The 138245-nt window shown below is 47.6% G+C and overlaps 1 long non-coding RNA gene across 8 annotated transcripts; it reads right to left on the bottom strand.

The window, feature by feature from the left end:
- Positions 1-37749: 37749 nt before the first annotated feature.
- On the bottom strand, positions 37750-124094 carry LOC130601459 (uncharacterized). 8 transcript variants are annotated; one of them, XR_008972681.1, is made up of 9 exons: positions 123829-124090; positions 118480-118655; positions 114264-114437; positions 93178-93226; positions 58981-59069; positions 57839-58032; positions 57395-57617; positions 56662-57055; positions 37750-38664 (listed from the first exon to the last, which is right to left on the bottom strand). It is a non-coding gene; the product is annotated as an uncharacterized LOC130601459 (long non-coding RNA). The 8 variants fall into 8 exon arrangements; XR_008972685.1 differs by lacking the exon at positions 37750-38664 and adding an exon at positions 40146-40355; XR_008972682.1 differs by lacking the exon at positions 37750-38664 and adding an exon at positions 52728-53269.
- Positions 124095-138245: the final 14151 nt, after the last annotated feature.

Here is a 138245-nt window from a genome sequence, read left to right as displayed (position 1 = left end):
TCAATGACAACAATGATAAGGGAAAATAACAAGGGAAGAGAATACGATACCCCTGGCCAAGAAAACGAGTTCCACCCGAAGCCCATGTCCTTCCGGGTGACTCCCAGTCACCCCCCACCCCGGGCATGACGTGCTGTGGTATGGAATACCTCCCCGGCTAGCCCGGGTCAGGCGCCCCATCTCTGCTTCCTCACAGCTTCCCCTCCTCCCTGGCAGAGCATGAGCCTCACAGAGTCCTTGGTCAGGGTAAACATCACTTAGCAACAACCGAAAACATTGACTTCACCAACACTGTTCTCAGGCTGGAAGTCAAAACACAGCACTGCACCAGCTAACACAAACGAAAAACATGACTGCTACTGCTGAACCCAGGACAATGACCCACATCCTGCCCTTGGAGGAGGCCTCAGAACCATTCATTCCCTGCAGACATGTCTAGAACTTGTTCTCACAGCACCATGGAGGAGGAGGAGAAGGGGTTTGGGATTCAATCCCCGCAGTCTCTCATGCCCCAGTGATTCCCAAAGCAGGCTACAAAGCTGACCATGTTATTACAGTACCATAATAGAGACAGGGGTCACTGACACACTGAAACTCAGCACCCAGGGGAATCTTCAGAGGGTTTTTCCAGCATAAAGGAGGGATATGTTTCCATGCAAAAAAACAAAGGCATGACTGATGTCCTACATGAATGCAGTTGCTCACTTAAGGTTCTTACAGGCTTGCTTGCCAGGCTTACTTAAGCAAAGGGGACGAGGGTGACTTTTCATTTAGTCATAGAATAGTTTAGGTTGTAAGGTGCCTTAAAAATCACCTAGTTCCAGTGCCCTTGCTATAGGCAGGGACACCTTCCCTGAGGAACGTCGCTTCGCACTGGTCTCCACTTGAACATCAAGCCATGGACCACAGTATTGTAAGTCTGACCATCCAGTCAATTCCTTATCCACCGAGTGGTCCATCCATCAAATTCATGCCTCTCCAGTTCAGAAGCAAGGATGCCATGTGGGACAGTGTCAAACACTGCACAAGTCCAGGTAGATGGTGTCACTTGCTCATCCCTTATCCACCTCTAACCCCATCACAGAAGGCCACCAGGTTGGTCAGGCATGATTTGTCCTTAGTGAAGCCATGCTGGGTGCCACCAATCACCTCGTTATTTTCCATGTACTTTAGCATCCTTTCCAGGAGGATCTGCTCCATGATCTTGAGGCAACTTTTCTCTCCTGTTTTCTGACCTAGTCATGCACGGGGGACGTGCTGACTGGGGGCATGTTGAGACATCAGCATGGGCGCTTACAATGAGAAAGTGAAAAGCAGAAGCCAAGAAGGTCACGGGACCATTTCATACCACTGAGTAGGAAAGAACAGCAAATTCTCCTTTTAAACAGATGCCGTGGTGCAGTCAGGGCATGGGAGCAGCAAGATCGATGCCTTGGTTAAAGCTGTTCTGATCCACCCAGTGCTGGCACTGGGCAAGCACCGTGCCCAGCCATCTCCTACAAAGCAGAGCCCTGCCTGGTGTGGGTTAAGGGCACAAGGGTACTTTGCCAGGCTGTTAATGCCTCTTGGGAGGAACCTCAATGCAATTCTGCCCCTTTGAGGGTCAACCATCACAGGGAGAGAGAAGCAGGGCTCGGTTTTATCAGGTCATGGGGTGGATGAAGCCCTGTGGGGAAACTGGGGGAGCAGATGAAAGCCTTACATCCTGGAGATGGAAGATGAACTGGCATGCATCAGCCCTGCAGCACACTCGTCATGCTGAGCATTGTTTCCCATCATTCCCTTGTAGAAGCTTTCTCAAGCAGCAGTGCCAGTGATGGGCAAACCCATGCAACACCTACAGCACCTCACCGTCTAGTCCACTGACAAAGAGATATCTCCCTTCCTATACTGGGGTGGACCAAGAGGACTCTTACTCTGGTGTAGAAAGAAAGGCTGTTCTCTGACTGACATCTGTGTCCCTGAACCTCTCTGGTAGCAGCCAGAACAGCAAGAGCCTTTCCAACATCAGTCCTGCTTGCTGCCCCATGGGTTACTCAGCATGGGCACCAAGAGACATGAAGGGTTTGGTTTGGGTCTGTTAGCCAGGATGAAGAAGCCCTCTATGCTCATCAGTGCAGCACCACAGAACCAGTTTTCAACCTGCTGATTCTCAAAGAGCAGAAGGGTTCCGAAGCCTCTTTCTGTACAAAACCCAGCAGCTGCACTTGTTTTTGCTGCAGGAAGCTGTCACCAGTGGAGAGAAAAGCTCCTTTTGAAAACAAGACCTTTGTTAGCACTTCTTGTGCTCTGCAGTCACCACTGGAGCTATTGCAGCATCACATCCTTCTCTGTGCCCATTGCCTGGCCTGCTGCTGCTCCAACGTCCAGAGTCACAGGGATCCCCACTTCTCAGAAGCAAAGCACAACACGGGTTTTCCATAGAATCCCAGACTGGTTTGGGTTGGAAGGGACCTTAAAGCTCATCCAGTTCCAACCCCTGCCATGGGCAGGGACACCTTCCACTGGAGCAGCTTGCCCCAAGCCCCTGTGTCCAATCTGTCCTTGAACACTGCCAGGGATGGGGCAGCCAGAGCCTCTCCTTGTAGTGATTTCTTTCTTGCCTCTTCTCTGTCCTCCTGAGCAAGTCATCTTGCCTCCATGTCCCTCCCTCCTCACCCAAATTCCTCTGCTGGCAGCAGCTCTTGACTGTTGAGCTAAAGACCTAACAACAGCTAACATTTTATCTCCTGTTTCCAAAACAGCATTCAGCAGCAGATAAGCCAATCTCCTCATTGTAATGATGTTTAATGAGCCATGAACCTGCTATCACACCCCCTTTGCTGGCAATATTCTTTCCCCTCCATGCTTTGCTGCTCTCCCAATGTGGAAATGCCACCAGGAAGGACCAGTCTGGGTGTCCCTGAGGCTAAATCATCCCATTGGGTAAAAGGGCCTGGGCTGCCTCCCACCTCTCCTCACCGGTGTCATCATCACCTTTATCTCAGTGGATAACCAGGAAGCCCCTGGCCTCAGTGATGCTCCTCTTGGTTCTATGCACCAAGTAACAGGCTGAGGAAGCACAAGCAGTGTCCCCAGCACTCACCACCTCAAGGAAGATCTGGAGGTCTAAAACCTCAACCCGCAACTGTTTATTTCACAGCATGGCAGATTTCTGTTGAGTGTTTAACCTGAAATCATGGGAATAATCTTGCACGGGATGCATCTTGCCCTTGAGCTGCATCCACGGCTGCACCCACCATGGTGGCACCGGAGGAAATGTGCTCCTTTCGTGACCTGAGAAACACCATTTCTGATCATCCAAGCTGATATTGTCATCTTGTGTCTTCTGCTGACACCCTGCCTTCCCCCAGAAACCCCGAGGCACCACGTGCATCCTTCTGCCCCATCTCCTGCAAAGGAATCACTGCAATCCCCGAGCTCCTCTGGCACGATTTAGCTGACAAAATGCCCTGAGATTTCCCTGCAGGAGAGACGGAATGGACAGGTGTCCTGGGTTCAGCAGTAGCAGTCATGTTTTTTCCTTTGTGTTAGCTGGTGCAGTGCTGTGTTTTGACTTCCAGCCTGAGAACAGTGTTGGTGAAGTCAATGTTTTCGGTTGTTGCTAAGTGATGTTTACCCTGACCAAGGACTCTGTGAGGCTCATGCTCTGCCAGGGAGGAGGGGAAGCTGTGAGGAAGCAGAGATGGGGCGCCTGACCCGGGCTGGCCGGGGAGGTATTCCATACCACAGCACGTCATGCCCGGGGTGGGGGGTAACTGGGAGTTGCCCGGAAGGACACGGGCTTCCGGGTGGAACTCGTTTTCTTGGCCGGTGGTATCGTATTCTCTTCCCTTGTTATTTTCTCTTATCATTGTTGTAGTTGATAGTAGCGGTGGTGATTTGTGTTGTACATTGGTTGCTGGACTGTTCTTGTCTCAACCCGTAGGAGTTGCACTCTTTCGATCCTCCTCCCTGTTCCTCCGGGAGCGGGGAAGGGGAGAGCCTCGGTGTGGGGGGGGGGCAGCCCTCGATTGTTGTCAGCTCGGCACCACTCACTGGGAGTGAGTGAACAAGTTACCTGACTGGGTTTAAACCACGACAGTTATGTGGAGAGGAGCTTCCTTTCCTCACAGTGATGTGCACGAGCAGCTTCTCTCTTCTGGAAAGAAGAAGAAAAGAGAAGAACCGTCCCCTTCGTGCTTTCCAGGAATCAGAACAACGAGTCTCTTTCTTCTGCTCCCAAGGAAGTGGGATCAGCAGCTCCAATCCTCCCAGCTGTAGATGAGCCCCAGTCAACATGAGTTACCCCATGCCACCCTCTGCAAAGATGATTTACACCCTCTACCCAGAAAGTGATTTACAGCCCTAAGTTTCCCCCGGTTCTGAGTGAGAAACCACCTAGCAGAGATGCAGTAGTTCCCCTTTCACACACCCCAGCCCCTGCAGAGCTTTGTGGGTTCCCTCCCTTCTGTTCCTCTGCCAGGCCTTGATCTTCAAATCCCAGCATCTTCTGAGCCTCACCTCCATCGTTCATGTTCTCACCCTGCCCCAGGGAGCTTTAATCACCATGGGGTGAGGACACCCAGGACTGGAGGTGTCTGCTGTCCAGGAAATGCTGCTTTGTGCAACCTTTATGGGTTTGAATGGCAAATATTAGCAGGCATGCATGAGTCTGGTTACACTGAAATGTTGCAGTGTGTCCTACAACATTGCATTGCCTGTTACCCATTATCATTGGAATATCACAGAATCCCAGCCTGGTTTGGGTTGGAAGGGACCTTAAAGCTCCTCCAGCTCCAACCCCTGCCACGGGCAGGGACACCTTCCATTAGAGCAGCTTGCTCCAAGCCCCTGTGTCCAACCTGGCCTTGAACACTGCCAGGGATGGGGCAGCCACAGCTTCTCTGGGCACCCTGTGCCGGTGTCCCACCATCCAAAGACCAAGTCTACAGTGGCAGTTACAAAGGCATTAAACTGAAAGAAACTAGCAGGGATTAATCGTGCTCTCTTTAACATTTAGCAAGGATGTTGGTCAGAAGCTTACCAGCTGGTGTTTAACTGGGCAGTTGTGCAGTCTTTTGCACCTTCAGGGCACATTTCCCCTGGTTAATAATTTTCAGGGTAACTGAGCAAAGTTTCAGTTTTATGACTTAGTGGTGTGAGGAAAACATCTCCAAAGCATTGGGTCATTTGATCTCAGGCACACAGTAAATCAACAGCAAACTCGGTCATAAGATTAGAGATAGAGACATGTGCCTGACTTCAAAGGTTATCCCATGCATTTCCCAGCCAAACTAAAGAGAAATTATGCTTAGGTCTACCTAAAGGATGTCCTATAATGGAGACACCACTCCCTGCCCAGACAGACTGTTCCAATACCCTGGAAAGACAGAGAAACCTTCCTAATGCGTAACCCAAACTGCGCTGAGTCTTGCTTAGTTCAGTCCATGGTTGTTTCATCCAGCATGGGCAGGGAGAGCAGAATCCTTGCGTGTACCTGAAGGCTCTGCCCAGCTCTCCAGTCTTTTTTTAAGAAGTAATGCATTTATCCAGTTGTTCATCGTGAGTTTTCTTCTTCAGAGCAGAGATCTCTCACTCCTGGATTCTTCCTGGCTGACTCATTTTATTACATGAGATGCCAAAACCTGGTCTTGCCAATCAAGCTGGGGGCCTACTGATGTTGCTGTTGGGAATGGCATTTGAGTCTTTGAGGAAGCTCATGCCAAAATGCCATTTCATGATGCCATTGAGTACTGCACCATGGTGGACTCTAGGATTCACCACTGTCATAGTCAGCATCATATCACCACCAGACATCAGCAGGTTTAGGCACCGTAACTTTCAGATCAGTGCTGATATCTGCAATATGGGTCTTGTGCTCTGCCCTCCAATGGCTGCCCAGGCTGGTCTGATTCCATGGTGCCTCTGTCTCTATCTGATCCATTCCACTGCTCAGATCTTTGTTAACTCTGATGAGTTAACAAGATGAAGGGGAATAAGTACTTGATATTTCTTCAGGGCTCTCCTGCTATGAATATGAATTTCAAGATGTTTCCTTTCTCCAAAAATATTTATCTAATTTGTCTTGAGCACTTTGAATAATTGCCTCATTCCCCCAAGTCCTTGGATTCCTTTCCTGCTTGGAACAGCCTGTGAATTTGATAAGGATATGATAAGGATATGGTCTCCTTTATCAGATGATCTACCAATGAAGATGCAACAGGACCTCACAAAGTGGAAACCTGTAGGTATGTTCTTTCACTCTGACGTGGACCATTAAAGGCAGCTCTCTTGGAATGCTCTCCAGCCCTTCCCACATGTATCCCAATGCACTCCAGTCTCTCGAGTAATGCCATGGGAGACATGATACAAAGACTTTGTAAAGAGAAGTGATATGAAATCTGCTTCTCCTTTACCCACAAGGTCTCAACAGGTCACAAGAGGCAGTCAGACTGGTTTGAGAAAACCTGGTCTTGACAAACCCCTCTTTCCTGTTACTTCCCAGGTGCTTGCAGGAAGTTGATCTCAGCAGTCATTCCATAAGGAAATGAAGTTCATTTTCCTGGCCTATAGGTTCCAGGTTTGATCATTTAATCCCAATCCAGTTTTTAAAGATAAGGATGCCTCCTCCCCTCAATCTGAAAGCATCTCAAATTCTCCAAGACATCACCTAGTGGCTATTTTTAAGTATCTCAGAAAAGTCCATGAGATCCAGACAGGCTGGCAGAGAGCTGGAGCCTTGTGCCGGCCAAAGCAGCAAGCCCTAGCATTTCCCAGCTGCTGTGGGACCTGCTATGGGAGCACTGCGGTGACTGAGGCTTGTACTGACATGGGCAGAGCTCTGGCAGCAGGATCTGCCACTGAACTAAACTCCTGCCAGCCACCGGGGAGGGTGACTTTGTGTCAAACCTCTCTCAGGAGCAGCAGACAAGGCGAGAAGTTCACGGGATGCTTCCACTTCCAAACATGATGGGAAGTGATCCTGGGAGGCTTTCGATGAGCTTAAAGGTGGGCGATGGCCAAGCCAGCCCCATGGGACGGCTGAGGGTGTAAGTGTGACCAGTCCAGGTCACAAGGAGAGCAGGGGAATCCTCTGCATCTCCCGAGCTGAAGGAGGAAAAGACCCTTTTGGTTGTTTGTCTTCATAGAGAAGAAAACCTTCAGGTCCCAAAGAACTGCTTTGGAGACCAACCTCCTCCAGTTAACCCATCCCGGGGTGGGGGGGACGACTCTCCAAGGAGGGTGCTGTCAGAGTGATGCTCCCCCTGATGAGCACGCTGCCCCCAGGAGCACTGCACACCTCCTCTGCACAACCAGTGGGGCTCAAAGTCCCCGGCCAAGCCTGTTGGCCATGATCCTGCCCTATGGGGTGTCCTTTAGCCACCAATGCTACCAATGAGAGGCACTGCCAAGAGGGGACACGAGATCCTGACATTCCTCTGAATCACAGAATCATTTGGGTTGGAAAAGCCCTTCAAGCCCATCCAGTCCAACCGTTCCCAGCACTGCCAAGGCCACCACTGCCCCATGGCACTGGGGCCTCGTCTCCACGCTGTGTGAACGCTTGCAGGGGCAGTCATAACCGCTCGATGGGGCCCAGCATCGCTCCCCGGCCGTGCCTGCCCAGCTCCGTGCACACGGTTCTGCTTCCCCCTAGTGACAACGTGGTCTCACAGCAGCAGCAGGGAAGGCGCTGGTACAGCTGCTCTTCCCTTTGGCCTATGGAGACGTGGCCCTGGGGCTTGGAGCCCTCACTGCATGAGCCAGGGGTGGGTCGTGGGAGCATCTCCATCCCACGGAGGGAAACAAGAGCTTGACATGCACTGGAATGGGTTGCCCAGGGAGGCTGTGGATGCTCCATCCCTGGCAGTGTTTGAGGCCAGGTTGGACAGAGCCTTGGGTGCCATGGTTTAGTGTGGGGTGTCCCTGCCCATGGCAGGGGGGTTGGAACTGGATGATCTGAAGGTCCTTTCCAACCCAAACCATTCCATGATTCTATGATTCTGTATCCGTGTGAATAACCTTCATTTCTCTGCCACACCTGGACAAGGGCAGTGTCTGTCCCAGCGCAGTGGCGGGATGCTTGTGTCCCTTGGGAAGAGTGAACCAGGAAACACTGGTTTTGAGAGGAGCTGCACAAGGGACAGCTGTAGCACCCTCTCACACACCTATGAGCCCACCTCCAAAGGCCTTCAGTCATTTATGCCCATAGTCCTTTTCTTAAAGCAGCATCCTGGAGCAGCCATGAGGAGATGGGTTGGGATGAAGCATGCACAGAGCTGGACTCCAGTCTAGTGGCTGGAGAGCTCAGCTGGGAAGCAGCATTCCCAAAATCCTTCTTTTCTGATAAACCCCCCCAAGCTCACTTCCAGACCATGGCACACTGCTCTTTTGGCTTCTTTATGTAGGATCTCTCCTACAGTGGCCAAAAGCAGCCCTGTCCTAACAACAAATCTGTGCTTTCTGCAAGACAATCTCTGCAATCTCTCTCCTTTGGAGAGGGGCTTTGGCCAAGGGCCTGTAGGGACAGGCCAAGGGGAATGGCTTTAACCTGCCCGAGGGGAGACTGAGATGAGCTCTTAGGCAGAAGCTCTTCCCTGTGAGGGTGCTGAGGCGCTGGCACAGGGTGCCCAGAGAAGCTGTGGCTGCCCCATCCCTGGCAGTGTTCAAGGCCAGGTTGGACACAGGGGCTTGGAGCAAGCTGCTCTAGTGGAAGGTGTCCCTGCCCGTGGCAGGGGTTGGAGCTGGAGGAGCTTTAAGGTCCCTTCCAACCCAAACCAGTCTGTGACTCTAAGCATGCCTCATCCCATCCACCAAAGATGTTTTATGGAGCTTAAGGGGCTTTGTATCCTGATCCCTATGACCCACCACCCATCACACGGCAGTGCCCAACATCACCTCCTGTGCCCAGGGTACCTCAGCATTTCAGAGCCCACTTCTCCTTGCCTCAAGCTCCTTGTCCTCCCATCACTTGGGCCAGGCACCAGATGTGGAGGGAGCATCTCGAGATGCTCCCACATCCCCATGGCAGCCCTGCAGCACCTCTGCTTGGTGGAGACACCCATTACTCATTACTCCTGGTGCCCCCCCCCCCAGTTTGCTCCCCAGTGATCCATCTGCCTGCTCAGCCTGACCCCCTGCCTTTTGTTCACCACTTCTGCCCATTTGTTCATCAGGAGACAACTTCCCTTCGCCACACAATCAATTGTTTCTGCCTCCCCTGCATTTTCTGCTTCATCCCTGCCATGTTTCGGGAAGAGGGGCTTTCCAAGGAGGTGACTCATTGCCCTGTGGGCCTTCCTGCATGCTCAGTCCATCGGCTGCCCTGTCCCCCTGCCCTTAGTGGCTGCATCCCCACATGTAGCCATTCCTCAGAGAGAACTGATTCACCATTGAGGTTTCATTCTGGCTTCCAGCTGTTGCAGCTGCCTCAAGCTCGTGTGTTCCCCTTTGCCCCCCCTGTGCTTCCCTCCTCCTCATTTCCTCCTGCTGCTACTCCTGACCATATTCCTTCATCCTTTTCCCTTCTTTCTCCATGCAATGCTCAGCTGTTTTTAATGTGCCTCACCAGTGGTGAGCCCAAGACAAAGAGCAGCAGCAACAGGGGGAGGTTTTGCACAGCAAAGGACGTATGAGGTGAGCAGGGTTTCAGGGCCATGTGCCCCGAGGTTGAAGGGTTGCCGTTGAAGGGTGAGCACACAGGGCAGTGGGTTATAGCCCATCTTTAAGTGCCCACCCGTGGGTTACCACTCCATAGCCTCCCTTCCCATTTGGATTCTCTCCCCTTTGTCTCCTCTGTATTTGGAAGGCAGAGAAGTCGGTAGCTGTGACTGAACCAACCTGTCACTTCATCCACAAGGCCTCCTCAGTGCTGGTATAACTTTGACCACGGAGTTCAGGTCCCCACTGTACCCAAAGGAGCTGCTGCCCGTGAGCTGATGAACCCAGTGCAGCCACAGCTTGATGCCAACTGCATCGCCTGAAGCTAAACCGTGGCTCTGTAAATCCCCAGCTCAGCTGCTGTTTAATCCCAGAAGCATCTCAGTGCTGCAGATGCCCTCTGGTGATGCTGCCCAGGCAGGAGGACATGTCCCAGGCAGTGCTGGGGAGATCCTCTCATCCCCATTTTGATGTCCAGACCTTCCTGGTTTGGACCATCCTTCCATTTGGACCAAACCTTCCATCATTTTGATCCCCAAACCTTCCTGGATGTCCAAACTCATGCAGGGTCTCAGTAGAGGGCTTAGTCATTGGGTACTCTCCAGGCCACATAAACCAAGGCCAGGACTGGGTTCCCTTGGCCATGGTACATGGTGTGGGGCAGAGGCTGAGCCTCCTCACACTGAGCTCAGATTTACCCCTCTGGGAGACGTTTCTCCAGCTTTCTGCTCATTCCTGGGTCTCTCTTTTGAAATCCTTCCCGTTTTCCAGCCTCCTTTTTGCAGTGTGGACCCCATGCTCAGCACAGCACCCCTGGGCCTCTCCCAACACTCTCTCCCTGCCCTGCTTTGACACTCACCCACACAAGCCCTCAGCCTGGGTCATGCTCCTGTCTCCCATTCAGATGATTACTGACCTAAACCCGGTGTGTTTCGGGGAGTTCCCATTCCCCAGGTCCGGGTGCCTGCCCCACACCATGCCACCCCATTAGTTATTCAGCTCTGCAAAGCTCAGCTTCTCCCATCAGGCAATTCACCTCTGCCACCCCAGTAACTTTCTCCTCCCATTTCACCCAGCAGACAGGATTCCAGTTCCCTCTGGGGCAGCAGGAAATAGCTGAGATCACGGACCTGATCCCAGGGGCAGCCCCCTTTGCAGTCACATCAGTGCTGTGCTGGGTTTAATGTGCCCCATGAGGATGTTTTCAGCCCTTTCATGAACATATCAGTGAGGGCTAAGCCAAACACCTTCTAAACCCTGAACATATCACACCCCATGCCCCCATACGTGGAACCCTGTATGCATCAGCCTCACCCCCACGGTTTGCTGCGGTCCAGCATCCCGTGCTACAAGACACGAATGCATCACCTCCTGCTCTCCCAGGCCTGAATCAGCGCTGCTGGGTTCCCTCCACTAGGTTGCAGCATTAACTTTCCTATTCCTATCCTATCAAAGCGAGAAAGTGGGGCCTCTTTGAACAGGCAGCTCAGCCTGTGCGTCCTTACCCAGCCCTGTGGGGTTCCTGGGGGTGACTCGGTGTGAGGTGGTTGGGCCTTCCCTTAGACTTGGTTCCTATTTGCATCCAGAAGCTCATATTCATTATGAAAATAGTTTAATGTAAGTCCAGTCAGCTGAATGGGACAGAAAAGGGAAATACTGTAATCATCATCATCATCCTTAGCAGCAGCAGCAGCGATTACATTGTAAGCATGCAGCATGGAGGAAGGGGTCAGTGAGCTCCCTGCTACCTCTCCTTCCAGACACCTTCACTTGACGATCTTAAAGGTCTTTTCCAACCTAGCTAGTTCTGATTCTTCCATCTATAAGCTCTTTCCTTCCAGTGTCAATGGTGAAATTGCTGCTGCTTTACAGCTTCGTCCTCATTTCCCATCCTGACGCTTCACAGATCTTACTGAGGCTGCACCAAAGCGGGTTCAAACCAGACAGGCCCCGACAACAGTGGGGATTTTGTGCTGCGTGTGGTGTGTTGGGGTTTAAGCCAGCAGGCAGGGAAATGCCTCAGGGGCACTTGCTCCCCCCCTGCAGAGGAATGGGGGAGAGAAGTGGGGAAAGAGGGAAAACCTGCGGGAGGAGTGAAACAGACAGTTTAATAGGAGAGAAAACAACAATAATATTAGTAATAATAATGTACAAGAGATGCCCAATGTAATTGCTCACCACCCACCAAACAATGCCCAGCCAGTCCCTAGCCAGCGGCCCTCAGCAGCTTTCCCCCAGCTCTATAGGCTGAGTGTGACCCCATATGGTGTGGGATCCCCCTTGGGACATTTGGGATCAGCTGTCCTGGCTATGTCCCCCCCCAACCTCCTTGTGCATCCCCGGCCTGCTCGCTGGTGGGGTGAGGAGCAGAACAGGCCTTGACGCTGTGCAAGCTGCTCAGCAGTGACTAAAACATCCCTGTGCTATCACCAGTGTTCACATGGGGCACTGGCACAGGGTGCCCAGAGAAGCTGTGGCTGCCCCATCCCTGGCAGTGTTCAAGGCCAGGTTGGACACAGGGGCTTGGAGCAGGGGGTTGGAAACTGGATGAGCTTTAAGGCCCCTTCCAACCCAAACGAGGCTGGGATCCCAAATCCGAACCACAGCACCGCATCATCCGCTGGGAAGAACATTGATTCTATCCCAGGTATAACCAGGACAGGTATCACCAGTGGAACATCAGAGGGGAGTCACTTGTGGTCCATCGCTGCTTGGCTACCACCACCCCAGTGCATTGAACTGGAGACTGCCTGGATCTGATGTACCCCAGCAAACCTGTGTGTGAAGGACCTGCGACGTAGGATGGTTGCTATAGAAGAGGAACAACACAAGCGGTGTCTCCAGCTCCTTCCCATGCCACAGCCCTACTGCCATCACCCCAAGCCCAACCCTCAGGGCAGGATATGATGCCCTGGATGCTCTCTCCTCGGTCTACCAGGGTACCTGGGCTACAGTTGCTCCCTCCAGAGCTTCATCTCCCCATAGTTCACCATTCTGGGGGTGTCTGCCCTGCAGAGTAGAGAAAGATGCCATCTGGCCTCCATGTGCACATAAAGCCACCAGCATGGGAGATGAGGTTGAGTCCCATGGGAGATGCCTGTGGTGGAGCGACTCATCTCCTGCAGCTGCGTGCAAGGATGCTCATGGTTTTGGGAGGGCAGAGCAGGGTCTGAAAGGCAGTTCCTGTGCTTTTGCTATGAGCGAGTGGTGTAAGAGAGGGGAGAAAGCCCTGCAAGGAGGCCGAGCTTAGAACTTTAAGGTCTCTTTCAAGCCCGATCTCCACATACACAAAAGGTGGTTGCAGAGACACAGCCAAACTCTTCCCCACCGTGCCAGACTAACAAAAGGCATCAGCTGCAAACTGGGAAGCTGAGGTTGGATGCAGGAAAGGCTCTCACTGCCCGGTGCCCTGGGACAGACACCCCCGAGCTGATGCAGCCTCCATCCTTAGCGGGTTTAGGACTTGGCCAGACCAAGGCACAGGTGACAGCCTGGGACAGTGCTGCTCTGGGTGGGAGGCTGGATGCGAGATGTCCAACATTTCCATGAGAGTTTGATGTAAAATGACCGTTTTCCTGGTTCCAAGTGTCCTCAAGCTGCTTTTGCATCATCTCCGCAGCCCCAAGCGCTCCTGCGTGCCTGCTTATGAAATAATGATGTTTCCAACAGCAACAGTGATGCAGAGCTCCAGAGGTGAAGGAGGCAGCAAGTAGGAGTGCAGGAGCCCTCTGCAGCAGCAGGAAAAGCTGGGGCACGTGTGCAAGGCTCCATTCAGAGCCATGCAGGCATCGCTCTATCATCCCACAAGCTCTTCTCAGCTCCCCCCCATCCAACCCTACATCCCAGGGGGATTCTGAGGTCCCAGCTCACCCATCTCCTGTCCTACACTTGGGATGTATCCCTTGTGTGTTCACAAGGCAGACAAACCAACCCTCCCTGGTGCCAGGCTGGGACATCCCCATCCCACTGCATTCTTCAGCCCAAGCCGAATGCCAGCTCCTGAGGCTAGAGAGTGCTTTCAGATGTGGGATGCAGGATGTAGTCACCCAAAGGCTGCCTGGGAAGAGGACTCTGCGGGCAGAAATAAAAGGTGGATGTGCTGACACTGGCAGCTCCTGCTTGGAGGGAGCCCAGGACATGTTGTGTCCTCGTGTGAATGGATACGGATGTGCCTGGGGCAGCCGAGAGCACACAGCGTTCATCACTGCTGGTCCCCAAAGGCTCCAGGGGCTTGGTAACATCTCTCAAGTCACACTGGGGCCTTGCCCTCCGGGTTTTCCTGGAACCCACCCAAATCCCACAAGTACCAGCTATTCCCAAGGCACCAAATACACACGGTACAGCCGGTTTGCCTTCGCATTCCCATCCCTCCCGCAGCTCTGCTTCCACCTCCTCTGCACACAGTTGAGCACTGAGCACCACGTGGAGGCAAAAAGCAGGTTTGTTCGTAGAGATGCAGACTCTTTGTGCTGTCCTCGCTGCCTGATGGGGTCCACGGAAGCCACAGGGGGTAGGCGAGGTGAAGAGATCTCCACCTCGCTCACGTCTGTTCCGGCTTTAATGATGTCCTGTTCTTTCCTCCCAGCCCTAGGGCTGTTTCCCTGCAGCGACCTTCCCTGACTCCTTGTTTACCTTGCAGCGAGAGGGAACAGAGTGCAGCTCAGCTGCAGCTTTTCAGCCAGCCAGCAAAACACTTGAAACCCCAAGAGAGCATCTGAATATACAAACCCTAACGAGAGCGCCCAAGGGGCGGGCTGGGAGAGGGCACTAAATGGAGCAGGGGGGGTGGAAGGAAACAAAGGCAGGCATGAGAGGAATCTGTGCTTGCGACACTTGAGTGCCGAGTACCTTGTGCTCCCTACTTCAACCTGGGCACCCGACGTTAATGGATACTTCGACCTCCACCTCCCGGTGCTCCGGTTCCTTGTTTGTGAAGCAGGAGTGGAAACAAGAGCAATGTCATGGCAGCAATTGCTTCAGCCAAAGCTCTCAGATGCTGCAGAGATGAGCATGAAGAAGGGAAGTAAAACCCGCTCCAAGTGAGTACCAGCATCATGTGCCCGGAGCGGGGCAGCATCCCACGGGAGTAACTAACTTCCCATCATGTAATAAGGCTGGCACCACAGCACAGGCACCCACAGAGCTGCCAAAGATGGGGGTCTCCTAAGTGCTTCTTCAATATGCAATTTATGCAGTGCTGCTCTGCTGTATTAACAGGGCGTCTATACTGCAAACCACCCTCTCCCAGCAGAGGAAAGCCTGGCATGTACTCACCAACAAAGCAGTGAGGCTGTGAGCTCTGGTCTGCTGGGGATCATCACCGACCACATCATCATGGTACATGGACCTCACTGACAGTGTATGATTGAATTCATTACAGAACCATGGAAGTAACTGGGTTGGAAAAGCCTTTGAAGTTCACAGAGTGAAAACCTTACCCCACCACTGCCCCACAGCACTGAGGCCTCGTCTCCACGCTGTGTGAACACTTGCAGGGACGGTGACTGCAGCCCTGCCCTGGGCAGCCTGTTCCAATGCCTGAGCACCCTCTGGGGAAGGAATTGTTCCTCAGCTCCATCTAAACCTGCCCTGGTGCAGCTTGAGGCCGTTTCCTCTTGTCCCATCCCTTGTTCCTTGGGAACAGAGCCCAGCCCCTCCTGGCTCCATCCTCCTCTCAGGCACTTGGAGGGAGCCATCAGGTCCCCCCTGAGCCTTCTCTTCTCCACACTGAACCCCCCAGGTCCCTCAGCCCTTCCCCATCACACTTGTGCTCCAGGCCCTGCACCAGCCCTGCTCCAGCACCTCAACGTCTCTCCTGTATTGAGGGGCCCAGAGCTGAACACAGGATTCAGGTGCAGCCTTGCTGCTGTGCTCGAAGGTGAAGGAACATTAAAATTCCCATGAGAGCATCATGCCCAGTTTGTGGAACTTCGCTCCTTTAAACACACATGGGAGGGAGGGAGGGAGGGAGGGCTGGCGAATCCTTGGACATCTTCCCTCTTGCCTCGGCTGGGCTGGGGCTCAGTCTGTTGTCTGGTCCCTTGTCATAGCTGCTGTTATAATGATTCATCCATCTGGTTTTCTGGGAAAAGAAGTGGAGCTGGGAAATGTTTCTTCTCCTTTTTTCCCCTCGGTTTTTGGCTGTTCCTCTCCTCAGTCACAACTCCGCACCCGCGGAGGGGATGGAGCTTTGCACATTGTGGCTGGAGCAGAGGAGTGACGAGATGCCCATTCCTCAAACCCAGACCTCACAGTGATGTCCTTACCCACATTTCCAGGAGCAAAAAAAGATCTAACAAAGGGATGCAGGCCACCTTCAGTGGGTGCACTGGACAAATCCCCATGCTGGTGCACTCCAGGGTCCCCTGCATCCAAAGGGATCCCCTCCATCCAAAAGGGGGCCCCTGGGTTTCCTCCTTCATCTAGTTCTCTGCCTGCCTGAGCTCTCCAGCAATGCTGTGGGATGAACTGCAGCTTGAGAAGAAATCCAGGTGGAAAACATTGACACCAGAGGGTTTCTCATTGGGTTCAAACAGCTGCTCTCATAACTGGTGTATTTATCATGTATTAGGTAATAATAGGGGGTGGGAAATACCCTCAGAGTTCACACTGGATGACATTTAATCCCACAGTGCACGAAGCAGCCACACTGTTTTTTCCTCGCTGGTTTGTACTGGGCAAGGACCAGTATTGCTTCGTTGGAGACAATGCACCCATCCAGCTGGCAGCAGCGAGGTAACCCACCTCTGGGGTAAGGGAAGTGCCAATGCAGCCTCTCTTTGCCTGCAGCCCTTAGAAACACTGATTTAAACAAGCCAGAGGAGATCTCTTGTCTTTCTCCCTCCTTGTTCCGGGAACACATCTTCCTTGGTCCAAGTTTGGTCAGAGGTTAGACTGGGAGAGCAGCAGCTTGCCTGGGAGCAATCCTTCCTGCATGCAGACACAGATTGACAGATTTCCAGCCAACAGGTCATGTATCAAAGTTCTACTTCTCCATGCTGCTAAAGCAAACCTTCCTGTGACAAATGCCTCCCTTTACACTGCTGTGATGTCTGTTACAGTGAAACCCAGATCCGCCTTGAACCCACCAGCACAGGAACTGCCCTCTCCCTGGTCCAGCATCCTTCCTCTCTCATCCCCCTTTTCACTGCCAACACCTTGTGCTCCTCACCAGCCTCTACTCGCGTTTGCCCCTTCCATGATTTCATCCCAAGTGGGTGGTGAGTTTGCTCCCCCCCCCTGCGAGCAGCCTCTTCCCAACAGCTCCTGGGATCCCTGCCAGCTCCACTCCACCCACTGCTTCTCCTGCTGAAGCAAAACCATGCAGCTCCTGATGCTTCCCGGGACAAAGGCAGCATCGCATGTCTGCTGGGGTGGCTTGGGAAGGGGAGCTGCTGAGCACCCGTTTAGGTATGAGCTAGGCACGAGCCCCCCTCTATCCTTCACCCCAGCACTTCCCACCTCCATTGCCCCATGCATCCCTGCAGCCGAAGGGATGCCCTGGCTTTCCTCCTGTTGTTGAAGTGACTTCTGAAGAACACTGCAAACCCAAACTACATTTGCAAACAGCGGTGTGGATCCAATACTAAATGAAAACTGGCATCTACCTAGCTATCCATCTATTCATCATCTATCTATCCATCATCTATGTATCTATCTATCTAGTTACTCCTATTTAAGAGTAGGCAATTCAAAAGTAACCTAGCACAGGTTGCCAAGAGAAGCTGTGGCTGCCCCATCCCTGGCATGCATCCATCTATCTCTATCCACTTACCTATGGGTTACTCCTATTCAAGCATAGGTGATTTGTGGTTAGGTGCTGGCACAGGGTGCCCAGAGAAGCTGTAGCTGCCCCATCCCTGGCAGTGTTCAAGGGCAGGTTGGACTCAGGGGCTTGGAGCAAGCTGCTCTAGTGGAAGGTGTCCCTGCCTGTGGCAGGGGTTGGGACTGGATGAGCTTTAAGGTCCCTTCCAACACAAACCAGGCTGGCATTCTATGATGAGCCAACTGGTCCCACGGCTTCAGAGACTGTGCAGCTCAACAGCACCCTGCAAAGCAGATGTGATTCGGATTTCCAAACTGTGTTAAACCAGAGCATCAAAGCAGAGCACAGGAGAGGTTCTCAAACGTCTTGGGCTCCTCCCCCCCCTGACCCCGGCTTAGCCACAGTTATAAAAATGCATCTTTTGATGCCATTTCTGGGCTGGCAGCCAGGTTCTGCTGCCACCCTGCACTAACGCAGCGCACGCAAGGACTCGAGTACTTGCTTTTACACTTGCCCTTACCAAACCTTTCCAGCAGTCTGGTCCCTCAGGCCTGTTTACACTGGGGGTGGGGGGGAAGTCAGAGCTCAGCAACAGCACCAGAAAAACTCCAGCATCGCCAATGAACATTTTGGGGTGGTGACAAAGCAAGCCCTGCTCTGGTAGTGCCCGTGGGAAGGCTGGATTGTGCGTTAGTCATGGGTGTCTTAGCATTACCAGGCTCATCTCAGCTACAACGTGGGGGGTTTCTACCATTGTTCCACTTAGAAGCTCCCCAATGGGAATGTTGAAACATCGAAATCTGCACGTTCACATGTACTGAAAGCAAATGGTTGGACTTGATCTTAAAAGGTCTTTTCCAACCTAGTTTGTGCTTCTGTGATTCTCTTCCTATTATGAACACTTGCGCTGTGATTTCGGCTCTCACACTGCGAAGTCTTCACATGACAGCTTATTTGAAAGCCTGGGAATCCATGATAATTTCCATTAATTTCCTGAGAAATACACCTTTCCCTGATGCATTTCTTGAGCAGGTTCTGATCTCTGAGGATTTGGCACCTTTCAGCCCCAAAAGAAATGCCTTGGGCTGATTTCCCGTCAGCCCCAGGCAGTTCTAGCAAGGCAGAAGTATTTGGGACACTATCCAGGCTGCTCCACAGGAACGACAGGCAAAACTAGTAATTAAATAATGGCAAAATCCAAGGGAGAAAATCACTTTGTGGCCATCCAGAAGCTGTTAAAGCACTGGCCACCTCACCTGTGCTTACAGCTTTACAACTGCCAGGCTGGTTTAGAATCACAGAATAGAAACATAGAATGGTTTGGGTTGGAAGGGACCTTAAGATCATCCAGTTCCAACCCCCCTGCCATGGGCAGGGACACCTCACACTAAACCATGGCACCCAAGGCCTCATCCAACCTGGTCTTGAACACCGCCAGGGTGTTCACAACCTCCCTGGGCAACCCATTCCAGTGCCTCATCACAACTTGCAAAGTGGCATTTGAGCACCTTCCAAGTAAACCCATTAATTATATATTAATCCATTTTGCATTAACCCCCCCCATGCAGTGATGTGATGATAGCTGAAAAAGTGAGGATGTCAGAAGGAAATGCTGCACATCCCCATGCGATGTCCATGCTCTGCAGTGCCAGGGACTGCTTGGAAACCCGTACCACAGCCAGCTGCTCCAGGCTGTGTCAGGCTTTACAGGCTGGCATCCAGGCAGAGAGATGCAGGGCTTGACATGTTCATAGAATCACAGAATAGTTTGGGTTGGAAAGGGACTTAATATCATCCAGTTCCAGGGATGCCTCACACTACACCATGCAACCCAAGACTGTGCAATCTGGCCTTGAACACTGCCCCTGCTTTGAAAGGTAGAGCCCAAAGCAATCTCTGCAGCAATCCTATTAAGAGTGCTAGCACTGGGATACTGACCTCAAATCCTCAGGATTCCAAAGTTCACCTCTCCTTTTTGTGGCAAGTGCCCATTAAAATCCCCTCTTTTGACACAAAGAGGAACTGGTTTCATGGACCTTCCAACACTGAAGCCAAGTCACCTCCTGCCACAGCTGCTTCTCCAGAAACCTTGGGAAGAGACAGACCATGATGCTGAGAAGGCAGCACTGATACAAGCTGCGCTTAAGACAACTCCATGGGGTAATATGGGCAGGAGAGCAGGCAGCTCCACATCTCACCTTCATCTGTTGTAGCAAAGCAAGACAAGAGCAAGAAAGTCATAGGGAAAGGTTATGTTGCCTCTGATTTCAAGGAGCTGAATGGGAATAGCTTCTGGGCAAAGGTCTGTGATCATTACACTGACAGAACATGCAGGAGGACCCTCTTTCCTGCTCAAAAACAGAGGCAGGAGCATGGAACTGGTCCAGCTTCAGGCCTGGAATCTAAAGTTCTGCTTGTTACAAGGGGAGATGCATTTCCAGCATGATGGAGAACAGGAGCCACCAGTCTGATGAACCTCATGTTAGCAAACAGGACAGGCTGCCTTGAATGACACACGGGAACAGAAAACCTCTTGTGTATGCAGGTAGCATAACTAAACTTGCTTTGCTGTTTGCTTCATTGCCCTCACTGTAACTGATTTACCAGAGGAGATACCTAGAAATCATAGCACTGTTTCTGTCAGGATTACCCCAACAAGCAAGAATTTGCTCTCTCCAGGCATCTTTAAATCGCTGTGAGCTTTAACAGCAATTTAAAGGCTGTTTCACAGCACAGCAAAGCTCTGCCAACACAAGCCTCTGCTGCTTCATCCTTAGCAAAGGCCCCAGCTGGACACAGCCACACCACCCGGATCCACTGTCCTTGCTGCCCATTACAGCACTAGAAATGCATGTGAGGACACTTCAGCTCCTTCCCCAGCAGGTTATTCTGGGCTGCCAAGCCCCAAACAGGCTTCAACAAACCAGGAAGCATCTTGTAGAATATCACAGTCTTATTTCCTCCTCGTCTCTCTTTTGTAATCACGTTACACTGCATGCGTCATCAATGCAAGGATGAGGATGCTGTGCATCGGTTCTGACCCTCCATGTATTGACCAAGAACACAAAGCAGCTCACCATCAGCGTCATCCCACGCTCCTACTCAACATCAGCAGGGCATTTGCCTCTCCAGATTCCCAGTATATGATGGATTTCACAGAACATCCTCCCACAGAAGCAAGACCTGATATTATGATGCAAGCTCACAGAAGTTTCAGACAAATTAATGGGACAATTGAAATTTAGGATCTCCATGGCAAAATAAATTGGTTTAATGCCTCATTAATAGCAAAGGGGTACACTGGAAGACATTCCCAAAGTATTCTGTGTCAGATTTCCCAGTATATACCATCCTTCTCTCCCTCTTATCCCACCATCAAACACCTCTTATGTTAGTCCGGAACAGATTCTGGGGGGAGAAGCAGCTGACTTCCATCAATTTCTGCCTTAGTCCAAGTATTTATTTCAATTCCACATCATTCCAGAAGACTGGCAACTCAACAAACTCTGCTGACCATGAAGCAATCCCCTTGCACATTACATTCGGTGTTGCTGCAGGGCATCAAACAGCAGCATGGAGGGGACCTGCAAACAAACAGGGTGAGTGTAATACTGTGGTACATGAGCATCACTGTGAGACTGGTGCCATTCCCACAATCAATGCCATGCATCCAAACCTGCTCTGTGAATGTCTTCTGGTAGCTTTGAAAAGACCAAGAGCTGGGAACAAACAGGATCAAACCAAGGAACCCATTACCTCTGCTTTTCTCCTCCTCATAAATACATATCACAGAACCCCAGACTGGTTTGGGTTGGAAGGGACCTTAAAGCTCCTCCAGCTCCAATCCCTGCCATGGGCAGGGACCCCTTCCACTAGAGCAGCTTGCTCCAAGCCCCTGTGTCCAACCTGGCCTTGAACACTGCCAGGGATGGGGCAGCCACAGCTTCTCTGGGCACCCTGGGCCAGCGCCTCAGCACCCTCACAGGGAAGAGCTTCTCCCTAAGAGCTCATCTCAGTCTCCCCTCGGGCAGGTTAAAGCCATTCCCCTTGGCCTGGCCCTACAGGCCCTTGGCCAAAGCCCCTCTCCAGCTTTCCTGCAGCCCCTTTAGGCACTGGAGCTGCTCTAAGGTCTCCCCTTCAGGAGCCTTCTCTTCTCCAGGCTGACCCAGCCCAGCTCTCTCAGCCTGGCTCCAGAGCAGAGCTGCTCCAGCCCTCACAGCATCTCCGTGGCCTCCTCTGCACTCACTCCAACAGCTCCACGTCCCTCTTTTACACCGAAACATTTCTGTTCATGAAGCACTTTTCTTCCTTCTTTCCCACATTCTCTCCCTTCTTTCCCCCGTTGCTGCATGAGCGATTTGACATGGAAGAGGACAAAACCCTCTAAGCACAGGGATGCACAAGCAACAGTACTCACGTCTGAAAAGCCTTTCACAACATCCAAGCACTTGGCAGCTCCATTGCTCCTTGCTATATGGCACAAAGAGAGAACATTACTACAGCTTAAACCCTTCTTACCTGTCAGCAATTGCAGTTTCAATAAGCTGGTGCTGTGGGATCACTTTGCAACTGGTTCTTCACACAAGAAACCATTTAAGCAATGGTCTGTATGGGAGCTACTTAAGCAGTGCATGTACTTCTAATACTATGTATAGCTCGTAACCTCAACAAGACCAGCCCCCCTAAAATATGTATGTGGGCAGGTGTCAGCTCTCTGCATCACTCTGCAAAAACACATCCTGCCAGTCATGCTGTATTCGCAGGATTTTCATCATGTCTAGATTAAGGGCTAACCTACAGCCTTTTGTACCAAACACAGTGCTACCCACTTCCCAGAGCTACACCTATAAAAGGCAGGCAGATCCTGAGGGTGGATTTCGGAAATGGATGGAAGTGAGAGACTTAGAAAGAGGCCATGAGCTTTCCATATGAAGACCCTTTTGGTTGGTGATTATCTGATCCCTTCTTAGTTAAAAAGATACACGACTAATGGGAGCATCCCTGGCAGTGCTCAAGGCCAGGCTGGACAGAGCCTTGGGTGACACGGTCTAGTGTGAGGTGTCCCTGCTCATGGCAGGGGGTTGGAACTAGGTGATCTTAAGGTCCTTTCCAACCCACACCATTCTATGATTCTATAAACCAGTGAAGAGACAGAGCAGAGGGGAAGAGAAAGACAGATTTGCTGCCAGTAACCAACCACAACCTTAGAAATGCCCCAAAATGCTCAAAAGCTGCTCCGGTTGTTTCCAGCCTGTAGCTGTTTCTGAGTTACCCCACATGGAATAGTGGGGGAAGTCTCATCACCAGTCTGTTTTCACCAGCACATCTAGGAAAATAGCCCCTGCTAGAGGGATGCTTTGCTGCAGGTTGGTCTCTGTTCTTAGCTCCCAGAAAGCTGGATGAAGTACAACAAGCTGGTCAAAGGATGAGTTTCAGGAATGATCTTCATGAGTAAGGAGATCCTGCTGCAACTGGGGACAAGAGCCACACTTTGACACCCCGCCTATGGCCAGTTGTGTTTGGAGAGCTGAAATTCCAGAGGAAACTTCTTAGGAAGGCCTTGGGAAGATGACTCTGGTGTTCTGCGGCTCACACTGTGAAGGGTGGAAGAGAGGAGAATGCAAAAAGCTCTCGGGCTGGCAATGAAACCTTTGACAAGATCTCACTTTCAGCATGTCCAGAGAACAGTAACAGGAGATAGGAAGGTTTCCTGATGCCATCTTTGTATTTCCTCATACCTCATGGGTGGATCATTAAACCAACAGGGTGAGTTTCTTTGCTTTTCAGTTCACACTGACAATTCTCATCGGGAAAACCATCTCCCTTTACCTCCACTCAGTCCTGTGTGGCTTTCCAAACCGTTCCACCTTTAGACAGACAACCTAAATCAAGACCTTGTGTTACATGTTTTACATACTCTATCTACCAAAGATTGTCTTGTCTCCTAGGAAAAACCTCCAGCTATACAAAAGCACCTAAACCCGTAGTATTTCTGCATTGAGCAACTCAGTTCACTAAAGAAACACATTGTTTTCAGTCCTATTAAAGATCGCCTCTGGAGCCTGATGTATAAAAGTCACAAGGAGCAATTCCCCCATCACTATAACCGATTTCAAATGGTGCTAGAAAATATTATTGACTCTGAACACCAAAAGAAATCAGTCATCCTCTAAAGGGGTTACTGAGATCTGCAAGGAGGAAGAGTTAAAATGCTGGAGAGTGTTTTACACTGGAGGCTCCCCAAATACTTTGAAGTGTTAATGAATTAGTTCTGTGGCATCATTCACTGAAGAGTATTATAAATACTGTTAAAATAAAGGTTTAGAAAGTGAAAACTTTCAACATCAATCATCAGCTACAAACAGCTTTTAATAGGGAAAAGCCAATCTGAAACACGGACACCATGAGAAACCATTCACAGTCCAGTTCTCACACATGCTGGTGCTGGCCATGTCCATCCACTGCAATGAGCATATCCAGCCTCAATACTGGTAAGTTGAGTCACACAACATAAATAAGCATATTCAGATCTGCCAAACACGCCACAATGAAAAAGCAAACACAGCACGGATGTCGAGAGCACCCAAAACTCTAGTGCTTAAATTTAACATCATCTGCTTTAAATTCTATTGTGTGTCTTGTATGATACAAGGTATTTACAAGGGAGGTAAAGAACTAACAGAAAATGATCTGTGTAAGGCTGAAACAGGTTTTGAGTTGAAAAGCAAGTGGAGCAGATGAAGTTCTCTTCCTTATCCCTCCCCACAGTGTTTGTACTAGATTTACATTAACATTTGCATTAACATCTTCAGTTCTGTGTTGCAATTCTGTATTACACTTCCTCGCACTGTTCACACCTCGTAAGCCCTTCTCCATTCCCAAAGCTATGGCTCACCACCTATAAACACTATAAACATGCTGATGGCCAGCAGTATTTTACAGCAGAGATTCAAAGCATGCATTGCATTGCTCTCCTTAGGGTCACCATGGCCACAGACCCTGCAGTCCCAGCCTGCTGAGGAACGTAGTTTGGTGGTGGAGCCAACTGTCACAGCAGAAGCACCCAAGGAAGATCTTCACCTCCTCTTCTTTCCCATCAAGGCCTCTGAGGATCCCTTTGGCTGATGAAGGCAGGCATTCTTCCTCCAAGAACACTGATTTCAAATGGTGCTAGACAATGAATAGTTAAATCTAAACCACCATATGAAACCAGCTTCCTGAGGGAGCTTATTTCCAGCTGGGATGATATTCCTGAAACAATAAATAGGAAATGCCACAGAAGAATACCTATCCATGTTGGGGTTTTTATTCTTCCTATTAAATAGCTGATGCTTTTTTCCTTATTTTTACCCTTGATTTGAGTCATTATTTCTGTTTTCTATTACAGTGCTACCAATAGGAACAGAATTGCTTGCAGCAGAGTGGCTCTGAAGCCTTTAGTCAGACAAGCTTGGAGAACATGTACAAGCACTTCACGAGAAAAGCAGGACCTTCATCCCACTTTTATTACTGTCTCCTATTAAAACACTGCGAATCCATTCGGGAAGCACGGCTCCAAACTCCCTCTAGTGACAGCGAAAGGACGCGTGAAAGGCCTCCTGTAACACAGCTTATTTTTAAAAGCAGCAGCGTGCGACAGAAGCTCCGTATTAATGCTGAGATGTTGAATATTCCTCCTAAAGGGCAGCCCACCTGCCTCCCCTCACCGAGGTGGCTCTTTGCACCGTGAGAGAAAAGCATGTGCCCAAAAGCCTCACGTTAGGGACCGCATTAATTGCAGACTCCCCAGATCTGGCACTTACCACCTGGTCCCAGCACCACTTCCAAGAAGTCTGACACAGGCTTTTTTCCTGGAAGTCTGCTACTGAAACCATTGGCTCCCTTCAAACAGATGTTTTTTTTTCTTGTGGATAACCTCCCTGTGACTCCTCCTCTGAGCTGGCAGCACAAATGCACCCCGATCGCATCTGCAGAACTGCAGGCTGTGGGGGGGCTCAGGCTGATGTGTTCCCTGCATCCCAGCCTCCCAGCGAGGAACACAGCGCCAGGAGCAGCGCTGCACCGCAGGCACAGCATGTGTCGCCACGGCAGAGGGGGGCACAAGGAAACCACGTGCCCCAGGAGGGTGTCCAACACCACGGCTTGAAGGAAAACAACCAAAGCAAGCAGGCTGAGCCTCGGAACACAGGCAAGTCGCTTCGGTTACTGGAAGAGCTCTGACCATGCCAGGCCACATCAGCGCTGGATTTAGGCTGCAGCTATCCTGTCCAGAACGTGTCTGTGTGGAGCCGAGCAGGCAGGAAGCAGCTTGGCTGGGAGCAGCAGGGCTGAGCTGTGCTTGTGCCCATCTCCCAGGCTCTGTCCCCAGCAGACAGCTCGCTGGGAATATGCCATAAGGAACACGAATGCTTTAGCGTGGCTAAAAGAAAGCAGCTTCAAAGGGCGGGCAGGACTGAACTGTTTCCTCCAGCCATTCAACAGCCTCACACTTTACCTTGCTGGAGTGTGCTGAAGAAGAGTGAAGCACCTTACTTTTCCCCTCTTACACTCAGTGCGCACTGTACCTGCCCCGGAAGTCCTGTGAAGGCTGGTTTCAGTTGATTACAACCATCACCCAAGGTGAACCACTCTGTGGTCTCCTAAAGACAGCCAAACATCCTCCAACTCCTTCTCTTCAGGGGGCAGAAACCATGTGAAAAACCTAACTCTGGAGGTTTCATTAGCTACAGAGCTGCATCTCCCTTTCCATTTACCACAATGATAGTAAAAACAACCAGCTTAGACTAGAAACCCAACTGCTAGATGGCTGAAGATAGAGAAGAGAGATCTCAAACTAGTGTGGACAGTTCCCATGAGGGTATCTGTCAACAGCACAGCTACCACATGCCTCTCCAAGAAAATCTTCATGAGAACATCCAAGAAACCTGAGATCCATCTGGCAAACCAGGAAAGCAACGACGCTTCCCCCCCAGCATCTTCCCTGGACAAGACAAGGCTAAATCCTGCTGCTCCATCTGCTCCTGTGCAGCTGCATTCGTGGGGCACATTGGATCCGAAGCCAGGGTCCAGCTGTACGGATCTGTCTTTTCCACAAGCCCTAGAAGGGGTGCAGACAACAGCATCTCTGACTATGCAGGGAGCAGATCCTTCCCTTTAATATCATTTGCACTTTTGAAGAAAGCTTCTTTCAAAACTTGTAATAACTCTGCATGTTTCTAGAACACAGATAATGAGAAACACTCTCATATTAGGGCTGTAAACTGTCATTTCTAAATTGGAAAAGCAAATGAACTGCAGATAGAGAGCTATTGTACTTCTCTGAGATGCCTCCTCCTAATTAGGTCCTGCAAGTCTTAGAAGATGAATTCAGATCTTGAACTGCTCTGTCCTTCCTTCATTTAATGATGAGGAAAGCTGAGAGCAATCTTCTCGTTTAACTGTAAGGGAAGAAGAGGAACAGCAGAGATAATGTCTTTATATCTATGTGAGAGCTTGGGAAACAGCAAGAATTCATAGACTTGGATGCAAGTTTTTGCTCCCAATTACATTTGTGTGCCTGTAGTTACATCTAACACTGCTCCGCAATCTTCCAGAGATGACACGGCAGTGACTTAAGCCCTGATCTTAAATCCTTCGTAATTCACATGTTTTTATTTGACATTGATGGGATTACTTACACGAGGCAAGTTTTATCTGTGATTAAAGCACTGTGAGATCAGAGTTTACGATGGCTTAGTTTTGCTGCTGAATAATTCTCATGATTCACAGGTGGTTTCGCTGCATGCAAATGCCTACCAGGTAACCAGCCCTCTCTCTTCCAGGGATGAATCCCTGCTGTTAAGCACTCGGAATAATATGTAACTGTGATCCCATCTTTAACTGCAAATGACAACCGTGGGCACTTTATCATGTTAATCAGATATAATCAGAGAGAACATCTATTGGTCGCAACGCAGAAAGACTCCCAACGGGACTAATGATCCTGTAGGAAACCCAGACAAAGTCCTACTGCTTCCTTTCCATGCTCTGCCATAACAGGAGCTGCCTAAATGGGTTTTGTTAGAGCTTTACTTATGACAGCTTTACAATCCATCTCTGACAGGCTGAAAGACCCAGTCAGCCTGTAATTTGCTGACAATAGCCCGCGAGTAGGTTATGTCTGACAAACCATTCCACTTATTGTAACTTCTGAAATTCCTTTCCCTTCTCCTTTAATAACACGTGGAGCCAAGGGGAGATGACAGACTGACATCTCTGCAGAGAGCCTCTGCTTCAGGGCCATGGCTCTAGCATGGGAAGTGCCCGTGTGAACATCCTGCTGAACCGTGTATCTCATTTATGAGCTGCTGCAGACACCCAACAGCACGACGAAGATGGAGGAGCCACTGAGATATTATCTGTCAGCTGAAAAAGCAATTAATACGGACTGCAGTGAGGAAGAACTGCCTAGCAAGGGAGAAACGGAGGCTGTGAAGTCAGCTACAGATGTCTTTAAGGGATTTCTTCGCTTGGTCATTTTCAACTTGAACTTAAAACCGCAGCTATTGGGGAAAAGCTGCTTCATCCTTTAGTTTTCTGCACCATCAATTCCCCCGGCGTTTTCACCACCAGCTTAATAAATACCAACTACCAAGAGAGCTCATCCGCTCTGTCATTTGTCTGTTTTTTTTTCTGTTGTTCCCTTCACTAAACAAGCAGGAAAAGTGTTTTTAATTTGCAAGGCTCAATAAATACCTCCTGCGTTTGCCAGGACTTTATTGACATTCATGGCTGTCCACAAAGCTGACTGACTGCTCACAGACATGGCTTATCTCCTGAAGGAGAAAAAAACCCCTCAAACCTGCCCAAGCAAGATGTTAATCCTTCTTAATAAAACGAAATGAAATGAAAAGCAGTAGCTCAATAAGTAAGACTGTGGATAGTGAAAGCCCTTCAGCCAGGGTATGGTCCCAGAGCAGATCTCTGTTGACAGCAACACTGGGACAGCCTCCAGCATTCGCTGCTGCCTCTGATGCTGCAGTCAGCATCACCTTCAGTTCTACTGACACAACTGCCCATGGGCTGTGCTGTGCGCAAGGTCATCCAAATCATTCCAATTCAAAAGAAAAACCTCACAAGTGCTCCTTTCCTTGACTGAGGCTATTTGCAGTCATCTGGTTTTCCACACAGTCAGGGAAGAGACAGCACCGCACTGCTGCTGAGCTGAAAATGAACGGCTGGGAGTAGGCAGAAACTTATTAAGCTGGCACTAGCAAAAGACATGAACTGTGGAATTACACCTTGGATAGCATCAAATCCCATCTCTCTTGCTCAGCTGGTCATAAGGAGTTGAGATGAGTTTCAGCCTGCCATGAAACACAGCTCTTGAACTTTGATGAGGAAATCAATACACTGAACTTGGGAGATTCTTCCTCGAGTTTTACTTGGGTTTTATGAAAGACCCAACTTTCCCAACCTCTTGCATTAAAGGTTTTCTCACCAAACAATTCTGTCATCTTCAAACTGACAACATGCAAGAAACGGTCAAAGCCTCCCCAGATGGAATTCAGTATGATGAGAAGGTCTGCGGTGGCTTCACATAAGCAGGCAAGAAAAGACACTTGGGTCATCTGGGATGAAACGAATGACATGACAAACCACCACTGCCAGGACTTGCTATGCTGATGATGGTACTTCACACATCCCTTCCCTTCTGTGCTTTCTTTAGCTGGACTGAAAAGAGCTACTGAGTTAGAGATGAGGGCAATGTTCCTCTGGCACAAGCAAATAGCCCTCAAATGAAGCCAGGCTGAGAGAGTTGGGGTTGTTCAACCCAGAGAAGAGAAGGCTCCTTAAGGGGAGACCTTGTTGTGTGGTCTTTCAGTTCTTAAAAGGGGTCTATGAGAAAGATGGGAAGAGACTTTTTAGCAGGGCCTGTTGTGGCAGGATGAGGGGTCACGGTTTTACACTGAAAGAGAGGAGATTCAGGCTGGATGTGAGGAAAAATTCTTTACAATGAGGGTGGTGAAACGCTGGCAGAGGTTGCCCAGAGAGGAGGTGGATGCCCCATCCCTGGGGACATTCAATGGATGTGGTTCTGGGCAACCAGGTCTAGTTGAAGATGTCCCTGCTCACTGCAGGAGGTTGGAACTAAATGAGCTTTGAAGGTCCCTTCCAACCCAAACTCTTCTGTGATTCCCTGATTCCCCACTGGTGAAACATCCCATTATGTATGCACAATAAACTGATCTTTTTAATTGCAGAAGCTTCTGAAAGCTTCCAGCAGGAAAGCTCTCATGGTTACAAGGTATTAGAACACCAGCTGATGCCAGGGAGGGACACAGATGTGCTGTACCTCAGACAAAACAGCCTCCACAAGGTACAATTTTCTCCGTGTGCTTCTGGAACAATTCATTATCAACAGGTTTTGTCCTCAGAATCTGGAAGACAAAAATACCAGAAGCTGTTTGAATCAGTCCCCTCTTTGAGTTGTTCTACAAAGAGATAAATTAAAACACAACTTTGGAATAGTTCTTTTCCTCCACTCTCTTAAAACAGGTTTTTAGCCAGTTACAGCTCCTCACAATCTGCACCAATGTCAGTGCATCTATAGTCAAAACAGGCCATCAAGTTTTACCGTGAACCCCGCTACTACAATAAAGGTATCATGCCCTTGTGGAAGGAGTAATTTTCAATCAGAGCTTCAAAATCCATGGCAAGAAATTGCTGTTTCTGTTTCATACAGAGGTGTATGTGCAGATAACTCCTTGTAATACATCCAAACGGCCTACAAACCTCTTGGTAGACCTCGAGGTGCGGTACACTTACGCACTAATGCCCTGGCAGTGGTGAGTCCCCATGCCACGAGGAGATAATTCTTTGTGGAGGAAGCAGCTGTAAAGAGCAGGTGGCAGACAGAGGATCATGGAGCGCGTAGAGCAACATCCTTGCCGTACAAGTTGTGTCAGATTTACTCCGAGCTCTGTTTTGAAACCGCTTCAGGCTGATTTGGGGGATTATTAGGGAACAGAACTAAAAATAGAAAAGCAGGCTTAACTCCTGGGAAAAAAACACTATCCTGTTTTTGTGACAAAGGCTTCGCTGTATGAATTATGCATCACTGAAAACTGACTTCAGCTCGTGTGGAAGGAGGGAGAGCTCAGCGCATCCAAATTCAAGCACAACGGCGCAAGCTGCACTGCAGGGAACTACAGGCAGTCCTGTACGAACAGCATCCACTGGAGTATCTCACCCTGCTGTTTAAAAGCCCGAGTATTCTTTTGTGTTCTTTGGGAGAATCTGAGGCAGAAACCAGCAAAATAACCTGCTCGCTTCTTGAAATCAGCCTCCATCGAACGCCGAACAGGCTACTGAAGCCATAAGGAAGCAGGAGTAGTCTGGCTCCAGCCTCGCCGCTATTTCTGTCCATGTTCCTCGCTGTGCCCATCACCATAGCAGCTGACTGCTCTTCTGTCAAACACCAATCTTTGGGACGACACGGGCAGGAACACAGAGGGGTTTTTCCCCCCCCAGGGGGAGCATGATTTGCTGCATAAGCCAGCAGATGTTACCCTGCAAAAGTCAGACAGGACACCCGTAATGAACAACAGCAGTTCCTTGATGTTCCCTAAGACGTTAGCGCAGTAGCCACCCACAACAAAACTCACTGTTGCTTGTCTATGTCTTAACACTCTAAAACCATTTATGTTTTCATTCCCACTGCTGTCTTACATATGCAAGAGTATCTCACAGGGATCTGGGAGGAAAACTGATCATCATTTAGGAAAGAAAGGAAAGATTTCTTCAGCTTGAAATACTTCTTCTGACTGAAAGCTTTTGCAATCTGAAGGATGAGCATCCTTTTTAGAAACCACCCTGGCAATGCAGTGTTATATGAATTTCAACAGAAGCACTAATCCCAGCGCTCAACAGAAACGCCCCTGTCATGGAGCACTCACAAACCAGACCTGCTGTTCGTGTCCTTGCGCCATGCATCGTATCACATCCACTCCTGGCTCTACAAAGTGAGCTCTTAAACCCAGGCGCCTGTAACTGTTTTGCCTCTCTGCTTATCTGGATTCATTTCTATCACTACATAAATGATGGTGTTAGTTTGTCAAAGGGTGATAGGTGACATGGAAAGAATTGGTCTTACATATAGCTTAAAAATAACAATAAACACATATGAAAATGTTTATTCCGTTGTATTTCTCCTCTGGTATAATATAAACTCAAATTCTGACTGCTTTGAATGATTGAAAAGGTAGGGAAATTAAACTGATTGCATAGACAATACGGACAAGCAATTAAGAGAGGTAGGCTGAGGGACTTGGGGGGTTCAGTGTGAAGCTGATGGCTCCCTCCAACTGCCTGAGAGGAGGATGGAGCCAGGAGGGGCTGGGCTCTGCTCCCAAGGAACAAGGGATGGGACAAGAGGAAACGGCCTCAAGCTGCACCAGGGCAGGTTTAGATGGAGCTGAGGAACAATTCCTGCCCCAGAGGGTGCTCAGGCATTGGAACAGGCTGCCCAGGGCAGGGCTGCAGTCACCGTCCCTGCAAGTGTTCACACAGCGTGGAGACGAGGCCTCAGTGCCGTGGGTTAGTGGTAGCCTTGGCAGTGCTGGGAAGGGTTGGACTGGATGAGCTTGAAGGGCTTTTCCAACCTGTCTGATTCTATGATTCTAACTGTGGTTGTTTTTAAGGCCATATCAATTCCCACGCCTCACAAACAGACTGCAGAGGAGCTTCTAGCTGAAGACAAATACTCTTTACCACTCCCATCGTCTATGACACTGCAAAAACACCCCAAACCCAAGCCAGAAATATTTACAGAGCAAAACAAAGCCCCCTTGAACTCTCTGCTGTGCTGAGGCAGCAAAGAATCAAAAATGAAATCTTACAAGATAACCACTTCCTACACTCCGGTGCTGCAGGGCGACAAACATAAGATACGCCAGCTCTATTGACACAACATGCTGCACAGCGGGGAACATAATCAATGCAGAGAGAGAATATTCCATCAATTTACTGGAAACAGCAATTATTTACCTTTCAGTTTGCATATATTTATAAACAGGTTTTCCTCTCAAACAATATGTTCCTTTGGCATATGCAAGGTTCTCCCATGAGATCAGCACCTGGAATTTATAAAGTGGTTTATTTAAATGCCTCATTTGCCTAATATGCGTGTAATACCATTTTTGTAATGCTTCCCATAGAATCCCAGCCTGGTTTGGGTTGGAAGGGACCTTAAAGCTCCTTCAGTTCCAACCCCTGCCACGGGCAGGCACACCTTCCACTAGAGCAGCTTGCTCCAAGCCCCTGTGTCCAACCTGGCCTTGAACACTGCCAGGGATGGGGCAGCCACAGCTTCTCTGGGCAAAGATCTTTGTAAATCTTCACCTATAGATTTCAGGGACTGACCAATGCCCCTTAAGTTGTGCTAGAGACTGGAAAGGCCAGGAGATGAGAAGGATCTTCACTGCACATTGGGCAAGGCACACCTGGATCAACTGGCAGCGCTGGAATTGATTCCATCCACCCGACCATGCACAGCTTCGAGTATTTATTGATCCTTACTCCTGAACCCCTTTTACTACTCAGTTCATGTATTTGATTACTGTCACAGGACAAACACATCATCAGGATAAAAACAGGGTGCTGAGGCGCTGGCACAGGGTGCCCAGAGAAGCTGTGGCTGCCCCATCCCTGGCAGTGTTCAAGGCCAGGTTGGACACAGGGGCTTGGAGCAAGCTGCTCTAGTGGAAGGTGTCCCTGCCCATGGCAGGGGTTGGAGCTGGAGGAGCCTTAAGGTCCCTTCCAACACAAACCATTCTATGAGTCTGATTTGCTTTCCCAGGTACTTCTAAGGGAGGCACTGTAAAACCACTGTAGCAGTGCAGAGTCCTTGCCATGGACCAAGACACCGATCTAGGAGCTTCACATAAAACAGGATGAAAGGCATTTGGTTTCTAGTTTACTGCCTGAGGCAAGGAAGAATGAAGAGACATAAAAAAAGAGCAAGCATAAGGAATAATGAGACAATAAAATCTGATATAAAGGCAGATGAACAGCCTGATGGCCTATCTCAGCATCACTGCAAGGTCTAGCTCTGAAATAGAGGCTTAAAGAAAGGTATTTTTGTGGCATTTACAAAGGGCTGGCACAGGAGAAAGCTCTTTTCTGCTGAAACCGTTCTGAGCTGCAGCTGATTGCCATCAATTCACGTGTGTGCAGGTTAGGCACACATCTCAGACGAGAAATAAAGTGGTGCACAGAGGTGCAAATACGACACTTGACTGCGCAGGGGTCAGACCTGTGTTTGCAGAGGCAATCTGGCAGAGGGAAGATGCAGAATGTGCGCAGAGAGAATGTCATTGTGTACAAACCACTCACAAAGATCACAGACTCCTGGAATTACAGACACCCAGTCAGGATGGAATCTCGAGCTGGACAATATGATTGATGGTGTGGAATGTTTGCCCAGTGTAAAAGAGATAAGGATTAAGAGCTAGTGCTGACAGCTGGCTAAGAAAAAGCAACTGGAAACGTCAAAGCTTCCAAGGAATTCAGCCTGGAAGTGCTGCAGGATGGAATCACAAAGAACCCCAAGTTGCAAATGAAGGGTGTAACTTCCTAAATGTGGCCATTACCAGCCTAAGGGAAACTAAACCCATAGAAACCCCTAAAGATACAGTGAAGAAGAGGGTTGGCTCTTTATTCTGCCAGCACTCAAGGTTTCCTATTCGCAACAGTCATGATTAAATTAATTCATCAATTACTAAATGAGCTCAGCTAGTCCACGGCGTGTAATTAATCTATTCCACTCTGTTAACAGGCACATCCTGGTGTCGCTCTGTAGTATCTTGTGAGTTCCATTTGATTTATTGGACGTGATGAGAAAAGGGGCACTTGAAGGCAGGAGAAGAAACTGTAACCAAGACATGCAAAACTGAGATAATGCACATCGAATGGTTTGGGTTGGAGAGGACCTTAAGATCATCCAGTTCCAACCCCCTGCCACGGGCAGGGACACCTCACACTAATCCATGTCACCTAAGGCTCTGTCCAACCTGGCCTTGAACACTGCCAGGGATGGAGCATTCACTTCTCTGGGCAACCCATTCCAGTGCCTCACCACCCTCACAGTAAAGAACTTCTTCCTTATCTCCACCCTGAACTTCCCCTGTTTCAGTTTGAACCCATCACATCTTGTCCTATCGCTGCAGTCACTTATGAAGAGAAATCGTAATGCTCTTCCAGTATTTAAAGGGTGGCTACAAAGAAGATTAGAGACTTGCTTTTGACAAGGAGTCACATGGGAAAAATAATGGGCACAAGTTACTCCTGGGGAGATTCCAACTGGACCCAAGAGGAAAACTGTTCACACTGAGGACAATCAGCCACTGGAATAATCTCCCCAGGGAAGTTGTGGATTCCCCAGCGTTGGACACTGTTCAGACTCATCCAGACAGGGTGCTGGGACATCTAGTCTAGGTCATGCTTTGCCTGGAAAGGCTGGACCAGATGATCCCTGAGGTCCCTTCCAACCTGGGGTTTTAGGACTCTATGATAAACAGCAGTAAGTATGCGTCAGGCAGGTCTGCTCCCTGCTCAGCAGGGCTGGCCATTCTGCACTAAGAGCCCTGTGGTTAAAACAGGTCTGAGACGACGGATGCAGGAAAAGTGACATGTGCCAGCCCATGATGGTGTCCCCACAGCCACCTCCCTGCAGCTGGGTTTTCATTCTGTACTCTCCCCTTTCAGTCCACTGCAAATAGTTTCACGGAGAGATTCATTTTTCACGGAACTACTTTGGATTTCTTTGTGGTTTCAGCACCAGCCAAGGAAATTCACTCCAGCTTATCCCCACAACTGTCTAGTGCAGCAACTGGGGAGGTTAAAAGGACAAAATGGTCAAAGTGATGACTGGGGTAATAAAGTATGTGCTGTGTAATGCCAGCTGCAAAGGTCCTCACAAAGTAAGGCTGAATAAAAAGAGGAGTCTTTAAATGTAAAACCTGACAGTTGTTTGAATGCAGTAGGTACATACGTCTGCACGGGATCCACCTTGAGCAGCTTCGCTTGGGCACAAGCGGTGAAGGACACACACCTAGCCAAGAGAGAAATCAGCTGAACCATAACGTTAAGACTACTTAAAGCCCTCATTAGCAGGAAAATGAAGGTCGATGTCCATCAATAGCAAGCCGTAACATTCTTCTTGTATCAGCACAGAACACAGGACTGGAGCTCTGGGGAAGACCCATCCTTCACTCCAAGGGTGATGCAGCGCTGAGCAGTCTGCAGACATCTGCCTCTCCAGTGCCCTTTGCCACCAGAGTGGGAGGCTGCAGGCACCAGACACGTGGCCTGCCTTTGTTTTGCCTAAATTTGGCAGAATTTAGGTGCCTGGAGTCTGAAATGATAAAACTCTCTACTCCGTTACTGCCTGAGCAGCAGCATGTTGTTAGAGCCTGGCATTACCTGCTGCTCATGGTCCTGCATGGAGTGAGGGAACCTGTTTTCTCACCTAGATTCTGCTGCAATCCATTTAGGGAAAAAGCAGACTCAACACCATATAAACCCCCTGAAAGAACCCAAACCCCACCAACATCCATGCCAGCAGCAGAGCTCTTTCCAGAACAAGGGTGCACAGCAGCACTGGTGCTCACTGCCACTGGAGTCAATGAAGCACTAACCCAGGAAGCAGAAGAGCTCCTTTTTATGTCTTCTCAGCCTTTAGCTTCACACAACCCTGGAAAACCAAAGCTGCACAGATCCAACACATGAGGTTGAGCATCCCCTTCAATGGTCACACTGCTTCAGGTAGAACAACCTAAGTTTCCCTGTGCTCACTGCCCTGTATATGCATATCCTCAGAATACTGATGCCCAAACTGTGGTCCAATGCACCACAAATGAGGTCCCTCTGAAGTGCCTCCATTTGTGCTGGTTATTTTGATGCCAAAATAATGATAATTCATCACATCCACACTCCTGCACCTTTTCTAATACCAGAAGTGCCCCCTCAGCCTTGACAGCCTCAATGTGTCCCACACTGCTGGAAACTCGAGCTCTGCTCTGTGATCCAGCACTTCCACAGCATTTCCCAGTTCTGGCTCAGGCAGTGAGTTCCACACCCAAGGGCAAGAATCCAGCACAGAATCATAAACTGGGCATCGATGTGCTTGAAGAAAGAACTCAAAACCAGCTCAGAACTGGGTATTTCAAAAGAGAACGAACGCTGCATGCATAAGGGGACACAGGCAAGCATCTCTCTGATGTGAAGGTTAAAATACACTCTTTTTCCTGTGTTACTGCTGTATTTTCATGGAAAAATGGTAATATTCTGGATTGAAGTCTGTATATGGGGGAAAAAACAAGAATTAAAAGAATTTTGGAAGTGCTTGCACGGATAGGAACAGGGAGAGGAGACAAAACTGATTCAGACTATAGTACAGCACTGAAATAAGACAAGGCATGACTGATGCCGTCTGAGGTACTGTGATTTAAGCAGAACTGTTATGGAGGCTCGTGAATGCTATTACTAATCATTATATCACACTTCACAGATTCCTTACGGATTTCCCTCCTAACAGCCCCTCCTTTAGCTGCCTGATTTGCAAAAGGAATGACAGGAACTTATGCTACAAGGGAGTAATTGTGTCAGGGGGCTGGTGAGGAATATATTCCCTTGCATTCCCAATCTGGAGCAGTCTTGTGTTTGCAGTATTCTCTTACATCAAACTGGAACAGCACTCATCCTGCTTTCAAAGGCTATGAAAGTTACATTAGGCTTCAAGTTGAGATGAGGATAATGTGTGCCCTGTCTGGATGGGACAAGATAGGCTAAAATAGCTGAAATAAGTAAATATGCAAAGTGCACTGTACAGACCTATCCAAGAATGCAGACACAAAGCAGGAAGTCAGAAGTCTGCCAGACAGATTATGAAACTGTGAAAGTTCATTTCAAGCTGTACAATTAAGTCCACAACAAATAGCTCTTTTTCTTCTCCCTAAGTCTACTTCCCTCATTTTCAGTGCCAGTATTACCCATGTATTGCCTTGGACCATTGCCCATAGGGACTGCAGTAACAGGACAAGGGGTAACGGGTTAAAACTTTAAACAGGGGAAGTTTAGGTTGGATATAAGGAGGAAATTCTTTCCTGTGAGGGTGCTGAGGCACTGGAATGGGTTGCCCAGGGAGGTTGTGAATGCTCCATCCCTGGCAGTGTTCCAGGAGAGGCTGGACAGAGCCTTGGGTGAGATGGCTTAGTGTGAGGTGTCCCTGCCCATGGCAGGGGGGTTGGAACTGGATGATCTTAAGGTCCTTTCCAACCCTAACTGTTCTATGATTCTATGAAAACCTTACTTTAAATCTCATCTGTTTAGTACCCCAGATAAGGCAAACGGAGGGGAAGGATTTCCTCCTATCAAACCAATCAGTTTTCTCCCCAAATCACTGCACACTAAAAGGGAGGTGCAGAGCATATCTGCTGCATGACTCCTCCATGGCCAGCAGCACTCTGCTCTTTGCAACGCCCTGTGGGGAAGGCTTCCAACACACTGTGAGTCCTGCACAGCTCCGCCTCTGACCCTTCCTGTCAGGGGCTCCTGAGCAATGGGCTTTATCTCATTAATTCAGTGGTTTTTAGGAAACTACTTTCTCTTGCCAGTTTTGAAACCCAGAGGAATTTTCTAGATGTGCAGTGACAGTGCATGAGTAATAGCTCCCTCATTAAACTACCAGGGAGTCATAAAACAAAACAAATTGTTCAGCTTCCCAGTGTTTTTCCGATCTGCTTTCCCTTTCCAAGCCCTGTAGTGCTCACAAACATCCCAGCTATCTAAGTGACATCATTTAGAGTCAGGATCCTTAAAGGAAACAACATGTCCTTAGCATGTTGCTCAATCCTCTGGTATTATTGCACTCATTTAGTTTTGCTCCGGGGCAGTTTCAAGTTGTTTTGATTTTGGAAATCGAGAGCTAGTTGTGCCCACATGGAATGTGTGCCCCCGAAGTCCATCATCATCATCAAAAGCTCTTCTGGTGCCAGAGAGGGAGCTGTGCTAGGTTTGCTGCTGCCTGGCAGCGCTGGGTATGTCTCTTGTCTTCATGCCAGGTGCTCTTAGTGCCCAGACGCAGGGTGGTGCAGTGCAGGAAGCTGTGATGATGTGGAAGATGAGAACAAACCCTGCTCTCCCACCACGGCAGGGCTTTGCATCTGTTGCCACAGCAGCCATGTGTACTGTTCCTCCTGAGCTTGAAATAGGGCCCTCTGTAAAGAAATGAGATCTTCAGCCCCAGCCTGTGAATACAGCTTTGCTTTATGCTCGCTGCAGGGCAGGCTCAAGTTAAGCCATCATTCTGCACCTATTCAAAACAGAGGGGTGTAGCTGTGCTCCTAGTAACAAATGACAGGACAAGAGGAAACAGCCTCAAGCTGTGCCAGGGGAGGCTTACACTGGAAATTAGGAACAATTTCTTCCTTGAAAGGGTGGTCAGGCACTGGAACAGGATGCCCAGGGAAGAGGTGGACTCACTGTCCCTGGAAGTGTTAAAACCCCATGTAGATGAGGCCCTTAGTGACATAGGTTAGGGGCTTTAAGCAACCTGGTCTAGTGGAAGGTGTCCCTGCCCATAGCAGGGGACTGGAACTGGATGATCTTAAGGTCCTTTCCAACCCAAGCCATTCCAGGATTCCAGGTCTCCTGCATTTCTGTTCAGGATGAACCAGCCTGTATCTGTATGCAGATGTAAATCCCTGCCCAACATAGTACCTACCACTTGAGAAGCTAAGTCCTACAGATGTCGTTTTGTACCCACCTCCATCACTCAGAGTACAGATGGAGTACAGTAACATCAACAGCACAGATAAGAACAGTCCCACATTGTTAACAACAGAAGGAAAAACACCCAACAAAGCAGAACAAGATGCCAAACTCTGATTGATGAACAGGTTTGGGAGTACTTGTATTTAACACTTTGGTAAGACTGCAGAAATGCTACAAACTACCATAGCTGTTAGAAAAATCCTTTCAAAGTGCACTTGTAACCCCCACATTACAGATAGCAAAGGAAGGACTGAATAAAGTCAGTGCAAAGTGACCTGATTTCAGCATTCCGTGTTTCTACTGAAAAATGTGCCTAATTCAGGAAGAATTTAGCTCCTTTTGCCTAAACAAAACCCCAGAGCCGCAGAATGAGAACCATGTCAGACAGCCCTGACATCTCACACCACGGAGATTCAAGTCTGTCTTCTAATGAGCAGCAGAAAGCAAAGGAATGAGATAAAGTGGGAGCTCCAGACCACAGCTCCCAACACTTCTGGCAGAGCGGTGAGGAGAACCATTCAATGGACCAAGCTCACTGACTCTGCAGGTTTCCCCAGGCCAGGGCTAGAAGATGAAACAGCTGAATGCTTCTTCCTTTGTCGAGAGAACTGCTGGCACCTGCTCTCTTGTCTACCTCCAAGTCAATGGACTTGATACGGAGGAAGAATCAGCAGCTTTAAATCCACATCTGAGACAAAGTAGACTGTGGCTGCCCCATCCCTGGCAGCTGTACAGGGCTTGGAGCAAGCTGCTCTAGTGGAAGGTGTCCCTGCCCATGGCAGGGGCTTGGAACTGGATGAGCTTTAAGGTCCCTTCCAACCCAAACCATCCTATGGGTCTATGATTAAAGTAAGCAAGAGACTGCTTGAGCAAAAGAGATCCCAGCCCAGAGCCTCAGGCATGTTCAAGAGCCTCACTACACTGTGAGTTAGGTATTCAAACACCTCTCAGGACACAGGTTGTCAGAACTGGTGTCTTTACATTGACCTATAATTAGCAACAAAGGTGGGAACAACTTGCAGCTTTGCTTGTCACAGCATCCTGAGGAAAGAGTGCAGAGGGACCCATGAGAAACGGGGGTTTTCGTCAGGACTGAAATACGCAGCAGACACCGTGGCAGATGGCATGGGATGAACTGCAAGGGAATTGTAAAGTTCAGTATATTTTAGGGAAGGTTCATTTGAGATCAAGCAATGCAACAGCTTAAGAAATACAGACTAGTGAAGAGAGATGAAAGAGTACTCCAGTTCGTCCTTCTCCTGACACAGAGAGAAGGATGTATGTTCAGTCAGCTAAAGCCTTCATAAATATTTAGACACTTACATTATGGTCACAACTAAAGGCTGGTTGGTACTAACACCCTGGCACCTGCACAAACACACCTAAAGCCAACACTGCCCTGCACAGCTTGCAGTGCAAAGGGCAAGGGAATACTTTGCATTTGTTTAAATGCAAAGAATCCCAGCCTGGTTTGTGTTGGAAGGGACCTTAAAGCTCCTCCAGCTCCAACCCCTGCCACGGGCAGGGACCCCTTCCACTAGAGCAGCTTGCTCCAAGCCCCTGTGTCCAACCTGCCCTTGAACACTGCCAGGGATGGGGCAGCCACAGCTTCTCTGGGCACCCTGTGCCAGCGCCTCAGCACCCTCCCAGGGAAGAGCTTCTGTCTAAGAGCTCAGCTCAGTCTCCCCTCTGGCAGGTTAAAGCCATTCCCCTTGGTCTGTCCCTACGGGCCCTTGGCCAAAGCCCCTCTCCAGCTTTCCTGAAGGCCCCACTGGAAGCTGCTTCAAGGTCTCCCTGAAGCCTTCTCTTCTCCAGGCTGTGCCAAAGCCAAGAACCACAATGAGTTAAGAAATGAAGTCTCTGGATAGTAATGAAAACATCCATGATTATTAATTAGCCAGTATGAAAGAGTAGAAGTAAACCCTCAGATCTTTGGCAATCATCCTCTGTAAGGACTCCATCACCTCTCCCTAAAGTCTTTAGTACTGACTGCTGCTAGGGATGCTACCGGAACCGAGAGACCACAGGTCTGAGACTGCTGGGCCCCCGCTCCTGAACTGTAACCGAGCTCTGCAGCTGAACAGCTCAGAGACAAGCACAGCACTCAAACAGAGTCTGGGCAGTGTTTCCAAAGCTGCTGGGCCCACCAGTGCTCCTCATTAAAACCAGCAACAACCAAACCACAACCTTTTCTTCAGGCAGGGAATGACACCAGCGTGAGCCTGACAGCTTCCAGGGTGAGGTCACCTCCGCTTCCCTTCAGCAATGAAGCTACCAAGTACAATTAACAGTCATTAAAAACTCCTTTCACAAAGGGACACTGTACTTTGACGCTCTCTGGTGAGGCCTAATCCAAAGCATCACAGTGGGCTTGTTGATTGTTGGCTCCTTTTTAAACCAAGATACAATAAAAGACAGAGAGAAACCAGGAAATAGGAACAACCCCCCTGTTTTCTTAGGTGCCATAGTATTTTGGCTCAATATATATAGTTCTCGACTTCCCTGAGCGAGTAACTCACTGAATACTAGTTAGCCATGGTAAAACACAACCGAAATCCTAATTCACAAGGAAAGTGCTTAATGGGTGAATAAACATGCTCAGGACGCTGAAATTTATATGGGAGGTGTAAGCAATCAGCAGTGATTGCACTCGTGATGGAAAGTTCTTGGCTTTGGCTCTATTGGTTTCCTTCTGCACAGGGCTCCAGCTGCAGAAAAACATTAAGGTTTTCACATTTGAATGTATTATTATGAGTTCTGAGATGCTCACTGCACAAATACGAACCGGTTTGGATTTCAAACTGTTTATTACTCCTGTTTGTTTCACCTGATGTGGCAGAGGAATAAAACCAGCGGGCTACACATCACAGACCCAGGAGCTGCTGGACAGCACTTCAGCAACCACATGTTAATATCTGGTGAGCGGAATCACCCTCTAGACTTCAGTGATAAATTGCATCGCCAGCAAATACAACAGGAGCCTGGACACTCAGGCAAAGATTTATCTGCTTCAGCACAGCACGAACACCTCCTGTCAGTTCAGGTGATGTTCAGCGTTCTGCCTGGCCCAAACTAACATAAAACTCAGGTTGTACCTGTCAGCCCTATGGGTATGTCCCAGACAACCTGAAGTGTCTCAAAGGCACCAGACACCAATACGCAGGCAACTGGATTTCCCCCTTGTACACCTGCAGACATGTATGAGCATATATAAATGATGCTGCCTGGTCTTTACATCACAGCCAAATCCCTCCCATGTATTCTGCTACACATTTAAAGTGTAATAGCAATTAGAGAACCCTTTAAAGTGTATTTATTTTTGCTGTGGACATTAAAGGTCCTGCAGCCCTTTATCAGGGAAACCATTCTGATACCCGTGCCTCTACCCATACGCAGGCAGGAACTCCAGACCAGCAGACCTATAGGGTGCGGAATAAATCTCAGCAACTGGCTTTCAGCCAAAAACCCGAGTGCTTAAATCACTTCTGAAGTGTGATTACTTTTAAAAGATTTGCTGTTGTAACCCCAAAGTGACCCTGCTGCTATGCACTACACGCCAAGCACTGCCTATGGTGATCTGGGAAGCAGTACATGGGCACGCAGTCCTCCTCTTGCAGCAGCAGAGGTGAACAATTCTCTTGAGACTGAGATTTTCATAGCATCACTGGGTTGTAGCCTGGTTCAGCTCTAACAGTGATTTTTCTCCTTCTCAGTAGCTGGTGTAGTGCTGTGTTTTGGCTTTAGTCTGAGACCAGCACTGGTAACACCGATGATTTTAGTTGTTGCTAAGTACTCTGACCAAGGACTTTTCAGTCTCATGCTCTGTCAGTGAGAAGGGGCACAGGAAGCTGGGAGGAAGCAGAGACAGGACACCTGATCCAAACTAACCAAAGGGATATTCCATACCACAGCACGTCATGCCCAGGATAGAAACCTGGGGGAGTCACCCAGAAGGGACTGATCACTGCTCAGGTCAGGCTGGGTATAGGTCGGTGGGTGGTAAACTGCTGTTTATTGTTTTTTTCCCTTTTCCCTTTTTAGTTTCATACAATCTACCCTTGTTATTTCCCTTGTTAACAGTAGCAGTAGTTTCGTATTCTGTTCTTATCTCGACCTGTGGGGTTTACACTCTATTCTCCTCCCCATCCTGCTGGGAGATGGTGGGGAGAAGAGGAGGGAGGGAGTGAGCTGCTGCATGGTGCCGAGTAACTGGCTGGGCTTAATCCATGACAGGTTGGAAGGGAGCTTCAAGCTCATCCAGCTCCAACCCCTGCCACGGGCAGGGACACCTTCCACTAGAGCACCTTGCTCCAAGCCCCTGTGTCCAACCTGCCCTTGAACACTGCCAGGGATGGGGCAGCCACAGCTTCTCTGGGCACCCTGTGCCAGCGCCTCAGCACCCTCACAGGGAAGAGCTTCTGCCTAAGAGCTCATCTCAGTCTCCCCTCGGGCAGGTTAAAGCCATTCCCCTTGGCCTGTCCCTACAGGCCCTTGGCCAAAGCCCCTCTCCAGCTTTCCTGCAGCCCCTTTAGGCACTGGAGCTGCTCTAAGGTCTCCCCTTCAGGAGCCTTCCCTTCTCCAGGCTGACCCAGCCCAGCTCTCTCAGCCTGGCTCCAGAGCAGAGCTGCTCCAGCCCTCGCAGCACCTCTGTGGCCTCTTCTGGACTTGCTCCAACAGCTCCACTTTAGGACAGAATGTAGGTCCAAATTTCAGGTCACAAAGGTAACTCCGGGCACTGGATATGAGAGTGTTCAGTGGCAAGCATGGGATGGCAGCAGGAAGCCCACCTGCCCTGTGCCCCAGCATCGCATGAGGATGGATGAGCAGTACCAGCCAGCAGCTGAGAATAGCAGCAGGGCAGGCGGAAGGGAAGGAAACAAGGCATTATTAAGCAAGAGATCAACCCAGTCTGAACACATCAGCATTTAAAGTATGGTCTCCCAAGGAAATGAACTCTTCAAATCCCAGCTGGAACCAAGGGCAGCTCTAAGGGCTGAGGACCATGGACCAAGGATGTTGTGGTGCAAGCGAATCATTCCAGCACTGCTATTTCATATGCATTTACAGCTGGGCTGAGTGTGAACAGGGAAGTCACACAGCACTCAGACTGTCATACTGTGACTTCCTTAGTGTCACACAGGCTTAGAACATCGCCTTTGGCATCTATTACCCCATATCTTGAAGCGGCTCCTATTAACAACGCCCATCTCTGCCATCCTCCATGACTCAGGAATATGTTTCTGGATGCTAGCGTGTATTTTCCACATCCTTTCCCTGCAGTGTATATAACAGAAACGACTCTGAATGCTGACACAGCCAGTAGACTGATTGCAGTATTTTGTTTTTTGGACTGAGTCCCAATGTGAGTCTGATCCAGTTCTCAGATAGGAGGTTGTACATTGTCACGTAGTTTGTAAAAGCAGCTCGACACTGATTTGACTAGATACGCCAGGCTCTGCATCTGCATATCTGAGAAGCAGATCGTGCACACTGCAGATGCACCACGTTTTCTCAGACTGAAAAACTAGAGATACAGTGAAAACAATATGGGAATAATATCATGGGTTTCTTCCAAACACACAGACAGAAATGCAGGTGAAACCTGCAGTGTTCGAATTCCAATCATCGCGATTTGAAAGCAGTCTGAAAACAAAATATACTGGAACAACTCAGAGAACGAGCCTGGGAAACAGCAGATCTGGGCTGATTTCACCTCCTACTACACCACTGACCATGGATCAGGAAAAAATCGCTTTCAGTCCATTACCCAAGTGACACATGAAGTTTCATGTGCTCAGCATCCAGAAGGTGTCACCACCCACTAGAATTAAACACATTGGTGCTGTCTGCTCCATGGCACGTTGAAAATGTGGCATTTGAAAGGGTGGTTATGCTCTTCAAATGGGGATTTATTAATCAGAGCGTATCAGGAAATATTCCAGCAAATACACCAGGCTTCCAACATCTAAGGGGGCTCCAGGAAAGCTGGAGAGGGGCTTTGGACAGGGGCCTGTAGGGTCAAGCCGAGGGGAATGGCTTTAACCTGCCAGAGGGGAGACTGAGATGAGCTCTTAGGCAGAAGCTCTTCCCTGGGAGGGTGCTGAGGCGCTGGCACAGGGTGCCCAGAGAAGCTGTGGCTGCCCCATCCCTGGCAGTGTTGAAGGCCAGGTTGGACACAGGGGCTTGGAGCAAGCTGCTCTAGTGGAAGGGGTCCCTGCCTGTGGCAGGGGTTGGAACTGGAGGAGCTTTAAGGTTCCTTCCAACTCAAACCAGGCTGGGATTCTACGAAACACACACAGTACAAACAGATATACCTGAAGCACACCAGCAACAGCAGTTATCCCATTCTTTGACACCATTTTATTAAGTTACTCAAACAAGACTGTGGCCTTGCCAAGCCAAACAGCAGCACCACAATTACATGCTTGCTTTTAACAGATTCCCTCTTTCCAGAGAGTTTTTGACAGCATTCCCATCCTATATAATGGATATAACTTGGCCTGCACATACAACTTTAGACCAAACCCTTAGAGCTTCCAGGCACCTCCTGAACAACTGGAAGGTGTCAGACCTCCTACTCTGTGTTAGTTGGTTCACATTTCTTCTAGTAAATGAACCGTAACAGTTTTAAGCAGGCAAATTACTCTCTCACAAATGAACTGGCTCCACAGGAGCAAGCAAGACATACAAATAGTGAAAACTTACTTCTGGCAATAAATAATAAGCTGCTTTCAACTGTTTTTCAGAGCAGAACTGCTCACTAACAAGTCCATGCATAGTAGTCTCCATCTGGAACGTACAGTGATGTATAAGAAGGGTGCTGGGAATCTTAGGACAAAGGTGTGTGAGCAAGCTGCTCTAGTGGAAGGTGTCCCTGGCCCTGGCAGGGGGCTGGAACTGGAGGGGCTTTAAGATCCCTTCTAACACAAACCACCCTAGGATCCTACGGGGAACATTGCAAAAATGCTATCACACACATATATTGCTAAGATTAGGCAAATGAGACATCCTGCACACAGCTATGGTCCTAGGGCAGCGATCACAACTCAAACATATGTCTGACTGTAGGGAATGAAAAGAAAGCAGCGAAGAATTCAGACAAAACCACAGAATCCCAAGGGATGGGTGATGTATTTGTTACCACCCTCCTTGCCCTATCCCCATTTCAGCGTTTTTAATGGTTTCAGCACGTTAATGAAAAAGAAACCCAAATAACAGCTGTCTGGTTGTTCCACAGGCACTATCTCAGCTAACGGCGTTAATATCCTTGAACTGAGAACAAGCGAGTGGTTCCCTTCACTTTCTCTTGAGCAACAACCAACCAGAAGGACTCCAGGTTAAGAAAGCATTAGCAGACAGCACTTCCAGAAAGAAACCCTGTTGTACAACAGCAGCAAACAAATAGTGTTTGTTGACTTCAGACAGCCTGCTTCAATCCGGTGCTTACAAACCAGCTCCGAACCCTATGGGGCAGAGTGAACCCCGGCAAGCAAACACACCTTCTGACCACGTTCTGTACTTCATCCATGGCATCTAAAACCCACTGGTCCCCTGTGTAACCCCAAGCCTTGAGAAAGTTAGGAGTTAGCAAACCTCCTCTCCTGCAGTGGCTTCCTGCACCTGCCCTTACAGGTAATGAAGAATTGGGATGAGAACTGCTTGGGTCCTTTCCGTGCCCAGCAAGCAGCTCGCTTCTTATGCTTCAAATGGCAGGAGTGGCTGTGTTAAAAAAGGGGAGGTAGAAGAAAAACAACACAATGAAAAGGAAGCACACACCCATATGGAGAAAAAAAGGGCCAAAGATGAAGCGTGCTTGTTGCAAATGCTTTGTAACCTTGTCACTGACAAAACCAAGCCATTCATCCAACAGAAGGGAAACTGGGAGGCTGCTGTTCCTGTGTATTGGCAGGATCTGTGCTTCCATCGAGGCTGCAGGCTGCTCTGAGGATGGCTGCGGGTTATTAAGCTGGTATGAAGTTGATAGCAAGGTTTAATATCAAGGGGAACAACAAACTTCTTGTTAGGGTGTGAGCGGGAAGTATTTTCCCCGTGTCCCTGCAACCCCACGGATGGATTTTGGACACAGCAGCTCCCAGGGCACACAGAAATCACGTGCAAACACTACCAGGATTTCTGCTTACGTAAGAAATACCAGGTCAGGGCTTTGACAGACCTACAACCCAAAAGGCTTGTATTAAACTATACCCACACGCTCCTCCCTCCTCTGCTTCGCACAGTTAGCACAGCGCTTGAACATCAGTAAGAGACTTGCTGTGATTTAATGGTAAGAACCATGTGCCTAAGAACAGCAACTGATTTCTGGTTGTGTCTCACATGGCAAATGAGCAGATGCTGACTACTGCACGAGCTGGCTTGGTGACAGTCCCAAGCTTTATAAGAAATGTAGTTTGCCACAGGTAACCATGCTCAAGATGAGGAAGATTTCAGGCACTCCTTAGGGATACTTCCAGCAGTCACCTGACAGGTTTTCCTGTGTAACCCGGTGTTACAGACTTCTGCCTGCCAGTAAAAACACAGCAAGCACCAGAGAGCTGCTGTCACTAACCCTGCTGAAATGGTGGGAGGTCACCTCCTTCCCAAAACAGCTTCCAAAGCAACCACCCTGACTGACAGAACCTGCGCTAAGCCCACTGATGTAAAACACAACAGGGTTGAAATGCTCCTCCCAGGAGGCTGCTCTACAAACAAGGTCTGCATAGAATCAACCAGGCTGGAAAAGCCCTTTAAGCTCATCCAGTCCAACCTTACCCCAGCACTGCCAAGGCCACCACTGCCCCATGGTACTGAGGCCTCGTCTCCACGCTGTGTGAACACTTGCAGGGACGGTGACTGCAGCCCTGCCCTGGGCAGCCTGTTCCAATGCCTGAGCACCCTCTGGGGAAGGAATTGTTCCTCAGCTCCATCTAAACCTGCCCTGGGGCAGCTTGAGGCCGTTTCCTCTTGTCCCATCCCTTGTTCCTTGGGAGCAGAGCCCAGCCCCTCCTGGCTCCATCCTCCTCTCAGGCACTTGGAGGGAGCCATCAGGTCCCCCCTGAGCCTTCTCTTCTCCACACTGAACCCCCCAGGTCCCTCAGCCCTTCCCCATCACACTTGTGCTCCAGGCCCTGCACCAGCCCCGTGCCCTTCTCTGGCCCCGCTCCAGCTCCTCAATGTCTCTTTTGCAGTGAGGAACTCAGAGCTGCCATCCTGCTGTCAAATCCATGTGCACACAAAGCAATGTAGTTTTCATCAAACAGCAGAAACAGCAGGCCCAGCAAGGGAAAACTCTAAGCTGTGGGATGAAAACCCTGCAGGGACTCGTCTCTAGTAGGGTTTTTCAGTACAACACCACATATTAATTTATGCCTTAGTAAATACACACCTTTTTGGCAGCTAAGATAAAGCCTGTAATTTCCTGCAGCAGTCATTCGCCTCTACTGGGCTTCAAAAGGACTTGCTCTAGTGCAATAAACACTGAATATGTACCGTGCACAACTTAATATGGCTTAACAGGATAGCAGAGCCATTAACTTAAACAATAGCCTGACTGTATCTGAGCACAGAGAGGTCACAGCTCGGGCTGTAACTCTGCCATGGTAAATGAAAACCAGTTAGGCATTAGTCACGGTGAACTATGTCCAGCCTTACAGCAGTTCTAGTAAAGGATCCTAATAAAAGCACCATCAGTCAAGGTCTGATAATGATTTAAGGTTATTTTACCTTCCCATCTCATTCATTAAAACGAAAGGATCTTCAGTTTGGTAGCTTCCTTTATTAAGCTGATGTGGTGAGCATTTGTAATTTCAGTGTATCCCTCATCTTTGTACCTTTTACTTACCAAGTAATCCCTTCACCCGCAGCTCTCAGCTCACTTCTGCTCTTGGGAACACCGGCTATGAACTGCAGTGCTCCAGATGGACTAAAAGTGCTTCACCTGTGACTTTATTAGAGCCAAAAAACCTGGGAAATGGTTATTATGGTCTTACATTTTCTGCAGAACACTAGCCAAATGCTACCGTCTGACCAAGGTGAGGATTACTGTTCACTGCATGAGCAATGTGGTGAAGTTTAGGCACAGTAAATGATGTGACATCCGTTCAGCTGGATGCATGAGTGCAAAGTGCTGGAGGTCCTGAGGGTCTGCCTGCTCAGCTGCGCACCCATCACGGCTCTGGCCCTTGGTTCTCTCTTCACGTCTCAAGTGGGGTGGTGGTTACCAGTCTTACAGGTCCCATCAGAGCCAGCCCACAACGCTGTTCCAACTTTACTCCTGCATACCTACCCAACTACTCACCCACTCCTACCTCCTCTCTCACTTGCCAGTCTCATTACCTGCCCACTCACATTTTCTCTTACTCACTCCATAACCCACCCATTTACATGCTCTTCATTCATCTCCCTGTTCAGCTACACAACCTATTCCTCAAACACCTCCAATCCACTCTCTAGTAGTAACTTTACCTCCCATGATATGCCCATCTTCTCCTCTCCCACCAACATCACAGAACCATAGAACAGTTAGGGTTGGAAAGGACCTTAAGATCATCCAGTTCCAACCCCCCTGCCACGAGCAGGGACACCTCACACTAAACCATGTCACCCAAGGCTCTGTCCAACCTGGTCTTGAACACTGCCAGGGATGGAGCATTCACAACTTCCCTGGGCAACCCATTCCAGTGCCTCACCACCCTCACAGTAAAGAACTTCTTCCTTATATCCAATCTAAACTTCCCCTGTTTAAGTTTTAACCCATTACCCCTTGTCCTGTCACTACAGTCCCTAATGAAGAGTCCCTCCCCAGCATCCCTATAGGCCCCCTTCAGATACTGGAAGGCTGCTGTGAGGTCTCCACGCATCCCTACATCCCTACGCTGCATCCCACCAAAATGAGCTAAACTGTAAGAAACAATAAACAGTAGTTATGAAGTGAAGATACTCTGGTAAAATACAAGATAAAGGCAGGCTGGGTGTGGTGAAGGCTCAAATAACATTATAACTTCCACTATCTCTGTTAGTAATGGAAAACTGTGATACTTTCATTTCCCCTGCAATGCCCTCTGCAGACTTGCCTGCACACATTGCTTCCCTGCAGTTTAAATACCACAATAGAGTTAAAAATCACTGAAGTTACACTGGTGTAACCCTCCTATATAAAAATATTTTTCCTTCTGAGTAAAAATGGCCTTTCCAGGTAATTCAATAATTTCTCAAGTGACACCAAAACTTATATGGGAATAGAACACGCATCTGAAATTACACTATTAGCAGTTCCATTTAAAACTTAGCTTCAATCAGTGTAATTTCCCCCAATCCTGCAGAACTGAGCATGCAGCACTTAAGGTAAGTGATACATCTTAATATTCTAGAGCGCACAGTGCTATTTCACTCCTATTTACAGGCAGTTAACACTGCAGAGAGAATGACTCAAAGATGAGCACGTAGACTTGAAATAACCTGGTAAAACAAAGAAATGGAAAATTTTAGGCCAAATATCAGGCAAAGAAAATTCCTGCCATGAAACTTGGTGGAAAAGACTCCAGAAGCTCAAAGTGGGAGGCCAAGTTCTTAGAGTATCTCTAGCTGTGAAGTGCAGGGAAATAAAACCTGTAGCAGAAAACATGTACTGGCAAGACGACGGTCTGGATGAGCTAATGCACTTTCCATCTCTAACATCTATGATTCTGTAATTCCATAGGAGCGCTGGAGCAGAGGGCTGGCAAACTTCTGCAGCAGCTCGATAGTCTGATCACAGTGTGATAATCAAAAGGAGGTGCTCGTAGCTGGATGGTGTAGCTGTGCTGCTCCCCTTCAGAGTCATGCATTAGGATAACCTGCTCTGAATGGCATGCGTGTGGAATTACAGAGCTGTGGGTGACCCTCCTAAACAGGCAAAACAGAATGCAAGGCATTAAAGAGACAATCATCACCCTTCTTGCAAAATGCCCAGGGTCAGCTTTTGACAGTGGATTTGATAACACCGAGTTCAACTGCGTCAGCGTTTACACATGCAAATAACTTTACTCATAGAGGCACGTAAGTGTTAGTGAGGTTGCATCTATATTATACAGCTTTTTGAAGTATTTACTCTTGATTTGTGTGCTGTGAAAATCCTCCCTTAGGGTAAAACACCCGCTTGCTTCTCAGCTCATGTGCTTTTGTTTGCCATTTTAAAGTTATGAGGTAAGCAGAGATGCAAAGGGAGAAAGTGCAAAAGGACATATGGCACGAGCACACCTTTGATGTTGAAAGCACAGGTATGACAGAAACTGATTACAGCAATAAGGAGTTGAAGAAGCAGGAAGATGAAGAGAAAAACGGCAAAGAAGTGAAAAAAACTCCAAAGCAGAACAGGAAAAAAGAGGAGTACAGAAAGAGAATCCTTTACAACATGATGCTGGAATTCCGCTGCCTTGAAACCGTCTTTGGGGAGTTGGGTTTGGGGGCGTTTTGCCAGGTTTTTCATTCATGGTGCATGGAAATTCTACCCCAGCTTTGATTAGGATGGGGTAGGATTTGTGAGTTTATGGACAAAGGCAAATTTTGTGAACGCATCAATACAAGAACAACTCATGATGCTGCTCAAACAAATACCAATTCAATCGATGGCATGAGCCTGTCAGGCTCTGGAAATGCTCATAGTCACAGCCTGGTTTCTGTTGGAAGGGACCTCAAAGCTCCTCCAGCTCCAACCCCTGCCATGGGCAGGGACACCTTCCACTAGAGCAGCTTGCTCCAAGCCCCTGTGTCCAACCTGGCCTTGAACACTGCCAGGGATGGGGCAGCCACAGCTTCTCTGGGCACCCTGTGCCAGCGCCTCAGCACCCTCACAGGGAAGAGCTTCTGCCTAAGAGCTCATCTCAGTCTCCCCTCAGGCAGGTTCAAGCCATTCCCCCCTTGTCCTGTTACTAATTGCTGTCATAAATAGTAAAGGATAACCTCCTCTTTACCTCTGTACAATGTTATTAACCCTACTCTCAAGTACTTAGGCTCTGAACAGAAAACGGACATACAAAAGCAGTACACTGATTACTTGCTGTACTCAGAAGTTAAATTAGACACCTAAAATCCAGATGCCACAGGAAACTAGGGAAGATGACAACTCAATGCTTGTTTTGGAGAGCAGGGTTAAATCAGCTCTTGTTGAGCTCCACAGTGCTTCAGAAACAGGGGAGGTGCTGTTTCCTGAACAGGTTGAACTGAACTTCACGCAGGTGGCACTGAAAGTGACATTCCCACCTCCTCCTCTGCTTCTGGCCATGAGTTCCTGCTCTGCCCCCATCAGAACTACAGCTATGTGCTAAGTTGGATCAGCTCTAACTTTCCCAAAAGAGAATACTGGGAGAAGAAAAATGGGCATTTCAACCAGATCAGCACCTTGAGGTGGCTCACCCCAAGGCCACATGGTCACCAGTGATGATCATGGAAGAAGCTACCCTCGAAACCACACATGAAACAACTGCAGGACATCTAACCATCATGGTAATGCAAAAACATGTCCACAGAAGACAGTACTGCCACCTTTAAATAGGAACCCAATGCTAAGAGCTCACCTGGGAAGCTGGGCACTCTTCACCCTGTAGATCCCACCTCCTACAAAACCCTGGCAGCAGCAGAGCTTGGGCTGAGGTTGGTTTCTGCCCTTTCCACTGGAGCTGGGCCAGCTTAGACTGGACTTCAGGATTCACCAAGCCACAGAACACAGGCACTGGAGGGTAGGTATGACTCCATAGGAAGGAGACTCCCAGGAGAAAGGGCAGAGCCTTGTATTCTGGTCCCTTCTCCAGGAATTCCTCGTGCCTCCTTCAGTGAAGATTAGATAAAACATATACACAGCTCCTCTTATACTTGAGCTTCAGAAATACATCCTATGAGCTATGGCAATACACTCGGGAGCCAGTGAGAGCTCTGCCCTAACAGGAGAACAGCGTATGCCTACCTGTATTCTTGGAAATCCTTTTATTTTTGGTGGATGAAAGTAAATCAAAGAGCAATGCTGAGCTCTTCACAGTTATGACTCACTTCTGCCAACCTTGTGTTTTGGCAATAAACCTGCATATAGACACTGGAGCCTGTAGTAACAGGTCACAGAGGGAATTTCAGTAGCCAGTTAGGTCCTTAAAGGTACATTAGGTACCTTAAAGGTACAATTCAGGTGCCGAAGCTTTGATGAGGGGTTTGGAACACCTTCTAGCTTCCATTTACTGCACTAGGGAAGCCCTGAAGTCACAGCATGGCCTGGCAGCACTGCCTTGGTTTGGCAACATATGGGAAAGAAGCGAGGGAATTAGATGCCAGAGATCATCACCCACGACTCTGCCTTGAAAATGCAGGGATTAAAGTGGCTCCTATTCATACCCATGTTGCTGGAAAACATGCATTTTTATTTGGCTTAATGGTTATATACTTTTAGACACAGGCATTACCATTCCAGCAACAGAAGAGGAAGCACTCCTCGTTCCCAGGTCCAATTCTGGGCTCACTGTTTTGTCTGTAAACTTCAGGGGCAAATCCCATGGCTGGATAGCTACAGGCCATGAAGAACTTCACTCCAAGAACGTACAAAACAAACAAGGAGGAAAAGCCAACAAATTCTCTGCACCTCACCTGCGAACTTCTGCATGGGAATCCCTCAGGAATCTGTACAAATGAACGCTACCGAGACACTGCACGGACCTGAAATGTCAAGCATTGGGTTGGTTTCACAGAGTCCCAGACTGGTTTGGGTTGGAAGGGACCTTAAAGCTCATCCAGCCCCAACCCCTGCCACAGGCAGGGACACCTTCCACTAGAGCAGCTTGCTCCAAGCACCATCCAACCTGGCCTTGAACACTGCCAGGGATGGGGCAGACACAGTCCCTACAGGCCCTTGTCCCAAGCCCCTCTCCAGCTTTCCTGCAGCCCCTTCAGGCACTGGAGCTGCTCTCAGGTCTCCCCTTCAGGAGCCTTCTCTTCTCCAGGCTGACCCAGCCCAGCTCTCTCAGCCTGGCTCCAGAGCAGAGCTGCTCCAGCCCTCGCAGCATCTCCATGGCCTCCCTCTGCACTCACTCCAACAGCTCCACGTCCTTATGCTGGGGACCCCAAAATCTTACTTATCTATGATTAAGGTGGTTTGGATTTTTGCTTGTTTTTTTAGAAGCTCAAGACTTCCACTAACATAACAAGCAATATTCTGATCAGAGGAAACCTCTGTTATCCCTGCCTCCATGCGCTGCCTTTTTTTCTCAGTCAAGTTAACCAAAAAAGGCATGGAAAAGTGTAATCTCCACACCATGTATTTCAGATTCTCTCAATCAGATTAAGTGACATTTTAAAGACTGCAACGCAATAGAGAGACTGCAAACACTCATGTACATAAAATCAGGATTCAAAACGAGATTTTCCCCCTTGTTACGGGTGCCAACCATCCCTCTGCACTGCATCAGTGGTACCAGCCTGGTCCCCAAAAGAGACGCAGCAATTCCCTGTCCCATAGGTGGCTGCACGACAGGGAACTGAAAATCTCAGACTCCTTCTCCTCAAACAGGGCCTGCTTGCAACTCCTTAGCAAACCAACCTGCTCCACGGTAAGCCTGAGGATTGATCGCTTCGATGCAGGTTTAACAGTTAACAATTCAGAGGCTATAAAAACGTGCAACTTCCTTTCTTTTAATCTAAAATGGTAACGGAACAATGACTTTTTTCATGGCTTCTTGTTGCTTAAAAGCATACAAAGTGTCTCCCGAGACCATTTTGAGGAGCTTCTGGTTAAACCCATGATTTTCAGAAGGTACGGGGCTCATTCACAGGAATACTCAGCTAAAACAGATCTCTAACTCCGAATATCTAATTCCTTCTCCTGTATTTGTTTAATTCAAGTACAGTATTTTCCTCCACCCTTTCCTTTTCATAGGCTTTTCACACCCACATAACAACCAAGTGACTCTTCCCTGACCCGCCCTCCCACACCATTTGGTACAACCACAAAGTCACCCTGCGCCTGAGCTCTTCTCCCAGCATCCAGACGAAGCCCTTATGGAAAGGAAACCCAGTGCAATGCAAAACCTTCCCTTTTCCCCTTCCTTTGCTGTTACCCCTCTGGGTTTATTCCCAGTTCCACAGGGATTTGCGGTGTACGGATTGCTGCTGTTTTGGAAGAGAGGGAAAAACAACCTTGAGTGCCTCACTATAGCTGCTGATTCAATGGGTTTGGGAATATGAGGAGTCTGGGTGTCACCCAGCCAGGGCGGAACAGCAACAGTGAATTCCTTAGGACACAGCACCAGCAATTCCTGCAGCTGGTGTCTGGAAGAGACCCGCCACAGGGAATGATAAATCATCACTATTCCACTTTCCCCATCTTTTAATAGCTTGTGCATTCAACGAGATGGTCTGGAAATCCAGGAGCTACAGCATCATGTATCAGCATCTTAATACAGAAAACATAGTACTGCTGGTAAGTTAAATCATGGAATGGTTTGGGTTAGAAGGGACCTTAAAGCTCATCCAGCTCCAACCCCTGCCATGGGCAGGGACCCCTTCCACTAGAGCAGCTTGCTCCAAGCCTCTGTGTCCAACCCGCCCTTGAACACTGCCAGGGATGGGGCAGCCACAGCTTCTCTGGGCACCCTGTGCCAGCGCCTCAGCACCCTCACAGGGAAGAGCTTCTGCCTAAGAGCTCATCTCAGTCTCCCCTCTGGCAGGTTAAAGCCATTCCCCTTGGCTTGTCCCTACAGGCCCCTGTCCAAAGTCCCTCTCCAGCTCTCCTGTAGCCCTTTCAGGCACTGGAAGGTTGCTATCACCATCCTCATTTTACCAACAACTGAGAAGAAGTGACTTGCTCAAGAAGCTCCCCCCACTCCCAAAACTCCCTCCCCAAACACGTATCACAGTCGAGAGCAGATTCAGGGAGCACAACTCCCAGACCTATCTCCGTCAGCCAATGTGATTCCTGCCAGCCCATGTTAATGAGCTGGGGTTTTGAGAAACCACTAAATGATAGCTTTTTCCTTGGGATTTACAGAGCCACTTACAAATACCAGTGTTCCTATTTTAGGCATAGTTTAGGAAAAGCACCATTCCATTTAATTCCAGGAATGGATGTACGATTTTTTTTTCATGTGAAATTCAACAAAACTGAAGCCTTCTTCATTCAATGAAGTTTAACAGGACAATAACAGCTCAGCAGTGACTGGTGGATGATCTATCCCCAAGCTGGAGGGCTGCCTCAACCCCTTTCCTTAACACCAACATTCCAGGTTAAAAATGGGTAGGAACAGCAATTTCAAGCTGTTTTCCTTGACCTGCTGCAGTAAGTTTCCCCCCTTAATTACAGCCTCCTAAACTGTGGCAGGCCAGCTCCAGTGACAAAACAAACCCAGCTTGCTACGTTCACAAAGCTTTCCTTCGGTTCCATTTAGCGAGATACCATCTTAGCACTGAATAGGAGAAGTACATCAACTTACCAATGCATTACCAGCAGAAGCATCTCACATACAAGGTTAAGCGTTACTCAGCCATCAGCTCGCTCCTGGCTCTACATAAATCCCACAGGCAGCAGGTATCAGAACTCTCTCCTGTTGCTCCTCATCCCTGTATGCTCACAGAAGTCTTCTGAAGCTGCCACCAACAAAAGAAACCACAGGAAGACTGCTTCCCTAATGCTTCCGAACTGAGTCAGTAGGTCAACAATTCCTTCGGTTTAGGAGCCAGACCAATTCCCTTAAGCACCCCTTTCGGATGGAGAAGCCAACTGTCTCCTGCTAGTGGCAGCCCATCTGCTTCCAGAACAGAACCAAACAGCTCCAAAGCACCACCTCGCTTGGTGCAGGCACCCGTCCTGATGCAGCTCCATTTTGGCTGGGGGGAAACCAGGAGAGGAATACTTACAAGGGGGGAAGACAGGCAGCAAAAACTGCTGCGGGTGCACCTTGCACGCTGCTGCCGGCTCCCAGCCCACGTTCCCGCTTCCCATCCCCGAGACGGAGTGGCATGGAGAAGAGCTCTTCATGAGATATCAGATCCATCCCCAGCCTGCCTTGTTCCATTGCAGGCACTGAGTATCCTGTGTGTGCATCTCAGGCGCACTGCTCGAACAAAGAGAAGGCTCTGAAGCTGCTATCCCTCTTCCCGATCCATGTCTCGAAACGGCTGGTTGGAAATTGGTTTCGTAATAACCCTTTAGTACCACCTACTCACATCACAGAGTGATTCTTGCAGCAAATGCACAGGAAATCACCAGCGAGTGCCAATGGAGCTACTATTCCAAGAACTAGCTCTTTCGGTTATTCCTCCATCCTTTGGAACCCGAGCTGCTTTTACTTTCCCTATCGCACAAGGGGAGATTTGTTTTAAGAAGAGCTTTTAACTCTGATCCTGTAAAATACTTTTGTTGATAAATCACCAGCTGAAAACTTGCCCACTGTAAGGAAAAAAAAAAAAAAAAAACAAAAAGGGGAAAAAGAATTTCACAATACTCATTCCAGAAAATACAGTAATTCCTGTCTGGAAATAACTCACTGGACAAAACCCAAAAGGGCAGAATTGATCTGCAGAGGCAGTTTGCATCCTGCAGAGCACACAAAGAGGGGGCAGTGGGAGCCACGTGCCTTTCTGACCACCGCCAGCAGACCCCTGACTCACCCAACCACAGGATGAGTCGCTAGGAATGATTTCCTCTTCTTCCAGGCTCTCCCCCCCGGCCTCGGCGTGCTCGGTGGCACCAGCATATCCTGAGCGCTTAATCCCGACTTTGATGGGAATTCCAAACCTCATCCCGTAAGGCTGTGGGCACCAGCTAACGATGCAGCCATCTGCTAGCTCCTGCTTTGAGTCACCTGTCAGCGATACAAAAGGAAATTACTCAGCAGCGAGCACGTGGAAGCCCCATTGCTCCACTCTCTCCCTTTAGAGGAACACAGAATTCCGGAGCGCTCCAATCACCCTGAAGGAAAAGTGCTCTATTCTGTAAGCGGTCCCGTTCAAAAGGAGTGGAACTTGGTTGAAAAGATAACGTAAGAAATGAGAGCAGAGCAGACAAGAGAGCGTTTTGGGTGGGTTTTTTGATGCCAGCATCACCGAGGCTGCCATGGGAAGGGGGGGGGGGGGGGGGGGGGGGGGGGGCGGTGGGATGGACGGACGGGGACAGACACAAAATAAAAGAAGACATTTCACAAACACAAGCCCTTCACTGTGCGTGACAAGAAAAATAATGAAAACAACTGAGAGAAGTGATGTGTGGCTGCTTCGGAAGTTAACTCTTCCAAGGAAGTGATTAAGGGAACAAAAGCAACGCGTTCTGTTTGTCAAACAAGTAAACTTTGCACACCGGAGCGTGTAAAGCTGGAGTACGGGCACAGCCCTCCCCGCAGGCAGAGAGGGTCACGCAGGGCTGAGATCTTATTGATTATTGAGCAGTGATTAAGTCGAAGATGCAAGGCTTTTGAACTAATGCACAGCACTGCTTTGCCACAATGCCACATCCTATCAGGCAGAAAGGCAGCCACGACGCCCTGTGCCTCTTCATGGCATCCCCTTCATCTACTTCCTATCCAGGACAAAATCCACAAGGATTTTCCCAAGAAGACCCTCTTAACAGCTCCAGCATTTACAGACCCAGTCCAGCAACAGTCAGTTTTTTGTTTCATCACCAGTGACGCAGCTCACGGATCCAGCTCTCTGGAAACAAGGCTCCCAACTTCTCCCCCAAAACCAGCAGGCAGTTACTACACCCAACACTTGGAATCTCCAGGAATTAATTAATACTAAAGATCTAATTGTCTAACCTGCTTCTGCATGCAGAAAGGAGCCAGACCTGGTGCCTGTACAATGGGGGAGGGAGGCACTTCTTGTTCCTGTTTCGTACTTGACTTTTCTTCCTGCGCAGGAGATGATCTAATTATTCAACGTGTCAGTGTGTTGCTTCAGCCTCTCTCGTGTGTCTCCTCACATTAACATATCTTTCACAATTCAGCTCGTTCGGAAGGAGGCGAGGAACAAAACCAGCAAATTATGCCCCAAACCAAATCCATCACAAAGGCAGGAGCCTTGCCATGGTTTGTCCTGTACCCATCCCAAACTCCTCCGGAGCACGCAGCCAACGATGCTGCGTGTACATCAGCAACAAAGCTCCCTAAGCCCAACCCTCGCCTTGCTCACATGCAAGTGTACCTGTTCTGAGACACAAGCCTGATCCGTGAGCTCTGTGAAGGAGGAATTTGGGGTCCTGCCTGATTAACAAGGCAAAGAAACTCCCAAATGACAGCCCTTTATTGTTCCCAAATGTGCTGATGCTCAGCTGCAGGCACTGTTGGGAGAGGGGGCTGATGGAGCGCCTGTGTAATGATTGGGTATGGGTGATGAAAGCCAGTGATCCAACCACATAATGCTGCTCCTGATCGACTTGAAATGCAGCTGAAAAACCCTAAAATCCAAATATAACATGTACAGCACCTGCATTTGCATATGTAGGATGCCAGCCGAAGTTTCTGAGCCTGTTTTTACAGCAAACAGCCTTTCAACACCCAGCCCTTGCAGCAGCTACGCATTTGAGAGATTTCTTGTGTTTTAAACCTTGCCCTGAGTTACTACAACAGGTTTGCTCACGAATTAGCTCAAGCACAGTCCCTGTGGCCTGCATTAAATCCACTAGTTCTGGGGAAGCATTTCTTCAGCAAGCTTTGTGTGTAATAGCAGTGCCTATATATAAACCTGTTTACGACTATTGCTAAAGAAGAGCCTGCTCTGAAGCAGCTCCTTTCTTCCCATCGAACATGCTGGATGCGTTCCCAGTTAAGGCTTATATAAGGCCATCAAGGAAGTAGAAACTTATTTTGCACAAAATCAAGCCTGTATAGTAGTAGGTGCAACGGAATTATCCTGTTACACATTAAGTTTTACTAATAAAAGACCTGCACTGCAGTCATAAAGGCAAACACTGCATCCCAGTAGTACAAAGAGTTAAGCATTTACTGCTATAAAATCAAAACCTACTTGGCCAAAGGAGAGATAACAGGTAAAAAGCATCTGCTTTTTCTGGTATAAACCCTATCATGTTCCTTATAATAAAAGGCACACAGTAGCTGGAATGGTTGATCTTCATTGCTCACCCCAGTCTGATTTAACTTAGGTTAAAACAATAATGAATTAAGCACATTCAAAATATAACCAATTTGAAATGCATGATGTGAAGTTTCCCAGTGCTGTTCTATCTACAAGGATGTGGTTGGTGTTTCTGTTCTCCTGAACACATCACTCCACTGGCAGGTCCATCCACTCTAATAAATGACCTGCTTTCTGACCTGTGGCCCGCAGTACATCCGTGTTAGACTGTTCCCATGGCTGCTGTTTGGAGGGAGCACACCCAGGTGTGCTGGCAGGGATGGTTGCTCCACAAACGCTCAAGAGGACACAGCACTGGCAAGCTCATACCCACGCTGGGCTCCCACAACCTTACAGAGACAAACACCACTGCTCCAGACAGGTCTATGCTTCCCAGGACCACCACAACCGAACTCAAGCCCATCTTTTAAGACCAAAAGCTGGGAATGTGACCAGGTCTTGAAACTCAAGCTCTTGTACTCAGAATAAACCCACCAAATTGGCAGATTGTAGCATCAACTGCTTTACAATGAAAAGACAAAAAGAAACAAAATTATCCCCAACAACCAGCAACAAAAATATCCCCACTAAACCAAGTGAAATATTGTGATCAGGGGCTAATCACAGACTCACAGACTGGTTTGGGTTGGGAGGGACCTTAAAGCTTTGCCAGCTCCAACCCCTGCCACGGCCAGGGACCCCTTCCACTAGAGCAGCTTGCTCCAAGCCCCTGTGTCCAACCTGCCCTTGAACACTGCCAGGGATGGGGCAGCCACAGCTTCTCTGGGCACCCTGTGCCAGTGCCTCAGCACCCTCCCAGGGAAGAGCTTCTGCCTAAGAGCTCATCTCAGTCTCCCCTCTGGCAGGTTAAAGCCATTCCCCTTGGCCTGGCCCTGCAGGCCCTTGTCCAAAGCCCCTCTCCAGCTTTCCTGGAGCCCCTTTAGGCACTGGAAGTGGTGATCTTCATGCTGCACAGAGTCCAGGTCTAAGCCCCACATACCATCGGTGCAGGGAACTGCTTGTGCTAAGCACACCCATTTCTCAACAGGGGCTGGGAGCAGAGCACATCTCCCTGAGCTGGTGCAGTCAGCACAAACACAGAGCAAGACAAAAACACACCACTTCTGTGTCATACATGTGTCTACATCCAAATAAATACATCGGTCTCTATCTCATCAGTACAGCCGCTCCACTGACAGCACCAGGGATATTTCCCCTTGGCCATGTCCCATTTTGCATTACCACGCAGGGGTGGTTCAAGGACTACATCAGACACTAATTAAACGTCTTGTTTAAGATTAAATCATTACAGAGATAACATTGTAGGTACCTCACTCTAACCTTTCAGAGGCCCACAACAGAGCACTGAGGTCCAGCACACAGCACCACACTAATGCTTTCTTAGGAAAAACATGGTCAGAGATGCTACTCACCTTTCTGCACCTTCCTATTGGTAAATCGCTCACCTTGGAAGAGGGAGACACATCCTGCTCCCTGCTCCTACCCCCTCAGCCTTGCAGTGTGCTGTAGTTTTGATGCCACACATTCAGGAGCTGAGCGGTGACCTCTCAAGCCTCCTTCTGCATCACGCCGCCGCTCACAAAGCACATGCAGTGAGTGAACATGCAAGAACAGCTTGACCCTGACCCTGCAGAGAGGAGGACTTCTCTGGGCATTTGGCAGTGGAGGTTTCGATTGCTTTTCTTAATCCCCTCTCTGCATTGTATCCAGGCTGTGTAAGAACACCTCAAGTTAGGACAGCTACACTTCCAGCAGTTCATACTGGCACGCTTCTCGCTGGCGATTCTGAAGTGTTTAACTCTTCTTATTCCTTCTTCTGTATGAAGTTTGCAATTCCTGAATTCCAGGTTATTTTTAGATTTCATCTCATAGCACATAAACCACATGCACAAAGGAAGAGGGGAGCTGTAGAACGGCTGAATTCTGCCCCTGGCACGAAAAGGATGACTCCAGAGGCATGTGAAGCAGCAGAGAATCACTCTCCTGACTTACTCTGGTAGCTACAACAGATGGAGCACATCATCCAAGCGAGCTTCTTGGTAGTAAGAGGAAAGGACACGATGACCTCTAGGTAAAAATCCTAGGAACAGCAAGCACACATAAACATCAACCTGAGCAACTCGAGTTCTGCGCCAGAGCTCGAACTGTGAAGAGAAACACCCGACACAGACCTAATTCAGGCTGTAACTCAGGGCGCGCGCACGCCCAGCCGCGGTACGAACTAACACTCCTCGTTGTAAGGCCTATTCTTATCGTGGTGATGAATGTAGCTTTGGAGAAAGGCTTTTTTTAAGCCTTTTGCAACTTGGTGCAGCCCTTCTTGGCAGAGAGGAAGCTGGAAGGACGTCAGGTTACTCGCCGGGGTGGAACATGTCCTGCTCCTCATGTACAAACACAGGGCATCTCATGACAGGGCTCTGCTGGTGAAGCGCTGCGTGGCTACAGGCAAGCACACTATTGTTGCCTCCTTCTCCCTACGGCAAGGGTGTTTTAAGCTTTCACGTATTGTGTTGGTAAAGCTGATTTGGTTCCTCAAAGGGGAGCCAAGACCAGCATGAGATCTGTCTTCTCGGTATGAAGGTACAGACCTCTTAAGTTTAGTATATGAGTGATAGAACAGACTGAAGAATTCCCCGTTCCTCCTTCTGATTAACACATCCTTGAGGAGCTCATCACTCAGAAAACCTGGCAGGGTAGCAGGAGCCATAAATACTCATTTTCAGCCCCAAACAAGGGAGCATTTCACAAATAACTCATATTGGGAGGAGGGATGAATTGGGGGGGGGGGGGGATTTCCTTTCTTCTGAGTGCTCTTAGTTTATGCCACTAGATGGCACGTTTGAAACTCTTGGCATCTCGGTGAAATCACAGCTAAGTCTTTGCTCTGCATCACGCCGTGTTTATCCTGCTCGCCTCACCTGGGATGGAAAAGTACAGGTAACATGCTATCTCAAGAGCCAACGAGCTGAGATAGGCGGATGATAGCATGTAGAAATGTGCCTGCGTGGGTGACCTAAGCTCCAGCCCTCCTAACTCCAGTCCTGGTGTGACCTTAAAGCCTTGGGAGAGCCTGTGAATGCATGTGAGTTGAGACAAGAGGAAAATAGGAAAGGAGGGGGAGAGCTGAGCCTCTGGATGCACACCACTGCTGTCCACCATGAACTGAGCAATGTGCTCAGATCCCTGAGAGCCCAACAGCCTGAAAACCCATTCCCAACAACTCCAGCACATCACTGACATGACCTGGTGTAAGGGAGAGGATTCAGGGCACAACCAAGCAACAAGGGAAGATTTAGCCAACCTCCAACACTGTGTATTGTCATCACAAGACCCAACGTCTCCAAAAGGGTCAAGCACTCTGTGTCCCATGGCAGATAAGCAAACACAGAGCAGCCCATGACCCACTGAGTCAGCTTCATGGGCAAGTCACCTCTTGTGCTGGACACGTCTCGGAGCGTACCCAGCTGTGCCTTGCTGTACTGGCCTTGGCAGGGATGCCAGTGCTTGGCAGCACCGCTTCCTTTAGGCTTCCTGCTTGTTCTTGCTGCCAGTTCCTTAATTTAACTCAACCTCCTTTAGGAGTGCATTAGCACAAGCAGGTATCTGCCCCAGCTGACAATCCCTCAAAGAGGAACAAGTCGGTTCAGCACCAACGTAAGGAGCGCGGGCGCTTGGAGACAGTACTTGTCACGGCATCGCACCCCATATTCCCTCTGTGGGCAGTTTCAATAGATGAGGATTAACAGTTTACTATATGAGTGCTTCAACACCTGACTCAGTCCTTGGAACGGGCACTCATGGCAATGCTGGAGAAGGGAAGACATTTTGATGATAGACCCCCCCCCGCCCAAGGGCAATGGCAAAGAGCGCTTCTTGTGTGGATGAAGGAGAAAATCCATCTTTCCCTTTCAAGAAAGAACAGCTCAGCCCCAGCACTGTGGCTAAAAAAAACCTTTGTTTTCCTTCCCTTAGGTAGGATTTAGCTCTGTAAAGACGCCCCAAACTAACCGGCAAAGACAGAAAGTGCCCTCAGCATCATCAGCTTCACTGAAGGACCAACATGGGCTCCAGAGGCAGCAGGGGAAAGCTCAGTCCCACCATCCATCCTCTTTGGGAATTCTGCTCTTTCCTGATCCATCGCTCCGGCACTATCTGTGCACTCACATACTTAACGCTTGCATCCAATCACCCTGCTGGACAAATACTCCTCCAAATGCACCACAGTGTATTTCTGTGTTGATGTCTGCAGATGCTGCCAACAAGGAGTCTATAGACATCAACACAAGGCAGCAGTACCCTGCAGAAATATCCCAGCCAAGACCTCTATTTTCAGTGGACAAACAACTCCAGAGAAACTCATTTCAAACATAAGGAGGCAATAACCTCACCTGAATCTTTCCATCCCCCTTGGGCCTGCACTTGGGATGCAGCTCCCTGCTCCTATGAGATGGCAGCAGTCTAGGGGGACTGCAGCAATTACTCCAGTTGGAGCTCAGGTTTCAGAGCTGTAGGATGTCCCAGAATGCAGGTTTCCACTGGATGATGCTAAACCTCTTCCAAACACACACCTACCATGATTTCTGACTGTTCTGAAATGAAAACCACATGTAAAGTTGGTAAACTCTTCCAGGAGTGCAGCACAGGCTGGGATCTGCCCTAGGAGCAGCTCTGGGAATGGGACTTTTGGGTCCTGGTGGACACAAACTCCACAGGAATGAACAGTGTGCTGCTGTGGCAAAGAAATCCAGCAGGATGTTGGGGACCATCAACAAGGGCATCACCAGCAGGGATGAAGATGTCATTGTCCCACTCAGTGCTTGTCAGGCCACATCTGTAATACTGGGTTCAGTTTTGGTCTCTGCTATACAAAAAGCTGTGGACAGGCTGGAGAGGGTCCAGAGAAGAGTCACAAAGATGATCCAAGGACTGGGAAGCCATGTGAGGAAAAGCTGAGAGAGCTGGGACTGCTGAGCCTGGAGAAAAGAAGGCTCAGGGGAGACCTTATCCCCATGTTCCAGTATTTAAAGGGTGGCTACAGAGAAGATGGAGAGTCCCTTTTGACAAGGAGTCATGTGGAAAAGATGAGGGGTGATGGGCACAAGTTACTGCTGGGGACATTCCAACTGGACACAAGAGGAAAGTTTTCACACTGAGAACACTGGAATAACCTCCCCAGGGAAGTGATGGATTCCCCAGTGTTGGACACTTAAAATTCACCTGGACAGGGCGCTGGGACATCCAGTCTAGGTCATGCTTTGCCTATAAAGGTTGGACAAGATGATCCTTGAAGTCCCTTCCAGGATTCCATGATTGTCAGCGTGATTACAAAATTGGTGAGGGGAAAAAAAAAATCATCAGATTTCTATACATTAACATCCTTGGAATTCTGTCCCAGATTCTTTTCCTAAGCTAACAAAACCCCCAATACGCTGTGTTCCAGCAGGAAGCAAGGAGGAGACTTAACAAGTGGGATTAATCTTGCTTCTATTCAAGTACCTGCAGCATAGATGCTGATATCAGCGTTAGTCACAGGGAACCCCTCTGCAGTGAGTGCATAGGAACTGTCACTTCCATGACGTGATTCATCTGACTTAGTCCAGACAGTTCCCTGGGATGTTTTCCCTCGCACAAGGGAAGCTGGGAACTTCGCAGCCCTGTCAGATGAACAACAGTGATATCAACCTTCAGATGCTGCTTTAAGCTACTGTAAAAAGCTAAAGTGTGGACTTTATCTGCTTATTTAAGTGGAAAACCACAAGTGATGTTGCCTATTACAGTTTTCGTTCGAGAACAGCCTTGCTCAAGTTAGCAAACTCAACTTTGCAGCACTGGCCTAGTATGTAAGAGGTGGACAAAGAATTTGTGCCCATGTGCAAAGTGAAAGTAATTGATCCATTTTTACCCTAAAGTATATAATTTTAAAGCAAATACAGTAACTTGAAGAGCAGAAAGTGGATTTAATCACACAATATGCTTCTACTTTAATAAAAGGGTAGTTCTGAGGAAGGAGTAATGTCATGGTTAAGGGCAAGATCTTCAAAGTGCACTACTGGCTCTGGACTGCCAAGTTAAAGCCACTGCCCTTGGCCTGGCCCTACAGGCCCTTGTCCAAAGCCCCTCTCCAGCTTTCCTGCAGCCCCTTTAGGCACTGGAGCTGCTCTAAGGTCCCCTTCAGGAGCCTTCTCTTCTCCAGGCTGAACCAGCCCAGCTCTCTCAGCCTGGCTCCAGAGCAGAGCTGCTCCAGCCCTTGCAGCATCTCCACGGCCTCCAACAGCTCCACATCCCTCTCTTTTAATTATTTATCTCCATGTGCCTAAAGAGACCCACTCCACCCTCACCAGTGCTTGTAACTATATTACTGTATTATAGTAACTTAGCAGCTTCTTCTACAGTACCAGTGGTACAGGATTTGCTGCCAGGAAAAGTCAACATCCTTGGTCAAAGAGCATCTAACAATTGATGTACTTCATTTAGCTGCCACCAGTGATGTCACCCAGAGCAAAGTACAACAACAGAACTGACAGCCAGGCGGGACAGAGCTCCTCTCAAGTATTGTTGGAGCGACAGTCAAACAAACCCCCATTGTTCCGCTGCCTGGGGAAGCAGATGGCACACGAACAGCTACCTACGTGTTTCTCAACACATACAGGGAGATGCTGGGGCAAATGGCAGAGAAGAACATATCCAACAGGCTGCAAGCTGAATCATGTAAATTTGGGTAAAGAGAATCCCATTAGAGCAGCAAAATTAAGTGTATCAGATGAAAGATGCTGCTTCCAAAGCCAGCGCCTGAGCGAAAATTCAAGCTCCTTCGAAGATACTCAGGTCATTCAGACAATTACTTTAAATGGCAGAGCGAGGCAGGCTGATGATCCATGCATGGCAACAGGAGCCAGCAGCTCTGAATCATTCATAACAACACTTAGCAGCTATATCATCTGCAGATCTCGGAGCTGCTCTGCACACCGGGTATGAATTGCTGGCACCCGGCTGTGGCTCCGCTGCGGTCGGTTGGCATCGCGCTGGAGGGCTGAGGAGCACGAGGGTGCTTTCCAACCCCTATTTACAGCTTCTGTCCCTGTTTATCCACCTACCTACCTGCAGTTGTAATTGAGCATTCCCCACTGCTGACAGCTATGGCTGTATCCAGCCTCCCTCCACACAGTGAAAGCGAAGTCTTGATTCAGTTCTGTGGTATCTCTGGCAAATCTCCTTTAGTTTAGAGTCACAGCTGCTTGAAGGAGCTGTGGTTTATTCCACACAGGCTTGGTGGACTCCTCAGCTCTATAGGAGAGAGATCTTTCATGCCATTCTTGCATCTGAGATAAACACAGGGCTCGGCCAAAACCACCTTTCCCATCCCTACATCCCCTGGGCTGCTTTTCCTCAGTCACATTTACAGACTGAACCCTCAGATTTACTATGCAGTAAAAGGAGGCTTAATGCACGGAGAATGCAAGTGCTGTGCTGAAATAACAGGGTGAATCTCAAAGGTAACGGCAGGCTCCACATCATGGCTCTCCACCCTATCCACCCAGGGCCCTTACACCCAGTTTGAACACCTATTTTGAAGCCACACATGATTCCTATACACTGCCCGTGCCCCAGTACCCCTCTGTGCAATGGCAACAGCAGTTTCACAGGGCAGAAGCGGAGGTCTGAAGGGGCATTTTGCCTTTTAATCACAGACCACCCTGTTAACAGCCCTGCATTGCTGCTGCCTGTCACTACCTGGTACAGCTGCATAGTACAGAACCAGAAGCAGCTCTGTGAGGCAGGTACTTGCTTCAACAACACTTCACAGCCCCATTCTTGTTGTACCTATGTGCCAAACAACAAGGGTACTGGCTGCTGGCATCAAGCGTCCATGGGAGCTCCAAGCACAGCACACTGAAACCTTATGCAAAGGTAAACCCCACTGTCTGGCAGATGAAACTCCATCTTAGGACACATTTCCCTGAAGTGGAGAACTGGAAAGAGATGAAAATAAAAGGGAAAAGAAGGAAAAACTCAAGGATAAAAGCTGCTATCAGAATGCTGCCCGTGATTTTGTGCTGCGTATGGAAGTCTCAAGCATGGAAGTTTAAGTCTCTTCTGCACTGTCTATACAAAGGGGGGGGGGGGGGGGGGGGGGGGAACTGGATGAAGTCCCTTTCAACCCAAACCAGTCTGTGATTCCATGAGGGAATCAGAAGCAAAATTCCTCTGCAGGTGAAGCCTGAATTAAGAGGGACAAAGACTGCATTAAAATGACTGAGACTGCACAGCAAAACACAGACTAAACCCCTTGGGACAAACGAAATTCCATCTTTCACATCTTTTGGGAGCAGGGCCCTGGTTTTACCTATCAAACTTTGCATCTCACCTCCTGAGTTTCCTCTTAACACAGAAGCTGCCTTGTAAACATGTGTCTGAGATGCTTCTCCCACACAGCAAACACTATATAATGAAGCTACAATAGCTTCAAAGGAAGAGGCAGAGCTGCACACACATTCCCTGTCACCCAGGCCCATTGTTAGGAGCTTGCTGAAGCAGCAGCAGTGCTGAGACCACCTTCTCCAGGCGTGCCTTCGGAGGGATGTGAAGCTGCTTCCCCTCCACGCTGCTGCAGAGTAAACCATTTCCTGCTCAAGGCCAGCTTGTGCCAAGATGCTGCTGGGGTGAGCCCCAGTGCCAAGCGGTGCCGAGAACTGCAGCTCGGAGCGAGGACCCAGTTTAACTACCACAACTTCCTGCTTTTCAAGGGGTTTATCTGAGCTCCTCTTCTTCCACACCGGCGGGGTATTGCTAAGATGGGCCATGTATTTCTTTCCTTCAGTAAGTACAGCCCCGTCCCTCCACTGCCCTCAGCTTATGCCCAGGAATTACTCTCTCCTGTCCCCCTTAGCTCCATTAGTTGCACAATAAAGTCAGTCTCCCACTGATTACTCAAGTCCATGACCTGTATGATATTATGACAAGAAACCTGGAGAGGGGCTTTGGCCAAGGGCTTGTAGGAACAGGCCAAGGGGAATGGCTTTAACCTGCCTGAGGGGAGACTGAGATGAGCTCTTAGGCAGAAGCTCTTCCCTGTGAGGGTGCTGAGGCGCTGGCACAGGGTGCCCAGAGAAGCTGTGGCTGCCCCATCCCTGGCAGTGTTCAAGGCCAGGTTGGACACAGGGGCTTGGAGCAAGCTGCTCTAGTGGAAGGGGTCCCTGCCCGTGGCAGGGGTTGGAACTGGATGAGCTTTAAGGTCCCTTCCAATACAAACCAGGCTGGGGTTCTGTGTTTATTTTCATTTCCAGTATCAGCAATGGTTCTCAATCTTCATTGGGAATACTCAGACTTTCTGAAGTTAGCCCATTATGCGTAAACATGAAGTCAGGAAATTATGTTTTAAAAGGCATATAAAATTTGGGTGATTATTTCATTTTCTTTCAGTTTATGGAAGAACTTCCACACTAAATGCTACTAAAAATAAAGGCCCTAATGGACATCTGAATTTCATGTGGATGACTGACATATCTAAAATGCTTTGCTAGATAAGGACCTATGAGAAGATCTCTAATGCTTCCAGCAATTCCAGTGGAGTCCAGCTGAGTCCAGGACAAAACACATCTCTGCTGAGAAAGGGAACTTCTATGCCCTCCTGCCATTCACTTTCCCAACTCTACACCAACGCTAGCACTCAGTCTGCCGCTACCCAACAGCAGAAATCCTGCTGCCAGCACAGGGACTGAGCCTGGGTTAAGGATAAAGATGGGGTGACATGGTCTAGGGGTGAAATGGTCCAGGGTAAGGTGTCCCCGCCCATGGCAGGGAGTTGGAACTGAATGATCTTAAGGTCCTTTCCAAACCAAACCATTCTATGAGTCTATGATGGCAGCATGGACTTGGACCTCCTGAAGGGGATGGTGAAGATAAGCCTAAGCAACCAGCAAAGAGAAAGCTTATGAAGGGAATAGAGAAGTACTCATGTGACCAGATAAGCTACAGTCTGTCTGGAAATGGGAAGAGACATAAAACAAGCTTGGCCTCCAGCCACAAGCTTGGCCTAAAGCACAACACACAACCTTGCCTACACAGGGTACGCTGCATCACCATCGTATGAAAAGGTTAAAAAGAAAACAAGGCCATCAGAAATATGCTGAACTCTATCTTTTCCAGCAAACAGGCAGAATGCACATGAAGCTTAGTATGGTCGCTCAGATACCAGCAGCATCACACCAACGCACTGCACTGACTCCTGAGCTGTAACCAGGGCTCAATACTGAAACAACTGACAAGGTAGTTTAAGGCATATTTAGGTTAGAGAAAAGGCAGAAGCTCTTCCCTGTGAGGGTGCTGAGGCGCTGGCACAGGGTGCCCAGAGAAGCTGTGGCTGCCCCATCCCCGGCAGTGTTCAAGGCCAGGTTGGACACAGGGGCTTGGAGCAAGCTGCTCTAGTGGAAGGTGTCCCTGCCTGTGGCAAGGGTTGGAACTGGCTGAGCTTTAAGGTCTCTTCCAACCCAAACCAGGCTGGGGTTCTGTATTTGGTGAGGAAAATCAATACAGGGATTGTCAGTTAAAAGAAGTTCATCACTGGCCTAATCTTGCTTTTATCCTCTTTGCTTCCATCACTGCTTTTGGAAAGGATGACAAGTGTGGCTGAACCATTTCCATAGCACTGACTCCAGCCTTTCTTCTGCCAGGCATTTGTTCACTACAATGACTAAAAAAATCACAGTTACTTTCAAAAGCCTATTCCCAGCAATGTCTCAAGGCAAATGCCAGAGACAACGGATCCTACCCTGAGCAGGCAGCTGGAGACCTCCTGAGATCCCTTCCAACCTGAATTATTCAATGCTGCCATGAAGCCAGTATCATGTTATAAAAATCCATGCAGGTTTGTTCATGCTTTTTAGGTCTCAAGAGGAGAAAAGAAAACACCACCAAAGCCTTCTCTGCTGCCAAAAGGCACAGAACTGGGTGGCAGCAGGAAAGGACCAACTTTCATTTACATTGGTAATGCTTCAAACTTGTCTATACTTCTCTGAGATTGTTTTTATCTCGGGATCTGAAAGTTCCCTACGCCCCACTTGTTCCATTTCATAACACTGCTCATGCTCACATGTCTATAAGCAAATTCACTCTGGCTGGGTCAGTGATACCTTATTTATTTTCCTGTGGGTTCCTATTTGGGAAGAGTAAGGATCTCGAGCAACGAGATGAGTACTACTAAAGGTCACCCTCAAAAGGCAGCATGCTCTTTATTTACTATCCATGTTTGAGCGTTAAAAGTACAAGGGAAAATCTGACTGTACTTCCTCCCAACCACACTGCTCTTAATAAATCATTATATTCACCAGAGCTCCAGTGCAGACTTCTGGTCAGCTCTAATTCTGTGTTCACCCAACTTTAACCCAGCCTCTGCTTCAGCCTCCAGCTCACACACTTACACGTACACTGACCTTGAGGGTTGGTGTGTTGCACCTGCAACTCCATCATTCTGCTTTAAGCCTTCTAAAGCACTCAACCCTTTGAAAACCAGTTCTCTTCCACTTCTACTTCATGTAGAATTCTTTACTCTACATGAAAGGAGACAGATCTTAAACTCTTTGGTTAAACCTTCCAACTGAGCGCAGGGATTTCCCTCCCAGTACAGCGAGCACGTTGGCTCTCCCATCCAGAACTCCCTACCAGTCCTTTAGTATGTGTCAGCTTGTTCTCCATGGCAAGTAAAGGCCAAGGTTTTAACAGACAGAAGATCTCTCCAGGTTTCAACATGCAAATATACTGAAGAATGAAGGTTCAGGACTTAGAAGGTGTGTCAATGAAAGGGGAATGGATCATTAGCACAGTTTTGGGGACAAAGGTACTGCGCTCTGCAGAAGGACTGAATTTCACCCTGTAGGGATTGACAGCAAAATGCATTTTGTGTAATATCCTGTTCCAGAGTCAGTGCAATCCAGATTATTCTGCAGTGATGAAGATATGAGACATATTCTGCTTGAGAAACTTCCAGCTGGGCTCAGGTAGGCTCTTCAGACTGAAAAATCAGGCACTAGATTCAAATGCAGTCAAACCACAGTCACAAACATAGGTAAGTAAAAGATTACACAAGTTTCCTGTACTAAAACCCCACTGAATGCTCTTACCATCATAAGAAAAAAGGATTAGCAGCATATAAACCAGTTACAGGAGACTGCAACAGTTCTACTGTGATATGCTGGCTAGCACCTGCAGAGGATCTGATTATAAAAGTTCCAGTTTTCCATAAGTCACCCTCTGAGCAACATGTTTTGATTTACCCAACAGCAAGAACTCTTGGTAGGAGATTTACTGAACGGGATCATCCAGGCCTACCAGCACAATGCATTTGGATGCACACTCTGTATGGAGAAAGGGAATTCTGCTCCCCGAACATTAACCAATTGTTCAACCTCACCGAGCTTTGAAGAAGTTAATGCAGGCACTTAGATTTTGGCTGCAGTGATAGTCAAGGCTTGTCTCTCAAGGCAGTATTTGGATCACAAGGGATAGTCAATACAAGGCTATCACAAAGCAAAACCACTCAAACTTCTGGACCATGAAGCAGGAGAAAGGAACTCTGATACAGTATTATACAGTCAACTCTCAAGTATGTCTGATAACAGGAAGCTGGGGTAACCTAGTTAATGAAAAACCATCAATAACAATACTATTCTTTGCAAAGGCAGCTCCTGGCATCTTTGGGTGGTTTTATTAGCCTGGCCATGGCATGGCAGAAAGGCACAGATCCAGCCTGGGCCCCAAGGCAACGTGGCCATGCTCCTCTAACGCAGCACTGGAACCTTGAGGGCTTGCACAGAGCAGTTTATGTGTCTCTGCAGAGCCCTTTACAAAGCCTCCAACACGGGGGTTATTGGAGCCACAATCACGATCACCCTTCTGGTATGTGACCACAGTCAGGTCACCACCCATACAGGCTGCTGATGGACGTCACAGACCTGTCTGCACACACCAGAGCACTTCAGCTCAAACAGCAATAAGCTGCTGGTGTCCTGGGGGCCGGGGTTATTCCTGCAGTGTATCAGCCTTAGCTCTTCATGGAACACTGGTGTTTGAGGCAAGATCCTCTTAGGAGTAAGTAATTCTTATGGCAAGCAAGAAATGGGCTCTCTGAAGAAGTGGGGAGGGGAGTAAGAAGGAAATCAGATGGTGACAGAGAAAAAGAAGCCACTTTCACCCTCAACTCGAGTGCACTCCAAGGACTGCAGGTCCTAGTACACAGTGCTAGTGAGTACAAAGTACAGAACTGCCCGTGCGCCAGGCAAACAGCAGCAGCCCTGAAACAATCAAAGCACTCAGTGCCCGTTCTGAGGACACAATCCAAGTGCAATTTCCACCTATTTCTTTCCTTTTTTTCCATGCTCCAAACACCAGTAACTTGTATGACATTAGCAACGAGCCCCAGGCTGTTGACAAAGGGGGAATACACAGCAGTGATACGTGCAGGAGTGGTGGGAGGTCAGTAAATAAACCAAAACTCACATGCAGCTGGTATGTGGCTAAAGCAAACTGTATGGTTCAGTGCATACCCAGCAGGCCAAGGAGGAAGGGAAATTCCTCCTCAGGGTTTACGTGAACAATGAGTTTCCCCGAAAATTCCAGGAGGCCATTCCCAGCTTCACCTCTGGCACCGGGAATGGGAAAAGCAAAGGTGGAAAGGTTGTTTCAGTTCAGTACTGGCCTCAGGAGAAATCTGGGTACCCGTGAACTCCGGTGCAGATCAGTGTGACCTCTCTGCTGCAGACTGCTGGTGTTACAGGGCTGCTTTTGGGAGGAGAATACAGCTGTAGATGTGCCACCAGGCTCAAATCCATGTTCCTGCAGTCACAGGGGGCTGATCAAACCAAGCTCAATGTGCTGCTGCTCCATCCCACGCATAGGACATCAGCTGAATTCTCCTCCATGTTAACAAAGAGCATGATAAAGGGACAATGTGTAACTGTGCAAGGGCAGGTAAGGGGTGAACCCTTGACAGCAGCAAGATAATTCCATCTGAAAATCACCTCTATCAGTGTTCTGGATAAAATACACACTTTGGGATATGGCTGTCACCCTATTTGTTAGCATGCATTTGACAACAGGGGATGCAAATACAAATGAATGTGCCTCTGAAACCCTTCCTTAAGATATGGTCCAAAATGCACCTGAAACCTCTTTACACATCTTCTAAAGTCAGTGACCCAGCACTGTGAAATCTAATTGTTATTAAAAACACCCCCCTAGAGAACTGTGCCTCCTCTGCCACATTGTTCCTGATGCATTCCAATGGCAGTAACAGTTAAACTGTGAAAAGGAGGAAAGTCTCCCCAGTTGAAAGCAAACCACAAACCACGTTGTGAGATCCTGGAATTCTACAAGTCAAGAGAGAAATGAACAAACATGCACACCAATAAAAGCGCACAAGAAGAAACATGCCAGCTTCTATTTATTTGCCTTTGCTGCGCTCTGCCGTGGAGGAGGAAATGGGGCTGAAGGAGCTGAGGTTTTGTTGGAGCTGGAGGTAAATCTGGGAGGTTTTCATGCAAGAACCCGTTTTCTTTTTTGGAAAGGGCTTGGATTCAAAGAGTGGAAAAAATTAGAAAAGGATTCAGAACCTGGAAATAGGGAAGACTGGAACAAACATGAAGTCATCTATGGATAACGCTCTCCAAACATTCATTCCTACGCTCAGTGTTTTGGTAGGGCTTTGATGTGTGCTGTGCTTGAAGAGAGTTGAAAGGAAGGACAAAAAAGAGGTAGGTTCTTCAGCTGCATGTAGGTGCAAACTCATCAGTGCCTTTACAGTCAGAGAGAAAAGGGGGTCCAAAACACTGGCACAAGTCTTCCAGGAGTTGCCACCTCATGTTTCCACCTGATCACTCAAGAATTCCTGATCCTGTGAACAATTCCTTAACCTCACTTTACTGACAACAGGCACACCAAGTATGTACCAGGCGCGACCTAGCAAGCCAGGGAGAAAGGATGGAGTAGAGAACTCAGTTCTTCTCACTGCCACTTTTACACCATTCATGAGGACAACTTCCCCTCCCTCAACCCTTAGAAACAGGAATAGCTGGAAAGCAATTCACTGAGTGACCACTTCAAAACCCAGCTGAAACAGCATAAGAAGGGACAGCATGACCTTGTGCACATACACTACACTCATTTCTTAGTCAGCTTCTTGCATCCTATTAAATGCGTTAGCGCATTTACGGCTTTTGAGCAAAGAGGTTGAAACCCAACCTTTAAATAGCTGTAACTGTTGAGTCCACAGTAATACTCACTAAAAAAACAACCAAACCAACATGACCACAAAACAACAAGATGAAAAACACATGAAAAGCACCCCAAAAACCCAACTGCCACTGATCACTGAACACAAGGCACCAAACCTATTTGTGAGATAGCTTAGCTTGGGTTGGTCACTGAAGGTATCACTGTCCTGCTGACAACTGAGTTTTACAGAGTTAAGGTAATGGCTGAAATACAATGGACAGCAATGCGTTACTGTTCAATTATATAATAATGACTTTAAATTATATTAAGAATTAAACAATGTATTTAATTATTAAGCATGAATAATATATAATCTTCTTTAGCTGGTGGTAATGACCGCCCTGCACGTAAACTCTTCTTGTTCTTCAGCCAACCTAGTTTTAGGCTCTAAGGGGCTTGTAACTCAACAGAAGCAACTGGGTGTAGTGGCATGAGCTGCTACAGGAATACAGTTTAACCACTGATTGCAACTAATCACATATATCCATCAAATCTTTACAGCCACTTGAAATAATTCCTGGCTTTAGCAATTCCTAGCAATACAACAGGAACAGTGAATGAATTCGTTTTCATTCACACAGTGTGAAGAAAGGAGAGAGAAGGTGGTATTACTAATCCTCGTCTTCCAGATGGGAACCTGCAGCACAGATGAAGGCAATGCCATGCCCAAGATCACAGGCAGAGAAGTGTGATTTTAACCTAAAGGTTCTGATGTAAATTCTCCCTACCCCATGCATCAACAGCTGCTCTTCAAAGCACCAGGACTGACAAACACACCTTTCACTAAGCACTTCAGACAAATCTACATCTTCAGAGGCAAACTGACCTATCTTTCAACCTAAAAACCAAATGCAAACAGCAGAAGCCATACTTGCATATATTATTAAGGATGTAGTAACGTTTGTTAAAGCCACAGCACATGGTAAGAAGGTCCTTCTTTCTTGGCGTGTCTGTAAGACTTATTACATTGCCCTTTCCCATGAAGCCACCGCTTCCTTTTGCCCTCTGCACAAGCAACACAATGCTGGGATCAATGCTCTGGGAGCGTTTCACGTGAGGGAAACAGAAATACACCCAATAAAACACTTCTGGAAGAGGTCCAGAGCCGTTTCTCTGAGGTTGTATTAGCAAAATCCAAAGGATTTCCATTTGTCCTTCCTCATGCAAAAAAACAAATCCCTTGCAAAGGTGTTAAGGAGCAGAAAATGACTTTGTGACTTATTTAAGAGGCATTTTAAATGCTGCTGCTTCAGCCACCACTCAAACAAGCCTTTCCTTTCGCCATCAACACACTCCTCATCTCAGATCTGTAACACAACCTGCACTTGCAGCCAGGGAGCAGCAATGCTTTTGGTGCGCTGCGAGAACGCTCCTCAGATTTAAACGCTGCGCTTTCAGTTCGTGGTGAATGAACAATAAAAGCATCAGGAAGTTCCACACTTCTGAAATGACTCGCTAAAAATAACCTCATCCCACCAGAGCAAACAGCAGCATGAACTCGCCCATCAGTTCACAGCAACGTACTTTCCCCACAGCACACAGAGACGTCCACCTCGGCGTGTGTTATGATTAAACCAAAACCCCATTCAGAGCCTAAACGTTGGCTGCAAATATGCTGATGTTGGCTGGAAGCAGCTCTGCAACCTCCCTGGAGAGAGGTGGTGGCTTTCACCTGTGTAACCTGGATCCTAATCCAACACCTCATTCCCCTGCTCGAACAGGAGTTGGAGCTCGCCGAGATCGATAGAACATGCCCATTGGGCAGCTGTATAGACAGTTAAAGCAGGTAAAATAACAGGTTCTGATAAAAATATAAAGCCATTTCCTGATGGAATTAAAGCACGATTAGAAGGAAATAGACACACAAAGAATTACCTCTGTTCCTGCTGAAAGATACGGAGTCAGAACAGGACCAACTGCCTGCTTTGAGCCGTTAATAAAAAGAAGAGCAAGCGACTGAATAGCTTTCGGGTGAATCCAAATAGTTTTTGTTTCTCTGCTGCAGTTTCACCACTCCCACAGGGTAATTTCTACGCTCCCTTTATAACGAAAGCAAAGTACAGGTCAGAATAAGAAAGGGAGGAGACCAGAAAAACTCCACTGTGTTAGTCAAGAGGCTGTCACTCTTGCTTTCAGATAGGGGAAACAGGGCTGGTGGGCCAGGAGGGCATTGAGAGGGGGTGTTTATGCTTAATAACCCAGACGCTGGGTTCATCTGCATTCTGTATGACCCGACTGGTAGAAGCAGGAAGCAAGAGAACCTTTCGAGTGCATGATTTATGGAAAGATTATCACATGGTTAAAAAGCACAGAACAAGAAGGGTCAAATTCAGCTGTCATCTACGTCCATGTCAAGCTCTGGTAACTGCTGCCTTTGACAGATTTATTCCATTCACAACAAAATGCCTGGTGTCTATAAGGACACTTTAAAATCAGGGTTTACCCTCTGCTTTTCAATATAGCAACTCTTTGACATGTGCTCAATGCAGACTTTCTGTGCTGGACAAGAACCACACCATCTATTCGCAGGGTATATTTAAACCCATTTCAGCCACTTCTCCTCTATCACTCTGTCTCCAAACAATGCAGCTGCCCACCACTGATCTACACACTCTTGTACGCTTACACACACTCCTGGGAATGTTTTAACCCCTGTTGTAAAACCTTAAAAGGCAGGACTTTTAAATGTATATGCACTGGGAACTCTCTATTTCATAAAGGAAGCTAATGGCAGCATCCGCTCCCTGCACTGAATAAAATAAAGGATGAGGATGCAACATCCAGCAAGGTATGGGAATTGTTGTTCATGTAAGAATAAGAAACAGAAACACTCCGGGTTTTGCTGTGGTATCAGCAATAAGGTCTGTATTTCCATGCAAAGCTGGTAGATGAGATCAGTTACAGGCCATTCGGTTGCTGCCGCTCACACATGGACTTCCATACAAAGAGGGAAAGGCATTAGAGGTGAAAGAAAAACTACAGAGCATTGTTTACCAGGATGCTGCCCGAGTGCTAAGGAAAAATGGAACATAAAGGGGTAAGAAACTAAGAGCAAACGTTACGGATGCCACTGAAACAGGACTGAGCCGAGGCAGCTTCGAAGCACGGCTGTCCCTTGAGCAGCTCAGATGGCAAGAGGTTAAAAGCACTGAGGAAAACCTGAATCATCTGACCTAAAAATGGAAAAGAGGAGAGAAAAAACCCAGAATTCATGGTACAGCTCACTTTTAATATGATGCCCTCCTTTAAATACTGAAGGACTGCGTTCCCTTTTGACAGATACTTGGTAAAACACACACCTTGTGCGTGCGGGAAGTAGAACCGTGACAGCAATTCATTTTGTCTGGCCAGAGTCAGAAACCTCATCTGGATTTCACACACTGCAGCACCAAAGTATGAATCAACGTGGGGTTTTGTGATGCTGTGAAGTGGTTGAGTAGAATCTAACCTGGCTGCGGTGGTTAAAATGACACAGATCCAATTATAACACTGGCATCTAATAATGAGAGGGAATAAAAACGTTACAAAGCACAGCTCTCTCTGTGCTGCCTGAACAGTCAGGCACAGTCAGAAGAGGACATGTAAATAGGCAAGCATAAAACCTGGAAGAGGCTGCCTGAGGTTCTGAATGCTCCATCCCTGGCAGTGTTCAAGGGCAGGTTGGACACAGGGGCTTGGAGCAAGCTGCTCTAGTGGAAGGGGTCCCTGCCCGTGGCTGGGGTTGGAGCTGGATGAGCTTTAAGGTCCCTTCCAACCCAAACCAGGCTGGGATGCTACAATACTGTGTGTAGTTGAAAATACAGCCCCTAAAGTGACCACATCTTCAGGTATTTTCCTCTACTTGAGAACTGTCAGATCTGCCTCCAGCTTGTGCAGCAGCAACGCCAAGAGAGATTCAAAACAAGATAAAAACACAGTTACAAAAAGCAGTCACTGTTTATCATAGAGCCCAGGAAGTGGTTCTGTTTGAGAACTCCTGCACACAAGTGAGTGCTGATTTATGAACCTGTCTTCACTGGAGTAACTCCAGCATCCTTCACCATATGCAGTGAATAGGATGTGGCATTCATGTCTACAGAACACCTTCTGGGATGCTTTGCGTTCATACAGTGACTAGATTACTGGTGAGTTAGCTGCTGGCAGCACTGGATTTATCTTACTCAGCTACAGAGGCCCCAAATTCAGGCTTCTCCTAAATTGCATCTGTCCCTGCCTGTGGCAGGGGGTTGGAAGTGGATAATCTTTAAGGTCTCTTCCAACCCAAACCACTCTGTGATTCTATGATATTCCTGAGCTGTCAGAAAGAGGCACTTGCTGATGGTGAACCTTATTAAATTCCTTAGGAATAAGGATTTACACAAACACCAGAGAACGAAACAGCTCTGCAAGACAGCATGACAGCAAAGCAGACTTCTGCATTTCCCTAGGCAAAAGTTACTGTCTCCAACTGGAATGCAGCTTCCCAAAAAAGGGATCTTAGCATGAAAAATCTCCAACCTGTTGCTTTCAGTTTCTTGCCCACTGACTCAGAAATTACTTGCAGATGAGAGAGGAAGAAGGGTAATGGGGCCACAGACTCACACAGATGGAATTCAAGCGAAGCACTAGATGGAAAAGGAGTATGAGAAGAGAGTAACGACTGAAGAGCAGCAGTTGTGAAGAGCACAGGTTGTATGCAATGATGCCAAGTCCCTGAATAACATGGTTGTAGGTGAGGAGCACAACTGAGCTCTGTGCAACACCCTGTGCTGCCAGCAGCAGCCAGGGACACTCACTGGAGATGCAGTGAGCTGCGCTTCAGGTATCCTGAGCATCCTGGTACAACATGGGATACACAAGATAACCACTCACCTGCAAAAATAGAACCCCAGACTGGTTTGGGTTGGAAGGGACCTTAAAGCTCATCCAGCTCCAGCCCCTACCACTCACAGGGACCCCTTCCACTAGAGCAGCTTGCTCCAAGCCCCTGTGTCCAACCTGGCCTTGGACACTGCCAGGGATGGGGCAGCCACAGCTTCTCTGGGCACCCTGTGCCAGCGCCTCAGCACCCTCACAGGGAAGAGCTTCTGCCTAAGAGCTCATCTCAGTCTCCCCTCTGGCAGGTTAAAGCCATTCCCCTTGGCCTGGCCCTACAGGCCCTTGGCCAAAGTCCCTCCCCAGGTTTCTTGTGGCTTATTAAAAACGCCTGGTGTTTCATTTTGGAGCATTTTATCAGTACCTTTTTATTTCTATTTTATTTCTAAAATATTTTACATGTTATTTGTATCAGCCCCGTTCAAACACTCGATGTCTCACTAGACTTTGGCAGGAATTAAAACTACAGCAGCAGGAACAACCAAGTGACACTGGTTACAGGACTGCTGAATCCCCATCTTCTGCAACCATCTCCTTCTAAATCAGAACCCTTCAGAAAAGATAATAAAAGATCTGAATGATCTAAAAACAATGGATTTCTAAACCCATGATGTTCTTCATTCAAAGTGAAGACAGCTCAGAGCTGCTTTGAGTTATGGGAAGAATTAAAAGCAGCCAGAGACCTACAAGGGATTGTGTGTTTCAGTCAAGGAACTATATATCCAGTGCTGCCAACCCATCTTTGTACCACACTTAAATAATGGCAAAGATGTCCTTTGAAGTGCTGCATTTGAATTCCATCATTCATTTCCTGAGGGTCTCCACCAAAAACAGTGGAAGAAAAGCCAATCTAACAAAATTCTAGGTTGATTACACACAGGAATAGGAAAAATAAATGCATGCCTGTCTCCTAGTTCACTCAAGACCAAGGCCAGACAGGAGGTATTAGTCACTCTTCTGAGCACAATATTAGGATGTTGAGTCCAGCCAGTCACAGGGTAACGTTGAGAATGGAGCCATCAAATTGGTTTCCTGGTCCCAAAGTCACAATCAAAAGAGAGACCTCTCAAAGGGAGGGTTAAACATGGGAACAGAGGAGAAGAAACTGAGCCTTGGAAGGTGGCTGTGCCTCCACGTTGAATTGTCATCCAGTTCCTCCAGAGGAAAGGGAGTGTTTCTCCATGACACAGCCAGCAAAACATTCCAGAGTCACATCCTGGTGAAGGGCTGCAGCTGACCTTGGAGGACAGCTTTATGCATAGCAGCCCCTCCCTGAAGATAAAGGGTAGGAATGCAAAGGGAAAGGGACTTAATTTCAGGAAGCAATTAGGAGGATATTGCCCTTCTTGTGGGAGACAGCTTGTATCTGCATCCCCAACATGCATGCCAAAGGATGAGCTGAGCATCCTTCCAAAGCCCGGGGACAATCCTCATCCTCATTTAAGTGGTGCTGCCAGGCTGAAGACCACAGTTCAGCAGCATCACCAAGGGTAAGCACTGTTCTATCAACCACCTCCCAGGCCCTCGAACACTCCACAAGAGTAAAGAATTAAACTTCCTATTCCCTCTGCACTGCAGGAGCATCACCTGCTTACAGGGACTGCGATGCACCCCAACTGCTGCTCCTTCCACACTTCTGCAACCTAAATCAGTTTAATAAGGCATTTCTATGCTAACAGTGTTGCAAATTAGGAATCCATTTGAGTGTCTTCAAATGAATCTGAGGATAGATTTGACTCACTTCAGCACGATCTGACTCATGCTTCTGGGGTATGGAAAAACCAGTTTGTGACTCCTGGAGGCTGCAGACTCTTGAATCTCACTTTATTTTACTTAAGAACACTATTTTATTTAAGAAGACTCTATTTTATTTAAGCCACATTGCCACAACTCTATTTCTCTATGCATCTGCAGCACTGGAGAAGAGAACAAGGAGAAAATGGTAAGCAGAGAGTGAGTTAAGAGTCATTTCCTTTTGCTAGGGCAGGAGCACATGGTGTATCTGCCTTTTTGAGGAAGAAGCTAAGTATGTTTTGGGTTAAAAAAGGCATGTTTCATTTTGCTAGAGATAAGCTTCATGCTCAAAGACTAAAATGCCCAGTATTACGTGTTTGCTGAGCCAGTTCAGCTCCTGGATACAAAGGCCAAACTTTCCTATTATACAGGTTTTGTAAGATTCCACCTCCTTTGATTTCTGAGGAGCTAATTCCCTACGGTGAATGTGGATGGGCTCCTGTGAAGTTACTCTGTGTGTACACAAGACCCACCAAGTCTGTTCAAACTCATTACACAAGGGGAGATGTCCCCCCTGAACTCTTTGCACTGGTGCTCTCGGTTACGGTGAGGTTCTCTCTGATGGGATTTACACACACGGCTTCCACAAACAGCTCCAACCACCACCAGAAAACCCCATATAAAGCCTTTTGCACTGTCAAATGTACTTCCCTAAAGGAGAGGATCCCTTTTAAGAGCAGCTCATTCAAAATGATACAAATGACTTGTAATGTCTGTGTGAACATCAGATCCGTACTAAGGACGTACTCAACTTGAGCTGCTTCTGAGAATCAAAGTTCCATTCAGGAAAGCAGCAACGACTTAAGCAGACAAAGTATGATTTTACTTGACATTATTTTCACTGAGCTGCTGGTGATTCATTGTCAACTCACGACCTCAAAATGCTTCATAATGCAAAGAATCTTCCGAGGAGGCAGACTCAATAATAGATGAATGAGGACTAAGGCAGAACATATGTGCAAGATCAGTCTGCTCGGTCTCGGGTGCCAGACACTTGGTTTCTTTGTGCCAGTGGACTTGAGGGGTTTTGCATCAGATGCTGAAGAAGTCCAAGAAGTGTCAACATCCACCAACAGCAGTATTTTACCTTGAGAATGCAAACTAAGCTTCCTCCTAGCACTTCCACGGCCCAACAGAGGAAGAGTGATGCTAAGAAGACTGCTGGATCCAGCCTGCAGACTCACACAGAACACTGGTTATTAGCCAGACCCTCAGCCCCCTGGTTACCTATAGGGGCTACTGGAAAAATACACCCAGAGCATGTCATGAGCACGCAGACAAACAAAGCAGCAACAGTCTCGAGCTGCAATGAGGCAAGTTCTGATTAGAACTAAGTTAAAAATAACATCTTCAATATGAAAACACTGGAAGAGAGGAACAGAAACCTTATCACCTCTCCTATGGAGCCAGGCTGGGAGAGCTGGGCTGAGTCAGCCTGGAGAAGAGAAGGCTCCTGAAGGGGAGACCTTAGAGCACCTCCAGTGCCTAAAGGGGCTGCAGGAAAGCTGGAGAGGGGCTTGGGACAAGGGCCTGTAGGGACAGGCCAAGGGGAATGGCTTTAACCTGCCAGAGGGGAGACTGAGATGAGCTCTTAGGCAGAAGCTCTTCCCTGTGAGGGTGCTGAGGCGCTGGCACAGGGTGCCCAGAGGAGCTATAGTGATTACTACAACCAGTCAACAACTCCCCAGCAGTCACAAGTTTCAATCTAAATCTGAAGCTGCTCAAACATCTTCCAAACACAACAGTTTTGACACTGCAAGGCACCGGTTACATGGAAACGTGCTGATTCCATCCAAGTGCTCTATAAAAGGCACTAACTGGCGGGCAGGCCAGTCTGTCCAGCTTCCTGCCAGGCTGCCTGCCAGCCCCAGGGTGGGTAACTCCAAGCTCCCCAGTGCATAAAACAGAAGTCAGATACAAGCAGGCTCCCACGGGATGGGAATTCTGCTTCCTGGAGCTCTCTATTTACAATAGATCCTCTATAGGGGGGTGTGTGTGTTGGGAAGGACAGGGATGCTTCTGCCATCATATAGCACCAATGGCTTCTCAGCAACAACGTTTAAGACTTGTTGTATTTCAAAAGACAGATGCCACTGCTGACAGCACAGGAGGGGGATGATGAGGCATCTCTGCACAGATCTGCACGAGGGAAGACAATCCAAGCTGCAAGATGACAAATGAGAGGTGGGGAATCCCTGTCTCATCCCTTCTGCAGCATGTTTGCAGCTATTGTGTTGCATTAAAACACATTACAGCTAGCTTGTACACATACTGCAGGGGCTTTTAACACCCCTAGCTGAAACTCAGCAGCCAGCCTTCAGGAGTACACTGTCTCTGTGTCGCTAGACGTGGAATACAGATGCTCTGTCACAGCACAGTTGCAGCAAGGCTGACGGCTAACACAGAACAAAAAGCCCAAAGAGTTCTGCTTTTGTACTCTTTACTTCCTCAGCTCGACACATGGGATTCTTGCCAGGATGTTGGTAATGGCAGTGGAGAATGCAAAACTGCACATCAGTGTTGTCGGGCTGCTTCAAAGCAAGGACGTCTCAATGGATTTAACTCCACTGAACTGTTTCTGCAACACTGGGCTGCGCGAAATCGATGTGTTTTCCTGGTTAACCTCTGCATCCACTAGTTTAATATCTGCTTCAATACACTTCTTGCATTTGCAACAGCAGCAGCAGCATCTCAAGACAACTGTGCAGAGATCCATACTTACCATGCTGCACAACATGCGGGTGAGCTGTCCACTGATGCTGGATAACAGCATCAGGGTTGCGGTACCTCAGCCCACCACTCCTGTGGGCCAGAAGGTGATGAGCTGCTTGGGAATGCTGCTGAAGTGCTGAGCCACAGCACTTGATAATGGTACAGAAGACACTGGCAGCATCGTCATCAGGCTCCAGGTTGGCCACCCACCCATGATGCTCCAAGGTGTACTTGATCGATGACCATACTGATGTAAAGCACCCTACAAAGGTCTGTTAGGCCGGGAGGTTTTGCAACTCCAGCCTGCTATGCAAAATGAACAAGGAAATGCCTCTTGCCAAACCACACCCCCCCCACAGAACCAGGGACACCGTGTACCCAGCAGCACCCTCCTGCAGGGCCTGCAGCCCTTCCGTGGCTGTTTGGACAAAAAGGATCTGTTCAATCCTACCTTAAGCAGAACCTTGGCTAATCAATACCACCTGAATGGATTTCTATTTATTCTTGTCTTTGGGAAGGCATGAGTGGGGAGGAAAAGGATTTAAAGTAAGCTTAGAGAAGCCTATAATACTACTAATTGAAGATGCTAAAGGGCTTTACCGATAGCAAGTAAAACGTACGTATCTGACAGGAGAAATGAAGCAGGAAAATGCAAAGCACCTTCTCCAAGCTTAGCAACAGATGAGAAGTACAAACTGCATACAGAGCTCCAGCTTCTGCGCCTGCATCCTATTACCCTTTTATTTCATAAGAACTCAATCTCATTTTGCACTGCAAGGTTTTCCATATAGTTTTAGATGTTAATTCTGGGTTCCATCTCAGTAGCCTGATGTGATACTGTCTCACCCATTATCTCCTCCCCTAGAGACGTACAAGAGATTTAGCATTTGAGAGCTAAGAAAGAGGTGAAAAAGTTGTAAATTTTAATCTAAAGGCAAATTCTTTTTCATACAGGCATACTGAATGCAGGTTTGAAGCAGCACTGATAATTCTTGATCCTACCAGGAAAGAAAACACTTCTTGGAAACTGTAGGAAAACTGAAAGTCCTAAATACATACTTTCAGTAGCATCTTAAGATGTTTCCATATCCTGCATTAATATGTTGCATTGTGTATTTTATGTATTAACTGCTTAGCCATACCCACGCTTCACTGCAGGCAGAGATGAAACAAACATCCAAACCCATCACATGGTGTTACACTATAAGGATTAAGAGCATCCCTTTAGTAACATTTCCTTTTCTGCAGCTTGGATGCAGGCAGCTCTGCACATACCAGCAGAGCAGTGGGTGGCAGGCTCCTGCAGAATTCATGCAGCTTGAAAGAGTCGCATCCAGAAACATCAGCTTGCTGGAAATGAGCTCGATGGGGTATCATACATCAGTACATGTGCCATCTGCACCATGCTTTGCTCACACTTGATGTATCTGGCTTTCCAACGACACTGAAGAGCATGTGATAGGGCTTGTGGAGGCCACAGACCTTTTGGAAGCCCTGGGGGTTGTCCCCCTGCTCTGCTGTATACCTGTCATTGCACCTTCACACCGCAGAGTGCTCTCCCTAAAGCTCATCTCTCATCAGAGTAACAAGGTCCAGAGTTTCTTGAAGCAAGCTTTAAACTGGATAGCTGTTTCTACATAAGGCAACATAAAGTACTTCGCATTATTAGGGCCACCTAAAGATGCTGTGAGGGCTGGAGCAGCTCTGCTCTGGAGCCAGGCTGAGAGAGCTGGGCTGGGTCAGCCTGGAGAAGAGAAGGCTCCTGAAGGGGAGACCTGAGAGCAGCTCCAGTGCCTAAAGGGGCTCCAGGAAAGCTGGAGAGGGGCTTGGGACAAGGGCCTGTAGGGACACGCCAAGGGGAATGGCTTTAACCTGCCAGAGGGGAGACTGAGCTGAGCTCTTAGGCAGAAGCTCTTCCCTGTGAGGGTGCTGAGGCGCTGGCACAGGGTGCCCAGAGAAGCTGTGGCTGCCCCATCCCTGGCAGTGTTTGTGGCCATGACAATACAGCAGCCAGGAAGAAGGGGGATGAGGGAAGAAGCACTTCTTGTATGGAAGATGAACAGCAGTCTCCCAGAAGAGGTGCTGAGAAGCTGGAAAGGAAGAGTGCATTTCAGACATGGTCACAACTCAATGTATCTGCAATGAATCTTAAAGAATAAAACCCCTTTTTTCCCTTTTCATATGAAGTTACATCTTGTCCCCATTACCTTCACGCCAGACTGAAAGCCCAAAGCAAACAAAACTCAGAGATATAAACCTGCTATTATAAAACTGCAGGCTCAAGAAGGCAGAAACAGTGATTTCTAAGCTGGAAGTAAACAGGCTGTACTACCTCCATCCCTCAGAGACTACATGTTACTGGCTTATCCGCAGGCAGAACTCAGTGACTAAGGCTACTCACAAAGACTTGGTGTCTTTGCAGATGAAAATGGGTTTTCTGGTTAAAAGCCAAGGCTTCAAACATAGCTAGCCACGTCCATGTGTTAATAACCATGTCAGTACTGTTCTGTGTTCATGTGAAACAGTTGTGAGTCATACACAGCTTTTAGGATATAGGCTTTCACCCCTGAGCTAGAGAAATCAGCCTCAGGGGAAAATTTAACCTAAATACAGATTAGTAATGATTTCTTAGTCTCAGAGCTTCATGTTAAGTATCATTAATACACAACTATTTACATGGCCAGGGTGATGGTTTTTCACCCTTTATAAAGAGCAGGACCCATCCTTTGCCTGATGCTCGCTTCCCAGCACTAACAGACACATGGCTGCAACTTATACAGGTATAAAGAGTGTACTTAAGATCCTGTATTCCTCTTACTCTGTGTGTGACTGTGTGCAGATGTATTTGCCTGAGAGAACCAAAACACACATCAGAGTAAGCACCACTGCGAGCTGGATACCAAACTGACCTGGACTTTACATTCCTAAGATCCATAAACCCTGCATCCTGGAGATGTAAAAGGAGTTGAAAGCTGGTGCTTTTATCTTGCTTTTTAAGCAAGAAATTGAAAGAAGAAAAAAAAAAGACTTTGGAAGCACTGGTGTCCTGCATATCAAACATTAAAAGTGTCGTAAAACCCAACTTTTAGTGTATGGGACAGACTCTGATTAAGAGAACACAGGGGAGGAAGGCAAGAAAAGAAGGCTCAGGGGAGACTTATTCCCGTGTTCCAGAGTATTTAAAGGGTGGCTACAAAGAAGATGGAGACTCCCTTTAGACAAGGAGTCCCATGGAAAAGACAAGGGGTGATGGGCACAAGTTAATGCTGGGGACATTCCAACTGGACACAAGAGGAAAGTTTTCCCAATGAGAGCATTGGAATAACCTCCCCAGGGAAGTGATGGATTCCTCAGTGTTGGACACTGTTAAGATTCATCTGCACAGGGTGCTGGGACATCTGAACCTAGGTCATACTTTACCTGGAAAGGTTGGACCAGATGATCCTCGAGGTTCCCTCCAACCTGGGGTTCTATGATTCTATGCTGATTAACACATGCCATTTACCACTTAGCTTGGGAACGTATAAGCCAACTCTTGTGAACACAGATATTCCACGTTCACACTAAATTCCATGTTCAGCTGCTAAAACAAGTTCTCTGCAATCGTATTCCTATGGGATAAGGGGAAACAGAAGATAGAAGAGTCCAGCTGCCTTGGGCTTCCTGCACCATGACTGCAGACAGAGAATCCAAAGCTGATCCATAGCCCATCCTTCAGCCCAACAAAAGGGATCACTCCAGCACACAGCTCCATGCGGCACAAGAGGAGGGCTCCTACAAGTGCACATGAAGATATCTCAGTGTTAATGGCACCAGAATTGTGTGTACAAAGCCATCCTAGCACAGACACTGATGAAGTGGCAATGTGATAACCAGTCCTAGCACAGTGCCCCTGGCAAAGCACACATTAACTTACAGGTACTTTCGTATCTGACAAAACTTTAAAGTGCTCTTTTAAGGATAAGCTGTGTTTTTATGTCTCTAAGTCATGTAGAAGCCAGCACTGTCAAATGGGGAGTTTCTGTTTGAATACCCACTGCCTGTGCTAACAGCTACTCTACATGCATCCAACAGCACTGACCTCTTGGTTGGTTTGTCTGCTTTCATACTAGTGTATGGCATGAAAGGACAAAACATTCACCTGAAGAGGGAAATGGCTTTCTTCACTGCTGCTGCCTGTGCTTTTCAAACCCTCTTCAGTGTTCACCTCGCTCAGGTATCAGACTGAACTGCAACAGAGAATCACAGAATCACAGAATGATTTGTGCAGGAAAGGACGTTAAGATCATCCAGTTCCAACGCCCCTGCCATGAGCAGGGACACCTCACGCTAAACCATATCACCCAAGGCTCTGGCCAACCTGGCCTTGAACACTGCCAGGGATGGAGCATTCACAACCTCCCTGGGCAACCCATTCCAGTGCCTCATCCACCCTCACAGGAAAGAATTTCCTCCTTATATCCAATCTGAACTTCCCCTGTTTAAGTTTTAACCCATTACCCCTTGTCCTGTCACTACAGTCCCTAACGAAGAGTCCCTCCCCAGCATCCCTGCAGGCCCCCTTCAGATATCGAGAGGCTGCATGACACTGCTTGCTCACATACGTGCAATGCATGGGCTGGTTCATGAGGGCAGGGATTAGTCTAGTCCTGCTGGAGAATCAAATACTAATACACCCCACTGTGTCCAAAATCTGAAGCAGATGTGGTGCCCTCACATCACAGGCAGGGGTGACAAACAACTGACAAAGTGACTGTGGAAGGGACATCTGCACACAGATGGAGATATATATAAACGTATATACTTATACACATAAGCACAGAATCAACCAGGTTGGAAAAGCCCTTTAAGCCCATCCAGTCAAACCTTACCCCAGCACTGCCAAGGCCACCACTAACCCATGGCACTGAGGCCTCATCTCCACGCTGTGTGAACACTTGCAGGGACGGTGACTGCAGCCCTGCCCTGGGCAGCCTGTTCCAATGCTTGAGCACCCTCTGGGGCAGGAATTGCTCCTCAGCTCCATCACAACCTCTCCTGGTCCCAATGGTGCCAAATATTAGTTTCTTCTGTAAGACATTTACTGGGATTAATATGCTGACATGACCCAACGCACTCTTGTGGAGATCCTGCAGTGCAGACGTAATCTTAAACCCACCTTTTAAGCGCATAGATTATTCTCTCTCATGACCAGCAGTATCTAGGAACACACCAAAAGCTATTTTGGATCAGTTTAAGGTACAATATTGAAAGCCCTAAGGTTTGTGCCTTGCAGTAAAAGCTACTGATTAAAGTGCACAGTTTTGATGGAAATAATGAGGCAGACAACAAATCAGGACAAGGGGGAATGGCTTTAAACTGACAGAGGGGGGATACAGAGTGGACATCAGGAAGAAAATCTTCATTGTGAGGGTGGTGAGGATCAGGTACCTCAGATCCCAAAGCCTATTTTAAGGAACTGCCCATGGAGGAGCTAACCCCAGAACTTACTGCTTCCCTCAGTGCAGAGCAACCTAAACGATGATTCCAGCATCTGATGTCCAACTGGGAACCATCAAACAAAGAACACAGCAGTGTTTCAGAAAGCTACAAGTTTCAAGATGAAGGGGTTCTGTGTCCCCTGGTCTAAAGCTGCTGGTTTTTACCTGGAGCTCCAGCTGTGCAAAGGTTTGGCATAAACACCTCTCCCTTCTCTTTGCACACATGATGTTCCAGATGAACAACCTAATGGATTGCCTTGGAAACGCAATACACAGAGCTCCCTATGGGCTCTTGGCAGAATTCCTTTCTTAGCTGCTCCCAGTAAGCAATGCCTACTTTTAACAGCCTTCTCCAGTTGCCAGAAAGCCACATGGGTTGCACCACGTGTGGCCACCCTCCAGAGACAGACAGAGCAAGCATCACGACTCAGTCCTTGCATGCCTGACGAGGCATTCAGTTCCAGTCCACCTCGAGGACTGCACCACTCACTTTGGTTTTGTCCTGCAGTTGTTCCTGCAGCTCCCCGTTTTCCTCTGATGACAACCCACGGGAGACAAGCTGGCAACACAACAGACCCCACAGTGTTGCTGAGGTTTACATCCATCAGGAGAAACCAACAGCTATGAATGGTGCTCAGTATATATAGAAGGAAGGTGCTAACAACTATCCTGGAGGAATCTTTTCTTACCGTATCAGCATTTATGCCAAAAAGCCTACTGTGCAGAGCACATCATCTGCCAGCCTCCAGTGCAAATGGAGAGGGAAAGGAAGAAAGTCTTGGGCAATTTGATTAATGTTTTCAATAGGAATTTTGAGACAGACCCCAGCCTGCTCTGGGTTGGCAGGGATCTTAAAGCTCCTCCAGCTCCAACGCCCGCCACAGGCAGGGACACCTTCCACTAGAGCAGCTTGCTCCAAGCCCCTGTCTCCAACCTGGCCTTCAACACTGCCAGGGATGGGGCAGCCACAGCTTCTCTGGGCACCCTGGGCCAGCGCCTCAGCACCCGCACAGGGAAGAGCTTCTGCCTAAGAGCTCATCTCAGTCTCCCCTCTGGCAGGTTAAAGCCATTCCCCTTGGCCTGACCCTACAGGCCCCTGTCCAAAGCCCCTCTCCAGCTTTCCTGCAGCCCCTTTAGGCACTGGAGGTGCTCTAAGGTCTCCCCTTCAGGAGCCTTCTCTTCTCCAGGCTGACCCAGCCCAGCTCTCTCAGCCTGGCTCCAGAGCAGAGCTGCTCCAGCCCTCGCAGCATCTCCGTGGCCTCCTCTGCACTCTTACATCCCATCACAATTTCTCTTCTCCACCTTGACGAAGCACTTCTCAATGTAGTTTGACACGACACTCCAACAGAAAACTGACTGTACGTTACCAAGAGAGGGAGCAGGACATTAGGGAGCACCGAACAATGGGAGTTCTCCAGAACAAACGTTGGCAACTGCATTATCACTTCCAGCACTGACTACAAGCCTTGCAGGGAAGAAGCTGACCTCATGAAGGACTTTTCTATTTCTAACTCTGATCTCTGAGGGAATGTGCTACGGAAACAATCATCCTACTGAATCATTTCAGGAATTTTACAGACGAGAAGATTTATTACCATAAAACAGGTCTTGGAAACAAGAATATGTGAGGAGACTCAATAGCTATTAAATCAGTACGGAAAACATGATGCTAAAGGAATTGCATATGTCTGACACATGTTCTACCACTTTCTAAATAGAAAGTGCCTATAAAAAGCAAGCCTGTAGGCTTACTTACTCTTTTCAGACCAAGAAAGAGACACAGGTACAAATGTAAAGTCACAGGAAAACAATATATAAAGCAGCACGAAAAGCTGTTTGATGAACTGGAGCCATCAATACTTTCCAAACCTCGGTGTGAAACACATCCTCATCCTTCAGCAAGCTGAGACACATTCTGCAGCCTTACAGATACTTTAAAGTTGAGTCAACAGTACACAGAAAGGCTCACACAAGCTTTTAATGAGTTCACTTGCTAGCCAGTGTGAAACCAAGCTCAGAATAACCTGAGGTCTGGTTATTAGGATTGCAATATAGATGTTGCTATCACATAGTGCAGGTTCAAGATAGCTAAAAGCATCCATCTTTGCCTTTGTCTATTACAAGTGAATCAGCAAGCCTTGTTATCTAAAATACTACTGAGAAACATCCTGCTTTCTTGACCAAAGTGGAAAACCCTCCTGCACTAAACCATCAACGCACACAGAACTCTCAAGTAAATGGCTTTGATACATCTGAAAACACTCAGCCAGAAATACAGCAGCCTTAAAGTAAGGTTAAAGCTTTTCTTACACCAACAGATGCTATGGCAAATACCAACAAGCTTTGGAGCCCAGAACCCCTTTCCAGCCCTTTGTGCATCCTTGCAGATTGGTCTGACTCTCCAAATGTTACCAGAACCAGTCTAAGAGATAAAGCCTTTCCCTGCAAACCTCCCCTCTCCACATCCTTGGCCCATCACTGCTATAATAACAGTAATAAAGCAACCACATGACACTTGTCTTGAACTACTTTATGGTTGACACAGAGATGAGAATGGGAAAGACAGTATCTACCCAATGCAACTCACCCTGAACCACATGGCTTGGAACCAGGGAACTCAGAACAGCTCTATGAACTGCACATGCTCCACTCACAGCCCAAGTAATGACAAAACTATTTGTCCTTTGAATTAAATGATTGTCTTACAGAAGACTTGGCCCATAGTCTTACAGAAGAGAAGAATGAGCTGTCTTTGACTTGCATTTCGGATTGTCCTGGTTGTACAACTCAGTCGCTGTTTCTCCTCCTGCAACAAGACAGAGAAGACAAATTCTGTTACAAGAACTATCTGCTTGAAGTCTGTCATTATATTGGTAATTAATGCTACAAGTTTACTGCTTGCTTTCAGATAGCACTGGAAAATACTCCCCATCATTCATATATGCTCCATCCCTGGCAGCGTTCAAGGGCAGGCTGGACAGAGCCCCGGGTGACATGGACTAGCGTGAGGTGTCCCTGCCTGTGGCAGGGGGTTGGAACTGGATGATCTGAAGGTCCTTTCCAACCCAAACCATTCTGTGATTCCATGATTTTTGTTTCGCTGATTTTGACTGCCAGACTATATCTGTTACGTGGAATTGCTCTACCAAGATGGACTGTGGACACTGCCACCTGATTTCAGTGTAACACTGCAGGACTAGAACTAACTTCCCAAGCCTATTGCAGACTTTCCCAAAGAAATTCCTTATAGCCACAGAGAAAAGTGAAGCAATGTAAAGAAGGATTTAATTGCTCAAAGATAACAACACAGTGCCTTGTCAGACTCTGCGTCTGCTCCTTGTTGGCCTTCAGCATCTACTTCAGAAAGGTGATGTCCTTGCGTCTGGAGCCACAGATGCTAAAGAAGGCTTCAGACACCCTATGATATGTTGTTTAATATGAATAGGTTGGTCATTATGTCCTGCTCTGCACTTTGGGTTCAAATCTGTAAGAACAAAGAGAGTATATGTGTATCTTATGGGAACTCACTTGTGTTTGATAAAGCATTTTGAAGGTTAAAACAAGAAAAGCAAGCAACCAAAAACACAAACCCAAGAATCTCAGTAGAGTTATGAGAGCATTGTCCTTGAAAAGAATGCTCTAAAGCTACATTCTCTATTTAGCCACATAATTAGTAAACCTTTAGCAGACACAGAGAAACTTCCTCATTCCGTTTCTATGCCAAGCAGCGACCTGGAAGAACTACACAAACCTCCATAAAGAACTGGTATGTGCCAGAGAATGGAATAACTAAAAGGGGATGTACTGGAAAATGAAGTGCAGAGACCTCTCCTCCCTCAAGGTTAGCACTGTTCTTGTTCTGAGACAATCACTTCCCAAGGAAAGAAGAGATAGAAAGAGGAGGACGCTCAAAAGGAATCCAGCCTCTGGCTACTGCTTGCAGACAGGAGGGGTAACAGAGCAACAAGTAAGTGCTGACATGGATTTGAAAAACTGCTTAACTTCCCAGCAAGGTAGGGAGCCATGGGAAATGGAGATGGGGCAGTAATCAACAGCGTCACCTGAGCGCCTGAGTTTTCATGCCAGGTCACAGTTTTTTTTCCTAGGAAAGAGAGCATCTCACTAATTTGCCAAACAACACTCATACAGGTGTACCCCAGACTGGTTTGGGTTGGAAGGGACCTTAAAGCTCAGCCAGTTCCAACCCCTGCCACGGGCAGGGACACCTTCCACTAGAGCAGCTTGCTCCAAGCCCCTGTGTCCAACCTGGCCTTGAACACTGCCAGGGATGGGGCAGCCACAGCTTCTCTGGGCACCCTGTGCCAGCGCCTCAGCACCCTCACAGGGAAGAGCTTCTGCCTAAGAGCTCATCTCAGTCTCCCCTCTGGCAGGTTAAAGCCATTCCCCTTGGCCTGGCCCTACAGGCCCTTGTCCCTACAGGCCCTTGTCCCAAGCCCCTCTCCAGCTTTCCTGCAGCCCCTTTAGGCACTGGAGCTGCTCTCAGGTCTCCCCTTCAGGAGCCTTCTCTTCTCCAGGCTGACCCAGCCCAGCTCTCTCAGCCTGGCTCCAGAGCAGAGCTGCTCCAGCCCTCGCAGCATCTCCCTGGCCTCCTCTGCACTCGCTCCAACAGCTCCACGTCCCTCTTGTGCTGCTGCCCCAGAGCTGGATCAGGACTGCAGGGGGGGTCTCCCCAGAGCACAGCAGAGGGGCAGGATCCCCTCCCTGAGCTGCTGCTCACGCTCTGGGGGTGCAGCCCAGCACATGGGGGCTCTGGGCTCAAGCGCACACTGAAGCCGGTTCGTGGGGAGCTTCTCATCAACCAACACCCCCAAGTCCTTCTGCTCAGGCTGCTCCATCCACAGAATCACAGAATGGTTTGGGTTGGAAAGGACCTCAAGGTCATCCAGTTCCAACCCCCTGCCATGGGCAGCCTGTATTTGTGCTTGGGATTGTCCCAGTCCATGTGCAGGACCTTGCACTTGCATGAAAAGGCCAAGTGCATGAGAAGTGTTTTCTTCATCTCAACCAACCCAAGTTCTGCCACCTCAATATGAAATCAACACATACATCATTTGGGGGCATGAAATCATCCAACTCCTGTAACAGGGACACCGTTAACCTCCAAGCTATTTAATTTCCCAGAACAACAATAGAGCTTTATGAAGCGCGCTTGTCACTAATGACCTGACCACCGCTTTTGTGAAGCTCGCCTCTAAAATGCACAGCCCATAGTTGTGGGTTGAAAAAATGACATTTCTCCTCTCAAAACGCTGTTGTGAAGGAAGAAAATAACAATCCAGGAAGGAATTAAACTCAAGAGTGCCATCAACTATACAAAGGAAAACCACACAAGTCCACGTTTCCTCATACTCCTCCAGATTTTAAATAGATCAACATATTTTGGAGCAGGGTGTGATCTTCTGCTAGCTATGCCCCTTCCAAATTGGCAACGCCACCGAATTCAGTAGCTTCTGATTCCAAATCCCAAACTCCGGTTGGAAATAGATCGCACAATGGAGTCCTACAGCTCAATATGCTCTAGGGGAAAATAACCTCCTTTCATTTATTGCAAACTCATTTGCAGGACAGCACATCATTAGTATAGACAAAACATATACATTATAGCAACAGGGGAGAGATTCTGTGCAAACAGTTCATAGAATCCCAGCCTGCTCTGGGTTGGAAGGGACCTTAAAGCTCAACCAGTTCCAATCCTGCCACGGGCAGGGACACCTTCCACTAGAGCAGCTTGCTCCAAGCCCCTGTGTCCAACCTGGCCTTGAACACTGCCAGGGATGGGGCAGCCACAGCTTCTCTGGGCACCCTGTGCCAGCGCCTCAGCACCCTCACAGGGAAGAGCTGCTGCCTTGTATCCAACCTGAACTTCCCCTGTTTCAGTTTGAACCCATCACCCCTTGTCCTATCACTACAGCCCCTGACGCAGAGTCCCTCTGCAGCATCCTTGCAGCCCTCCCTTCAGACACTGGAAGCTGCTCTGAGTTGGAAGAAACTCACATCCCACCAGTGCGATGAGCCTGAAACTTAAAGCCCTAACCTGTTGTTCTGTTGCTTTGAAACAGGAAAAGCCAAAACCCCAGAGCTGTTAATAGTCCAAACAGTGATTTGCTTAGATACCATGAGATCTTAACAGAGCCCAATACAAACAGGATGTCTTGCACACCAGATATGCATGGATTCATGTATGTATTTACTCCTAATATACCCATTCTCTCTATATATTGGAACTAGATGATCTTAAGGTCCTTTCTAACCCTAACAATTCTATGATCCTATATATACTATCTCATATATATTTACTCCTATGTATACCAGGTATATTCAGGAATAAATAGCTAACAACCACCTAGTATAGACTAAAAATAAACTGATGTAACACAACTCAAGTACAAAGAGAGGTCTTTCTACCTTCCAGATTATTAACAAATAAAGGGAGAGGGAAGGAAACTCGTACTCACTTTGTAACTCCCTCATCAACCTTGTTGTCCTGGAAACAATTCTCCTACAAGAGAAGTAGTACTTAACTACTAGAACATCTTCTGCTACTACTTTTTCTCTCCCCCAATCCTCTTCCTGCTCCCACACTGCTCTCCATGCTTGATAAACAGTCAGAAATGAATCCTTCCCATAAAATGGCACAGAAACTGCCCTCAGAAGAAAATATATCCTTCCATTTGAGTACGGAGCGTTTATGGAACATCAGGTTTGCATGAAGCCTTTGGAAAGGGTTGTAATTCTGTCGCTGCTGTTAAAATGACCTACTAACATGTTTCATTCTAGGAGTATTTAGCCCTGGCAAAAGGTAACTGCTGATTTGATAGCAGCACATTTGGCCAAGGGAGCAGAGTGAGAAATCCCAGCCTATGATCCATAGACACAGAAATGCACAGCATGCTCTGTCAGAACAGCTCAGCACTCACTTGTAGGTGATAAAGAGCCCTAAATGCTTACAGACTGCAGCCCTGTACAGAAGATTTGTTATATGGGTTCCACTCACCTACCATGAGCTTCTTCCCTCTATTGTACTCACCCAGATAAATTACAATGAGGACCCAGCTGAGTCCAACTGATGTTCCCAAATACCCCATCAATGCAATGATTACTGCCTCCCCAAACACTGCTCAGCTCTGACTGCTCAGGCCAGAGGAGAAGGACTTTGGGGTACTGGTTGATGAGAAGCTCTCCATGACCCATCTTCAGTGTGCACTTGAGCCCTGAAACCCATCTAGTGGAAGGTGTCCCTGCCCATGGCAGGGGGCTGGAGCTGGATGAGCTTTACAGTCGCTTCCAACCCAAACCATTCTGTGACCCTATGACTCAGTGACTCCACGTTAGGGAATGTCCTCTGGCTCAGAGATCAGCCCCAGCACCACAGCTGGTAGCCATGGGGTTAGACAAGCTTTCCTAGCCCCAAACAGGGCAGCCACATCCCAGCTGACCATCAGGAACAGCCCCAGCTCCATGCTGATCTCTGGGTGACGGCCAAGCACTTACCAACACAGGCTGAAACCATGGCCAGGGCATGAATTACAACACCCCAGCACCCAGAGCTATCCATGTGGAGAAGGACTTGGTGGTGCTGGTCCATCAGAAAATGAACATGAGCCGGCTTCAGTGTGCGCTCGCAGCCCAGAAAGCAACCGTATCCCGGCCTGCATCCAAAGGAGCGTGACCAGCAGGTCGAAGGAGGTGATCCTGCTCCTCTGCTCTGCTCTCGTGAGACCTCACCTGGAGCATTGTGTGCAGTTCTGGTGTCCTCAACATAAAAAGGACATGGAACTGTTGGAACAAGTCCACAGGAGGCCACGAGGATGATCAGGGACTGGAGCACCTCCTGTATGAAGACAGGCTGAGGAAGTTGGGGCTGTTCAGCCTGGGGAAGAGAAGGCTGCATAGAGACCTCATAGCAGCCTTCCAGTATCTGAAGGGGGCCTATAGGGATGGTGGGGAGGGACTCTTCATTAGGGACTGTAGTGACAGGACAAGGGGTAACAGGTTAAAACTTAAACAGGGGAAGTTTAGATTAGATACAAGGAGGAAATTCTTTCCTGTGAGGGTGGTGAGGCACTGGAATGGGTTGCCCAGGGAGGTTGTGAATGCTCCATCCCTGGCAGTGTTCAAGGCCAGGTTGGACGAGGCCTTGGGTGCCATGGTTTAGTGTGGGGTGTCCCTGCCCATGGCAGGGGGGTTGGAACTTGGTGATCTTAAGGTCCTTTCCAACCCAAACTATTCTATGATTCTATGCCCTTCCCTTCCCCATTTAGAATCATTCCTTTTGAAAGAGTTCTCTCTGTGCTCCTACTTGAACAGAAAACTTCATTTTAACTTTTGAAGGAAATAAGAGCTCATTTTAGCAATCAGATTTCCCCAGGAAACAGCAGCTTTGTTACAGACCACAGCCTTTCACTCCACATTGTGCTGCCTTTTTGCTACACAGCCCGTTTGTGTCAGACACAGCAATTTGGCCTTACCCAAACTGCATCAATCCACTGCAATAAACATAAATATACTGATTTAAATACTTACAAAGTCTTGCTTTATAAACTGTCAGTCTTTGAGTACACTCTGCCCTGACCTCTCAGCTCGCCTGCCCATGCACCCTGGTTTACAATGGCAACGTCTGCGCTGCTCTCAGGTGGGAAAAATCACAATACACTCCCTTTTCAAGTGAGAGCTGTTAATGGCCAAAATTACCCCCCAGCAAATCCAAAAGGGGTTTGGTTCTTTCAAAGTACCCATAGTTAAATAGTTACACTCAGCAGTTTATTCAGTGTGGTAACTCCTAGTTTTTAATATCTCTTTGCTAAGGAGCAGACCTGCATTATCCTGTGACTGCCCCTAAATTCCACTGTGTTTATAAGGTCTTCTCATGTTGCCTGTTAATGCCAGTTGTCCATCTACTTGTACTCTGGATTTTATATAAGTCCTATCTGATAAGCTTTTATGTCAATTTTGACCTGTCTGTCCTCGTTTCTACTTAACAAATGACTTATTTAACGTATGAACCTGATGCACCACTCCCTGCTTTGTCTTTCTGCTGTGGTTTTATTCTAGATGCTGTGTTAATCCTTAGGTCTCCATGTATCCTCTTACTCCTTTGAGAATCTGCTCAAGAGATCACATGCTTATGGGTAAACTTAGATGAAATCTCAATTACTTAGGATCTGGAGTTGCTACCAATAAAGCAACCAGCACTAACAGATCTCACATCTCCTACAGACCCATACAAGGGTTTGGGCTGGAAGGGACCTTAAAGCTCCTCCAGTTCCAACCCCTGCCACAGGCAGGGACCCCTTCCACTAGAGCAGCTTGCTCCAAGCCCCTGTGTCCAACCTGGCCTTGAACACTGCCAGGGATGGGGCAGCCACAGCTTCTCTGGGCACCCTGTGCCAGTGCCTCAGCACCCTCACAGGGAAGAGCTTCTGCCTAAGAGCTCATCTCAGTCTCCTCTCTGGCAGGTTAAAGCCATTCCCCTTGGTCTGTCCCTACAGGCCCTTGGCCAAAGCCTCTCACCCAGTCTTGAACTGCCTTTGCAAAATGCCATGGAGCATCTATCTATCACACCATAAGGATTACAATCTCCTCCATGAAGGACCCAGTTGCTCAGGCAGCATTTCCTGCACAGACTCGGTGCCAGTGTGTGCCATCAAGCAGTAAAAACATCTACTCGTGTCTGTCTTCAGGCATCAGAAACTGAGGGGGTTTGAGCAGCTTATCCCTCACACCACGCACAATGAAATTCCATGGTGGAGACAGAGGGGAGGAAGCTATTTGGAAACTCAGTATATGCATGTAGATACAAGATGATGAAAACTGTGGTGCCTTACAGCAGCCGCAGCGCTGCATGTGTTACAAACACTGAATTCTGACTGCTCCAGTATATGTATGGTTCCCCCCCGCCCTCAGCATTAGAAATTCCCCATGTAGAACACAAATCTTCACATCTGAGCTCAAAACAGGGCCAGGTTTAACAGCCATCTCTTAAAGAGTGTTTAGAGCCTCCCTGTGCTCTGGTACAGAAGTGCACTGTTACCTCAGGCTGGGAAAACATCCCTTTGCTAGGTTTATTATTGCAGGCAAAACTTCCAAACCATGGCAAAGCTTTTGCCTTCTGCTGCTGCAGGAGTAAGGCAGGAAAAGGCTGAAATCATGGTTTTATCTGGGATTTCTTTAGGATCTGGAAGTGTTCAAGGCCAGGTTGGACACAGGGGCTTGGAGCAAGCTGCTCTAGCGGAAGGCATCCCTGCTTGCGGCAGGGGCTGGAACTGGATGAGCTTTGAGGTCCCTTTCAACACAAACCATTCCGTGATTTTTAGTGTTCAGTGGAGCTGAGTATGTTCTGAGTGGGAAATGAAGGCACAGAGTGATGCAGCCACCACCACAAAGCAGGGCAGTGACAACAATAGAAGGGAAAAACCCTCAGTGTGAAACCACTAATGCTGTTCCACCCTCCACACAAACCAACGCAAACCCACCCCAACCCAACCGCACCAACCCCTCTGATGGGTCTTTTGATGCACAGTGATGCTATTAAATACCTACTAATGCTGACACAGAGACCATCTACAACATTCCCTAATTACCCAGGCTATTTTTCCTCCCTGCGACTCGCTGCGATGTCCATTTACCACGTGAAATTACACCAGTTATTTCTTTCCATGGAGATGTTTCCAGTGGAGTCAGCGGGGATTCAACAAGGCCATCATAGAAACAGAACTCAGAAAATAGCATTTCCCTAAGAAACCACTCCGGTTTATTGGATTAAGAGGCACTTGCGAGTGACTCACACTGACACAAGCCTACACTAAATCCAATCTATGGATGACAAAAAGGAATCCGAAGGAAATGGCACCTTTAGGAAGCCACCTCGGTGGGTTTATTACATGGAATCACATTAGCTGTTCCCTCCAAATAGGAGGACACATAAATTAAAAGCTGAATTTTAGGGGTTTAGTAGCATGAGTGCAGCGCGTTCCCAACAGTTGTAGCTGCTGCACTGAGCACAGTCAGAGCGGGATGGAAGAGCTCCGAGTGGAAGCACCGTTTGCCTGTGTCAGTCCCACAATCCTGCACCCACATGTTGTGCCCAAAGGAGGGGGAAGAAGAGGAAAAGCCATTAAGCCACGTCACCCCGCTTTCCCTGGGAAAAATAAGGTAGATTGTAGCAATAGGACAAGGGGTGATGGGTTCAAACTGAAACAGGGGAAGTTCAGGTTGGAGATAAGGTAAGTTCTTTACTGTGAGGGTGCCCACAGAAGTGGTGAATGCTCCATCCCTGGCAGTGTTCAAGGCCAGGCTGGACAGAGCTTGGACAACATGGTTTAGGGTGAGGTGTCCCTGCCCATGGCAGGGGTTTGAAACTGGATGACCTTAAGGTCCTTTCCAACCCAAACCATGCCATGATTCTATCTAGGATGGCAACCGTCGTGATTCCTTCTGCCTGTACACTGGGTTTGACATCACACTTGGCATTTCTTGGGAAACTCTGACTTGTCTCCAGGGGATGTTCCTGCATCTTAACATGCACTGGGGTTTTCTGGCACAGGCAAGTGAAGCATCAAGGCTTTGCTGAAATCCTGAAGGATGCATTCACAGCTCTCACACCTCCTGTAAAGCAGGGCAGCAAGCGGGGAGGCTGCGACTGGTATGTAGCTTACTCCTATAAATAGCAACTATGGAATCTGTTCTTTGCCTCTTAATATTGCCATGAGGAATAAAGGTCCCTGAAGAAATGTTTTAGTAAATATTACATTTGAAAGGGAAGTTGCAAACAGAAGCAAAGGGGACAGTGGACAGAGCGTGAGGTTATACACTACAGACCTGGAACTGGATTGTTCAATTTATCACCAACTGCTGTAATCATAGTATCCCAGACTGGTTTGGGTTGAAGGGACCTTAAAGCTCACCCAGTTCCAACCCCTGCCACGGGCAGGGACACCTTCCACTAGAGCAGCTTGCTCCAAGCCCCTCTGTCCAACCTGGCCTTGAACACTGCCAGGGATGGAGCATTCACCACCTCTTTGGGCAGCCTGTGCCAGTAATCAAACCCTACCCATCTGTAAGGGCATTTGAAAGCCACCTGAAAGCAAAGACACTGATCCATACATACAGTTATAAATCACTGTGTATACAGATGAAAACCCATCTGTAGGAACCAGCTGCCCATATCTGAGGCCAAACAAAGCTTACCAACCACAGACAGCAAGGCTGAAGTGACTGTTACGTAGGAAACCACTGGCAGCTCTCACCCGTACCACCTACAAGTAGGATCAAGGACAGTGCAACATCCAAGCACATTATCACAGGAGGCTCATCTTTGGGAGCTTTAGGGCACACTTTCCTTCGTGCATCCACACCCACTCTTACATTCCCATTAATCCTAAAAAGCAGCACGTTCTAGCCTAAGGGTAACTAAATTAGAGTGAGCCACACTGAAGCTAAAATCAGAGTGAGAACTAAGTGCACTGCTTTTGCCTCAATAAAGATGTTCCCTCTGAGAGCCCCTGCACAGCCCAAGATCTATAAAAGAGCTTTTTATTTTAGAGAATCACAGAATCAACCACGTTGGAAAAGCCCTTTAAGCCCATCCAGTCCAACCTTATGCCAGCACTGCCAAGGCCACCCCTAACCCATGGCACTGGGGCCTCGTCTCCACGCTGTGTGAACACTTGCAGGGACGGTGACCGCAGCCCTGCCCTGGGCAGCCTGTTCCAATGCCTGAGCACCCTCTAGGGAAGGAATTGTTCCTCAGCTCCATCTAAACCTGCCCTGGGGCAGCTTGAGGCCGTTTCCTCTTGTCCCATCCCTTGTTCCCTGGGAGCAGAGCCCAGCCCCTCCTGGCTCCATCCTCCTCTCAGGCACTTGGAGGGAGCCATCAGGTCCCCCCTGAGCCTTCTCTTCTCCACACTGAACCCCCCAGGTCCCTCAGCCCTTCCCCATCACACTTGTGCTCCAGGCCCTGCACCAGCTCCACTGCCCTTCTCTGGCCCCACTCCGGCACCTCAATGTCTCTCTTGGAGTGAGGGGCCCAGAGCTGAACACAGGATTCAAGGTGCCAATCTCCTCCAAATGTGGTCATGACCAGTTAGGTCCTTTTCCAAGGACACCAAGAATGAAGGTCAAAAATAATCCAGGAATCGTATGGTTTAACATCCAACAACCTACGGAGCATCCGAAGGGGCTGCAGATCTCAGCAGGGAGAAATTCCTAACGGATGACAATAGAAGTGCAAAGGGGCAACACCCGATTCTGTCTGTTTGAAAGACAAGGTTAAGAAACCCCTTCCTCTGATGCAACGAGTTGGGTTTTGAAAGCACGACCTCCCTGCCCCCATGCGTTTGTGAGGTTCGGGTTTGGAGATATTCAAGGCTCAACATTACAGCAAAAGACTACGGAATTCTCAAATAGCTCCGTTTTGTGCTAACCCTAATTCGTAATCATGCTGGCCTTGCAAGCATGGTGTGAAATGTGCTGAGCTAGACAGCTGGGAAGGGGTGGGTGTGAAGAGAGGGGGCGGTGTTGGGTTGTTATTATTATTGCACTTGTGGTGTTCAACCCTTCCACTCCCCAAAATCCATATTCAGGAGGCTGCAGGGAGGAAGAGGATGGTTTTACTGACAGATATCTGGTCAGGTTCTAAAAGCATCCACACCTTCAGTTGCAGGGAATGAATTTGTCTACAAGAAACCTGGAGAGGGGCTTTGGACAAGGGCCTGTAGGGACAGGCCAAGGGGAATGGCTTTAACCTGCCAGAGGGGAGACTGAGATGAGCTCTTAGGCAGAAGCTCTTCCCCACCCCTGGCAGTGCTCAAGGCCAGGTTGGACACAGGGGCTTGGAGCAAGCTGCTCTAGTGGAAGGTGTCCCTGCCCGTGGCAGGGGTTGGAGCTGGAGGAGCTTTGAGGGCCCTTCCAACCCAAACCAGTCTGGGATTCTACAATGAGTCTGTGATCTCCCGTCATAATTACTCTGGTGACCAAAACACAACTGTATTTCCAGCCTGGAGCCCTGAGTAAGAGAGAAAGTTGCGCTGCTCGGATTATTTTGTCCACGTAAGGTTCTCTACAAAACTCTTAATTTCTTCAAAACCCTTCAAAAGGCACCTATTGAGAAATGCTTTACAATGAAACCAATAAAGAAGATTCCCTGAGCTCAGAGTACTGCACAAAATTAAACCTTAACTCAAGTTCTAGGAAGGATCATCAGTTTTTCATGTAAAGCTGGGGTGAGATGTGACTGAAGCCCTCAACCCTACCTACCCCTGCCTAAGTGTCATACTTCATTTCCTACCTCAAGGCAGTCGTAACAGTAAGATGGGTTTGCCCTGTAATTTTCCTGATCTCAGTCAAACCCAACATAGCATAAAAGCATAATTCTGGTTGAACTTGGCTGTGGACTGAGGAAAGAAAAAGCACTGAGGCAGATCTACCACATTTAGTGTGCTTTTGCTACCTAAAGTATAGAAATCCCAGACTGGTTTGGGTTGGAAAGGACCTTAAAGCTCACCCAGCTCCAACCCCTGCCACGGGCAGGGACACCTTCCACTGGAGCACCTTGCTCCAAGCCCCTGTGTCCAACCTGGCCTTGAACACTGCCAGGGATGAGGCAGCCACAGCTTCTCTGGGCACCCTGTGCTAGCGCCTCAGCACCCTCACAGGGAAGAGCTTCTGCCTTGTATCCAACCTGAACTTCCCCTGTTTCAATTTGAACCCATCACCCCTTGTCCTGTCACTACAGTCCCTGATGAAGAGTCCCTCTCCAGCATCCTTACAGCCCCCTTCAGACACTAGAGGCTGCTCTGAGGTCTCCACACAGCCTTCTCTTCTCCAGGCTTAACAGCCCCAATGCTCTCAGCCTGTCTTCATGCAGGAGGTGCTCCAGTCCCCTGATCATCCTTGTGGCCTCCTCTGGACTTGCTCCATGAGATCCATGTCCTTCTCTAAATGGACATTGGGCACTTGACACATGATGGATCATCATCATGTGGTGTGCAAGTTTACATGGAATCATCAGGGCTGGAAAAGACCTCTCAGATCAAGTCCAGCTGTTAACCCAGCACTGCTAAAGGCCACCACTAAACCATGTCACCAAGCACCACATTTACATGTCTTCTAAACCCCTCCAGCGATGGTGACTCCACCACAGCCCTGGTCAGCCTGTTCCAGTGCTTCACTATCCTTTCAGGGTAACCCCCAGTCTAAACCTCCCCATGGTGCAACTTGAGGCCACTTCCTCTATGTCCTATCACTTGTTACTTGGAAAGCAGACGGATACAAACCTACCTACAACTGTTGCACAACACAAGGAACAGGAGCAAGTCAAGCCAGTGCTCAATTTCTTATGCAACTGTTGGTCAGTGCTTTATTTTTCCCTCCTAATCTGCTCCTCAGAGTACTTTAAAAGGTCACTACCCCCCCACACACACACCAAGAACTATGAAAAGCAACCCTGGGCTGTTTCATGGCTCATCTCCCAAGGTAACATGTTTAAGGGGACACGATAACACCTTATTTCAGCCTCTGTAATGTTGTCTTTAGAGAGGTACGCATTGTCTCAGTGAGAAAACATTATCTTGTGCGTGTCCCATTAAAGAGACTAATCTGTTCAACACCTGATGATTCACTCACCCACATGCTAGAAGTCCACATGAAAATGACTCATTCTGTCCGTAAAAATAATCACCTGGGATAGCAAAGTCCCCTCATCTTTTCCAGAGCTGGTAAACTGCTTTCTTACACAAAGCAAATGGATGCTGTCCTGTTACACTACAAGTGACATGAAGGAGCAGCTGATATGGGTAATTTCATAGTCTAGGTAATAGTAAGATTACTTGAGAGGAAGTTTGTAGATAACCAAAGTATTGGCAGAGGAAACAGTAACACTCCATAGCGGCCTGGTGGTTGAAGGCAGCCTTCCAGTATCTGAAGGGGGCTACAAGGATGCTGGAGAGGGACTCTTCATCAGGGGCTGTAGTGACAGGACAAGGGGTGATGGGTTCAAACTAAAACAGGGGAAGTTCAGCTCCCCTGAACGTGGAGGTCGGAGATAAGGAAGAAGCTCCAGTGTGAAATAACTTGTCACTTCCTGGCTATAGGATTCTTGAATATTTATCCCTACTCGGTGTGTCTGGGCAGGAGAGGTCTCTAAAGGCACTCCAAAATGAACTCCTGTGCAAAAATGCTTATCTTGCATGCAAAGCCAGACTGCATCACAGGCTTGGTATTGAGATATGCATCTAAAACGTATCAAAAGCTAGCTAGGAAATCCTAAAACTGGCGTTGAAGTTAATTGTAATGCTTCATTTTATTTTTACTGCTATGTAATGCTTACTGCTGTGCGCTGCCTGTGCTCTTTTAACCTGACAGAAGCACCTTAAAGGTGGTTCCTTTCCCCTACCTCAATAAACGTACTGCAAAAATACAAGCATGGAAAATACCTGATCTGCTGGTTTTCTGTCACCTCATTACTTCATGGAAGCTAAAGTCAGAAAGGAAAGAAAATACAGAACCTAAATACAGGTGAGAAACAGATGGTCATTTACGTATTAATAGAATATGAGGAGGATTTATGTAAATAGAGGACATCAGTTTAGCCAAAAAAGCTATTAACAGAAGTGAACACAGACGTGCTTGCTGCTTTCATGGCACAGCTCCCCCTTCCCGGCCCTCCCATCATCCAAACACCTTTTATTGCCATCCCTTCTGTCACTCCAGAGCCTAAAGTTCGGATGTACTTGAAGGAATGGAAGTGGACAGTACACACAGTTCAGTAACTCAGTATGAGCTGACTTTCAGAGCACATACTCTGCCTCCATTACTAACATGTGCACGGAGCATCCCGAGAGGAAAGGGGAATGGAAAGAACAAACTGATCAACATCCCAAATGTGTCCTGGCAGATGAGTAACAGTGGAAGAAATGCTGTAGGAAAAGAAGATTGTTTCTTCGCACAGAAAAATAAAAGGATATAGATTCTAAACCCTGAATAATCAAACTGAAACGCACTGGTTTATATTTAACCCTTGATCTATACTGAGAAGTATCATCCCAGAAACCACACTGTAAGCAGGATCTCTGAGAGTGCTTATTGAAAACTCACCGGTTGTTTCTCAGGAACTGCATGCTATGTATCTAACCCTAAATACCTCTTATTTCTTATTTATGCTGGGTCCTAAATCTTCACAATCTCTGCTACAGACAAAGATTCTGCCTTCTGGGATACTCAAACATCTCAAGCGCAGCTCATTCCTCTGGTTTACTCCATCACTCTCCTGCCCTTAAATCATATCCCTCTGAAACTATCATGAAATCATAGAATCACAGAATGGTTTGGGTTGGAAAGGACCTTAAGATGACCCAGTTCCAACCCCCCTGCCATGGGCAGGGACACCTCACACTAAACCATGTCACCAAAGGCTCTGTCCAGCCTGGCCCTGAACACTGCCAGGGGTGGAGCATTCACCACTTCTTTGTTCCTCTTCCCTAATGCACAGAGCAAGCGAAATGATGCAGTACTGGACAAGGCACCCTGAACTTCCTGTTTTACTTCTAATTCTGTATTTTAAAAGATTAACTTACACAGAATAAGGCATAACTGACTCATTTTTGATTCTGAGTCATCCTGAGGCTGTGGATTCCTATGTCAGACTCTCTATACTCTGAAGGTGGTCTCACAATATAGCAATTTCTAAGCGACTTTAGAACCATGACATCCACCAAGCAGGAAACAGCAACCGGTCACTATCTTCATTCTACACTGAAAATAATCAAGCCTTCCTTCACTGAATATAAGAAGAGTTTTTTGCAAACAGAGCACGTAAAATAAGCCACACTGTTTCACAGGAGATAAAAGCAGGGAAATTCCCCTTCTGCCTTGCACTGTTTGAACTACAGGCCTTGAACCTGGAGAACATAAAACCCCTCCCGAGAGCAGTAAGAAAGATCAGGGCAACTTCCTTCCCACAGACCTGTGTCGGGGGCTGCACATGAACAGCACACAAAGCACATCCTAAATAGGTGTCTGTTCATGTGGTTTATTCCCTTTTAACATGCTGCAAACTCCAATACACTGGGTTTATGTAATAATTGCCAGTGTCTCATTTGCTCTGTGAGACCGGAATTTAACACCCCAAAGATGCAATCCTAACAACCTAAGTGCATTCCAGCAGCCTGGAATACTCGTATTTCTGGAGACCTCCACAGACCCATAGAATGGTTTGTGTTGGAAGGGACCTTGAAGCTCCTCCAGCTCCAACCCCTGCCATGGACAGGGACACCTTCCACTAGAGCAGCTTGCTCCAAGCCCCTGTGTCCAACCTGGCCTTGAACACTGCCAGGGATGGGGCAGCCACAGCTTCTCTGGGCACCCTGTGCCAGCGCCTCAGCACCCTCACAGGGAAGAGCTTCTGCCTAAGAGCTCATCTTAGTCTCCCCTCTGGCAGGTTAAAGCCATTCCCCTTGGCCTGGCCCTACAGGCCCTTGTCCCAAGCCCCTCTCCAGCTTTCCTGCAGCCCCTTCAGGCACTGGAGCTGCTCTCAGGTCTCCCCTTCAGGAGCCTTCTCTTGTCCAGGCTGACCCAGCCCAGCTCTCTCAGCCTGGCTCCACAGGAGACATTAAAGTATTTAGCACAGTTTGTGAATCCTGTAATTTTATGAAAATACTCCAACTGCTCTGCATTCTTCTCCCAATTCCTGTTCCCAGAATTACCAGGTTACATAAGGGATCTGGGGTGCCAATAATGAAACATTTTCTAGTCTCCAAGGTAGCACAGAAATGCCTGAAATTTGGCTGACATTCCTCCTCCCTCCAAAACCAACCCTAGAAGGCACAGAAAAAGATCTCTAAATGTTATTTATAAACAGTGTCATTAATTATCAAGGCAGAAGCTCCTTACTGTGAGGGTGCTGAGGCACTGGCACAGGGTGCCCAGAGAAGTGGTAAATGCTCCATCCCTGGCAGTGTTCAAGGCCAGGCTGGACAGAGCCTTGGACGACATGGTCTAGTGTGAGGTGTCCCAGTCCACAGCAGGGGTTTGGAACTGGATGACCTTAAGGTCCCTTCCAACACAAACCATTCCATGATTCTGTGACTGGAAAACTACTGGCTTAACTGTGCCCAAACCCTTGGTCAGGAATATTGACAGGTTCCTGCACTCCCATCAGGTCTTCGAGAAAAGACAAACAAGAGAAGACCAAAAAGGACGGTTTGGCAGCACAGTTTTCCAACCTTTTCAATATTACCAGCACCTGATGTGAGCACTACAATAAGTATGTATGGCTTTAATGAAACACATGAGTTAAACTGACGTGTCCTTCCAGGATCGCTGCAGAAAGCACTGTCAGATCAGTGAACAGATTAAATCCTGCAGGAGCTCTTCTCCACGAATGACAGCAAAACACAGCTTTGGCAAGTTATTGCTTCGACTTCATTATGACTCTGGTCCAAAATGACTTTCAGTGGGAGACTTACTGCTTTTTCTTAGCAAATGCCTACATCAAACACACAAAGGGCATCTTCACTACCTGGTCACAATTAAGAGGATGGTTAAATGGTCCACAGGCTTTGTCCAAATACACCAACACATTTTAAAGGAGTAACACAAACACTCAAAAGTCCAAATCCCCCCCTAACATTAAATATTTGTGTCTTAAAGTTACTGTATATCAAGAGCAGAAGACAACTGAACCAATGGCTACAATCTAAAAGCTGTAAGAGAAGCTGGATGTCCAATGCTGTATCAAAGTTTCTTGTGCTGCTCAGAATGATTTGCCTGATGACTACATTATAGACACACATAATATAGTATATTATATACTATATAATGTAGATATATTATGTTATGACTATTGTTACAGACGAAGCACTGGGCACCAACTCATTGTGCTACCCCTCTGTCTATACCTGTATGTATTTCTGGCACTGAGGACAAGTGCCACCGTGTAACCTGGATCCACACATCCCTGTCAGGATCAAATGCAGCCTCCTCCTGTCCTCAAAAGTAGATGTAGCTCAGATCAGCTGGCCAAGCAGTGTCATGAGTGTGCTGAAAACTGAGAGTGTGGATGGCCACAGGACACTTCAAACCCACTAAACGTTGTTTCCTTTAACAGTACAGGCACAGCTTGTTCCCAGGTTGAGCATCAACAACTGAACAGCAAATTATGACCTAACAAAAAGGGTAAATGACCAGGGAAAGGCAAATCTGCCATAAAGAAAAAGGTGAACCCGGCAGAGGACTGGATGGCACATGTAGAATCCCAGACTAGTTTGGGTTGGAAGGGACCTTAAAGCTCATCCAGTTCCAGCCCCTGCCACGGGCAGGGACACCTTCCACTAGAGCAGCTTGCTCCAAGCCCCTGTGTCCAACCTGCCCTTGAACACTGCCAGGGATGGGGCAGCCACAGCTTCTCTGGGCACCCTGGGCCAGCGCCTCAGCACCCTCACAGGGAAGAGCTTCTGCCTAAGAGCTCATCTTAGTCTCCCCTCTGGCAGGTTAAAGCCATTCCCCTTGGCCTGGCCCTACAGGCCCTTGTCCAAAGCCCTTCTCCAGCTTTCCTGCAGCCCCTTTAGGCACTGGAGCTGCTCTAAGGTCTCCCCTTCAGGAGCCTTCTCTTCTCCAGGCTGAACCAGCCCAGCTCCCTCAGTCTGCCATATGCAGCCTTTAAACCCCAGAGCACTGTTTTCTGCAATAGCAGTTTCATTGTCTACTCACCAAATACCTTCCCAAGCACTGGTACTGCAGGAGTTCCTTTTCCTTCCTTCTCATCCTCTTCATCCTGAGCTCAGCCTCAAAATGTTTTGCATGGGCATGTGGTAAAACTAAGTTTAGATCTTCTGTAGAGTAAAAAATGGATCCAAAATGGACCCCTCTGCAGAATTAAAACCTCCAATTGCAGTCCTGTTCATTTATCTTTCAATACAGTTCATGTGCTGCTATTACAGTAACATATGGCAGGGTGTATTTTTTGAAGTTGGAAGATCTTCAAGGAAGAGAAGCAGCATCATTGTACAAAAATGCTCATGTACCAAAGCAAGCTCTTTTTCGAGTGAATTCCACCTAAGACTTTAGGATGTTAATCCTCTCCTACCAACACAAATACCCCTCCACATTGAGCACAAAGTTGCTTTTGCACAATTATCTTTAGACTGCTTTTCATGGCAGAACATCAAGAAATAACAACTACGAAGGAAGCTGAAGTTCTCCACGTAGAACAACGATGAGAAAAGGAAGAGTAGATCTTACTACTTGCTGTTTATAGAATCACAGAATAGTTTGGGTTGGAAAGGACCTTAAGATCATCCACTTCCAACCCCCCTGCCATGGGCAGGGACACCTCACACTAAACCATCTCACCCAAGGCTCTGTCCAACCTGGTCTTGAACACTGCCAGGGATGGAGCATTCACAACCTCCCTGGGCAACCCATTCCAGTGCCTCACCACCCTCACAGGAAAGAATTTCTTCCTTATATCCAATCTAAACTTCCCCTGTTTAAGTTTTAACCCGTTACCCCTTGTCCTGTCACTGCAGTCCCTAATGAAGAGTCCCTCCCCACCATCCCTATAGGCCCCTTCAGATACTGGAAGGCTGCTCGGAGGTCTCCATGCAGCCTTCTCTTCTCCAGGCTGAACAGCCCCAACTTTCTCAGCCTGTCTTCATACAGGAGGTGCTCCAGCCCCTGATCATCCCCGTGGCTTCCTCTGGCCTTGTTCCAACAGTTCCATGTCCTTTTTATGTTGAGGACACCAGAACTGCACACAATGCTCCAGGTGAGGTCTCATGAGAGCAGAGTAAAGGGGCAGGATCACCTCCTTGAAACTAGCTTGAAACTACTCAAGCCACTAAGAGACTCCCTTAAGCTCTCTGAAAAATCAGCCAGCCAGACGACATTCATCCTTATCCATCTGGATTAGATGGGTATAACCTTTCACAATGCAAGTTAAGTGAGATGAAACCCTCAGGTCCAGAGGGACCAGAGCTCTGAAGCGCTGCAGAGATGGTATTTGTGTTACAAATCTGGGAAGGAGTTACTGTAAACAAAACACATACTGCATCACTGCCAACACCTCAACAGTGCTTCAAACCCTGCGTCAAGAGCCTAAAATAGAAGATACTGGAAACGTCGTCCCTGAAATAGGCTCAGGACCCTCCCGAAGGTAAAAACAGACAATGTGAAGGCATCAAGCACAACCCTGACTGCAGCGAGGGCTGAGCAGTCCTCCCTCATATGTGACACACAATGGAGTCAACCTCTTTATTTCCAGGCCTCAGTAACAACAACAAATCCTGAGCATTGATGTCAGGGAGATTTCTGCCTATGGAATGACTATGAGGTTGTTTCCTTGGGAATCATGGGAAGCACTCAACATCTGACCTCCAAGTTACTATAATTGCTACAGTGACTATACAGTTGTATAGTTACTACAAGTTACAACTCCTTGAATGAGTATTCCCCCAAACCACAGACACTTTGTGTTAATTTATCTTAATTATTAACTGGCAGTAATGAAAATACCCCTCATCTTCACTGTCCTGAGCCCATTCCTTAGTGTCTGTAGTCAATCTCTACTTATTTTATGGGAACAAACAGTGTGCTCTCACCATCCTTCAATCCCCTAGAATCATAGAATAGTTAGGGCTGGAAAGGACCTTAAGATCACCCAGTTCCAACCCGCCCTGCCACGGGCGGGGACACCTCACACTAAACCATCTCACCCAAGGCTTTGTCCAATCTGGCCTTGAACACCAACAGGGATGGAGCATTCACAACCTCCCTGGGCAACCCATTCCAGTGCCTCACCACCCTCACAGGAAAGAATTTCCTCCTTGTATCCAATCTAAACTTCCCCTGTTTCAGTTTTAACCCGTTACCCCTTGTCCTGTCACTACAGTCCCTAATGAAGAGTCCCTCCCCACCATCCCTATAGGCCCCCTTCAGATACTGGAAGGCTGCTCGGAGGTCTCCACGCAGCCTTCTCTTCTCCAGGCTGAACAGCCCCAACTTCCTCAGCCTGTCTTCATACAGGAGGTGCTCCAGTCCCCTGATCATCCTCGTGGCCTCCTCTGGACTTGTTCCAACAGTTCCATGTCCTTTTTCTGTTGAGGACACCAGAACTGCACACAATGCTCCAGGTGAGGTCTCACGAGAGCAGAGCAGAGGGGCAGGATCACCTCCTTCTACCTGCTGGTCACTCTCCTTTGGATGCAGCCCAGGATACGGTGGGCTTTCCCCAAGAGAGCAGAGAACATCTCTGTGGAAGCAGACACCTACATTCAGCCCTGGCTCTGGCATCATTTGGTGGCCACAAGAGCATTCCCAGCCTGCTAGAAACTGAGATCTATCAACACTAAACCCCAGCTCTACACTGCTATTTACACAGCTTTCAGACCAGCCTGCACTCCTGGAGAGGAAGCCACGCACAGGCCAAAAGGGAACAGAAAAAGTTCATTAACCTCAGCCCAAAGGCTGCTTCTGAGTCTGTATTTGCACTTTGTGGTAGTGTCCATTCACCCACACACAAACCTGAGCCTGAGCCTTCCCATAACGTGGAGGGTAAAGCACCCCGAAATTTCCAGCCAGTCAGATCAGTCACTTGGATGAACAATCACTAACTAACGTGCTGAAAGATACACTCCAAAGGGGTTAGATTTGGGGTTTGATTGGGTTGGGGTTTGGGGTTTTTCTCTGGTAGGGTATTAATAACCCCAGACTGACACCAACTCATCTTAAAACCCCCAAACCAGCTCAATTGATACACTGCCACTGACCAGACAATCAGAACGTGGTAGCACACAAATGAAACCTGATCTTTAAGGACAGATTTATCTCACTCCATTTCTTCTGGTGAAGATGTTGGGGGTTTCCTCATTCATTTAAGCTCTTCTGGACAACCAGAGTGGAGACGGGCACTTCCTAAGCCAGCCGAGGCTGTTGATCCCATCTTGTCATGGCTATCCCCATGTTAGTGGAAGAACTGCTTCTTAGCAATACTTGTCTCTCTACATCTTTAAAGGAAGTAAGCGGTTTTTAGAGGTTAAGCACTCCAAAATCCCACAGCTTACACAGAGCTTGGCTGGTCACCAAGGGATCTGGATCCCACTGATGGATCCAGGGGCACTGCTGCCATCCCACACCTCAGCCACACAACCCCAGCTCTGAAGTAACTATCACCATTCCTACATTCCCCACACCTCCCAGAGGCCTTGCTGTGGGATCGCTATGGCAAGAAATGCAGGCAGGCCCTGATGACATCTCAAGGTTGTGGATTTTTCCACTGATTCAAGAGAGGAAGGAAAACCAGGCAAAGCTGCCAACCACCCAAACCACACCGAGCTGCTCCTCACAAACACCATTTCCTTCATATTTCATTTTCAATCTCACTCATTTTACCCTTTTATGTCACAAAACTCCCCCTTCATTTCACCCACAAAGGCACTGCAAGCCTTCGCCTTGCTTTTCGCCACGCCACAGTGATCCACATCACTCTTTCTTAAGCACCCCATTGACTGACAACTCCCTGCAAGTGAAAACACCAGTTCCCAAGATTGAAACACCAGAGTGGGCTTCAATCCACTCAGCTTCCAATGCCTGCTAGGGCTCTATAAGCATTCTGGGTGTCAATTCCCACTTACCAACCTGGAGGAACACAGACAGGAAGCCCTCTGACCACAGAGATGCTGACAGAAGGGTGAACCAAACCGCTCTTTCCACTGGCTGAGGGCAGCATCCATAGTTGAACATCAGCCTGGTGCCATTTTGGCTGCTGCAGAACATTCCAGCTGGATGAGAGCCACAATCCCATATGGAGAAATTCTCTGGTAGGATCCATGTCAGAGTGATTTGAGTATCTCAGAGCGCATGAAAGCTCAGAAAGCTCAAACCCTCCTTCCAAGAAAAGCACAGCAAGAAAGGACACAGAACCAAGTTCAACAGGACAGGGAGGCTTCCCAGGTTCGGCCTCAAGTAGAAAATAACATCATGGCCCTATGCATGGCAGGTCTAAGTGACAAACATCACCTCTGGAGATGCACAAACATCATCTTCTGAGATGAAGGTGGCCCAACTGCAGGATTTCAGGGGGTCAGATAAGCTCTCAGCATTGGCAATGTGACGCAAACACTGTATTTTTAAGACACCATTCATTACCCCTTCTTCAAACAGCTCTCAACACCCACAACAGAAGCAAGGCTTGACCCAGTCCTGAACTGCGTGCACCATCTTCACTGCTGGAGAGCAACTACAACACACTCAAGTTCTCTATTTGAACCACCAGTTTTCTCTATTTTTAGTTACACAGCTAAAGAATCCCTGCTTAAGCAGCGGGTTGGCCAAGATGACCTCTGGTAGAGCCCTTCTAACCTCAAGCTTTCTGTGATTAAGAGAAAAGGAAGCTTCACTAGAGGAAACTAAAAAGAGCAGGCAAGAAGGTGAATGAAGGTTTCAGGGGCTGACAGCTTGCTAAAGACCTTGTGTTGCATAGGGAAGAACAGGGAAAGTATAACTTAAAAAGAAAGAAAACGAAACATTAAGCATGCAAAAGGATGTCCTTCAGAAAGTGAAGTCGCAGAAACACAGACTGGTTTGGGTTGGAAGGGACCTTAAAGCTCACCCAGTTCCAACCCCTGCCACAGGCAGGGACACCTTCCACTAGAGCAGCTTGCTCCAAGCCCCTGTGTCCAACCTGCCCTTGAACATTGCCAGGGATGGGGCAGCCACAGCTTCTCTGGGCACCCTGTGCCAGCACCTCAGCACCCTCACAGGGAAGAGCTTCTGCCTTATATCTGGGATACAGGAAAACAAAAAAACCTCGGCAAACTCAATGTATTTGATTTTCCATGGCAGGGCTTTGGGGGGGTGCTGTGAGAGGCTGCTAGAAGATTCCCCCATGTTCAACAGATCCAACACCGGCAGCTCCAAGATGGACCCACCACTGGCCAAAGCTGAGCCCAGCAGTGATGGTGGCAGGGACAATGTATTTAAGAAGGAGAAAGAGTTTGTACAACAGCAACTGCAGCTGGAGAGGAGTGAGAACATGTGAGAGCAACAGCCCTGCAGTCCCCATGGTCAGTGAAGGAGGAGGGAGAAGGTGCTCCAGGCACCACAGCAGAGATCCCCTGCCAGAGCAGGGGGATGCCCAAAAGAGGCTCTGTCCCCATGGGAAGCCTGCACTGCATCAGGCTGCTGGGAGGACCTGTGGCCCTGTGGAGAGAGGAGCCCACACAGAAGCAGGGGAAGAGTACAAGGAGCCATCCCCTGAGGAGGAAGGAGCAGCAGAGACAAGGTGTGATAAGCTGAGCACAACCCCCATTTCCCCATCCCTCTGCACCACTCATGGGGTGGAGGTAGAGAAATTGGGAGTCAAGTTAAGCCCAGAAGACTGGAGGGGTGGGGGGAAGGTGCTTTAGTTTTATTTATTACCCTACTCTTATTCAACAGGCAATAAATGGAAGAGATTTCCCCAAACTGAGGCTGTTTTGCCCATTACAGCAATTGCTGAGTGATCCCTCCCTGCCCTTACCTCAATCCACAAACCTTTCGTTGTATCTTGTCTCCCCTGTCCAGCTCAGGAGGGCAGTGACAGAGCAGCTCTGGTGGGACCTGGTCAACCCACCACTAAAACACAGAACACTGAGGACTGATGTGCAGGAGACAGCTTTATCAAACACACTGACAGTCAGAAGCTTATCAGGAAGTCTGCTGGGCTGATAGGTGATAAAAAGGTACAAGATTCATCAAGGGACAGCCATGGGGAGGGGAAAGACCCTCAAAACCCCTTTCTTTGCCACAGGAAAACCCAAACAAATTCACCATTCAGTACGTAACAATTTAAGGACCTTCCAGCCTGCAGAGAGGACAAGGAGAGGGGACAAAGCCCACCAGGGATAAACTACCCAGAACACAGATTCAGCCAGATTAGCAAGGAAGCCAGAATGCCAAGTGATGGGCTGCAGTCTGCAGGACACACACAGGAGGGCTCAGAAGCAGCTCTGATTAATGGCATACTGGGAGTCCCTGGAAGTTAGCAACAGCTCTTGAAGCAAACTCAGCTGGAGTGCAGGAAGGAGGAAGGTCTTATTAATCACCAGGTCATGGACATGCTGAGAACAGAGCTGTTTATACACACACAAAGCAGTAAACTGCTGTACAGGTCTGTAGTTAAGACCTCTCTCATTAAACTTCACAATAAGGATACAGTATGAGGTCTATTAAAGACAAAACATGAAGTGCATCAAGTAGTTATCCCCAGCCCTTTCCTTCCCGCTAGTTATTATACAGCGTGAGAGAGAGAAAATGGAACATGAAATTCAAGTGCATTAATGCAAGGCTCTGTGTTGAGACAAAAAATAGGTGACTCCACATAGAAAATGATGGGTTCCAATTTAGTTTTTCCTGATTAGGAAAGACCTTGGAGTCACTGTAGATAGCTTCCTGAAAGTGCAGTTTTCACAGGGCTTCATAACAGGAGCACTGGAAAAGCCTGTTTCAAGAGTAATTAGGAAGGGGACAGACACAGCATGAGGAAGCAGCAGGATGACACCTCACGTTCCTATCCTGAACTCTGCTGGTTTGGACATCATCATGGAAAGGGGGTAACACAGGGAAAGAACAGGGAAAATGGGACTTACGGAGCAGCTTGCACATGAGGAGAGATGGAAGTGAGCAGATTCCTCAGCCTGGAAAAGAAAGGACTGCAGGGAGACGGGTTCAAACTGAAACAGGAGCAGTTCAGGTTAGATATAAGGAAGAAGTTCTTTACTGTGAGGGTGCTGAGGCACTGGCACAGCTTGCACAGAGAAGACGTGAATGCTCCATCCCTGGCAGTGTTCAAGGCCAGGCTGGACAGAGCCTTGGGTGACATGGTCTGGTGTGAGGTGTCCCTGCCTATGGCAGGGGGTTGGAACTGGATGATCTTAAGGTCCTTTCTAACCAAAACCATGCCATGATTCTATGAGACTGGATATACAGAAGCACTGCACGAACAAGAGACAGGTACCACACAAACACCTTGAAACAAGCATTAGCTTTCTTCTCAGCGTGAATACATACCCTGTGTAATGCACAGCTCTTGGACACCAAAGACAACAGGGTTGACACAGGATTAATCCATGGAAGCAAACATGGGGCTGTGGCTCAGGGCTCCCAAACTGCAGGCTGCTGGAAGGATCCATGACTATGGCATGTGGAGCAGAACAACATTCCCTTTTCTTCTACGCTTCCCTAAGCTGCAGCTACAGGCTACCACCAGAAAGAACCAGCTTTATGCTACAGGTCCTTTTGATCTGACCCAGTTTCCTTAATACCACATTATATGTTTGATTACAGTAACATTGCTAGAGAACAAGTAACAGTTCCATTGCTAAGGTAATTATCCCCACTTCATCATCTAAACCCAGTGCAGATTTATGATTGTGAGATTTATTCAATTGCTTCATTTCCATTACTTAACATTGTTTTTCCATACACTGGCAATGCAGAGAGAGATGAAAAGTTAAGTACCAACCACACTGCTTTTGGAAGAACTCCTAAAATGAAAGTGTTATGCTGTGAACAAAGTGGGTTTGGCCCTTTTTAACATTCAGGCATACAAACAGGTGAATCCCTTCCCCACCAGATCCTTCTCAAAGGTGAAATTCCACATCCACAGCCTGATGATGTATCTTGCACAGGAAATCATCCATTCCTCCAGCAATTTCTTACTGCAACCCCACATTCCCAGTGAAGTGACTACAAACTGAGCTGTGCCTCGTGCAGAAGCAGATGTACCCACTTTTGGCAGGACTCGGTGCCATTTCAGCACCTCTTTCCATAGGGATCTGTGCTGGGATCTGCTCCCAGCACTCAGTGAATTCAGAAATGACATGGAAAGGGCTCAGCAGTGACATGACGACATCTGTTGATGATATGAGGTTATCCACAGTAACAAAGACGGCAGATGAGTAGGACAAACTGAGAAAGGAACTGGGCATGGATCACTGACTGGACAATCCAATACAGCAGTGAAATTCACAAAGCACCTCAAAGTTAAGTGTGAAGAAGGGTATCTGGAGACGGGAAAAGTGGTCCTGACTTCACCTATAGGTCAACAGGATCTGAACTGACTCTTAACAAGTAGAGATAATAGACAGGGATGAATTACATCTCTCCCAGTACAAGAAGTGTGTTTTAAATGGACCTCAGGTTCAAAACCTAACAGAAGAATCCGGTTCCTCACTCAACAGGCAGCTATGTCAGTTAAGCTGTGGAACCACAGACATTACACTTCCCAACACTCCTCATGGCTTGAAAGGGAGATTTCACAAGGTCTCAAAACAAGGCCAGTACCTATCATAAAGGAAGACGTCCAGCTCAGTAAATCCAGGCACTACACATCTGGAGACTGAACAGCATTAAGAAGGAGGATCCTGCATTCTCATTCCATTCCTGTGCTCCTCAGTTGCCCCCCTTTGGCCATTGCTGGCCATTGCTCATCCACTGCTCTAGATGAGTATAGAACCACTGCTCTTCTACTCCTACAATCATATTGTCTAACATGGGTGTAATATCCCCAAGAACTAAGCATTAGCACCTCTTCTTGCCCGTTACAAATACCCAAATGTTCACTGTGGATAGCAGTTTAAAGCCACATTCCATCTCTCTACCAGATATGATGCTGTCATTCTCAAGTCTTACTTTTATTTTTTAATAGCAGGAAGAGGAAAAAGACATACAACCTAACAGAAGGAGTTCAAATCACAAAGGGGGAGATGTGAATAGATTAATACAAGCAATTCTACTTCTAGAAGTAGTGTTTTATTAGTTACTTCATTGATTCCCAAGGCTAAACTGGTCCAGAATGATGATAAAGCAGACTGACCTTTCCATTCTATTCAGGACTTCCTGAACTACACTGAGAAAGCACATCCAAAATGCACAGCACTAATACCTTTCTCCCCAGCACCTCTCTCATAACTAAGCGTCAGGTCCATCATTTAGTAGGTAGTTCTATCTTCAAAGCCACTGAAATAGCAATGCTGATTTGATGCCCATAAACCACTCACCCACCTGAGTATGGTAAAACTGTTCTCTCATTTTGAAAGGGTGTTGCAATTGCTGTCACTCATTGCTCTGAGCAGTGACTAGGCACTTGGATGGACACAAACAATACACCGGAGTACAGTGTGGTTTACTCAAATTCCATGGGTTTACAGTGCTACTGATAGGCAAAACTAGTGTCTTGTGTTGATGCATCTGGAACATGTTCATTATCACTTTGGGGCAAGTGATTTTAGCTCTCTTCTGCTCTCCAATGAGCCAGAGATGGCTCTAAAAGCCTTAAGATACATTAACTTTACATGGTGTCTCAGTGACCAATATGCCCAGCATCATTCTAGTCCTCTGGGAAAGTGAAAATCTCTTCTACAACCTGTTAATGGGATGCTTGATGTGTCTGCCCCAAAACCTCCACACATACAAGGGTCAGGTTATCAAAAGGGTCTGATCATTATCAGTTCCCTCCTCCACTAACAGGAAGGTGACTTGCTGTCTGTCCCTCTTTCCCTGCTTTTTCTGTTTTTACCCTAGGCTCCCCTTGCCAAATGGAAAACTCCCTTTGAAAAATCCCACCCTGAAACATCACCTGGATTTCCAAACAACAAGAAGGAAGTGTTACCGATCCTAGGAAACAGTCCTACCTACTTAGCAATAGGTATTCGAATGGCACTTTCAAACTACCACACTGTAACTGACTTTTTCAACACAGTTGTTCTGACAGTGTAGAAACAGAAGAAAAATGGAATCTCTATATTCAATTAAACTGGAGGAGAATCACCCTATCACTATTCCCACTTTTTTCCTTTCTAAAGGACATCAAGCTCTTCAAACATGAAGCATAACGTCAATCTTCTGTTACAGAAAGCAGAGTACAAAGAAAATATTACTTTTTATGGGTGCAAACAGCACTAACTCTTAATAGCCAAAGCCACAAAAACTCCTCCTATGCGCTCAGTCACTTACTGAACAAACCACTGCTCCTCAGTTTCCACTCCCCTTCAGTCCTGTAGCACTTCTCAGGGATTATTACAGGATAACCTATACACAACATCGGACATCAAGCCTGCTTTGCCACTGTATTTTCTTTCACACAGACCAGCTGCCTAAATTTAGCCCTGATGTTTTTATCTCTATTAGGAACTATGTGAACAAGCTCCATGCGGCTCTCCAGCATCCTTGATAGGGAACCACAGGCTTGCATAGGAAGTCTGGAAAAGCTGCCAGGGTAAAATGTCTGAGTTGGGATGAGGAGGAGGCGCATGTGGGTTGTACCAGTAATCAAGTGCAACTCCACTCAGCATGGGAAGCTCTGGATTGGGAATGCAGTGTGGGGAAAAAAGCAGAGATGAGTACTCATATGAGTACTCTAGTTACACACTGCAAGTTTGTGAAGTGTTAGATACTGATGCTGTATCAGTGGTCCAGGCTGGACCAGCAATGGGGAGAGACATGTTCCTCTCCAGAGGGACCTTTTAGAGGTAAGTCATCCCTTCAAGAGGGTCTGGAACAGGCAGCTTCAGGGGGCTGGTCACCATCTGCTTCAGCACTACCTGGAAACTGAAGTTTCATGATTAGATTCTAACCCTACAGTATTTGAGGTTAAGACATCACAGAGGCAGCTGCATGGACTTATAGGGGGGTCCAAGAGGAAGCTTCTCCTCTGTGTACGCTCTTGGGAATCCTGCACTACTGCACATGGAATTGGATGATCTTAAGGTCCTTTCCAACCCTAACTATGCTACAATTGCTACCTGGCTATTACATCAGTCTTACACAAACACACAGATATGCTCTTTCACAACTACCCACTTCCATCTCTGAGTTACTCAGGCTTCTTGGAAAGCAAAATGTGTGGATCCACACACACCAGCTACCCCCACTCTACACGCAGCACATCTCAGTTTGTTTCATCCTCGCTGTGCTTGGTGCAGACACTTCACCAGCAAACTCCTTTCACATCTGAAACCAGGTTTTGGGAGACAAACACATCCTCCTCAGCTCCATACTGAAAGGAACTTAACAGCCTGAAGAATTACTTCAAAAAGAAAATCAATTTGGCAGTTCAGCCGTGGTGACAATGAACCAGTGAACTGGAAATGAAATATTAAGGTTGCAAACCGCACTTGTAACTCGGCTGGTACCTACGAGTGTAGCTTCTTAGATTCTCTAACAGCTGTAAAGGTGACAGTGGAGAGGTTCAATTTGTATCCCCTCCAATCACAAAGCTGCCACACACAGCTTCTACTTCTTCTTGGACCCACCGTATCTAAAACACAATGATCCTCTTGTGCTGTGGAAGGGATGGAATGTGAAATCCCATCCACATCCCAACAGAATCCCACAAACATTTTGGCAGTTTCAATTTATTATGTAAAGCCCAGATGGCATCCCAAATATTTCTTCTTCAAAATTTAGAACTTTTTTTTTTTGCTCAAAATAAACTGCACAAAAGCATCACGCCTGAAATGAATGACACAAAAGCATCAAGCAAGGTATCCAAACTTAACTGAACAGCTATCTGGGCTATGGGAAAAATGCAAATGTGGCTTGCTCCATTTAACTTCACTGTCAGAAATGAAGATTTTCTCCATTCAAATATATTTGAATGACTGGCAGAGAAGGAAGATCTAATAAGCAGATACATCCAGGAACATACTTTGAGGAGAACCCTTCCAGTTAGCTAAAGCCTCACACTGCTATCAACTTCTGGAGCCATGTTTCAAGCTTTCAGAAGCAGACTTGCGCTTTTTGCTGTCATTATTCTAACAGACTTCCTCTGCTTACCTTTTGGGTTTCTCTGTGCAATTTCAGTTCTGAATGTGGGCATGTGGTCTTCAAACTGCTGCTTCTCCTAACAAGCTAAACCTGATTATCAATGCAGTTTCAACACCAACTTAATCTCTGCGTACCCTTTAAGCTATGGGATAAAGATCGATCCCTGATTCTGACTGTCATTTTGCAGTGAGCCCACTCCTACATTCCTTTTAGATCCATCACTTCACTGAATGCCAAAAGAAATCTCAGTGTACTTGGCATGAAGGCTGCACTTCCTATTTTTATGCTCCCACTAATGTATGCTCCATTTTAGTCCTTACCAGCTTAAAATCATCCATGAGGAAAGATGCCATCCAGTGCAAAACAGTTCGTGCAACTGTTTCACTGATGCAAAATACTCTTCACCCACGTTACCCTTCCATCAGCACCTTTAGCCTTGATTTTCTCTTTAAATATCCCCAAAAAAAGGAAGAGAGAAGGATCCATAGTAATTTTCTTAAAGGAACAGTATACAGTCACATTAATGTTGTTGCTCCTACTCCAACTTGCAGCATCTCCAGAAAAGAAATCAGCACTTTTTAATTGTACTACCTTAACTTTGCTGGCAGAAGCACATTTGATTCTTCAAGACAGATGAAGTGCTCTCTCCAGGCAAGAATCCCTTATATCTGGCACAGGAACACTCCATCCTGTTTAATTATTCCACAGGTGGTTGCCTTGGAAACTGCCGAGTAGCTCTTGGATTTGAGGTATCCAGCACGAGGAAGCAACAAGCCTTTGTAGCCGTGGCACTCGGATTCGCGCTGGCTGCGGCAGCGGGGTGGCAGAACGGCCATGAAAACCTGAAAGAGATGGTTAAAATTAACCAGAGGTTCATCATACTGCTCAATTCTCCCCAAAATAACATGTCAGGAATGCTGACAGCCCCTTATACCAGTGGATACAAACCACTGCTTCAGAGGAACACTGCTGATAGAGCTTCCCAGCACCGAGCATCACCTTCGGGAGGACAGCGCTGAAACACTGGTGCCGAAGATGCTCCGTAGCTCAGTTCTTAAGATCAAGCAATATGAGCTTCTCCTCAGCTTGCACAGAGACCTTCCTGAGTGTCTGGTCAAGCAACTGCCTGAAATTCAGTGCTATTGTTTTTCTTTGAATAAAAATAGACTCCCTATTAATAGCTCTCATCATGAATGCTGAATCACTGTATTTTGTATCATACAGCAAATTGCTTCCAACTTCATTTAGCCTTCAAAACCAGGCAAGTTGTGTTTGCTTAAAGCACAATTAAAAGCCTGGCAAAGCAGCTGATTAATTCTGCATTCATGCAGCTTGTATAAAGTATAGAAGAATTTTCCTTTCCCCCCTCTCTGATTTCTCATTATTTCAAAAGCTGAATATTTGGCATTCAAAACCACACAGAACCAAACAGAACCCCGACCACAACACCAGCCCAAAACCTAATTACATTTCTTGTCATTGGTCAGAGTTATTCAATTCAGTCTTTCAAACATCAGTTGTCTCCTCACATTCACACTGTGAACACAAGAACCACATTAACAGTAAGCCTTAGGAGAAGGATATTCGCTAAGGCTCTCAGTCATGCAGATGGTCCCTCCAGCACCCACAGCTGTAGGATAAGGAGGATCTGTGAATACATCCCAAGCTGACAGTGATTTCTCAAGCCCTCACTTACACACAGAATCACAGAATGGTTTGGGTTGGAAAGGACCTTAAGATCATCCAGTTCCAACCCCCTGCCACGGGCAGGGACACCTCCCACTAAACCATCTCACCCAAGGCTCTGTCCAACCTGGCCTTGAACACAGCCAGGGATGGAGCATTCACAACTTCCTTGGGCAACCCATTCCAGTGCCTCAGGACCCTCACAGGAAAGAATTTTTCCTTATATCCAATCTAAACTTCCCCTGTTTAAGTTTTAACCCATTACCCCTTGTCCTATCACTACAGTCCCTAATGAAGAGTCCCTCCCCAGCATCCTAGGGTAGGCTCTCCCATTCCGCCTTGCTCTCAGTCTGGCAACTCAGTACACTTCTGGTTTGTGCAAACCAGCACAGCCTGATTTGGTCCCAAGGGTAAGTAACTGCTCATGTGTCTATTCCTGCCTGTTCCATAGTCCTCCCTCCTAGCACTCTGCTCCTGTAGACACTGACAAAGTTAAAGCAAACCTCAGGACCACTGAAAACCCATCTCTGAACTTACTCAGTAAGCAAACTGCATCGCCACCATCCCTCTTGCCTTCCTTCTTGAATCACCTGCTTGAGTGAGAGTTAAAATAGGAAGCAGTTTTCCTTCCCTCTCCTCTACATCAGGGACTGTAATGATAGGACAAGGTGTGATGGGTTCAAACTGAAACAGGGGAAGTCCACGTTGGATATAAGGCAGAAGCTCTTCCCTGTGAGGGTGCTGAGGCGCTGGCCCAGGGTGCCCAGAGAAGCTGCGGCTGCCCCATCCCTGGCAGTGTTCAAGGCCAGGTTGGACACAGGGGCTTGGAGCAAGCTGCTCTAGTGGAAGGTGTCCCTGCCCGCGGCAGGGGTTGAAGCTGGGTGATCTTTAAGGTCCCTTCCAACACAAACCAGTCTGTGAGTCTATGATTCAGTCCCACTAAGGACAAAGCAGGTTTAAGTAGTCCTACACAGGCTGGCTCCTTCCTCGTGGCCTCTTAATTTCTCTTTGCTTCCCCCTTTTCAGTCACTTAACTTGCCCCTTTATGAGCAAGGTTTCTGACACGTGAACAGACAAGAACAGGCATTTCCTTTCCCTCATTCCCCAGTAGTTCCAGAAGCGAGACCTGATTAATCCTCCCTGGATGCAATTTAGGATGAACCCGAGTTTTCTCAACTGCCTTATCCCACCAGCCCAGGGTACGCTTCCCACGTACCTCCACCCTCCAGGAGGGGCAGCCTACATCCCTTGCAAACACCAGGTCTGGTTTGGTTTGTGTCTTGTAGGGAATCTCCCTGCAGAGGTGTCATGCCAATTATGCTGTGGAACACCAAGAACATTTTCTGTTCCTCTTCACAATCCCTTGCATGTCATGTTAATGCAAACAAAACCCCTCTTCATCCCCAGTTCTCGAGTGCCTCTGAGTCTCCAAAGCCTCAAAATGCCCCTTTTAGCACAAATATTATGTTGCTTTTGGGGAAATGCAGGTTTTTCTTTCCTGCCTCAAGTACCTTGACCCTGCTGCCAAGCACATCTCACTCTGTACTCATCATCTCATTGTTGCTTCTCATAGGGCAGACAGAACCTCATCTACACGGCCAACCCAGAGTGTTAATGTACCACTGTTCCAGACCACACCTGGTACATGACCAACTCCCCACTGTTAGTCCTTATAACCCACCGAGATGCTTCCAAAAATAAGGCATTTAGTTCTCAACAGGCATTAATAACTCCCATTCTCACTTGCTTTATCCTCAGAGCAGTCTCATCCTGACATTATTCCAAAGGTTGTGTTACAAGGCTTCCTCTCCCTTGATTTAAATCCTTCTAAAGCCATCTCTCAATAAAATGACTTCTGGAGTTTTTACCTGCAGCAGATGATGGAGCTTCCCTATCCTCATCATCCCATAGCAAGGACTTCAAAGGCTCTAAGAGAGGCCTTGCCAGCATTTGATATATTTTGGAAACCTCTGTAAGATGTATTTATCTTAAACATATTCATTTTAACACATACTCTCTTTCTGTGAGTAGCTCTACCTGTGCAGTGAGTTATCTTTGCCATACTCCTGCTCAAGCTTCTTAATGCCAGTTCAGTCTCTGCCTATCTAGTGATCTGACTTGGCTCCTGTGCTCCTGGACCATCTTGCTGCTCCCTACAGACAAAGGTTATACATGAGAGCCACGACATTAATCCAGTGCCTGACTTTCATTTCTCTTAGGTTCTGTTAACACTCATCCCTCTCAGGTGCTATGAAGACACATGGACCTACAAGGAGCTCCACTGGCTGAGCTTGTGGCCAGTCCATTGAAGGAATAGATGTCACACTCCCTGCAACTCTCTTCTGGAGCTGAGGGGACGTTTCTGTGCTGCTGCCTCTTCACCATGTAACTAAACAACATCTTCTGTCTGGGTCTTCAGAGGACACATCTTTGCTCACCTCCAGCCTCAGCCCCAGTGCCAGGGCTGCCTTCACATTCACATCTGGTCTCTAACACTGCTGTTACAAACCCTGACTCACCAAGTGTGCGGAGGAGCTGCTGCACTCATCCACACAACCAGCATCATCAAAATGCTAAAAGCACTGTAAATACCAGAGCTCGGTGTTACTAGAGAAGTACATAAAATGTGGAATTCCTGAACAGTGAAACTAAAAGCAAGAGGAATAAAACTTCAGGAACTCCCCTAGTCCACTGCAGCTGCATCTTTCTCCAGGCTTGTTCTCAGTGCAGTGGCAGCCTAATTTTGCACAATCCCTATACATCCCTGTGTGTTTGAATTCTCCTCAGTCTCCATCCCTGATGCAGGCTTCCTTCTGACCAGTCTCTACCCCATCTCCTGAAACCTCCCCCCTAAAAACACACTCAGACACCCTCAGAAAAAAACACCCCCCTCCCTACCAGAGACTTGCACCTGATGGAGAATACAGCAACCAGGACAACAGTGAACCTTCCTCCCATTGCAGTCAGCAAAGATGCAAGTAATTCATACACCATTCATGATGCACCTTACACTGGTGTTTTCAAAAGGGACCAATGAAGGTCAGTCAGCTCTCAAAACCTTAATTACTAAGATCCAAGTTCTTAATTCCACCTTTCCTCTGTAGAAATTCACAGACTCATGGAATGGTTCAGGTTGGAAGGGACCTTAAAGCTCCTCCTGCTCCAACCCCTGCCACAGGCAGGGACACCTTCCACTAGGGCAGCTTGCTCCAAGCCCCTGTGTCCAACCTGGCCTTGAACACTGCCAGGGATGGGGCAGCCACAGCTTCTCTGGGCAACTCCTCTTCCTGTTCAGTTTATGTCACTAAGGTACATTCAGTGCAAAGTTCTTAGTTCTGTTCTTTATTTCACTCACAGCCAAATCATAGACTAGAGTCATAGAAACAGGAATCATAGGCTATCACAGGAATCACCAGGTTTGGAAAACTTCACAATTCATCGCTTTAAAACTGTGGTTTCTTTAGTTACCACTGCTTTTCTCTTAGAGTCTTCAAACTCAGCTATGCACAAAACTGCCACAGCCACAACCACATTTCTTAGTGAACTGGAATGCTGATGTTTTCTTGCTCATTGTACTTTCAGCATCTGAAGGAAGCACAGAGGCAGCTTTTACCAAGTCCAAAGACTTCCCTTTAATGTAAGGCTTTGAATGTATTTTACAATACATATGCTGAAGATCATATACACACCAGCAGAGAGGCACTGCAGTGAGAGTGAGCCTCACTGCCCTCCTGGGAAAATGAAGTTAAAGCCTCCCACTGACTCCAAGGACAGCTGAGTAGGTTCCAAAAGCAATTCATCATCTAAGGGGGAAAACAGGGGGGAACAAGAAAGTCTCAGCACTGTTTACTGATGTTCCCTTCTTATAGCCTTTATTTTCCATTTGGAAAGAAGTTAAATGGGATTTTAGCAGGATTTGGGCAAAATGTGTCAAACCTAAAGACTTGGTTTTTTGAGAAACCCTATCAATAGTTGTGGATACTTTATTCTTTGAAATATAATAAGGGGAAAATAGCAGCAATCTTCTGGAAACTTATGGCTGGCACGAATCCCATCTTTCCACACAGAAGGAACAGCCCCTATGCTATAAAGAAAGTTATCTGCTCTTCATTGCAGTGGGGTTTTAAGGTTTACTTGCAAAGGTTTGGTAAACAAAAGGCATTTTAAGTTACTGTGAAGTACAACCACCTCAATGAGACTGCAGCTGAACTATTCTACCCCCAGTGAAGGTCACCACAACCTGCAGGCACCCTGTTCTAGCTTCAATAAACCCCCTTGAGTTTTCAATGTGAAACATGGGAATTTCCCCTCTGAAAGTCACAGGTGGCCAAAAAACCTGCACCCAAGTTTTTCACAGGTTCAACTAAGCAGCTGTGGAACGAATGATCAGCACATAAAACACTTTGTCTGGGATGTGACTACTCAAGAACACGAGTCAATCAGCAACTGGATGAAGGGAAACAAGAAGATGGGTAACAAAGCTGGGCAGCTCAGTCAGGCAGAGATGGAGACAAGTGAATAAGAGGTACAGCAGTAGAACATCCTTAGGACAACTCTGAGGGCCTTCATCTAAGATAGCCCAAAATCAGATGGTCACATTAAAGTGGTTTATGAGTTGAGTGTGCACTGGTCACATACCAATGGGACTTGTTCTTAAAGATCTTTTCCAGCTTAGTTGATTCTATGATTCAAGTGGCTTCCTCACTCTCCACCCAAGTGGTGGCAACACCTCTGATGCACTGGCCTGTTAGGACTTCCTAAGCAAAAAAGGGAAGGATAAAAACCAGAGTCCTTAAGCAGAATAGGCCTTTATAACTGCATTCATCAGTTCCCACACGGGAGTGTGGGATCCCAAATGAGCTCTATACCAAGTAGAACCTATGAAGATGAGCTCCTGATCAAATAACACACGATCAGATTATCCAAAATCAAACCCATCTCTGAAGAGGAGGGAATTTAGCCTCAAGAAAATGTAGGTTTTGCACTGTGCCGCCAGAAGAGACATGGAATCAGCATGCTAAGAGATAGCGACTCCATGCTCCATCCATTCAGCACTGCTGCCTGAACAACACTGGAATCTTTTGGGAAGCAAATATAGCACGATTTTATGTAACAACTTTCACTATAGTAAGCCACTGCTAAACCGAAATGCAAACAGAAAGAGGTATTTTGACAGCACTTAAAAAAATAAATCAGTCAACGCTTTCAGCAGTATCTGGAAGAGATTTTCTTTCCCTTATCTAGAGAACATCATCAGTATGTGATGCTCCAGAAGACTGGTGCGTATTCTGGCTTTCTAGTTCATAGCTACATATGCATGCATAGGACAAATGTCAGTGTTCTGTGGTAACACTGCAGGACTGGAGCCATTCCCTTGCCCAGACTGGACAATCCTGTATTCCTGGGCTTGACTTGTCCTGGGATGTGGCTCTTCAGAGCTCCATCTCTTTCCTTCTGTACCTCAGAAAGCCACACAGGAAGCACAGACGACTGGCACAATGTGCATCTCCGTTCTGTAAAGACTGATGATGCTCTCCTCTTACCATAAAGCATGAGGGAGTACCCAGAACATGAGAGCTGGCACAGAGCTTTCCTACCAAACTCGTAAGGGAAACAGTCAGTAGAGAGAAAGAAAAACCCATTTTATTCAGCATGAAGCTCATCTCGTGCAGTATTAGGTGCTGGCCAACAGCTAGGTCTTATGATACCCATTACCTACCAAATATCAATTTGTATCTTTAAGACTGGGCTTGGTTTTTTTTTGAGAAGAATGATTATAACCACAGCTCTCACTCACTTTGAGTTTCCACTTTCAACCTGCCAACACTGAGACAGACTTGCTCCATATAAGCCCTGGAGTAAACTAGTCCAAAGCCTTTTCTCCCTGAGCATTAGCTGTCAATTACTACAACACAGATACTCAAAATCGACATAATAAATGTTAGTACTTGGACAATTCTTGCTTCTGCTCAGCTTTTGCTACATCAAGTAACAGCATTTTTACTCCAAGCTTCTGATGTACACCAGGTTGTGAAGTCCTGCTGTTAACACCACAAGCACCAACCCACAGATGCAGAGACACGCTGCTGGCTTCAGAGCATCACGAGCCACCATCCCAACATGAGCATTCCCAGCAGAAAATGGCCAAGAACCAGCAGCTGAAAGCAGCTCCGTGGTGTCACCATCTGCTGCTGGGACATCCACCTTCAACCCATTTCTATTCCTGATGCCCATCCCTGTTCCACCTCCTTGTTTGTACCAGTATTGCTCACGCAGCTGTGCTATGAGCCAGATGTTGGTCCTGGACAAACCTCATGCTGCTGGTTCTGCAGTGGGTTCATTGTACAGCTGTAGAGAGATCAGGCCAGGAGCAGGGGAAACGCTCCAGCTACGCCAGCTGGCACCAGAGCAGGAACCAGCGACTGCTTCTCTCAGCAGCTCTGCCAGTTTATGCCAGCTTAAAATTCCTATGCAACTAGGGAAAACTCGACATATTCCAGTTAGAAATGCACTAAAACACCATGAGAAAGAAGAAAACACTGCCTTGTTTAAGCCACAGAACAAATCAGAGATGTCGAAATCTTCATTTCTCAGTAACTTCAGAACATTTCTCAGAAGAAGAAAAAAAAAAAGAATTTCAGAAAAATGCCTGTGAATTTCCCAGTCAAACACCAGCTACTGAGCTCCAAACAGGGAGTAACAGTTCCACGTAACAACCTGCAACCCCCTCAATGTCAGGCTGAACTACCCAACACATCCTCCTGCCTTCTCTCTTTGCAACATGTCTGTATTTTGGTTCTCTCCGTGGTGGTGGCAGCTCAGCTGGAAGCAAGAGTCAAATTTAATGATACCCCTGCTTGGAACACATCCAGGGGGTTACATCCCGTTTCTTTTGCCATGTAGAAACAAGAAGCTCTAACATTTGATCTGACTTTGTACCTCGTTAGAAGGGAAGCGGCAGAAGTCTCCCTTGCTCCTGCTACCAAGCTGGTGGTGAGGGAGAAGGAGCCGTGCTGCGCTAGAACTGGTTACTGACCTTGCCACAGCTCTCAGCTGGGAATACCAGGAATGAGGAGAAATCCAGGCACTCAGAAGCACTAAGCAGGAGGGTCAGACTGGAATTCTTGGCTTTCAGCATCTTCCTCCATGCTTCAGTGTGTTACGGGTGAAGGAAGATGCTTTCTCTCTGCCTCGGGAGCTGTGTAGTATTCCACCCTCATCAAAGGAATAAAAACCATCGATACATTTACAAGACTTGGCAGCATTTCCCGAGCGCTGAGTGACTGAGATGAGCTCATTTAACACAGTTTGGAAGTCAATCTATTATTTTACATAGCTAAGCCTATACATTCTGCATGGCGAGGGAAGAAGGAAGAGACGACAGAGTGCATGGCCTGAAGACCGTGGCCTGCTGCCAGGGCCCACACATCCTAGTTCTCTCTTTTTCAGCCTCTGTCATAAACACACACCCCCTGGGAAAGAACAAACCACTCAGGGCAAGCAAAAGCATTTTTCCAGTGCTGCCAACTTCTGCCAAAGGTCTATTTTCATTTAAAAGCAAGATTATGCTCATTTAAACCACAAGATACTTCACGGATGTAGCAACATCTGTCAGAGAAGCAGAACTGCAGCAAGCAGGTACAGAGCAGGGAAGTGGGATCCTTCCACATTCCCTCCTGCCTTCTGTGTAATGTGAAATTAATCCACACTATTGGCAAGCTGCCCTTTACAAATACAACATGCAGAGATAGAAGATGGATGGGGAAGCGTGGACAGGTAGTGGGGAGAACAGGTGTCAACATAAAGAATGGGAAAGAAGTGCTGGGAGAGACACAAGATCATAGAATCATAGAATACTTAGGGTTGGAAAGGACCTTAAGATCATCTAGCTCCAACCCCCTGCCATGGGCAGGGACACCTCACACTAAACCATGTCACCCAAGGCCTTGTCCAACCTGGCCTTGAACACCAACAGGGATGGAGCATTCACAACCTCCCTGGGCAACCCATTCCAGTGCCTCACCACCCTCACAGGAAAGAATTTTTCCTTATATCCAATCTAAACTTCCCCTGTTTCAGTTTTAACCCGTTACCCCTCGTCTATCACTACAGTCCCTAATGAACAGTCCCTTCCCAGGATCCCTATAGGCCCCCTTCAGATACTGGAAGCTCCAGGTGAGGTCTCACAAGAGCAGAGCAGAGGGGCAGGATCACCTCCTTCGACCTGCTGGTCACGCTCCTCTTGATGCAGCCCAGGATACGGTTGGCTTTCTGCCAACTACTGCTCACACTCAAGTGCTGCTTGGCATTGTACACCTGCAAACCAACTGTGAGCACACACTACAAGTGATACTGCACAGAAACATCCCAACCATCAGGAGGCTTAAAATCCTGTCAGATGTTCTACAAATTCACATCCTCTGCTGCAGATTTGCTCTCTTAAGCAGCTCACTTATAGAATCATAGAATCAACAATGGAAAGACCTTTAAGCTCACTAAGTCCCAGCACTGCCAGGGACACCCCTAACCCATGGCACTGAGGCCTCGTCTCCACGCTGTGTGAACACTTGCGGGGACGGTGACTGCAGCCCTGCCCTGGGCAGCCTGTTCCAATGCCTGAGCACCCTCTGGGGAAGGAATTGTTCCTCAGCTCCATCTAAACCTGCCCTGGGGCAGCTTGAGGCCGTTTCCTCTTGTCCCATCCCTTGTTCCTTGGGAGCAGAGCCCAGCCCCTCCTGGCTCCATCCTCCTCTCAGGCACTTGGAGGGAGCCATCAGGTCCCCCTGAGCCTTCTCTTCTCCACACTGAACCCCCCAGGTCCCTCAGCCCTTCCCCATCACACTTGTGCTCCAGGCCCTGCACCAGCTCCACTGCCCTTCTCTGGCCCCGCTCCAGCACCTCAATGTCTCTCTTGGAGTGAGGGGCCTGGAGCTGAACACAGGATTCAAGGTGCAGCTTCACCTGTGCCCAGTGCAGTTGTGGGACTTCAGACATAAGCTCCTCAGCAGAAAGACTTGTGTGTATGTTCACTGGAAGCAAAGCAGAACAGCAAGAACATCCAGTGCTACACAAGTCTCCTTGTCCTGTCGTTTACGTTGATCAGGAATATTAACGAGGTTTCACAAAGAATAATTCTTTCACTGTTGTTTCTAACCACCCTAACCAAGAAAAAACCTTTTCACTCTTTATAAAACAGATACCTGGAATTACCAGCTTATCCTCTTGTTCATTTCCAACACAGTTGTATTGCCAGACAGCTTGAGAAGTCAGGACAAGAGGCAGTCTGCTCATGTACAGGGAATGCAGCACAGGCTGATCCGTTAGGCTGAGAAACAGGACAAATTAAACGACTTCCAGTTTGGGCTGATTTGGCTGTATCATCAACACAAGCTAAAAACTACCCTGGCACTCACAGCACCGCTGTCAAGTAGGCATGTAAGAGAGGTCAGAGGCATAAATCAGCTTAAACCCAGTAAGGATCTACATAGGACTAATCACAAATATACACATTTAAGGACAAAGTAAGCAGGGAATTTATGCATATGGATATATTTTAAAACATAGGGAATTCCTCCTCTGTTTGAAAAGTCAGAAAAGAGTTAAAGGGATTCCTGTTTGATCACTGCTGACGATGAAGTGATGCTACGGGAATTCGGAACCGCATCCGTGTTTGTAGTCCAAGTAACGCAAAGGTCACGAATGAATGTACCCAGAAAACAAAAGACACCCACTCTTACACATTACAGTAATATGTTTACTCCGTTAGTCATAAAGAAGTTAATTTGCCCCCTCAAATGACTGAAAATACCTTAAATTACTCCCGTCGTCCCTCTGCTATACAACAATTACAGGGCTGAGTCAGTTCCACAAGAGAAATTCATTTCTAACCACAGTAAAGCAAGACCTACTCATGCAGAAATAAAGAATTACATTGATTTAAAGAAAACTACTTTGAGTAGCTGCAACTTCATAGAATTTTACTAGTTTAAGCAAAAATCCATGAAAAACCACCTGACTTGCAACCACGTCCTTGTGTAAGCACCGAAGTTGTACTCTACTACTACATATCAAACTAACCAAGCTGCCAACAGAATGCTCTTTCTTTTCACCCTTTGTGATGCCTTCAAAGCCTGTCTCTGCTAGAACTGGGAGGCTGAAGCCTGGCCAGTAACTCACGATCAGCAAAGCTCATTTTGTATCCCTAAAAAATTTAGGGATAAACCTATTTTTAAATGGAAGCACAAAAATTAAACCACAGTAGTCATGACAACCCCGTTCCATTTCCTTCTGCTCACCCATGTCATCAATGTGATACCTAAAATAATCCATGGTAATTAAAACTATTTGTAAAAGACACCGACTTGTGTGGAAAATAACTCCAGAGGAACCAGCATCAGCAACTGTCATGGTTTAACTCCAACTGGCAACTAAGTACCAGTGGGACCAGGACCTCTCACTAACCCCCTGCAGTGGGATGGGGAGAAATGGGAAAAAGTAAAACTCAACATGGGTTGAGATAAGAAGAGTTTAACAGAGTCATAGACTGGTTTGGGTTGAAGGGACCTTAAAGCTCCTCCAGCTCCAACCCCTGCCACGGGCAGGGACACCTTCCACTAGAGCACCTTGCTCCAAGCCCCTGTGTCCAACCTGGCCTTCAACACTGCCAGGGATGGGGCAGCCACAGCTTCTCTGGGCACCCTGTGCCAGCGCCTCAGCACCCTCACAGGGAAGAGCTTCTGCCTCAGAGCTCATCTCAGTCTCCCCTCGGGCAGGTTAAAACCATTCCCTTGGCCTGTCCCTACAGGCCCTTGTCCCAAGCCCCTCTCCAGGTTTCCTGCAGCCCCTTTAGGCACTGGAGCTGCTCTCAGGTCTCCCCTTCAGGAGCCTTCTCTTCTCCAGGCTCACTCAGACCAGCTCTCTCAGCCTGGCTCCAGAGCAGAGCTGCTCCAACAGGTTCTCCATGAGAAAATAAGGAATCACATCTTAAACTTCTTAGAGTAGGCCTCTACCAACAGTAAAGAGTCTGGAGTGAGCTGCTCAGAGCCACTCACCTACACTGCTGTTCCCGGAGTCTGCAGGGATTAGTCCCATTGGCAACTGCAGGCTTCTTGCTCCCAGGCCAGTTCAAAGCACTCTGAAGATCACACTCATGTCCAAAAAATGAAAACCTTGGCAAAAAAGAACACTTCCTTTGTACTTCTGGTATCAACCATTATATACACAAGCCCAGAATATTAATTGAAGACACGATGACCCCATGGTTGTCAGCCAAGGCAATGACGCCAAGGACAGAGACAATCTGCCCTCTTAGTCTGACCACAGCCTCCCTCTGTTGACAGGATGGTATTTCATCATTCCATGAGAGAAATAAACCACTGCGTGTGATTTCATTCCCTGGAGCTGCTGAGACTTTTATACCTAACCAGGAAACAAGAGATAGACAAGGACCTTAGAAGAAAGAAGTAATGAAAAGCAGGTAAAGAAGTACAAAACCAAGTGATTGGTGACCCCTCACACTACTGGCAAGGTGGGAGATGAGGCTAAAGCACTCTGAAATAAGGGCCATCTTTACAAATAGGTAATGATATTCTAAATCTAGCCCCAAATTTTACCTTCTCAGATATTTTTTTGACCTTATTTTCTTCCTATGATTAAACTGTATTACTACCCACACAATACAACATGTAGGATTAAAACACCTAATATTACTCTTGTAAATACTGTACTGCTTATGATCTTCTAAGCATTTGAAAACCCAACCAAAAAAAGCCCAAAAGCAAAAAAAAACAACCACTCAAGTCAGTGCTTTCCATTCAAAACACCCCCATACGTAAATCAACTCCAAAGCTTCCTTAACCAAGTATGACAATTATGTATTACTGAGCATTTAAAACATGAAGATACACAGAAGATCCTGCGCTGTTTTAACATGCACTTCGTTGACTTTGATCTGGTGTCAGCATGGGGTTTGACTTCTCAAGTATGCACTATCAAGCCTGATCACTGCACTCCCTTCACAACTTCCCACCTTGTCATTCCTGTTAGTGATTCAACTGCTTCTCAAGTATTCTCCAGAGGTAAAAAAAAATACCCTCAATGTCATCCTTCTTTTCCTGTTCAGGTGTATTTATGTCACTCACCTTCCTCTTCCAAGATATTTCAAGACATCCTTTGAAATATGGAGATATAATGCCATTAAAGCCATCAGTGCTGCGGTTGGAAGCAAGCTGTGCAAGCTTCACCCTCGGTGGCCAACAGCTCGGAGGTAACTGATACTGAACAGCTGGAGAACACTCTACATCAATCTGCACTGCTTCTGTTGGGAAAAACACTTGACCAACCTTCATGCATGGAACAGACCCCACTCCCGAGTTCTACACAAGCATTTATGCTATTTCCAACACAGAGGGATAAATGGTCTTTCCTTCAGTCTCCCTCTTTTCTGCCACTGTTCCAACTGGAAACTGAGGGATACAGTAAGATACTGTCACTCTGATACCAGCTAAATGCAAATCAACACCAAAATGAAGGCCCCGTGATGGCTTCTATATCCACTGCCAAATGGCTACAGACACACTCGTGTACTTTTCCACTGCTCAGTTAAAAGCTGCTAAGGCAAGTCACATGAATAGACAGGAAAGCCTCCCTTAATCCCATGTTGGTTCAATTACCTTTCATCTTCAATAAACCAACTGCACTGGACTATAGCATGCATTTCCTATAATATAACACTTTAAAACCAGGTATAAAAATCACTCCTCTGCAACCCAGGATGCTCTTCACAACTCCTGTACCCTGGATCTCTATCAAAACTGAAGATCACATCGATTGAGGTAAAGTGTTTGTGCTGTGGCAGCACATTGATTTCTTTGCTCCAGCCCTCCAACTATTTACATGACAATGTAGACACACAGCAGTGTTGAAATTGCTTTCCTGTTGTAACAAGCCTTTTTTGTCCAAGCAAAAGATGATGTCCTAACGTTGACAACAACACAACACACAGTTTGTCGTCGTTCCCAAACTCATCATTATCCCAACACTGCTGCTGCTTATGGCACTTCCAACCAGAAAACCTATTCAGCAACGAGAACTTGCTAGTTAAACAAGACTGAGGGGAGTTAAACAAGAGTTAAACAAGACTAAGGGACAAAAGAGGCTTCAACGTGAAGTACAAGGACAAAAATTAGCACCTAGTGAGTAGAGCAATATGAAGATAGATTTACTTCTGGAGAACAGCTGAAATTAAAGGGTTATGATTGTAAAATAAATTGTGGAATTCCTGCCTTATCCTTAGAACCTCTGAACAAGATAAATGAAGGCTA

Source organism: Pezoporus wallicus, unplaced genomic scaffold, assembly GCF_028554395.1.
Source record: "Pezoporus wallicus isolate ANWC-B61680 ecotype Strahan unplaced genomic scaffold, APGP_CSIRO_Pwel_v1 contig_8817, whole genome shotgun sequence".
Lineage (NCBI taxonomy): Eukaryota > Metazoa > Chordata > Aves > Psittaciformes > Psittacidae > Pezoporus > Pezoporus wallicus.
The sequence above is the reverse complement of the archived record's forward strand: the minus strand, read 5'-3'. Positions and strand labels throughout refer to the sequence as shown.